The sequence below is a fragment of the Lacerta agilis genome, chromosome 16, assembly GCF_009819535.1.
Source record: "Lacerta agilis isolate rLacAgi1 chromosome 16, rLacAgi1.pri, whole genome shotgun sequence".
Lineage (NCBI taxonomy): Eukaryota > Metazoa > Chordata > Lepidosauria > Squamata > Lacertidae > Lacerta > Lacerta agilis.
Genome location: NC_046327.1, coordinates 32,815,972 through 32,937,867, shown reverse-complemented (window position 1 = coordinate 32,937,867; position 121,896 = coordinate 32,815,972). Strand labels below are relative to the sequence as shown.

The window sequence follows — 121,896 nt, the reverse complement described above, 5'->3', positions numbered from 1 at the left end:
AAAAAATATAAGACGGTGTCTTATTTTAGGAGAAAGACGGTAGTAGGAAGTTGAAAAGTGTCCCTGGATTCATTGAAAAAATCTGGTAACCTTACCCTAGGACCCTGCCAGAGCCCTTTCAACTCCTTCCCAAAGCCCAGTCCCTCTCTTACCCAGTGCCAAGGCCGGGGGGGGGGGCCTCAAAAGTTGCCAAGGGCCACCCAAAATGGCCTTGAGGGCCACACACTGGACCACCCTGTTTTATTTCTTCATCAGCTTCTTGCCAAGTGGAATTCAACAGGTGATGTCTTTTTCTGTTCTGCACCTGTAAGCTTCTCCTGGAGAATTTCTAATTTAACATAGGTGTGGCCAAGATGCCAGACCCTTGCCAGAAAGAAAAGCTGCCAAGCATACTTAAGAAATGGCAGAACCAATTGATGGGGATTTTGGAACTCAATCTCAGATATGTGGCTGTAAATCTTGGATATGTGACTGTAAAATTTTAATCTGAAAAGTCAAATAAATAAATTTTTATATACTTATAAAGGATTTTGGAACTCAATCTGGGAACATCTCTTCCCCACCCCCACCCCAAATATACCTATCAATATACCTGCCGCGGGAATCCATCTGCCTCCCCTTTGTAGTTTTGCCAAGTGAGAAATTTGGGGTCCTGAGCTCCTCGAGGCAGAGACCCACCTCCATCTCTTGCTACTCCGTCCAGCTCCAGGCGCGCCGATGGCTCCAGCCGGGCAAACACGTCCTAGGCATAGCGCCGCCGAAGTCGAGCAAGGGCGGCGCCCACGACGATCGGACACTCGCAGGGCAGGAGGCCGGTAGGGCAGCTCGTGGGAACTCCGGCCCGCGGGTTGGCTGGCTGGCTGCCGCCGTCCAGGCCGTGCCCTCCTAGCTTCGGCCGCCGCCAGGTAAGCGGAGAGGCGGCGCCTCACCTGACTCAGGTGCACGGGGGGAAGTACCTGGGCGGGTCACGTGGCCAGGAGCGGGAGGCGGCGCCGTCGCGGTGTCGCCTTCGCGGGGGAACAAGCGCTCTGGCCGAAGCAGCTCCGGGATCGGGAAGGGCCCGACGGTGGCTGAGCAGGTGAGAGGCGTCGGGGCGGGGAGGAGGCCGGGGGGGGGAAATGGTTGGGGGTACCTGCCCCAGAAGAGCCCCACCGCGCGGCCTGGCAACCCACGGCGAGGGAGGCAAGTTTTTGCCCGGGACACCTGCCGGACGGGTGCGTGTGAGTTAGTTTCTCCTTCGCCGATCTTGCTCCTCTCGGGGTGATTTTCGTGGCACAGGTAGGGTGGGATAGAGTCGAGTGGGAAATGGAGGCTCCTTTCCCACTTTGGGGTCTGGACCTTTCCTGCCCTCCGGGGCCTTTGTGGCTCCCACCGTCCGGCCCGGACTTCCCTACAAATGGGGAGCGTCTGTAGCCCCTCCCCCAAAGCCCCCCAACCTCCACTTTCCCGTTCCTTCCTGAGCAAGAAGGTGTCCGCAATCCGAAGCCTCCTGGGAAGGGGGCGCTTCTGCTCTGCCCCGGATCTGGGGCGGGGGCAGCGGGGGAGAAAGTGATTTCCCTTTTCTTCCTCTTCCCTCCTCCTCCCCCGCATCTACTTCTCCTGCTCAAGAGGAAACCGAGGCATCTTTTCTGCAAAGAGGCGCCGGAGGAGAGCCGGCTGCGGGGCCGAGGGAGGGGGAAGAGGAGAGTTGCTGCTTCTGCTCGCTGTGACTTTGGCTTCCTAAGCGGCCGAGTTAACCATTAAGCAGCGCGCCTGAACTGATCGCGACGCAACCCAAGCTGGGGAGAGGGGGGGGAGCACCTTCTTGACCCCCCCTCCCCCAATCTGGGCCTTGCAGGCTGGGAATAACCCAGAAATTCTTCAACCTTTGGGATTGCAATAGTCCCGAGCCGGCTGGCTTTTTGCTGCTGCGGGTGTGTTCCTCGGTGTTGCTGTGTTTTTAAAAACACACCTCAAATTGCTATGGCCCTTCAGTGTGTGTTCTATTTACCGTGCTGGGCTGTGTATCTGTTAATACCTTTCGGCAGCTAAAAAACATAATTACTCTGCTAAGCAATTCTAGAGTATGTTTGTGTGTGCACTTTCCTAGTTTAACAACATGAGGTGTTGCGCATTACTGGGCCAAACCAAGGTCTGCTTACACCAGCATTTTTATTTTCATCTTTTTTGCAACCGGCGGCATGAAATAGCCTGCAGGAAACTCGCCAGCAATTTACATTCGGCCCACCTGGGTTTCCGGTGGCGATATGCAAAGGAGGGCAGTTCTCCTGTGCCCATAAAATCCACCACAATGGGAGAGGAGGAGGAATTTCAGCCCTGGGTTCCTGCCCATGGTAAGAAAGCTGGTGGTGGTTCTAGGCCACCCAGTAGGGTTGCCAAATGGCCAACTGGGAGAACAAAATAAAGCCGCAACACTCCATCTTGCTTTGCTTAATGGCAGCAGTTTGGAACATGCTTGGAATCACAGCATAGAGACCAAAACAGACATCTGGGGTGGTTGCTGTTCCTCCTCACACCTCCATTGCTTTTCGTTTTCAAATTTGACAAACATGCATTGCTCCAAATTATTTTTTTAATCCATTCTTGGTTGACATTAGCCTTTGATTCCCTGGTTAGAGCTATGCTGACTTCCTGAGATGTGTTTTGCTTATGGGTCAGCCTTCCTGGGGCCTTCATTTCACTTGACCGAGGCCCTTGGAGATGGCACTGAAGCTTCATTTAAGGCTAATACAGTTATGTCAGACTTCTGGCTGGTACAGCCAGGTTTTCAGAGTAAATAAATGCCCAGGTTTCCAACTTTTCGGACCAGACATTCACTAGCAGCATTGCTCTGTTTTTGTGGGCAAATAATTGTGTTTCTTGAGGGTCTGGTGATTCACCTAACAAGCCTGAGAAGAAGGACTGCCAGTCTTCTTTCTCCTGGTCTCTGTGACTCCCTGGCCCTTTGACTGTTGACTGATAGGCAGAAATGAGCATGTGAACTTTGTTTGCATGTTTTATAAAGCTTTAACTGCTGAATTCTTGCTTGACCTGCTGCTATTAAAAACTCCACTAGAAATTACATCCTCCTGAGTTCATAAAGTTTGTTTTTTAAAAAATGCCTTGGGTTGGCATATGCTGAAATATTATACAAATGGTTCTCAAGTGTTTCAGAACTTTGTATCTATTAGTGGAGTTAGATGTGTCCCTATGTACTGAGTTCAAAGGGATTTTGTACCTTCTAGTTACCTGCTCCTGAACTGAGTATAAACAGGTGCTGGTATGCCTCTAGCTATTAAAAGAGAGACACTCAGCAACTATTTGCAGGCAATTAAACTTTATTTACTTTAGGATTATTCCATGGTGTGTTTATTTCAGGCAGGGAAAAGTTCAGTGGTGATGGCTGCTCACCCACCTGGGCTACAGGGAAAGCCCAAGTCATCTGGGCATAAAATCTAAATAGCAGCTACTTTCCACTTACTGACATGGGGCATAGTCTACCAGGGTGTTCCCCACAGTGGTGCTCTTCCATAATGCCCATCGATCTAAATCGGAGCTGGAGAACCTATAGTCCTCCAAGTGTTTGCTGTACTACAACTCTCATCATCCCTGACCGTTGGCTGCGCTGGATAGGCCTGATGGGAGTTGGAGTCTAACTAAACACGGCCACAGGTTCCCCCACCCCTGATCAAAGTGGGAGCGTTTTACCCTCAGAGGGGCAGGTCTGTCTGCGGTCTTCAGTGGTTCCCCAGATCATCCTGCAGTGATGGCAGCCTCTGCTATGCTGCAGAGAAGGGAACGTGAAGCCACTGTTGCAAAATTCGCATCACTCATTGCTATTCAAACCAGAACGTTTGGACACCCCTTTGTGCATGTCTCTGCATTCTCTTGGTAGACCAGGGACCTTGTCAAATACTCTTACGGCTTTGGCACACTGGCACCTCTTGACCTAAATTGCACCAGGTTATATCTGGGCAGAGAAAGAAAAATCTGTCTGCTACTCATTAGGAGATACTCTCTTTGTTGTTGTTGTTGTTGTTGTTGTTGTTGTTGTTGTTCAGTCGTGTCCGACTCTTCATGACCCCATGGACCAGAGCACGCCAGGCACGCCTATCCTTCACTGCCTCTTGTAGTTTGGCCAAACCCATGCCAGTAGCCTCGAGAACACTGTCCAACCATCTCATCCTCTGTTGTCCGCTTCTCCTTGTGCCCTCCATCTTTCCCAACATCAGGGCATTTGGTAGCAGTTATTCCATGGGATCACGAAGAGTCAGACATGACTGAACAACAACAAATTTAAGCTAGGTATCTGTTGTTGGTGTTGGTCTAATTTTGTGCAGGGCTGGCCAGGCCCTACCATTAGGAAGAGAGGGGCAGGCACTTCAGTTGGTAAATGATGGGGGCACAGAGTGGCAGTTGGAGAAGAGAACCCTTTGTGCCATATGGTCTGCACTGTGCCCCCTAAAGTCGCCTGCTGCTCTCGGGCATGGCGGAGGAGCTTTTTCTAGCCCTGGTGTTGAAGTAAGATCCAATTGCCAGTTTGGCCAGCTTCTATAAGTGCAACTGGGGGTGTGGGGTATGTCACTATCTTGCCCTTCATCTTGGGCAGCAAAATGTCTTGGGCTAGCTAGCCGTGAGCCTTGTGGGCAATTTGTGCATGATGTGGCGTATGTGGTTCTGGGTATGTTTGCTTTCTTGCTTTGCACCATTGAGTGTGGTGTTAGCATCTTGAGTCCCGTCAGGGAAGAAGGCAGGGCGTGAACAAATACGTAATATATAATAATGGTAATAATTTGTTCCTGACAAGGATCCAGCCTCACACAGTGATTCAACGTCACACAGTTATTTCGCTCAACGTAAAAGGAGCTTGTCATGCTTCTATAGAATTGGTATCACCTCCCATTTTGAAAGATGACTCACAGAAACCTGCCAAAGGTCATGGGAATGAGTCTTTGTCTTGAAGCTGCCTTTCTGGCCTAGACTTCTCTTTGCCAAGGAATTTGAAACTGCAAGGATGTCTTGCATAGGAGCCCCAGGCAAGGAGCAAAATACAATGTTTGCAAGGAGCAAAATCATCATGTTGGAGAGGATGCTAAATTATAGGTACATACCAACATATGTGGAGGGAATGGCCATAAATAGAACAATTTTAGGAGAAAGTTTTTAAAGAGTTAGATTACAGTCCAGACAATCCCAATAACTCTAGCTTTAGCCTTACTTAATTTATATACTTCAGATATGGACCAATTAAAAAGTAAAGAATTAAGAACATATATATTAACAGCAGCTAGAATGGTAATAGCCAGAACTTGGAAAATTAACTTGCAATTAATGAATGTTGATCACTGGTGTAATATAGTCTGGCAAACAATTTTTACACTGTATGGTATGATTTTGTTAAATATACAAATGAACCAGCATATATCGCACTATGGTGTAGATATGCAGGCAATACTCACTATTATTGTGTATTTTCCAAGTTTTTTTATTGAAGAATAATACACTGTGAAATAATATGTTTAGTATTTTACACACCTCCAGTGATGCTTTTTTTTTTTTTTTTTGGTCAGATGTCGTGTTTTATGATTTATGTGTGTACACTTGTATAATAGAAATGCTAAAAAATAAAATAAACAAAAAGGTCTGATCAAACTAATAGATTTATCATGAGGTGTTGGTTATGATGCTAATAGCATACTCCTACAAATATCTATTCAGTAGTAAGCCCCATTAATTCAGTTGGGCTTCCAGATAAGTAGGTGTAGGACTGCAGGTGCCTCTGAAAATCAGCTGTTAGAGTCAAAGCACGGGAACCTGTATTCATGGTTTGCTTGGAAACTAAACAGTAGATGGGATGGATTGTGGTCCGATCCCATGAGGCTGTTCTTACCTCACTAATGCCACTGCTTTCTTCATCTCTTGAATGTCTCGTTGGATCAAACCCAAAAGCCCACCTCGTCTCGCATCCTGTTCTCATAGTGGCCAACCAGATGCCTATGGGAACATGAATAATTTGAGATTTTGCAACTAACTTTGGGATAAGAGAACTAGCCTTTGAATAAATGGAGAAAGAACAGGCATTGATGGACCACTGTGTGATGAATGCAAATCTAGCCGAAACCATGGCCTAGAGCAGGGGTCAGCAAGGTTTACCTCGCCTGGGCCGGTTCACTCCAGCGGAGATCCCTCCGTGCGCCAGATTGCATGTGTGCCCGCGATTTCCGGCGTCTGCGCAGATGCAATCTCCGGCATCTGCATCTGTGCAGATGTGATTTCTGGCGTCTTTGCATGCGCAGACACGATTTCCAGCGCCACGGAAGCAAGTTCCCGCGCCGCACTGTGCCGATTTAGTGCAGCATGTAGGGACTCGCCGAGCGGGCGGCTCGGTTCGGGGGCGGCTCGTGGGCTGGTTAAACAACCCCCATGGTCCGCTTGTGCCCATGGGCCTTAGGTTGCCAACCCCTGGCCTAGAGTTTTGGAATGGTGCACTTTCCATTTCAAACTACAGTTAGGTAACTGAATATTTCAATCCTTCCGCAATACCAAAAGCCCTGCACACAGAAAATGAGCACATCAGAGAAGAAGACTGCACTTTAGCTTTTTTTTCTGATAGGCTATATTTCTCTGTGTAGGGAGTCCTGCCCCCGCCCTCTGCACCTCAAAGTGATCATTGCAAGATACAGCCCAATGCAGTTCAGCGCTTGTTTTTGTTGACTTTATATATAGTGGGCCTATATGCATGAAAATGGCTGAGAAGCATCAACTTTGTAATAAACTGGTGGGGACCAAACTGGCAGAAACTATGCAGGCAAGGAGTCTTGGGCTCAGAATAGACGGATCGCGGGAAACATCAACTTGCAAGGCTGTGGGGTTGAAAATGGACATCCCAGTGTTAGGAAATATTAAGATGCAGGCCAAAAAATAAGCGCCTATGCAAGATCAGATAAAGCCAATCTTTAAGATCTTCCAAGGAGTCCCTGCTAAGTCTCTCCTTTTTAAAATAATAATTGTTATTGTTTTAATGCACAAATATTACAAAAAAATTTCACGCATAATCATCCATATTTTCCACCTTTTTGGCTTTCATAGCCCTGACTTCCCTCAGACATCCCACATGGTTTTCAAGTTTCTATCTTTTTAATCTATACATCTTTAGTCTATCATTGCTTAAACTATCATATACATAATAGTCACTATAAAATTCATAATTACAATAATATTTCTTTATTTGTCTTCAAAGCTTCTTGAAGTCCTACAAACGTATTCAATTGAGTATCATTATCTTTCAGATAGTTCGTAAATTTAGCCCAGTCTTTGGTGAATTTCTGGTCCCGCTGTTCTCGGATTCTTCCCGTCATTTTGTCCAGTTCTGCATATTCCATTAATTTCACTATCCATTCTTCCTTTGTCGGTGTTTCTTCCTGTTTCCACCTTTGTGCTATCAAAATTCTTGCCGCAGTCAACCCTGCTAGTCTCTTCATGACTATCAGATTGTGATGGCACAGATTGCATTAGTGAGGCACAGGCAGTGGCGACCTTTGTTGTTGTTGTTCAGTCGTTCAGTCGTGTCCGACTCTTCGTGACCCCATGGACCAGAGCACGCCAGGCACGCCTATCCTTCACTGCCTCCCGCAGTTTGGCCAAACTCATGTTAGTAGCTTCAAGAACACTGTCCAACCATCTCATCCTCTGTCGTCCCCTTCTCCTTCTGCCCTCCATCTTTCCCAACATCAGGGTCTTTTCCAGGGAGTCTTCTCTTCTCATGAGGTGGCCTGGAGCCTCAACTTCAGGATCTGTCCTTCTAGTGAACACTCAGGGCCGATTTCCGTGAGAATGGATAGGTTTCATCTTCTTGCAGTCCATGGGACTCTCAAGAGTCTCATCCAGCAGCATAATTCAAAAGCATCAATTCTTCGGCGATCAGCCTTCTTGATGGTCCAGCTCTCACTTCCGTACATTACTACTGGGAAAACCATAGCTTTAACTATACGGACCTTTGTCGGCCAGGTGATGTCTTTGCTTTTTAAGATGCTGTCTAGGTTTGTCATTGCTTTTCTCCCAAGAAGCAGGCGTCTTCTAATTTCGTGACTACTGTCACCATCTGCAGTGATCATGGAACCCAAGAAAGTGAAATCTCTCACTGCCTCCATTTCTTCCCCTTCTATTTGCCAGGAGGTGATGGGACCAGTGGCCATGATCTTAGTTTTTTTTGATGTTGAGCTTCAGACCATATTTTGCGCTTTCCTCTTTCACCCTCATTAAAAGGTTCTTCAATTCCTCCACACTTTCTGCCATCAAGGTTGTATCATCAGCATATCTGAGGTTGTTGATATTTTTTCCGGCAATCTTAATTCCGGTTTGGTATTCATCCAGTCCAGCCTTTCGCATGATGAATTCTGCATATAAGTTAAATAAGCAGAGAGACAATACCTTTATATGCCTCTTAAAAACATGTTTACCCAAGCTTTCCTGGGTACTTTATCCCCCCCCCCAAAAAATCGCTTGTACGATGTTCAGTTTTATTTGTGTTATTTTTTTGTGTCTAATTTTTAGGAAATTTTATTGCACGTTACTTGCATTTTTATTGCCTTTTATAGAAATTTTAACTATATTGGTATAAAATTAATTGATTAACCAAAGGCCCTGCTAGTCTAGTATTGTGGCCAGTTAGATGCCCCCCTGGGAAGCTCTTGAGCAGAGCAAGAGGCGAAATAGCTGACTCCCCAATTATCTCCAAAGTTGTTAGGTGCTATAAGGCCATTAAGGTAATCGGCCTTCCCCAACCTGGGGCCCTCCAGATCTTTGCGAGAGCCGCTTGTAATGTGGTGGCAATGGTTTGTGTAAGTGTGTCTGTCTGCAGTGGTGGTGGTGGTGGGAGGCAAAAATTACCATGGTGGGGGGAGCACATCGAAGCCCAGGAGCATACCAAAAGCAGCCCTTTGGATCCCCTCCAATGTGCAATTAAGCAAAAGAATTCATCGCCACAGGACGTTTGTAAAGCTTTTAGAAAAGGATTAGATTGATTCACTGATGGGTAGCAGGCACAGTAACTACAAGAGGCAACCTTTTGTGTTGCCAGATGTGTCTTGCTGGTGAACTTGTGAGGCACATCTCGTGGTATTGTTGCATGCAGAAAGCTGGCCTTAGGTGGACGATGGATGGATCTGACTCAGTAAATTAAAATTCCTGCCGACATGGCTATTAGGCAATCTGCAGTTTTGTTTCCAGCGCTGGAAATGGAGCAGTGCTTGACGTGTTACTCCCACTGAACCAGTAATCTGGGGAATGTTCAGTTATAAATGTTCTGCTGCAAAACTGGTGGGGTGCCTGTGTGTTTTTGTTTGTGTGTGGAAGATTACCATGTGTGGGGAAATCTTCTGAAAACGGAAGGCACCAATGAAGTACTAGATTTAACAGGGGTCAGCAAACTTTTTCAGCAGGGGGCCGGTCCACTGTCCCTCAGACCTTGTGGGGGGGCCGGACTATTTTTTTTTTTTAAATATGAACAAATTCCTATGCCCCAGAAATAACCCAGAGATGCATTTTAAATAAAAGCACACCTTCTACTCATGTAAAAACACGCTGATTCCTGGACCATCTGTGGGCCGCATTTAGAAGGTGATTGGGCCGGATCTGGCCCCCAGGCCTTAGTTTGCTACCCATGTACTAGTACTTCACAGAGCTCCTTGAGTTCCTGGGACATGAAAGGTCTTTGGAGTGTTGTTTACAGGTGAAACTCGAAAAATTAGAATATTGTGAAAAAGTTAATTTATGTAAGCAATTGTCTTCGTTAGCTACTGGAGTTTAATATATGAGATAGACTCATGACATGCAAAGCGAGATGTGTCAAGCCTTTATTTGTTATAATTGTGAAGATTATGGCGTACAGCTGATGAAAACCCCAAAGTTGAAATTGTTAATTTGGGGTTCTCATCAGGTGTAAGCCATAATAATCACAATTATAACAAATAAGGGCTTGACATACCTCGCTTTGCATGTCATGAGTCTATCTCATATATTAGTTTCACCTTTTAAGTTGAATTACTGAAAGAATGAACCTTTCCACAATATTCTACTTTTTCAAGTTTCAGCTGTATATAGTGGCTTCAAGGTGTGGGGTGCTTTGCTGAGAACAAGACGACAGGTCCTGGTGTGAGGAGCTTGCAGAATAAGACTTGACACAGAGGAAGTGGAAGCAGCAAGAATAAATATGCGACCCCCCCCCCCAAAAAAAAATTATAGACGGTTGCAGACTTAGGTGTAATTGGCTGTGGCAGAAAGTCATGCTTCTCAGCAAACAACAATGTCTAGAATGTACATAAGGCCTGAGGACTGTTAACATGGGGGGGGGGGGAGCTGCTAACATTGGGGAGGTGGCTATGGTATAAGACAGCCTCCCCACCAATATGATGCCCTTCAAATATTTTGGACTACAGTTTCAGTTGGCCTCAGCCTGCATGATGGGAGATGTAGTTCATTGGGGCATGACCCAGCAGAAAGGAATTGTTGTGGGCTTCCCTTTCCTGGGTGTAGAGAGGCTTACAGATGTCTTCCATCTGAATCCGGAGCATAGCTGTCAACTTTCCCCTTTTTATAAGGTAAATTCCCTTACTCCGAATAGGATTCCTCGCAGGGTGGATTTGATTTAAATGAAACTGATTTAAATTTTTAAAAATCCGATTTAAATTTAAAAAATCCTTTTTTTTATTTAAATCCACCCTGAGCCTTACTGACTAGTGATTTAAATCGTGATTTAAATAAGTTTGATTTAAATCAAATCCACCCTGAATTTTCTCGCAATAAAAGGGAAAAGTTGACAGCTATGAGGAGTGCTTTTTCAGCCTGAGAAAGTGGCAACCATTTTGCGTTGGGAAGAAGAAGAAGAAGAAGAAGAGTTTGGATTTGATATCCCGCTTTTCACTACCCGAAGGAGTCTCAAAGCGGCAGACATTCTCCTTTCCCTTCCTCCCCCACAACAAACACTCTGTGAGGTGAGTGGGGCTGAGAGACTTCAAAGAAGTGTGACTAGCCCAAGGTCACCCAGCAGCTGCATGTGGAGGAGTGGAGACACGAACCCGGTTCCCCAGATTACGAGTCTACCGCTCTTAACCACTACACCACACTGGCCCTATGCCGCAGAGAGGGATGTGGTGGGGCGAGGACTTCATGCAGTGGTGGCATACTAAGGGTGAGTACAGATAGACGTTGTTTGAGCAGTTGAGAGCAGCTGTGGGTGGAAATGGGAGTTGTGCAGAGGCTGACAGTGAAAGAGTGCCAACTGATGAGCGTTGTAATGTCAAAATTTGTCCTAACCCTCCCCCTGCTCAGAACAAATTTTCTGCTCCTCTGAAATGGATCTTCATTTCTGAAATGGCAAACAAATGTTTAAATCAGGGTGTTGCTAGACTCCTGACTCACATCGGCCCCAGCCAGCAGCACCAGTGGTCAGGGCTGATTTTGCAGCAACATTTGTTTGGGGGGGGGACATATTCCTCACCCCTGCTTTAAACAAATAAGCATTGCATGTTTGTTACTGCCCCCTCAATCCCTGCTGAGCTGTGTATGGGACTCCAGGGGTCTTGGCCCTCAACCAGGGTCTGTGCTCTGAAGGCAACCCTGTATTGGGAAATTTTTAATGTCTACTGTTTTACATTTTTGTTTGTGCTGTATGTTGCCCAGAGTGGCTGGGGGAACCCAACCAGATGGGCAGGGTATAAATAATAAAATTGCAGTATTGTTGTTGCTTTAAGAAATATGATTTATTCACATATTTGTACCTGAGTTTGGATGGAGGGGGTCCAGATCTTGTGGCATGTCGTCTCAAGCAGGGCTTGTTCCCTCCAGCATTTCAGCGCTGGAGCCCAATGAATCTCTCCCAACCCGTCTGGCATAAGATGGATCTCTTTCTTCCCCTTTCTTCTTCTCAGCACAGCTTGCTAAAGACACTATTTCCCTGTGACCTCATATCCAGTTACCCAGTAACCTTCAAAATCCCCAGTCTCTGTTCACACAGGTGGGAGGGGGGGGGAGGACAGTTCTCTTGCATTGCCAATGACCCCCAATGGCCATGTGTTGTTTCTTAATAGCTCTAGCTTGGCCAGTTCATTTGCACAGGCTAGCTCAGGAATTCCTCAGCAGTTTGTATTTCTCCCTTCGTATCCCAAATAATCAAAATCCTACCATTTATTAAACGCGGGTGGCGCTATGGGTTAAACCACTGAGCTCAGGGCTTGCCGATCAGAAGGTTGGCGGTTTGAATCCCCGCGAAGGGGTGAGCGCCCGTTGTTTGGTCCCAGCTTCTGCCAACCTAGCAGTTCGAAAGCACGTCAAAGTGAAAGTAGATAAATAGGTACCACTCCGGCAGGAAAGGTAAACGGCGTTTCCGTGCGCTGCTCTGGTTCGCCAGAAGCGGCTTAGTCATGCTGGCCACATGACCCGGAAGCTGTACGCCGGCTCCCTCGGCCAGTAAAGCGAAATGAGCGCCGCAACCCCAGAGTCATTCGCGACTGGACCTAACGGTCAGGGGTCCCTTTACCTTTACCTTTACCATTTATTAATTTCTAGGGTTGGGGGGGTCCCCCTAAACGTATAACAATATATACACACAGACAGCCAGAATACTGACAAAGCAGGTGACTGAGATCAGTGTTCAAATCACTGATAACTGATAGCACGTCACAGGTATGTTTGTATGTTTTCTTGTTTCTGAAACTGTATAGCGACCCCTTCAATGTCGCTGGCATTCCCAGAAATAACAACAACCACCACCATAATGGCACAATAATATTGTAATGTAACCAGAAAATCGTACAGCATGAAACTCTAGTCAAAGAGGGGTCTATATGATACCTTGGAAGAGCTTGCGTGTAATACTTCAAAAAAGGTAGGTGGGTGGGAACAGTGGGGTGGCGGGGGAGGCAGCGAGTCCTGCTTAAAGGTTGTCAAACAAGACTCCCCACTTCGCTTTGGGCTGCTTGCCAAAAGTGGGGGAAGTTGAGCGAGGAAGATAAATAAATAAATAAACGAGCAAGCAAGCAAGCAAGCTCTTAGCTTGCCTTCCTTCCTTCCACACTGAGAGCCAGTGTGGTGTAGTGGTTAAGAGCGGTAGACTCGTAATCTGGTGAACCGGGTTCGCGTCTCCGCTCCTCCACATGCAGCTGCTGGGTGACCTTGGGCTAGTCACACTTCTCTGAAGTCTCTCAGCCCCACTCACCTCACAGAGTGTTTGTTGTGGGGGATGAAGGGAAAGGAGATTGTCAGCCGCTTTGAGACTCCTTCAGGTAGTGATAAAGTGGGATATCAAATCCAAACTCTTCTTGTCTTCTTCTTCTTCTTCTTCTTCTTCTTCTTCTTCTTCTTCTTCTTCTTCTTCTCATCCTCCTCCTCCTCCTCAGTTCCTGTGTGATGTTGCAATGCCAAGCTCTGTTCCTCTGCCATGTTTTCTTCCCTCCCTCTGGTTCCCTCCATGTCTGGAAGTGTGATATTGCTGAAAGGGAATTATGTCATCATGTGAAATAACTCTGTCACTCCATGACTCTTGCCTAGCCCCAGCTGGTGAATGCAAGCTGGCTATTTTTAGACCTCTTTCCCCACCCAACCCTGAAGGTTTGAGCATTAAATTACAGTATAACCCTATAATGATGATGATGATGATAGGGCCTGTGTCACTTTATATTTCCCCACAACCTCTCTGAGGTGAGGTTTAGGCTGAGAATGTGTTTTGCCAGAGGCAACCCAGTGAACTCAACTCTTCCAAATCCAGGAAAGTCCATTGTTACCCCTCTAGGCAGCATCATTTAAATGCTAATCTGTTGCCTTTATGTGCATTTATATCGCATTGCCTTGGAGTGTTCCAAGCTTAATCTGGGTCAGTTTTGCAACTCTTTGTTATGTAGGCCTGTGTTATTACCCCTCAGTGCATGGACAGATCAATGAGTGGCTTGCCTAAAGCCCAGCCAAAGAGTTCCTGCCTGAAGTGATCCAAACTGGGGGTTTTCTGGTTCATAGCTCAGCTACTGAACCATCAGGCTATGCTAGTGGAAGTTAAGTCATAGGTTTCAGTGGGACTTATTTTGAAGTAAACGTGAAAAGATTGCAACCCTTTGTCAGCTTGGCTCCACTGCCTGGCATTTCACACATTTCCCAGCAACAACTCTGAGGTTTCTCCCACTTTGCACCCCAACACTGTGTGTCTTCTGAAAAATGAGTTACAGCCAGTCCTGGGTCTCCAACAAGTATACCTAAATGAGGTACACATTTTTGAACACCTGCTCATTGCCCATGGGTTATCTTGATAGTGTAATGTGTGAAGAGGCCCTGGTAATCACATGGATGGTGAAGTCTTGCACAGGGTTGCTTTGGGTAGACTTTGGTGACAACAGAATATCTTCTTCTTCTTCTTCTTCTTCTTCTTCGATCACCCGTAGTCAAGTAAGATTGTCTTCCATGAACACTATCTTAACAGTGAGTCCGTAAGTGGAGGCCAATTCTGGATCCACACATCCTTCCACAGTGGGAACATAGGTTTCTGGGCAGGAGTTGATCACAGTGAGGGTTTGCCAAGCATGCCTTACTCTTAGCACATTTCTCCCTTTCATCCTGAGTTTGAGCATCTTCAAAGCCCATGGCACCTTTGGTAAAGGGTGTTCTCCAGTTGGAGTGCATCTCTTCCAGATGTATCTTGGGGTGGTGGTGGTCTTGGGTTACACCCCTTCTGTGATGTATGTATGATATTTCCGGGAGTGGTCTTGGACTCCAGGGTGGGCAATTTAAAATGTCTATATAAGGGCTTGCACGCATGGCTCTGGGTCCTTCCCCGCTCTCCTCTCCTGATCTTTAATAAAGATCAGGCTTACTAGCTGCTTTGCTTCTCAATATCCTCTGGTTGGCCTTGTTATTTTCTCCTACTGATGGAGAACCTACAGTTGGACTAGAATTCCCATCATCCCTGACTATTATTGGCCTTGCTGGCTGGGGCTGATGGGAGTTTGAGTACAACAGCCTCTGGAAGGGCACAGATTCTCCATCCCTGTAACAAAGCATGACAAAAGACTTTATGCAAGAAATGCTACAGATTGTTATTACCGGTATATAACAGGAGCAAATTTAATACGCACTATTCATTAGTGTAGTGCAGTGTTTTTCAACCTTTTTTGGGCAAAGGCACACTTGTTTCATGAAAAAAATCACGAGGCACACCACCATTAGAAAATGTTAAAAAAATTAACTCTGTGCCTATATTGACTATATATAAAGTAATTCTCTTGAATAGGAATCAAATAAACACAAAGAAAGTATTTTATAATTACTTTATTATGAAATAGTAAGTAAACAGAAATATGAAAAATTATAAAATACTTTATTCAGTGCGCAACCTGGGTCTGTTTGGCTGGTTTTTTAAAATCTTTCAAATTTTTCAATTTTTCCCATGGCACACCAGGCAACATCTCGCGGCACACTAGTGTGCCGCGGAACAGTGGTTGAAAAACACTGGTGTAGTGAGTAAGAAAAACACACAGTCCCTATTTTTAATAGGTATAGCTGCAGGGTGTGGTGTTGATCCCTAGGGGGAGGGGAAGGCAGAACAGGAAAAAGGGCATTATGACCCTGATAATTGGTCTAGCTGGTTCTTGCTGAGCTGCTTGGACTTGCTCTCTTTCACAGATCCACTTGGGGAGTGTTGTTAGGATAGACCTTGCAAGCTCACTTGGGGCCTGTCTTAAACTGACATGCCATCCCTGAGTACATTGGACAGGAAGGAGCAGCTAGCTCTGGCTCCCTGATGAGTGGACACACATTTGCAAATATACATTACATTTTAAAGTAGAGGCAACTCTCTGTTTGCACAGCGGTTGTGTTCCAGGTCACTGCGCACTTGTGTAAACTTGCGTATACTTGGAACACCTATTGAAAAAGCCTGCAAATAGCCCGTGTCACTTCCGCCCCTTTTTGTGATGTTTTTGGGTCACTTCCGGGTTCGGCACGATGCATGTGTGTGTGGTCACGTACATATCGGACGCACCTAAAATGGTGTACTTTCGGTGTACACCTGGAAAATGAAATCTGTAAGTGACTCTAGGGGCCAGAGTAAAGGTAAAGGTAAAGGTAAAGGGACCCCTGACAATTAAGTCCAGTCGCGAACAAGCCTGGGGTTGTGGCGCTCATCTCGCTATAAAGGCGGCGGGAGCTGGAGTTTGTCCACTTCCGCACAGTTTTTCCAGGTCATGTGGCCAGCATGACTACCCCCTTCTGGCGAAACCAGAGCAGCTCAGGGAAACGCTGTTTACCTTCCCGCCGGAGCAGTACCGATTTATCTACTTGCACTTGATGTGTTTTTGAACTGCTAGATTGGCAGGAGCTGAGACCAAGCAATGGGAGCTCACCCCGTCGCAGGGATTCGAACCGCCGACCTTCTGATCGGCAAGCCTTAGGCTCTGTGGTTTAACTCACAGTGCCACCTGTGTCCCCAGCGCCACCACAGTCAGCCGGTGTACAGCTTCCAGGTCATGTGGCCAGCATGACTAAGCCGCTTATGGCGAACCAGAGCAGCACACGGAAACGCCGTTTACCTTTCTCGATGGAGCTCACCCCGTTGCGGGGATTCGAACCACTGACCTTTCGATCGGCAAGCCCAAGCAGCGCAGTGGTTTAACCCACAGCACCACCCACCATGACTCCTCATGGAGCACACTTGCCACATCCGAGAATTCAGCCCCTTCTGAAATGCCATGCCTTGCTTGTTGTTTTTCTGGGGACAGCCAACCAAAGACAACCAACTCCACCTTGTTGTTGTTGTTCAGTCGTTCAGTCGTGTCCGACTCTTCGTGACCCCATGGACCAGAGCACGCCAGGCACGCCTATCCTTCACTGCCTCTCGCAGTTTGGCCAAGCTCATGTTAGTAGCTTCGAGAACACTGTCCAACCATCTCATCCTCTGTCATCCCCTTCTCCTTGTGCCCTCCATCTTTCCCAACATCAGGGTCTTTTCTAGGGAGTCTTCTCTTCTCATGAGGTGGCCAAAGTACTGGAGCCTCAACTTCAGGATCTGTCCTTCTAGTGAGCACTCAGGGCTGATTTCTTTGAGAATGGATAGGTTTGATCTTCTTGCAGTCCATGGGACTCTCAAGAGTCTCCTCCAGCACCATAATTCAAAAGCATCAATTCTTCGGCGATCAGCCTTCTTTATGGTCCAGCTCTCACTTCCGTACATTACTACTGGGAAAACCATAGCTTTAACTATACGGACCTTTGTCGGCAAGGTGATGTCTCTGCTTTTTAAGATGCTGTCTAGGTTTGTCATTGCTTTTCTCCCAAGAAGCAGGCGTCTTCTAATTTCGTGACTGCTGTCACCATCTGCAGTGATCATGGAACCCAAGAAAGTGAAATCTCTCACTGCCTCAGTTTCTTCCCCTTCTATTTGCCAGGAGGTGATGGGACCAGTGGCCATGATCTTAGTTTTTTTGATGTTGAGCTTCAGACCATAACTCCACCTTAGGCCACCCCCAACCTCTCTCACCACCAAGGAAATACAACAAGCGAATACAAGTAAGAGAACCCACACAAGTGACGCTGACACAAAACCCCACACATACACTAAGTAGAAGAATAGGAGCATTGCCACCCCACCCCACCCCACTCAACATTCCCCCCTCTTCCCCCCTCTTTTCTTCCTAACCCAACACTGTATGTAACACTAATGTCTCACAACAAATGAAACTGATCTGTAGAAAACATAACTTGAAAAAAGTGGCAATGTATGTATTTTTGCAAACTAAGAAACCTTTAATAATAATTAACAAATTATTTAAAAACATGGTGGCTGAAAACTTAAGGGAATTGCCACTGGAAGCATCGCCTGTACCCAAGAGTGCATGAGGGCACCCCTGCTCCACCCCACCTCTTTTGCCCACTTGGAGAACATCTGTATGCAATATTGACTCCCATTGGGGAATTACCGTCAGATCATTTCTAACTACAGTGCTACCTTGGTTTGCGAACAGTCTGGTTTGCATACGTTTTGGATTACAAACATGTCAAACCCGGAAGTGCGTGTCCCGGTTTGCGACCTTTTTTTGGATTACAACCCTTTTTAAAAATTATTATTACAATTTTTTTTGGAGGCCCCATTGTTGAACGCGCGCCTTGGGTTAGAACCTGTTTTTGGTTTACGAACAGACCTCCGGAACGGATTATGGTTGTAAACCAAGGTACCACTGTATTAGCAAGCAAATCGCTTAGCAAAAAATGGTCAGCTGTTAATGGTATTTAGATTTATCCAATGAAGAACTGCGCAAGCTTCAAATTGGGATTTATTGAATCCTGTTCTATTGCAACTTGGGGCTGTTCCCTTTTTTCTGCATCAGCATCTCAGCCCATTTGCTTGGCACAATGCAGACTTCTTGTAGCTGAAAGGTTCGCTCTCCATTCTGCCTCACGAAGAGGTTCTGCTCAGTGACAACAGGGATAGCTGGCCCACAAAGATGGCATTTTCTTATCCGTTTCGTACTTCTGGAGCTTGGCAAGCTTTGGCTTTCTTTCGGTTCATTTAATTGCCGAGTGCTTTACAGTCTGTTGTCTTTGTCCATGGAGTTTTCTTGGCAGGGATACTGGAGTGGCTTGCCAGTTCCTTCTCCAGGTGGATCACATTTAGTCTAAACTCTCCGCTATGACCTGTCCATCTTGAGTGGCCCTGCATGGCATAGCTCATAGCTTCCCTGAGTTATTCAAGCCCCTTCGCCACGACAAGGAAGTGATCCAAGAAGGAATAGTAATGTATGGAAGTGAGAGCTGGACCATAAAGAAGACTGATTGATGCTTTTGAATTATGGTGCTGGAGGAGACTCTTGAGAGTCCCATGGACTGCAAAAAAAATCAAACTTATCCATCCTTAAAGAAATCAGCCCTGAGTGCTCACTGGAAGGACAGATCCTGAAGTTGAGGCTCCAGTACTTTGGCCACCTCATGAGAAGAGAAGACTCCCTAGAAAAGACCCTGATGTTGGGAAAGATGGAGGGCACAAGGAGAAGGGGATGACAGAGGATGAGATGGTTGGACAGTGTTTTCGAAGTGACTAGCATGAGTTTGGCCAAACTGCGGGAGGCATTGGAGGATAGGGGTGCCTGGTGTACTCTGGTCCATGGGGTCACGAAGAGTCGGACACGACTGAACGACTGAAAAACAACAAGCTTCACATTCCTGACTTTGCATCTGCGCAGTAAGAACTCTTTAAGGCAATGTTGCCATGTCTTACAAGATCCGTTTCTGAAGCCCTCCTGGTGAGTCTGCCAATGACAGCAAGCACAACAGAGGTCCCTTTTTCAAAGGTATTCTCGTACCTGTAAAGACTCTGCTCAGATTGAGATTTGAGCAACCACCACCTGCCTTCGTTTTCAAGTGGGTATTAAAAACCTATCCATGTACTGCAGCCTTCTCATGGCCATAATTTTAATTGAGAATGCTCTTGCCATGCTTTCTCTCAGCCAGTGTGGTGTAGTGGTTAAGAGTGGTAGACTCATAATCTGGTGAACATGGTTCGCGTCCCCGCTCCTCCACATGCATCTGCTGGGTGACCTTGGGCTAGTCACACTTCTGAAGTCTCTCAGACCCATTCACCTCACAGAGTCTTTGTTGTGGGGGAGGAAGGGAAAGGAGAATGTTAGCCGCTTTGAGATTCCTTTCGGTAGTGATAAAGTGGGATATCAAATCCAAACTTTTCTACTCTTCTTCTTTTATATAGCAATTATATGCTTTTATTGGACTGTGCCATTTTAATTGTGTAGTATTATGAAAGATAGGAGTGCCTGGCATGCTCTGGTCCATGGGGTCACGAAGAGTCGGACACGACTGAACTACTAAATAACAACAAATGACTACATTGGCACTTAGGTTCCAGAGGCGTAGCAAGCCCAAGTGGTACCCGGTGTGGATTTTTTTTGTCCCCCCCCCCACATCCGCCCACACCCCTTCAAGTCACAGTGAGCGTTTTGCATTCCCCCACAATGCTTTGCGGCACCTCATTAGGTGCCGCAAAGCATTGTGGGGGATCGCAAAATGCTCACTGTGACTTGAAGGGGTGTGGGCAGATGGCACCCCAGGTCCAGGTGGACTGAGTAAGGCAAGCACAGCTAATGTGTTTCTAGTGCTGTGGTGAGTCCTAAGCCCAAAGCTACTGGGTTTGCTCTGGCTTATGCTTGAGGCTCTAGGTGGAGGTGCCAGATGTCACCCCTTGAAGATGGCACCTTTGTACCCCCTGAGAGAGCAGTGCCCTGGTGAAATGTGCCAGGCTGCTGGGTGAAGCCCTGGCTGGGCAGAGCTGTGCTTCTGTGGCTCTTCCCAGCAGGAAGGAAAAAGCAAACTGTGTGCCGTGTAAGCCAGCTGCTGCACTGAGCAACTTATGAGTTGTGGGGTGGGCATGCTGAGACTCACCCCCCTCCCCTGGAACCCGGGGCGCCCCCCCCAGCAATGCCCCTGCTTGGTTCTCTAACGCCTTGGTACTCAAACAACTTGGAACCCAAACACTGCAAACCTGGCAGTGTTCCGTTTTGCAAACTTTTTTCGGAACCAAAACCTGCTCCGTTTTGAATGTAACGCTTCTGATTTGAGTGCCACACTTCCATTTTGAGTGTTACGCTGAGGTCTGTCTGTTTTTGCTATATATTTCGCGTTTTCGTTTTTGCGGCTTTTTTGTTTTGTTTTCGTGACTGTGTGGAACCCAGTTCAGCTACTGATTGATTGATTGATTGTGTGGCTGCAGTACATTGTTTATTGCTTTCATTTTATGGATCAGTGGTCTCGTCAGATAGTAAAATTCATGCTTTAAATTGCTGTTTTAGGGGTTGTTTTTAAAAGTCTGGAACGGATTAATCCATTTTGCATTACTTTCTATGGGAAAGCATGCCTTGGTTTTGGAACGCATTTCTGGAACGGATTACGTTTGAGATAAGTAGTTCATATATATTGGTAGTTTTTGAAACTTTGCCTTTTCAGGAAAGTTTTCCTCAAATGTCAGGTATAAATAAAATAAAATAAATAATTTCCAGTTCGTCGGGAATGCTGGGTGGGGGATGCTAGGAGCTGGTGTCCAGCAATGTCTGGGTGTGTGCAGGTATTCCATCCCTGCAAATGCAGGTAGCAGGAGTAACTGTAGATTTTTGAGTATCACAGATTTCCTTTCTCTCTCCCTCTCTTTGAAAATTCCAGGCCTTTAACTCCACCATCGCATATTGCAGGACTTTATACCGGCCGAAGCGTTTTGGAGGCAGCTGTGGGGTAAAGGGAGCATTTTGGCCTGTGGCTTCCCTTCCTTCCTTGGCGGAGGCAGTGGGGAAACCTCTGCCTTCCCCTTGCCCCACTCCTGGCTGGGGAGGAGGGTGATGGCTCGCTTGGAACAGCTTGGATTCCTTCTGGCAGTCTCTCTCCAGTCCTGCTTACAGCCCACTTTGTGTCAAGGTGAGTGATCAGCATGGTGTGTTTGTGTGCGCACTGGCCTATATCTCTGGCCCTTAGAACTCTCCCCAGGCCATGTCCCCTACCCAGCCACAACTTCTTCCCCAAGCTCCAGTTACAGGTAGGTAGCCGTGTTGGTCAGCCATAGTCAAAACAAAATAAAAAATTTAAAAAAATTCCTTCCAGTAGTACCTTAGAGACCAACTAAGTTTGTTCTCGGTATGAGCTTCCGTTTCAGTGTATCTGAAGAAGTGTGCATGCACACGAAAGCTCATACCAAGAACAAACTTAGTTGGTCTCTAAGGTGCTACTGGAAGGAATTTTTTAATTTTTGATTTTGTTTTTCCCCCCTCCAAGCCTCATTTACCTTGCTTCACATCTTCCTTGAGTGTTTTTTGTCCGGCTGCAATCAGTGGTGAAGGAACCCTCTCTGGCACCTGGGGCGGGACAAACCAGCCAGTGGCACACGTGTGACACCCGTAGGGGAACGCATGTGCATCATCCCATACGGTGCGCACGTGCGGCAGCCCACCGCTCACACGGCAACCGTACAGGCTGCCACACGTGCACACTCCGTACGGGCTGTCGCTCACGCGGTGTCCGTACAGGTTGCCGCTAACGCATGCCGTCCACACAGTGCATGTGTGGCATCCCGTACAGAGTGCACATGCGTGGCAGCCTATACAGTCGCTGCGTGAGAGGCGCCCATACTGACTGCGTGCACCCTCGCCCGCTCTACAGCTGGGGGGGAGGCAGGGGCCATCTTGCCACCCCCTCCGAGTGGCACCTGGGGCGCACCGCCCTCTCCGCACCCCGCTTTGTACGCCCCTGGCTGCAACGTGTCCTTGGACTCCAGTAATGACTTTTATTTATCTGGAAGGAGAATGGAGAGGGAAGAGGGTTGTGTCCGTGTAGAAATTAGTTTACTGTACAAAGGGGAAAATGTAAATTCATGTCTCTGTACACTTTTGTGCCTGGACCTGCCCACCACTGGCATGTTGAAAAAATAAACCTATGCTGCCAATACTTGTGGTGAATCGGTATACAATAAGCAGCACAAAAACGGCGCACACAAATCTACTAAACCATTCCACGTTCTGAATTCTATATTGGTAGTCCAACCAAAGAGAGAGCAATAGATGTTCTAGTTAAGATGAGATGTAACATGTAAATTGTAAGTATGGTAACTTTTGTGCGTAACATCTTCAATATTTCATCTGATTGGACTTGCTTTCATCAATTAACATCTGTGCGTATCATCATTGATATTTCATCTGACTGAACCTTTTTTCACCAATATCTACATGAGCCTGGCTAAAGAAATTTAAAGACTGAGATTGTCCTGTTGCACTAACTTGAATGAGTTTTCTGTTTGTGGCTTCTTTGTTAGACTTCTTGTATTGCTCTCTCTTTGGTTGGACTACCAATATAGAATTCAGAACGTGGAATGGTTTGGTAGATTTGCGTGCGCCGTTTTTGTGCTGCTTATTGTATACTGATTCACCACTGGCATGTGGCTTGAAGAGTTGCCCAGAAGAGAAGGTGGCTCTCGGCCTGCAAAAGGGTTTCCCACCGCTGCATTAAGTGCTTAGAGAGCATTCAGTGACCAACAGGCAGAAAGCTTTCTCTAAAGAGGAAGGGGGGTGCGGTGGGGGCGGGTCGCCCCGGGTGTCACCACTGAGGGGGGTGACAAAATGCCGGGCGGCACTCACTGTGGGGCCTGCAGTGCGCCCGAGCCATGCGTATCTCCTGGGAGAGACTCAGTGGCTTGGGCACACGCAGGCTCCGCTCTGCCCAGACAGTCCACCCGCTGCCTCCCCCCCCAGCTGTAGGGTGGCTGAGTGGGAGGAGGCAGGCAGACTCCTCGGAGGCCCCACAGAACGTCCTGTCCCGGCTCGGCTTGCCTGCCCCTGTGCGCAGGGCATGCGCGCCGCCCCAGGCGCCCGATCGACTTGTTGTGTCAGCCTTCAGATACTATTCAATGCAGAACACCATTAGATGCTCTATCTTGCCCAACAGTGTTGCATGTCAGCAATAGAATACTATTGGATAGCAACTTCTAAACGTTGAGATTCTATCAAAATAGCATGGATTGTCAAAAAATGGTACAAATACAGATGTACAGTGTCTGAAGAATATTTAACTTTGGAATTTGCAAAAAAGGGGGGGTGTCACGGTCTGGTCTACGGGTGAACGAAGTCCCAGCAGAGGACGTCAGGACTGGGGGCAAGATGGCGAGGTGGGAGCAGGAATGCGAGTCCAGAAACCTGGGGTCCGAGGGTCGGGAAGCAGAAAGTCACAAAGTCAAAGGCCTGGGGGTCGAGAAGGAGTCACAAAGGCGAGGGTCGAGAAGCAAGGAGTTCAGAAGCCGAGGTCCGGGGATCAGGAAGCAGGAGGCAGGAATTAGGAGGCCAGACTCAGCAAGGCAGGAAGCATGTTGCTGTGGCAAACAGCCAAAGGGAAAATGCTGACCTTATATCCCTTCCCTGCTCTTGCCACCAGGTGCCTTGAGTTACCAAGCAGCCTCACCTGTGCGGCCGCGCCTTGCCTCTCCAGAACAAACTTAGGAAGGCCCCAGTCCTGCGAAGCCCTGCTGGTCACGGGGCTTGGCTGCTGCACGCACTCCTGATTGGGGGGGGGGCGAGCAAATTCCTTGAAGCAAATTCATTATGGGCGTCGAAGTCATGCACCCTTCTTGCTAGGATTCAATTTAAGGGAGTATAGGTCTTTGGATTCTTCTTGCTCCTGAAATAGTTTGAAGGGAAAACGCCAGATCATCCCAGAAAGCAGAACGGAGCTCCCTTTTCTAGGAATGTGTCAGAGGCACTTTGGACTTCCTTGAAGTGTTTTTGTAGGCTTCACCTGTCAATTGCAAAGCACTTTCAGGGCGTGCCTCTGGCTCCCTTGCCTCAAGGAGTGAGCTCTGGCTGACTCACTCGTGCCCTCCCCAGCGCGGTGGGTGTGGATTCCCTGAAACACAAGAGAGAAGGCACAAACTAGGTTGCTCCACCATGCATCCTCTGGTTCCTGGGCAGTGCCCAGTCTGAAATGGAAACTGAATGCCTCAGAGAAAGAACTGTCCCAACAAGAACCACACCTGTCCCAGGAGAGGTTGAAAGCCCATGGGCTTAGTTCTGTAAGTGAAGGCTTCTGGAGGAGGTGGAGGTCTGGTAATTAAGGCCTCGGATGCCCAAGGGAGGTCCTTTCTGAAATGCACCTGTCTCCACATCATGTGTCATTGATGAAGAACCCCCATGAACAGGACAGGGCCTGAGGACTAGTTGGGCTGTCATTAAACAGAAGTACTGTTTTGGCGGGGTGGGGGTGGGGTAGACAGGTTTGGGAGACTCCCTGGTTCTGAATGGAGTAACTGTGCCCCTGAAGGACCAGGTTCTCAGCCTGGGAGTCAGTTTGGAGGTGCAGGTCAATTCTGTGTCCAGGCAGCTGTCTACCAGCTCCATCTGGTACGCCGGCTGAGACCCTACCTGTTTACACAGTGTCTTGCCAAAGTGGTTCATGCTCTGGTTATCTCCCTCTTCGACTACTGAAATGGGCTCTATGTGGGGCTACCTTTGAAGGTGACTCTGAAACTAAAACTAATCCACGATGTGGCTGGCAGACTGGTGACTGGGAGCGGCTGCTGGTACCGTATAACACTGGTCCTAAAATATCTACACTGGCTCCCTGTATCTTTCTGAGCACAATTCAAAGTGTTGGTGCTGTCTTTTAAAGCCCTAAATGGCCTCAGCCCAGTATACCTGAAGGAGTGTTTCCACCCCCATTGTTCAGCCCAGACATTGAGGTCCAGCTCCGAGGGCCTTCTGGCGGTTCCCTCGCTGTGAGAAGTGAGGTTACAGGGAACCAGGCAGAGGGCCTGATTGGTGGTGAATGTTGACATCTTCCAAGTCTAACAGTCTTGGGGGACACAATGCCAGGTCTGAAACCATGTTTGATAGCTAAGGTAGAGAATCGGTTGGGCAGTAACAGTGACTGCCCCCCCCAGCCAGCCCCCAAACACACCCTGGAGGTATACTTGGTACTCAGGGGGCATTGCTGGGGGAGGCCAACCACACACTGCTGCCCCACCTAGGCCTTAGTTATAGATGCCCCATTGGTTTCTTCATCCTTGATTAAATTGTGGGTGAGGGACATCTTATTATGGACCAACCTGGCATTTTCAAGCAGCACCCAGAGACCCAAGGTCTAGCTGGCATGGGTAAAGGTAAAGGGACCCCTGACCATTAGGTCCAGTCGCAGACGACTCTTGGGTTGCGGTGCTCATCTCACTTTACTGGCTGAGGGAGCCAGCGTTTGTCCGCAGACAGCTTCCGGGTCATGTGGCCAGCATGACAAAGCCACTTCTGGTGAACCAGAGCAGCACACGGAAACGCCATTTACCTTCCCGCCGGAGCGGTACCTATTTATCTACTTGAGGTGCTTTTGAACTGCTAGATTGGCAGGAGCTGAGACCAAGCAACGGGAGCTCACCCCGTCGCAGGGATTCGAACTGCCGACCTTCTGATCGGCAAGCCCTAGGCTCTGTGGTTTAACCCACAGTGCCACCTGCATCCACCATAGTTGCCACCAAATCTTGAGATGGAAAAAAGGGTCAGAACAGGCTGTATTTGCCTGTGCCACAGTCCAGACCAGACTCCAAAGGTCTGAACTGAGCTCTCCTCAACTGGTTCACCCTTGATCCAGTGTCAAATCTCCGCTTGTCCATGACCACCGGAAATGGGCTCTCTGATGCTTCCCTCAAGCAGTCCAAGGTTTGCTCTTCCAGGCACATGATAGACTTAATAAATAACTCCTGGATGCCTCAGCCAAAGCAATACCCCAACCCACTAACCAGCAGGTAAGAAATAAATCTCAAACCCTGACACCCCCCATTCCCTAGAGACCATAGCATGTGAGGTGCTATTTGTTTCACCATGTGTGCACATCACTGATACATGCTCTGGCAACAGCTTTCTGCAGTGTTTGTTTGCAGTGCACATGCAGTGAAACAAATGTGCAAATGTGCCTCATGGGTACATGGTGCACGGTTGGGTGCACTGTAAACCTCTGCTGTGCAGAAGCCAAAACTATCATGTGTAGGACACAGACTGGAAACTTTTCAATGCTGTTTTAAATTTGTTATTATGTATGATTTTACAGTTAGAAGTCAGTGTGAAACATTTTATGTAGTAAGTAACAAATCGATGCAAGGAACAATACCCACCTACTTTATCTCTCCTCTCTGCATGTCAGTGGTGGGGGTGGGTGGGCCCTGAGCGGATGACCTCTTCTCTCCTTGAAGGGGGAGCAGCAGCAAATGCAGAGACGGCAAAAGTTTACCTGCTCTGCAGTTGCATCGGCTCCTCGACCTCCCCTCCCACTGCCATAAATAGGGTCGCATGTGTGCCCCTCCCCTTGCCACCACACAGCTGAACTGCATCTTGTGTGAGGGTTCAGTTCCAGCGGTCCACGCGTATTTGGAAAAATGCGTGAAGTTGGGAACCTCTGAAACGGTCCTCCTTCCCTGGCAAGGTGGAGGTTGGCTTACCTGTCTTTGAGAAGGCAGCCCAAGGACTCTCGCAGTGTCCCAGAGTCCTCATGCCTCCGTCCCGAAGCCTAGTGAACACTTTCCCAGCTTGGGGGTAGAGATGGGAGGGCTCTAGGATCCTGCTAGAGCGTAGCTGTCAACCTTTCCCTTTTTTTGCAGGAAATTCCCTTATTACAGCATTGGGAAACAGCAGGGAGGGTTGACAGCTATGTGCTAGAGCCCACGCACGGCCTTCCCCAAAGCCAAGCCCGCAATGATTTGATTTGCGCAGGTGGCGGTGGGGAATGAATAATGGAGAGTGGGTCTTCATCATCATCATCATAATTTATTATTTATACCCTGCCCATCTGTCTGGGTTTCCCCAGCCACTCTGGGCGGCTCCCAACAGAATTAATAATAATAATAATAATAATAATAATAATAATAATAATAAGCGATAAAACATTAGACCAGGCACCCCCAAATTCTGCCCTCCAGCTGTTTTGGGACTACAATTCCCATCATCCCTGACCACTGGGCCTGTTAGCTAGGGATGATGGGAGTTGTAGTCCCAATACATCTGTAGGGCCGAGTTTGGGGGTGCCTGCATTAGACATTAAAAACTTCCCTGAACAGGGCTGCTTTCAGATGTCTTCTAAAAGTCAAATATTTGTTCATTTCCTTGACATCTGATGGGAGGGCATTCCACAGAGTGGGCACCACTACCGAAAAGGCCCTCTGCCTCGTTCCCTGTGACCTTACTTCTCGCAGGGAGGGAACCACCATAAGGCCCTTGGAGCTGGACCTCAGTGTCTGGGCTGAACGATAGGGGTGGAGACGCTCCCTCAGGTATACTGGCCTAAGGCTATTTAGGGCTTTTAAGGTCAGCACCAACACTTTGAATTGTGCCCGGAAACGTACTGGGAGCCAATGTAGGTCTTTCAGGACCAGTGTTATATGGTCTCGGCAGTGGCCGCTCCCAGTCACCAGTCTAGCTGCCGCATTCTGGATTAGTTGCAGTTTCCGGGTCACCTTCAAAGGTAGCCCCACGTAGAGTGCATTGCTGCAGTCCAAGCAGGAGATAACTAGAGCATGCACCATTCTGGCAAGACAGTCCGTACCAGATGGAGCTGGTAGACAGCTGCCCTGGACACAGAATTAACCTGCGCCTCCATGGACAGCTGTGAGTCCAAAATGACTCCCAGGCTGTGCTCCTGGTCCTTCAGGGGCACAGTTACCCCATTCAGGACCAGGGAGTCCTCCATACCTGCCCACCCCCTGTTCCTCCAAAACAGTACTTTGTCTTGTCAGGATTCAACCTCAACCTGTCACACCCTCTCCAATGCTGCCATCAGTATCTAAGTAAGCGTCAAGATGCGAGCTACCATATATACTTGAGTATAAGCCTAGTTTTTCAGCACATTTTTTGTGCTGAAAAAGCTGCCCTCGGCTTATACTTGAGTGAGGCGGGTGGTGGGGGTGGCGAGAAAGAAGCCCTTTCTCTCCGCTCGTGCCGCCACCCGTTCTCCCCAGTCAACCATTCCTTAAGAAGTGTACAAGAACGGCGGTTCTTTACTCTCCCCAGGCAGTTTGTTCCATTCCTGAACCGCTCGCATAAATGCAAACTTGGCAAAGGAAGCAGAGGAAGGAGCAGCCCAAAGGGTTGCTTTCGGGCTGCTCGTTCCTCCTCCTCCTCCACAGCGGCAAAGGTGAACCGGCTTATACTCAAGCCAATAAGCTTTCCCAGGTTTTTGTAGGAAAATTAGGTGCCTCGGTTTATATTCGGGTCGGCTTATACTCGGGTATATACGGTACCTCTTATGTGAGATTCACATGCTCTGTGTTAAAAGGTGTATCTTCAGTGCATTCTCTGTTTTTTGTCGTCTAATCTGAACCAAAAAAAGGAGAGACGTTGCACATTCTTTTGTAATTCATGAAAATCTTTTTTTTTAAATATTTTTTTTTTAAAGAGTGTGTGTGTTCAGACCTAATGAACTGGGCCATTCTGCAATTTGGCTCTCCATGGGGACAGGACCCTATGTGGCATGTTACCTCATGGCTGTGGTCTAATGAAACAGGGAGGAGTGTAAAATAATTCATTGCCTGGCAAAAGATGACCTGAGTCAGGTGGAAACTGGTCCCTTCTTCTCTAACGCCCACTGTTTGTCTCTCTCCAAAACAAGGCACTAACAGCACTCCAGTGGAGTCCACGACCGTATCTCCCTCTTCTTCATATGGCCTTTCGGTATGTATGTATGTATGTCTCTCTTGGGCAAGGGCACCTTGGGTCTTATGAAGCTCTTGCCTGGAATGGCAAATTGGATAGATATTTACATGCTCGAGGCAGCTATTGTCACCACAACCCAGAAATGACTGCAGCCAATTGAGACCACATGGTAACAAATTCAAGGGGGGGGGGGGAATGGAAGAGGTCTGGATTTGGCCTCCCCCCTCTGCTGTGGTCAGTTGATGAGCGTATGTTACGGTAGCAGCAATGTTGATGACAAAGGACTGGGTTTGGGCAGCATCTCTGGGGTTAAAACCTGGCTTTTTTAAAAAAATAAATTTTTATTATTTTCCAAATATACCAAATTACAGCCAATTCAATATCAAATATACAATACATTTAATCAATGCTCTGCCGAGCTATTACTCCCCTCCCCCACGTCAACCGGTTTTCTAGTCCAATCTTGTCGCGCAGTTCATATTACGCCATGTTAAACTATGTCAAAGGTTTATTCCAATCCTACAAGTGTCTTTAAACTTCCTCTGTTCAATCTTAAGTACTCCACAAATTTACTCCAGTCTCTTTGAAACCTCGAGTCATCCTGGTTTCTGACCCTGCCGGTCAGTTTTGCCAATTCAGCGTATTCCACCATCTTCGTCTGCCACTCATCAATCGTTGGTAACTCCTGTAATTTCCACTTTTGGGCAAGCAATATTCTCGCTGCAGTTGTCGCATACATGAACAATCTTTTGTCCTTCTTAGCTATTTCTTCTCCCATCAACCCCAACAAAAAGGCTTCAGGTTTTTTTTGGAAAGTATATTTAAACATCTTCTTGAGTTCATTGTAAATAGACTCCCAAAATCCCTTGACCTTATTACAAGTCCACCACATGTGATAAAAGTTTCCTTCTTCTTGCCTACCTGAAAACCTGGCTTACAGTTAAGGTTTGCTTCTGACACATGACCCTCCTGATGCTGGGCTGGTCATCAGTTTGCTCACAACAGTTGGTCCAAGCCGCACCAGCAAGCTAAGTCGTTGATCAGGGCAGCCATATTTTCAAGAGATGCCCATGAATCGACACTGTGCATATTGATTTGTGCAGTGCAGGTGTGCAAGTCTATGGAGCATGCAGAGCAGGCCAGGCTTCCCCCCTACGGCATGTTAGGTCCATGTTAGGCCAATGTGGTGTAGTGGTTAAGAGCGGTGGACTCGTAATCTGGTGAACCGGGTTCGCGTCCCCGCTCCTCCACATGCAGCTGCTGGGTGACCTTGGGCTAGTCACACTTCTTTGAAGTCTCTCAGCCTCACTCACCTCACAGAGTGTTTGTTGTGGGGGGAGGAAGGGAAAGGAGAAGGTTAGCCGCTTTGAGACTCCTTTGGGTAGTGATAAAGTGGGATATAACAACAACAACAACAACAACTTTTTATTTATACCCCGCCCTTCCCCGCCAAACCGGGCTCAGGGCAGCTAACACCAATAAAATCACAACAAAAACATAAAACAATTCATTAAAATACAGATTAAAATACACTTTAAAATTAAATCTAAACTGCAGCCTCATTTTTAAGTAGCCCACCAATCACACCAAAAGAACAAAACATCAGGGTTAAACTGAAACCAACCCAAAGGCTAGGTGGAACAGCTCTGTCTTGCAGGCCCTGTGGAAAGATGCCAAATCCCGCAGGGCCCTGGTCTCTTGTGCCAGACTGTTCCACCAAGTCGGGGCCAGTACTGAGAAGGCCCTGGCCCTAGTTGAAGCCAACCTAGCATCCTTGTGGCTCAGGACCTCCAACAAACTATTATTTGAGGACCTTAAGGTCCTACCCGGGACATACCAGGAGAGGCGGTCCCTTAGGTATGAGGATCCTAAGCCGCATATCAAATCCAAACTCTTCTTCTTCATCTTCTGCCTTCCTCCGCTGTAACGATGTTCTCCCCCTTTTTCTTTCCCCGTGGCAGAAGTCGGAGCTGGAGGCAGCCATTGCTGTGCCGTGTGTTTTTGGGGGGCTCCTGCTGATCGGCCTCCTGGTTTTTATGGGACTCAAAATCCGGGAGAAGCGGCAGACAGAGGGCACTTATCGGCCCAGCAGTGAGGAGCAGGTGGGTGCCCGCGTTGAAACTAACACCAACCTCAAGCTTCCCCCGGAAGAGCGACTCATCTGAGATGGGGGAGAGGGCTCTGCTTTTGGGTCTCAGCTTGGATGGAGCCACTCAGGACACTGGACTCCAAAGAAACAAAAACTCTAGCATTTAAAAGGGTGCTTCTGTTTCTGCTGCTGCTGCTGCCTGGCTTGAGGTTTCCCAGCAAGCTTCTTAAAGCTTTCCCTGCAGGCTGGATGTGAACTATACACAGGAGACACCCCCAATGTGTTTTAGAAAGGGCTTTGAGGAGCGGCTGGATCTCATACATGCACACTGCCGGGAATGGCTAGAGGCAGACAGTTCAAGGCAAGATTGGACCCTGCCTCTCTGGGCACACAGAAGAGAGAGGGCTGCCCCCCTCGGCCCACACAATGCCAACCGCACAGTGCTAGATCTCCCTTCTCTATGCTGCCCCAAAGAACGAACTCTTCTGACTCTAAGCGGGAGTGTGTGGAATTGCCACTCGAGCTTTACACAGGAGTTGTTGCTTTTGTGCGAACAGGAAAAGAGCAGAGGGTGGTCGGGGAGGCTGCTCTTGGCTTTAAGGATCCTGCCACGTGAAATTTTGGGCAGGCTTGCCTTTTTTATTTTTAAAGATGTATTGCGCCGTGCCTTTCAGTATGCCACTATTTAATAAAAACCAATCTCCCTTCTCTGGGAAGAGAAAAGTTGACACAACCTAGAGTGTTATTATCCCGTTGCCTTACGGTTGGCCAGTTTGAGTCGGCAGGTGACTCTTAAATGTTTCATAGTAGGGAAGTGGAGAGCTGTGCCCCCCCAGGGGCTCTTGGGCTACAGTTTTCCGGGACTGGTGGGAGCTGGAGTCCAGCAGCAGGGCCACAGATTCCCCCTGCCCTGTTTTAAATGAACTAAAGGAGGACCGTACCAAACGGAAACCCAGCAAATAAACAGAGGCAGGCCTCCAAAAGGGTCTCAACAAGATATTGTTGACCCGATTCCAAAACTTTGCTTTAGGCATTTCAAGTGTGCTTTAGCCTGTTCAAAAGCACCTTATGCACATTATTTCAAGTCTTTCCAACTACGCTGTAAGGGGTAGGTCAGCATTATTATCCCCAAATTACAGATTGGGAGGGAACATCCAGGCCAGCCCAAGTCGTCCTCGTGAACGCATGATTTGAACGGAGGCCTTCCTGATTCTCATCCAGTCTCCTAGCTTTTGCTCCACATCAGCTTCCGTCAAAGGCAACTGCCATTGCAGGTCTTCCAATCCTTGTTCCACTTTGGATATCCTATCTAACCTCTGCCTAAGGACTGCAGCAGACACAATGCAGGAGGTTCAAAAACCAAATAAAGTGTGTTTACGTGGGTGGGAAATGTCAGAAGGTCCCATTGGAAACCTTTGCTTCGCATTTGTATTAACCCCGGCATAGGCAAACTCGGTCCTCCAGATGTTTTGGGACTACAACTCCCATCATCCCTGACCACTGGTCCTGCTAGCTAGGGATGATGGGAGTTGTAGTCCCAAAACATCTGGAGGGCTGAGTTTGCCTATGCCTTTATTAACCCTAAGGCCCTCTTAAGGAGGGGGTGGATGTGGAAGGTTTCCAGGTTCATTTTACCCTTATATCCTGCTTTCCTTCTAAGGAGCTCAGATGTGGCAACCCCCATTTTATTGTCACAGCTCCGAGTTAGGCTAGGCTCAGATACTGACTGCACAAATTGATAAACCTTGGCTTAAAAAGCTACACTCTGCATGAACTGCAGTTTGATGCACACAGCCCGGCGCTCCCACTTTGCGCAAGTGGTAAGACTAGGGTGGGGTTTTAGCATTACATCCAGACTTGGGATCCTGGTTTGTTTCTCCCTAACCAGCTAGCTTGACATAGGGTTGCCATAGGTCCAGAATTTCCCCAAAATAGCTGGCAATTGGCCGTCGGAAACAGTGTCTGGGCGGAATTGGGTGAAACGTCTGGGAAAACCTGGACGTATGGCAACTGGCAGTGTCGTTTTTGGCAATTTCCCTCGAAATTAGCTCAACAACTTTGCCATCCCCCCCAAAAAAAGAAAGCTCATTTTCACTTTTTGAAATATGGCAACCCTAGCTTGTCTTAAATCAAGGCTCGTTGTTGGTTTGCTAGGGAGAAACCAACCTTGAGCCTGCGTTCAGATGTAACACAAATGTACTTGCCCCCTTCCTGGCTTATTTATCTGCTGCTATGAAGGGAAGGTTGACGTGCGAGTGACCGGGCCATGTGCGTGTTATGAAGCCGAGGTTCATGTGGCCAGTAATTGCTTGGGAAGATGTGCAAACAGGCTGCCACGCGGTTACTGTTAAAATCCCTTTGTACGGTGTCTCTCTCCACGGGGCAAATTGGATGCCGTGCCTCGCCTTACATACAGTGCAAGATACCCGGTCTGTCTCAAGTTGATGGTGAAGCCAAGGAGTGAACTAGAACAACCCTGTTGCTAATTAATATAAAGCACAACCCACCAGGGTGCTCTCCTGCCCAAGTCACATTCCAGCTAATAGGAGCTGTACTAGAGCATAATTAGGAGCTGCCCAAAGCTCAGTTGTGGAAGGTATTTGAATTGTACAGTCCTGGCAAGTCCTTCCAGGCAGTAATTTTGAGTAGCAACCTTGTGCCTTGAGCTGGGGTGGGGGTGGGGGCATCCTATATATTTTATGTGCCCTTTCCAGAAACCTCCTCAGGCTAACTTTTTTTTTTTAAAAAAAATGGAAATCTACCCTTTTGGGAGACTTAAACCTATTGGGGGGTGGTGGTAAGAAAAGCTCCCCCTTCCCTGCCTTTATAAATAATCCCCTTTCTTGTGGCTTGTTTTTGACCCTTATCATTTGTGCATCTCTCTTTTGACTTTTCTCCCATTTGCCATCAACTGGATAGAGTTCAGATTGTGTTTTTATTATATTCTTAGAAAGGAGTTGTTATTGTTATCGTTATCATTATCATTATCATTATTATTATTATTATTATTATTATAACAAAATAAAAAATAAAATAATTCCTTCCAGTAGCACCTTAGAGACCAACTAAGTTTGTTCTTGGTATGAGCTTTCATATGCATGCACACTTCTTCAGATACACTGAAACAGAAGCTCATACCAAGAACAAACTTAGTTGGTCTCTAAGGTGCTACTGGAAGGAATTTTTTTAATTTATTTTTTACTATGGCAGACCAACACGGCTACCCAGGGGCGTTCCTAGCCCCTTGGCCTCCCGGGGCGGGAAGCCAAGAGGCACCCCTGGGGGCGGGGCATCGTGACGTGTGCGTGCGTCATGATGCACGTTCACAGCGCGACGCCACGCCCCCAGGAAAAAAGGAAGGAACGTAGCAGGCGCTTGAGAGCGCCCGCTTTGCTCCCTCCCTTCCCTTTCGGCTTCTTTCAGCGCCGAAAGGGGAGAAAAAAAGGAAGCGAAGCGGCGCGTTTAAGCGCCGGCTTTGCTTCCCTGGACCCTGCCCGCTTTCTCTTTCGGCGGGGAAGTGGGGGGAGCAAAGCGGGCGCTTAAACGCGCCGCTTTGCTTCCTTTTTTCCTCCCCTTTCGGCGCCGAAAGAAGCCAAAAGGGAAAGGGGGGAGCAAAGCCGGCGCTTAAACGCGCTGCTTTGCTTCCTTTTTTCGCCTCTTTCGGCGCTGGCTGGGCTCCAGAGTCACAGCCTAGCCAGCGCCGAAAGGGGAGGAAAAAAGGAAGCAAAGCGGCGCGTTTAAGCGCCCGCTTTGCTTCCCTCCCCCTTCCCCTTCGGCCGACGTTCGTTCCGTCGCCCCGGGAGCAGCAGCACCGCACACACTGTGCGCTGCTGCTCCCACGGCGACGGAGCGAGCGGCGGTGCGTGGGGGTGACAAGCGGCGGCCCCTCCTGCCACTCCCCACACACCACCGGTCACCCCGGGAGCAGCAGCGCTGCACAGACAGGGTGCTCGCTCGGCCGAGCGAGCACCCCGTCCATGCAGCGCTGCTGCTCCCGGGGTGACTGAGGGAGCGGCGGGGCGTGGGAGTGGCGGGAGGGGCCGCCGCTTGTCACCCCCACGCACCGCTTATCACCCTGTCAATGGGGGCGTACCGCCCCCACCGCCCCTCCCCTACGATGCCCCTGCGGCTACCTATCTGTAACTGGAATTATTAATTATTATTATTAATTATTTATACCACCCTATACCTGCAGGTTTCAGGGTGGTTCACATAAAAAGATCACAGTATATAAAATCAAGATTAAAAACAATAACCCAATAATATCCCCCCCCCAAAAGAGCCACATTTTAAAAAGGTATGGGATGTTGATCAGGTCAGCCAAATAACCTGACAGTACTTGGTTCAGTTGAACAGTGACAATCCAAAGAGTGGCAAAGTCTCATATTCCACTATAGGCACTAGGTGGCACAACTGCATTGCACAACTTCAGCGATTCTATGCCACCAACTCCTGTCTCTTTAAGGGGACTTTTTTTAAGGGCAGCTGGGTTTTTTTGGCACTTCCTTTCTGATCCATGACACTCTTAGTTCCCCCAAGGAAAGGTGACTGTGCCTTGCTCTGTTTCCACCTCCGAGCCTCTTGGGTTTGGAAACGCACCGTGTTTTACCTGGGGAAAGTGGGCTGCAGACTGCAACTTGCCTACAGACACACAGTTTCAAATTGGCAGAGCTGCACAATACATAAAAAATAAATAAAAATCTGCCATTGAATCATAGAACTGTAGAGTTGAAAGGCACCCTGGGGGTCATTTAACCCAACCCCTTGAAATGCCAGAATATCAAGTGTTTCAGCCCTCATTGACCCTGTGTGAATGAGGGCAGTCAAGCAAACCTGTTGTTGTTTTTCCTTTCAGAAGTTCTCCACTGTTTGAAACACTTGGTCCGTGAACTTGCCCTCTAGTTTTGTTTTCCATTTCTTAAAGGGAGGGGCCACTCAATAGACTGTCTCGGTATAAACTAGAGGTAGCCCAAAATACCAATGGGCAATTAAGGCTGGTTACAAAGACTTGTGCCATACATTTAGAGCACACCCAGCCACCCACGAATCCTGAGAACTGTAGCTTACCCCTCACAGAGCTACGGTTCTCAGGATTCTTTTTTTGAAACATGGGGAGGAGGGAATGAACTTTAAATTTCCATGAGGAATTTTTCCTGCATGCGCTTGTGGGGCTTTTGCGCAGCTTCCTTTTGCCTCGGCGGGATGTGTGTAGGAAAACATCTCTGGGGAATGTTGTCCTGTGGGTCAGATTGGCTATCTGCCACTCTAAGGCTGTCCAATAGCCTGCCGCTTGGAAGTGTCAGCCAGTGGCACAGGTCTTTGTAAATTGTGGCTGTAGCCTTGAGGAATTGGGGTTTGGCTCTCGCTGTGCTTCACTCAGATGTTACGTTTCCAACAAAATATCATTAAAAAGACACAGCATTTATGGGACACTGCTTGCTTTTAGTCCTGGGTTTCCTTAAGCTTCTCCCACATCATTATTATTTACACCAGTGTTTTTCAACCACTGTTCCACGGCACACTAGTGTGCCGCGAGATGTTGCCTGGTGTGCCGTGGGAAAATTACTTTATGTATAGTCAATATAGGCACAGAGTTAAATTTTTTAACATTTTCTAATGGTGGTGTGCCTCGTGATTTTTTTCATGAAACAAGTGTGCCTTTGTCCAAAAAAGGTTGAAAAACACTGATTTACACGATATCTTTCCAAACCTGAAACCACTGTCATGGAAAACTGGAATAGTTATTCTGGGTGTTAATATTTAAATTGCTGACCAAATGAAGCAAAAGCCAATTGGGAAATGGGAAACCCAGCCAGATTGACGGGGTATAAATGGTTATTATTAATATTATTATTATTTATTGGCTTTTGTCCTCTGCTTCGTGGTTCAATCCACAGTAATCAATGCAATATACAACAGCATCTCAATTGGCTATTCACTAATAATCAGGATCTCGTTACATGTTTTTAGATGTAAACTTGATTAAGGTACAAATGCATGTCATATCTAGGCATGTGCAACAGGAGGTTGCGTTCGGCTGTGTGATGTGTCCTCAGTAGCATTTTGACATTAGAGCTGTTTGGGACCCAGGTGGCGCTGTGGGTTAAACCACAGAGCCTAGGGCTTGCTGATCAGAAGGTCGGCGGTTCGAATCCCTGCGATGGAGTGAGCTCCCATTGCTCGGTCCCAGCTCCTGCCCACCTAGCAGTTCGAAAGCACATCAAAGTGCAAGTAGATAAATAGATACCGCTCCAGCGGGAAGGTAAACGCCGTTTCCATGCGCTGCTCTGGTTTGCCAGAAGCGGCTTTGTCATGCTGGCCACATGACCTGGAAGCTGTCTGCAGACAAACGCCGGCTCCCTCGGCCTATAGAGCGAGATGAGTGTCGCAACCCCAGAGTCGGACACGACTGGACCTGATGGTCAGGGGTCCCTTTACCTTTACCAAGCTGTTTGCAAAGGCAAGGCAATGTGCACGAGTTATATTATGTCCCTGTTTTTTAGGAGGGGGGGAGAAGGCAACTTAGAAATTTACTCTTCTAAGTCTGAATGCTGAGATGTCTCCTTGTATGTCCTGTGCTTCCACCCCTGATCCAGTTGTTCTTTCACATCCTTGAACAGGTGGGATACTCAGCCAAATCAAATATGACAGTTGCTAAAACATGCAACTCTGATGCCAGAAGTGAAACCACTATTGCTGTATGATTCCCGGGTGGATCTCCCGGTGGATCAGGTCCACCTCCACAAGCCAACAGGCTCCACTGCTTGCAGATCCATCTCCCCATAAGGCAGTAGCGTTGTGCAATGCCTCAGCATGGAAAGCTTCCACCCTAGAGGAGGAATGGTTAGCATCTGTTACAGAGAAGGAAGGGTACCTCTCTCTACCTTCTCATTGTGAAGTCAATCCACTATTCTTTCTTCACTGAAAATCTTCCCCCCTCCTTTTTCCTAAAATAAACTGATTTTTTATATTGTTGCTGGTTTCTGTTGATGCTTTGAGAAGACAAAATGTATGGGAAGCCAGTGCTGTTACCTTGTGCTCTGTGAACATAGCACTGCCCTGTCCATAAGTATTCCCCTACTCCTGCAAGTTCTTATGTACACGTGACTTTATTTCCCTAATGCCTTGTGCCAGCGACAGGTACTCTACTGCATGGATGGGGAATCGGCAGTCCCAAACAGCCACCGTGGCTAAATAGTCAGGGATGATGGAAGTTGCAGTCCAATAAGATCTGGGGGGGGGGCACAGGGTCCCCATTCCAGTCATACTGGGAGCCTCCCTTCCCTTTGCAAATTGTCGCAGAAAATTCAAAGCTTATCCTCATCTGCTTTCATGTGTGTCAGCTGGGCACTGTGAAGTAAAAAAATCCTCCGAAACAAAAAATGCTGGCCCATTGTTCTGCCCGGACACTGAGGTCCAACGGCGAGGGCCTTCTGGCGGTTCCCTTCCTGCGAGATGTGAGGTTACAGGGAACCAGGAAGAGGGCTTTCTCGGTGGTGGCACCTGCCCGGTGGAACGCCCTCCCATCATATGTCAAGGAAATGAACAACTATCTTACTTTTAGAAGACATCTGAAGGCAGCCCTGTTTAGGGAAGTTTTTAATGTTTGATGCTGACCAGAGTGGCTAGGGAAACCCAGCCAGATGAGCGGGATATAAATTTATTATTATTATTATTATTATTATTATTATTATTATTATTATTATTATTATTATTATTATCAGCAGGAGGGGGAGAGACTGTGGACAGATATTCCACCTGATAGTTGCTTGCTCTAGTCTCCCTCTGGCATCCTTTCCTCTAGAAAGGAAGTTCTCCTTCCTTGTAGGTTTTTAAGCAGAGGCTAGATGGCCATCTGCTGTGGATGCTTTAGCCTAGATTCCTGCATTGTGGGGGGTTGGACTAGATGACCCTTGGGTCCCTTCCAACTCTGATTCTATGGTGTGCAAAAGGGTTTTGGAATGACTTTTTCATCCTGAAAGTGTAGATGAGTGCTGCAACCCCATACAGTGGTACCTCTGGTTACGTACTTAATTCGTTCCGGAGGTCCGTTCTTAACCTGAAGCACCACTTTAGCTAATGGGACCTCCTGCTACCGCCATGCCACCAGAGCATGATTTCTGTTCTTAACCTGAAGCGTTATTTCTGGGTTAGCGGAGTATGTAACCTGAAGCGTATGTAACCCGAGGTACCACTGTAGTTGCCTTTGACTGGACTTAACCGTCCTGGGGTCCTTTACATTTAGCTTTTACCTACAACTATTTGATTTTAATAACAGATGCTTCTGGAAAGGCCAGAAGCAGTGAATGGAGGAAACAGCCTCACTTGCATTGCTACCCCTGCCCAGGCAGCTGGTATTCAGAGCCTTTGAACCTGGAGGGTCCATTTGGCTAGCATAAATAACAGCAACCGACAGACCTGTGCTGTTCCACAAATTTATTGAATACTGCTAACCTAAAAACCATTTAAGTCAGTAGCCATCATAGCTGTCAACTTTTGGATTTCAAAATAAGGGATCAGCAGCCTCACCTATGATAGTCACGTGGCAGTGGTGGGCGGAGCCAGAAGCAAAAGTGGGCGGAGCCAACGGGAAAATATGCCGAGGCTCCACTCTGGGCGCAGCAGACCACGGCCACCAGGACCGGAGCGGAGAAGACGCTGAAGATCCTGCCTCGTCCCAAGCCCCACATCCCTCCACTCCGGGCTCGCTTCCCGCCGCAGCCGCATGCGGTTCCGGCTGCCCGAGAGCCGCCGAGGAAGAGGCGGAGCCGGCGACAGTCCCCTCGCCTGCCTCTCTCTCTCCTCCGACGCTCCCCCCGCCCACCCCTCCCGCCCAGCGCAGGAGGCTGAGGCGAAGCTCCTTAGGAGAGCAAGTGAGCGAGAAGCAGCTGAGGAGAACTGCTCCCCAGCACCCCCAGGAGGAGGAGGAGGAAGAAGAAAATACCGGCAGTGGCAGCGCCGCTCCCGCCTCAGCCGAGTCCCATGGAGCGCGTGGAGCCTGCGCGCAAAGAAAGAAGCAGGACGGAGCGAGGCTGCGAGTCCCTCCCCTCGGCGCTTACAAGTCCTCCTCCTCCTTTCCCCTCCTCCTCCCCCCTCCTCTGGCTGCTGCCTGTCTGCAGATAGTCTGACTCTTAGTGACAGCAGGCAAAGAACGGGGGAGACGGGGAAGGAAGGGAATATACGGGAATATACGGGTTTTTGATTAACCCGGTATTGCAGCGGGAAACGCGTTTAAAAACGGGGGAATCCCGGCAAATACGTGATACTTGACAGCTATGGTAGCCATTGCCACATCTGGAGATAACGTTGCTTGGTTTTATTTATGTTTATTCACATGTGCAAAAAAAAACAAAAACCCAATTAATTGATATTGCAGCCACTGAGTGGCAAGCAGTGCATGTGTTCAACCACCCCATGATGATAGCTAGTCCTTTTCTAGTTACGTACTTTCCCTGATACGGTATTGGGAAAAATTACACGAGGAGCAGTCTCATGTGTTTAGGAGAGGAATGGAGCTAAAGCAGTCTTTCTTTCCCCCATGCCAGGAATATGACTGTATACACACACACACACACACAGAGAGAGAGAGAGAGAAGGCAGACAGTGCTTTTTTTCTTTAAAAAATGTTTGGGGGTACTCTCCTTTTCTTGTTTTCCTACTCATATTGAAATTCTGCCCCTCAATGAGGCCAAACTTAGATTCTCAAAATGTTCAGGGGTATGTGTACCCCCCCCCCCAGAAAAAAGCACTGCTGCCTCTAGTAGTGAGCAGGGGGCAGCAGCTTGCAAGTCAGGCAGCAATCCACTGGGACTAGGAGTAGAACCCACTTCTGCTTCTAGCAATCACTACTGATGCCCGGAGCTTTGGGGTGTTCCCCCCCAGTGCCTTTCAAAGCCCAGAGCTGCCTTGCGGCACCAGGGGAGAGGCCTCTAGTGTAGCCTGCAGCCACAGAAGCTACTACTTCACCCCGGAAGTAAAAAAAAAAAACAGACAGGTGTTCCTCTTCCGAGGCTACAGACTCCTCACTTTCAACATTCTAGGCCTCGAATCTTTTCTTCAGTTCTGACACTTTGGCCAAGGGCCGGGAAGTCAAGGAGTATGGTGGTCTAGTGACCACCTCGAGGGCTGGCACGCTGTGCTTGGTCTTGAAGTCGGTGTCCACATTCACTTTTCTTTGGGACAATGACGCGGGTGATTGGATGCCGGAGCAATTGGTTGCTGGTGGCTCCGCCTTTGCGGCGGCAATGGCTGGAGTGAGTTGGAGCATCTGGTCAGTCCTAGTCTCCTGTCCGGACTCCACCTCAGGGCAGCTTTCAGTTCCATTTTCATTTGTGCTGGAGTTCTCGTGGTCTATATTCCGGGTCCATGCCACTTGTGGCAGCTCATAGCCAGCGGTAACAACTGCTGTTTCCCCTTGCGATGGAACGGCTGACCTCTCAGGGCAAGGAATCTCTTCGGGTTCAGGGATGTCACGGTCCCACTTCTCACAGCTATTTTCTGCTGCTCTGGTGGACGCTAACAGAGCACTCTGCACATGCTCCTGATCCGGAGAGGCTGGGAGCAGGGTGCCCTCGGACAATGAGTCATCATCATCATTATCAACATCCTTTTCCTCGGAGAGGGGTTCATGAAGTGTGTTCCTGCTGGGCCTCAGCTACAACAGAAAAAGAGATTGAATTGGGATTTGCTGCTTTCCACGCTTGGCCTCTTTGACAGGTGCACAGAGAGCCAAACTACGAGGGCTTACCTTAGTATAGAAGTTTCTCTCTTCTAGGTTGCAGAAGTCCAGGCTCCGCGTCCCATAGAGTGGCCGCTGGGCTTGGCTCGGCTCCAGCAAGTTTAGAGTCTCAAAGATTTCACCTAAGAGATCAATCCCACCTGTATCCAGGAAACCCGGGTGCAGATTTTCAGTTTCTCCAGGCTCAAAAGAACAATCCAGCGAGCTTGAGCTGGAAGAGTTGGAAACGTCCCTAGAAGAATATATGTTTCACATGTGAAATATGATCAGGAATAAAATGCTATACGGTACATCAGGGGTCGGCAACCTTTTTCAGCCGTGGGCCGGTCCACTGTCCCTCAGACCATGTGGTGGGCCGGACTTTTTTTTTGGGGGGGGACGAATTCTTATGCCCCACAAATAACCCAGAAATGCATTTAAAATAAAACCACACATTCTACTCATGTAAAAACACCAGGCAGGCCCCACAAATAACCCAGAGGTGCATTTTAAATAAAAGAACACATTCAACTCATGTAAAAACATGGTGATTCCCAGACCGTCTGCAGGCCGGATTTAGAAGGTGATTGGGCCACATCCGGCCCCTGGGCCTTAGGTTGCCTACCCCTGCGGTACATGGAAACAATGGCGTTCGGACTTCCGGCGGCGGACGCCATTGCGGGTGGTCGTGGGTTGCTTCGGCTGCGAAGCACCCAGTCCATCCCGGGGGTTAGGAGCCCTGCTACCGCAAAGCGGGGCTCCGGTTGGGGTGCGGGAAGAGCGTCCCGCACTCTGGGCTCCCCGGCTGTGCCCGTTGTGGCTCCGAACCCTTCCCCCGCTCCCCCTGTAAAGGGGGAGTGGGGGTGAAGGGACGACGGAGCCGGGCTACAGGGGAAATGCCCCAACCGGGATGCAAATGCGGCGACAAAGCCTGTGATGAGCGTCTAAGTTCTACCTGTCATTAAGGAGCTGTTAAGAACCCAGAGGCTGTAAGTAATTGATTGACTCTTTGTTTTCCTGGAACGATCTGGGGGAAAGAAGAAAGGCAGCCCGCCTCCCTCCCTTTGGGTGGTGAAAGAAATTAACTCTTTAAGTGACTGCTGCTACAACAATCAATTGAAAGCATTTGGAATTTGAAAACTGAGTCTGCTGAGATCTCCTTTTGGGGGTTAACTGAGGAAAAAATATCTCCATTTGAAGTTTTGGTCTTTATACTCCGGTATTGGAGAAATGGCGGCGACTTGGACTTTCGTGGGAAAAAATTGAAACAAAGGAAGGAAGAGACAGGAACTGAAACTTGATACCCATCCTCCCCCCCAAGATGCTGGATTTTGCGCTCGTGTTGGCATTGAATGATTGGGAGGATGAGGAAAAGCTTACTGTCTTTCAACTGGAACTGCTTGATCGAAAACTAAAAGCCTTGAGTGGAATTATAAATGGAAAGAACTCATTTTCCACAGAAGAGGCTTTTCAAAAGTTTTACACAATGGAAACAGACTTTTGCAAAGAGCTGGGAGAGGTGTTGGAAGGATGGTCTGAGACGGCTGGGCAACTCCGAATGGAAGGGGGGCCGGTTTCTGGGGGTGGCAGCCCTGGAACGGGAAGATTTTCAATATCCAGACCCCGAGGTGGCAGCTCGGGGGCAAGGGACATAGAATTAAGATTTCTACAAGAAGAAGTAGTATGGCACAAAGAAACGGAGAAACCCAGAATGGAGGGGATGAATATCTTGAAGCTCGATGCAAGGTTTGTTGTGAATGCAGCCTGGATCTGTGGACATCCAGAAGAAGATAATTGGAGAACCGGTTCTGGTGAGGGGGAGTGGGTTGAAGCATAAAATGTATAATCTGAATGGCCTGCCACGGTATCCGAAATTGGAGTGTGAAGTCTGTTAATTATAAGTCTATTCTAAATAAGTAAGGAGATATTGAACTTTAAGTTAAAAGCAGCATGATAAACGATAGAAGAAATAAGTTTAGCTATAAGAATATTTGGTTAAGATTTAGGTTATAATGCAAAGATTAAGATAATTGTGTTTTTTCTTTTTAAGTAAAGTTAAATTTTTTATAGAGAAAAGTTGTTAAGGAAATAGTTTACTGTTCTAAAACCGAAGGTGTATAGGCGGGGGAAGTCAAACGTCAAGATTCAGAACTAGAAATTTTTTTTTTGTAAGGTATATAGATAAGAAGAAGAATCCTGACATTATGTGTATTTGTATTTGTTTTGGTATTTGTAGGTGTGGGGTTGGGTTTGTGTTATTTTGTGAAAATGTCAATAAATTCTGTTTAAAAAAAAAAAAAAGGAAACAATGGCGTTCGAAAGGTCCATGTAAAGTGACATGGGAGATGAGCATGTAAACGCAACACAACGGCCAAGGGAACCAGCCTTATTTGCCCCTCCTTGTAATGTTTCTGGCCTCACTCAGCAAGATTTTGATTGCTGTAGTTTATGAAGAAAGCAGGAATGCCAGGAAAGGCAATTCATCCTTGTTTTGAACCTGGCTATATTCAGTTGTCACTCTCCCAGTAAGTTGGTAGGTGGATTTCAGTTGTTTTGATCGTTTACAGACTAGCCCTGGGCAGCGCTTGAGCTAGACACTGCTAATTAACACATTACCTGCACAACAGGTAAGCTGCACCACAGAGCATCTTCCAAATTTATTTTGGGTGTAGGTGACCTGTAAAAGCTGGTTTGGGCCTGCTCTGTTACCCTCTCCTCACATCCATGCTCTCTGCAAAATGTCTGCGGAGTGAGTTTCAAATCTACTTTAACTGCACAACTTGAATTTACTAGTATGTGATTTAATCCTACTGGCAAAAGAGCAACAGTCTGCTAGCAGTGAGCTCTGGACCATAAAAGCTTATGCCACAATTTACTTCTTTAAAAAAACAAAACAAAACAATGAGGTTTATAAATAAATACATAAATTCCTACTCAGAAGTGCAATTCAGAGGGGATATGCTGTTTGGCTGTTTAAATTACTATTTCAGATTTGAAAATAATAAACCTAGAAGACAAATTAACTACACAGTAGAACAGTTTTTCCTCAAGGTGACAGCAGACTCTTTTGTTTTTACCACAAAAAGATGATGGCAGCTGTTTCCGGATTGTGATTGTTTTTAATCATTTAACAAGACACTACAAATCCCTCATCCCTGAGTGCTTTTGGAAGAGCAGATGAGTAACACCACTGGTTTGCTTGTTTTTTAATCATTTTGGAAATTATTTGCTTAAACACCTGTGGAACCCTGGAGCACAATGGCACCCCCAAGAGCAGTGATGGTTTCCCTTAGAGATAATCCTCCCAACCCTATGGGTTTACTCAGAACTCGGAAACTTCCTCTGAGCTCAGTGAGACTTATTCTCAGATTTGAGGGTGCACAGCACTGTAGCCCGAGAGGTTTAACTGAGCATGGTTTCCCCCCAGTCACAGAACCTAATTCATTGCAGCGAGGCTTGTATAGGATCATTTTCCAGCAGATTCTGATCCACCTGCTGGGCCAGCCCTGAAACACTCACAGGATGTGGCAAGCAGAGCTGAGAACAGCAAAGAGAGCTCAGCGGTAAGCAGGCCTTACCTTTGTGCCTCCAATTCTGTACTGCTTCTCTGTCTTTGTGGTCGCCTGGGTCGAGACTGTGAAGAGAAAGAGAGCACAACATTTATGCTATATGGTAATTTATGGATCTAAGAGGTATCTAAAGCCACTTGCACATAACAAAATATGTATTTTATCAAAGTAATTGTTGAACCGAAATACAGTTAAGAAGAAGTATATTAATAGTGCAATACAATTAAGAAGAAGTATATCAATAGTGAGCTCCCGTTGCTCGGTCCCAGCTCCTGCCCACCTAGCAGTTCGAAAGCACGTCAAAGTGCAAGTAGATAAATAGGTCATGTGGCCAGCATGACAAAGCCGCTTCTGGCGAACCAGAGCAGCGCACAGTAACGCCATTTACCTTCCTGCCAGAGCGGTACCTATTTATCTACTTGCACTTTGACGTGCTTTTGAACTGCTAGGTTGGCAGCAGCAGGGACTGAGCAACGGGAGCTCACTCCATCGCAGGGATTCGAACCGCCGACCTTCTGATCAGCAAGCCCTAGGCTCTGTGGTTTAACCCACAGCGCCACCCACATCCTCAAAATATTCTGTACCAACGATCAAATGTATTGAACAACAAGAGACACGAAAGTATTGTAATATAATGTTGTTTATTGTAATATACGAAGTTTAATAATAGAAATAAAAAAGGAGAGCTAAGGATCTCCAACAGAGAATATGTAAGCACTCCCAACAAACTACAATTCCCAGTATTCTTTAGCAGAAGACATGGCAATTGAATAGTACACAATGCCCATATGTGTTGTGCAATTCATTCAGCCAAATTTTCTATCCTGTCTTTCTGCTTTGCATATTGTAACTTTATTTTTCGGTACAAATGTAAACTCAGCTCTCATGATTGCAGTGCTGCTCTCTCCATTTGACACAAAGAAGCAGCTAGACTTTTGAATGCAAGGGAGATATTAGGAGGTAAGAGCCACTGAACCTATAAGGGCTTCCTTCTGAATAAACATATTTAGGAGCTAGCCATACACGGGGGCCTTAAGGTAGCATATATTTTTTTAATCCTCTGCCCCTGTTTCTTTCCTTATTTACTCACAATTTATTTGTTCCTTAACTTTTGCATACAGATGCCTTTTGCACAGAAATTCATGCATGCAAGCAACACATTCACATACAAGACAGACACAGGCAAAACTTGCAGAACATTTCTTTTTCCTTTTCCTTTTTTTATTTGCTGAGAAAATACATTAAACAATGGCATACAAATACACATAGAAACATATATGATACATATAATCCCTACAAATTAAACAAAACATCTTACCCAACCCCCGTGACTTCCCTCCACCACGACTCGACTTCCTTAATTTTTAATTTGATTATTTCATTGCATTTCTAAAAATCTTCCATCTCTTATAACCACCTCTAATTTTATTCTCTCCTTTGCTTTACATACTTAAACTATATATACTAAACATATACTTTTATTCTCACAACTGCTTTACATATTTAATCTATGCATATTAACATATTCTTTTTAGAACAGCATTTCTCCATGTATTCTATAAAACATTTCCATTCTGATTTTAGTTTTTGATTTGTCTGAGATCTTATGACTGCTGTTAGTTTTGCCAACTCTTATGTATTCACTTAGTTTACAAATCCGTTCTTCTATAGAGGGTACTGTCTCGCTTTTCCATTTGCTGGCTCGAACTATTCTGGCGGCTACCGTAGCATATAGGAACTTTTGCATACAGATGCCTTTTGCACAGAAATGCATACAAGCAACACATTCACATACAAGCCAGACACAGGCAAAGCTTGCAGAACATTTCTATAAACAATGGGAGCGGCACTACTCTGCTCATTTCCTTATGTTAGAGGTAAGCAACCCAGGCCCGCCAGATATTGCTCGACCATTGGGCCATACTGACTGGGGCTGGTGGAAGTTAGAATTCAACAACCTCCGGAGGGCCACAGATTCTGCCTGTTGTGTTGCTGATGCAACTGGCTTGTGACTTTCAGAGAAGCTGTCGCACTGATCTCCTGCAGAGGGACATCTGTGACTCCACATTTGCACAGAGTGCATGCAGCTGTTGGGAATGCGCTCTCTTGTGAGACGGTGAACTCCAAGACCCCTAAGCGTCTTCCCGATGGCTCTCTTTGGCTGGCATGTCCCTTCAGTCCAGAGTGCCTAAATCTGTGACCCTTCTCTTATGAGAAGAGCGCACATGTCTTCTAGCATCACACAGCAAGAAGAAGGAAACATCCATAGAACTAAACTACGTTTATTTACAGTCTATTGTTACGGAAATTAGGGGGGGGGTCACCCAAGCAAAGTCTCCTCCCGAGCAAACTCATTGGGGTATGGAGTGATGCCCTTAAGGGAACCCATCTCTCCGCCATGATCCAGTAGGTGAGAGACCACTTGCACAGGGAAATGCCTCAGCAGGTAAATCTCTGGGTGCTGATATCCCTCAGCTGGAATCCCATTGTTCTCGCCCAGATAAGTGCTCAAGGTATCCTTGCCAATACTTAACACCAATTCACATTGGCCCAGGGCTATCTCCCTGATATTGCTCTGTTTCCCCCATATGCTAATCTTGTTTTTCCTATATGTTAATCATGTGTAACCCTTCCCTTTCGTGATGTAGTAATGATGTTTCCAAACTGTATTCTGGGATATGATAGGAGTTTTTAAAAGTTCTTGTAACGCTGCTCTGGGTGTGCAGTTTTGACTGTAACCTATTGCGCAATAAATCCTGTCTTGTCCTTGCTCCAGTGGCTGGACTTCTTTTATTAAACTCCGCAGAAACCAGTGGGCTTATCCCCAAGGGCCAGGTGCCTGGGCAGTTCCACACCTGGGATTTTCCGTTTACACTATGTACAGAGACTCCATAATCACTTCTCTGAGCTCCAGCAGAACAAGCTACAAACTGCGACACTGCAGAAGTGAAACTAAAACTTACAATAACAACACTTAGGTGGAAGAGATAAGACAGTCTTCTGTTCTCACACTCTCTCTCAGACACTCATGTGACACTCAGACACTCATGTGATTTATACTAATCATAATAGCAAGCTGTAGCAGCTTGAGGCTACATTAAAATCCTAACAGCAGCAAGTGACAAGGCTGCCCATTTGTAACCAATGCAAATACAGTGGTACCTCGGGTTACATACGCTTCAGGTTACATACTCCGCTAACCCAGAAATAACGCTTCAGGTTAAGAACTTTGCTTCAGGATAAGAACAGAAATCGTGCCCTGGCGGCGCAGCGGCAGCGGGAGGCCCCATTAGCTCAAGTGGTGCTTCAGGTTAAGAACAGTTTCAGGTTAAGAACGGAACTCCGGAATGAATTAAGTATGTAACCAGAGGTACCACTGTACGCTCTCAGGGGAATCCTCTTCCGGGTGCCCCCTGACCCTGTTCCTTTTCTTTTCCTCACATGTTGTTTTAGGTGAGGGATTGGGAACCTATGACCTTTCAAGATTCCCAATTCTCATCAGCTCCAGTCAACTGCCAGGGATGATGGAAGCTACCATCCAACACTATTTTAGGGTGGCAGCAGCGGCGCAGGTTCCCCACCCATTTTAAATTACTCATTTCTCCCTTACCTTCCCAAAGTGCTGGGTGATGGGCAGCCGGCTTTGCAAGCTCTCAGACTGGCTATTCCTGGTGGGCAGGATGGGGCTGGAGATAAGGTCACAGTTCGAGGAATGCCCTCGCTGTCGATGAGGGCCTTTACTGGAATCCTAGAGGGGACAAGATTATTCTAAGCATAAGCTTAGGGCTTAGGTCCAGTGAGAGCTGGACCATCAAGAAGGCTGATCGCCGAAGAATTGATGCTTTTGAATTATGGTGCTGGAGGAGACTATTGAGAGTCCCATGGACTGCAAGAAGATCAAACCTATCCATTCTCAAGGAAATCGGCCCTGAGTGCTCACTAGAAGGACAGATCCTGAAGTTGAGGCTCCAGTTCTTTGGCCACCTCATGAGAAGAGAAGACTCCCTGGAAAAGACCCTGATGTTGGGAAAGATGGAGGGCACAAGGAGAAGGGGACGACAAAGGATGAGATGGTTGGACAGTATTCTCGAAGCTACTAACATGAGTTTGGCCAAACTGCGGGAGGCAGTGAAGGATAGGCGTGCCTGGCGTGCTCTGGTCCATGGGGTCACGAAGAGTCGGACACGACTGAACGACTGAACAACAACAACAAAGCTTAGGGCCTCATCGAACCGAAATCCAGCCCTGACCCTCTGCCAGAAGGGTTTTATACGCTCACATTTACCATGTGAAATGCTGTTCAAATGAAGTTTTTGAGCTATTTTTAAGGGAAATTGCCCAAAACGACACTGCTGACATGGGTTGCCATACGTCCAGATTTTCCTAGACATTTTGAGCAATTTCTGCCCGGACGCTGCTTCTGACTGCAGTATTCCAGATATGTCTGGGAAATTCCGGACGTACGGCAAGCCTAACTATTGCAGCCTCTCCAGTTAGCTTCTTCTTTGACAAGCTAGCTAGTGTGGGGTCTGGATCAGGGATGGATTTCGGTTTGATGAGGCCCTAAGCTACTGAAGGTAATGGGGCCCTTTATATGTCTAGTTGTCCTTTGTCAACAACAAATTGTCGCTGTTTTTTGTGTTGAATATATGCTATATGGTAATTTATGGACCTAATAGGTATCTAAAGCCATTTGCATGTGCTGCCATGCAACCAGTCCATGCAGAATGTAGGCACCCTATATATAGAAATGAATGATATTGTAGGTAGCAGGCGGGGCCCATTACTTACATCGTTGGAGCCCACACAACAGAAAACACTGTTGCTGGATGTAGGTTTTATTTTATTTGTTTCTTATCTTATATTTTGGAAATGTACATCCAGGGTTTTTTTGTTTGTTTTTTGGGGGGCCCCAAGAGAGTGGGGCCCTAAGCTATAGCTTGTTTAGCTTATACGCAAATCCGGCACTGCTTCTGGCAGAGGGTATTTACAGAAATAAGCTATATTACAGGTCAATATGTGGAATGCACCCCAAGTTTGAGATTGTTAACTCTTTTTAAGGAGGGCAATTGGACCTTGGTTTTCTTTTAGTAGCAGAATGCCTACTAGCTGCACAGAACTGGAAAGGAATTATAAAATTACATGTGGCACAGAGAAAGCGTATAGAGAAAAGTCTCTCCCCCGCCCCCGGCAAAAGAGTGTTGGAAGATTCAGGAAACATAAAGGAAAGTATTTATTCATGCAGCACATAGTTAATCTATGGAACTCCCTCCCACAGGAGGCAGTGATGGTCACCCACCCCAATGGCTTTAAAAGAGTGTTAGACATGGGGTCAGCAAACCTTTTCAGCAGGGGGCCAGTCCACTGTCTCTCAGACCTTGTGGGGGGCAGACTTTATTTTGAAGGGCAGGAGAACAAATTCCTATGCCCCACAAATAACCCAGAGATGCATTTTTAATAAAATGACACATTCTACTCATGTAAAAACACACTGATTCCTGGACCATCTGCGGGCCGGATTTAGAAGGCAATTGGGCCACATCCGGTCCCCAGGCCTTAGTTTCCCTACCCATGGATTAGGCCAATTCCTGTAGGTGAGGGCTATCGATGGCTACCAGCCATGATGACTATGTTATGCCTCTACAGTTGGAGGAAGTAATGTTGCTGAATACCAGTTGCTGGAAACCACAAGAAGGGAGAGTGTTGCTCTGGTGCTTAGATCCTGCTTGCAGGTTTCCCACAAACACCTGGCTGGCCAATGTGAAAACACAATGCTAGATAAAGTGGACCATCGGCCTGATCCAATAGGCTCTTCTTCTGTTCGTAAAACATTCAATCATATTTAAAAACAATTTTCACCCAGGTGTTGGAAAAGGTTATTTATGTACAGTATGCCACTATGGTTTTCCCAGTAGTGATGTATGGAAGTGAGAGCTGGACCATAAAGAAGGCTGATCGCCGAAGAATTGATGCTTTTGAATTATGGTGCTGGAGGAGACTCTTGAGAGTCCCATGGACTGCAAGAAGATCAAACCTATCCATTCTGAAGGAAATCAGCCCTGAGTGCTTACTGGAAGGACAGATACTGAAGCTGAGGCGCCAATACTTTGGCCACCTCATGAGAAGAGAAGACTCCCTGGAAAAGACCCTGATGTTGGGAAAGATGGAAGGCACAAGGAGAAGGGGACGACAGAGGATGAGATGGTTGGGCAGCGTTCTCAAAGTGACTAGCATGAGTTTGGCCAAACTGCGGGAGGCAGTGGAGGATAGGCGTGCCTAGCGTGCTCTGGTCCATGGGGTCACGAAGAGTTGGACACGACTGAACAACAACAACATGCCACTACTGCGGCTCGTGTTTTGTTATCTCAAAAATGGAAAACAAGACAAGTCCCAACTGAATCAGATTGGCAACTTGAATTGATGGAATACGCGCAGCTTGCAGACCTAACATATAGAATAAGAGAACAAGAAGAACATACCGTAGGTTTAAAGAAGATGTTTATTGAATATATGGGGGGAAATTGTGTTCATTTGAAAACGTGGGCAGCATTAAGATCAATTCAGCATTGTAAATAAGTTTTGATGGATGTAATAATGGAATACTGAATAGTTCAGTTTACAGTGGTACCCTGTGTTACTCACACAATCTGTTCCGGATTGCGCTACATAACATGGGCATGCTTAACACAAACACTCCCCCAAAAGAAAAAACCTGGAAGTAGCGCGATTTGAGCGCTTCTGCACATGCACAAAGTGCACTGAAGCGTTCTGCGCATCCAGGGGTCATGTGCAGGTCGCTCACACTCTGGAAACGCTTCCGGGTTGTGGGTGTTTTAACTTGAACGTCCGCAACCCGGGGTGTGCGCAACCCGGGGTATGACCATGTATAAAATACGCAGGGATTTATGTTGTGCAAAATGAACCATGGAAAGAGAGGAAGGGAAGTCACTGATATTTTAAGGTTGTTTAAGTGAATATTCTAACATGTAAAACAGAAATTTAATTAAAAAATTAAACTCTAAAAACAATTTTCAATTGGGTTTTAAACAAATGCAAAAACAAGAACCACTAAACACTCACCCAGCAGTACATCACCTTTAATCATTTTCAGGAAAAAGTCTAGAGTGCCTTACCTTTTCCATGAGACGGCTCCGCATATTCTTCAGCTGCGTTTTGGCATGGCCTTTGGCCTAGAGAGAACACGGAGCGGGTGTGAGGCACTCCAAACAGAGGGATTGGGCCAAAGCTAGTCTTACTCAGAGAAGACAAAACAAAAAATTAAAAATTCCTTCCAGTAGCACCTTAGAGACCAACTAAGTTTGTTCTTGTTATGAGCTTTCGTGTGCATGCACACTTCTTCAGATACACTGAAACAGACGTCACCAGACCCTTATATATATAGTGAGAGAGTGGGTCTGGTGACTTCTGTTTCAGTGTATCTGAAGAAGTGTGCATGCACACGAAAGCTCATACCAAGAACAAACTTAGTTGGTCTCTAAGGTGCTTCTGGAAGGAATTTTTTTTTTTATTTTTCGTTTTGTTTTGACTATGGCAGACCAACACAGCTACCTACCTGTAATCAGAGAAGACCCACTGACAGTACTGGCCTGCCCATGAGAAGGGCTGAGGCAGCCACCATCTTGTGCCAGAATCCCATGGGTCAGTGCCCCCACAGGCCCCCTGCCTACCCCTACCGCTGCCAGGAGAAGTGATGGCAGCAGATTCCAGTGAGATTCGGATGACCCTGGAGAGCAGGACTCCAGCGCAGGGGCAGTGTTAGGAAGGTGCAGCCCCCCCCAACTGTCCCTGCCCATTGACAATAATAGACACAACTAACTCAAGGTTCTACTCTGAGTAGAACTTAGTTCAATACTTCCCAGAATTACAAGGACAAAGAAAAAAATAGATCAGTTGACTGAAACGTGTGGCTTCTCAAGGCTGCAGACACACAGGGTGAGCATTAGGTTTAGGGTGTAAAAAAGAGAGAGTAAATTTAGCCATTTTTTGCAGTCTTCAGCATTGCATCCAAGTAGTTGGAATTTGCAAAACCCTCTTTGCAACTACAGCCGTTCCTTGGTTTTTGAACAGCTTAGTTCTCAAACGTTTTGGCTCTCGAACGCCACAAACCCAGAAGTGACTGTTCCGGTTTGTGAACTATTTTTGGAAGCCGAACGTTCGACGGGGGCTTCCGATTGGCTGCAGGAGTTTCCTGCAGCCAATCAGAAGCTGCACTTTGGTTTCCGAATGTTTTGGAAGTTGAACGGACTTCTGGAATGGATTCTGTTCGACTTCCAAGGTACGACTGTACTTAAAAGCACATTCAAAGCACAATCTTTCCCTGGGAATTCTGGGCAACATAGTTGCCCAGAGAATTCTGGGCAATGTAGTTTGTTAAGGATTGCTGGGAATTGAGGGGATGCCTGTCAAATTTGCAGATGACACCAAACCAAACTGGGTAGCTAATGTTGCAGAAGTCAGAATCAGGATTAAAATAACCTTAACAGACTGGAGAACTGGAACCAAACACACAGAATGAAATTCAATAGGGTTCATAAGGTTCTACACTGAGGAAGAACCAGATGCACAAATATAAGATGGGGAACTGGATTACTAGCAGTGCACGTGACAAATCTGGGGTCTTAGTGGACCACAAGCTTTAACGCGAGTCAACAGTGTGATGCAGTAGCAAAAGAAAGCTAATGATGTTCTGGGCTGCATCAACTGAAGTTTAGCATCCAGATCAAGGGAAGTAATAGTATCACTCTACTCTGCGCCTTGGTCAGACAACACCTGGAGTCTTGTGTCCAGTTCTGGGTGCCACAATTTAAGAAGGATATTGACAACCTGGAACGTGTGCAGAGGAGGGCAACCAAGGTGATCAAGGGTCTGGAAACGAAGCCTTATGAGGAACAGTTGAGGGAGTTGGGGGTGTTTAACCTGGAGAAGAGGGGATATGAGAGCCATCTTCAAATATCTAACGGGCTGTCACATGGAGGATGGAGCAAGCTTGTTTTCTCTTGCCCTGGAGGCTAGGACCCGAACCAATGGCTTCCAGTTACAAGAAAGGAGATTCTGACTGAACACTATCAGGAAAAACTTTCTGACAGTAAGAGCTGTTCAACAGTGGAACGGACTCCCTCGAGAGGTTGTGGACTTTCCTTCCTTGGAGATTTTAAAGCAGAGATTGGATGGCCCTCTGTCATGGATGCTTGAGTTGAGATTCCTGCATTGCAGGGGGTTGGACTACATGACCCTTGGGGTCTTTTCTAACTCTACAAGTATGTGATTCTATGGAAAAGAATGCCTTACATATTGATATGCATTCCTGACAGCTGGATTGGCCTTGTTTTTCACGGTACTTATCAGGGCTCCTCCACCTTTCTAAGGAGAGAGAGAGAGAGAGAGATGAAGCACATCTATTAAGAACAACACACTCAAAAGACACTAGTGGGCAAGGATGCTATGCAAGGGAGCTTGATTTAATTCCCAGCCATTGGGACAACCATTTGATGTACAGGGAGGAAGCAAGTCCCCCACACCCTGTGTGTGTTGGCTTGTGCAAACCACAGTCCATAAAAGCTGATTCATTAAATTGGTTATAGTCTATAAGGTGCCACAATACTTTTTGCTGCCACACACCACAGCAGCTACTTCTTTGGACATCATCTTTATTGAAATCCTTAAAAGCAACAGTCTTGGAGATAACAGAAACCACTGGGTTAAAGCTGACCAAAAGTCCAGAGGTAGCATCATTATCAATTTACCACGGGGTGGAAATTCCGCAGGCTATGAAGGACTTGCTCACAAATTTATTGACAGCTGCACGAGTTATGATAGCTAGGAAGTGGAAGGGGCAAGCAGAATATAAAATGGAGGAAGTGTGGGATATAGCTGTTAATCTACCAGTGATCTACCGCAGACGTCCAGTGATCTACCAGTAGATCACAATCTACCTGTTGGACGTGCCTGATTTATACCAATTGATGTTTTAACTTAGGTTTGTTATGAGAAGTTTGAAGTTATTTTTTATGGATTAGTTGTGAATTTTAGCGTTAAAGGTTTAATTAATATAAACCTTATTTTGCTGAGTTTATAGCTTAAATATTTTATATACAATGTCTGGTCTGTTATGCCTAATAAAGGTTATTGAATTGAATTGAATTGAATTGAATTGAAAAGAGATAACAAGGTAAAAGAAGATGGATGGAGCTTCATTCATTTACCTTTAAGTTCTCCACCCATAGCTGATAGGAATGCATGCTACCTGGGGAGGGAAGAGAGTACAGGTGAGTGTCCCTGAGGGCCTTTGACTTTTCCTTCACAGAGATTTGAACTGTATATTCAGAGTAACTCCTTATATCTGCCCACCAGTGTACAAAGTACCCATGTCCTGTGAAGAACTAGATGCAGAAGGCAGCCCTGAACACATTCCCTACACAAAAGGCTCCTAAATGTAGGGGGAAATGTGTGGGTGGGTGGTGGTGATGAAACGGCATGGGATTCCCACAAACTGATCTACTTCCTTATTTTATTGAACTTCTATACTGCCTGAAGGGAAAAAAATACCTCAAAGCAGTTTCCCAAAAAAAACACACCAAAAAAAACAATATATTGTACTTATTGCTAAAAATGTACAACCGTAATTTAAAATGTACAGAAGATTAAAATAGGGTTGCCATATTTTAAAAAGTTGTTCAGTTTTTGGCGGGAAATTGAGCTTTCCTTAGGTTTTGAGCAATTTTAAAGGGAAATTGCCGAAAGCGACATTGCCAACATGGGTTGCCAATACAGATTTCCATGGACATTTAAGTGACATTTTACCAGCTATGTCCAGGAAATTCTGGAGCTATGGCAATCCTACCTTAAAACCACCATAAAATAAGACTGAAACTAATTAAAACTCCTGTAGACTTTCCAAATACCTGAGTAGGCTTGTCTGGGGCAATGCACCCAGATGGGCAGGGTATAAATAAAAAAATTATTATTACGTAAGAATGTATTCAGCAGACTGAGGGACCAGGTGGCGCTGTGGGTTAAACCACAGAGCCTAGGGCTTGCTGATCAGAAGGTTGGCAGTTCGAATCCCTGCCACGGGGTGAGCTCCCGTTGCTCGGTCCCAGCTCCTGCCCACCTAGCAGTTCGAAAGCATGTCAAAGTGCAAGTAGATAAATAGGGACCGCTCCAGCGGGAAGGTAAACGGCGTTTCCGTGCGCTGCTCTGGTTCGCCAGAAGCGGCTTTGTCATGCTGGCCACATGACCTGGAAGCTGTCTGCGGACAAACGCCGGCTCCCTCGGCCTATAGAGCGAGATGAGCGCCGCAACCCCAGAGTCGGACACGACTGGACCTGATGGTCAGGGGTCCCTTTACCTTTACCTTATTCAGCAGACACTGAAAGGTGCCAGCCTGATATCAATAGGCAGGGAGTTCCAGAGTTTATATATCATTGGAAAGCTGTTGCTAACCACACCTTCCCAGCACCCTAGGGTTGTATCCAATTAAGTTACACTCATGGGAGACCCACAGACATTAATGGACCGAAGTGATTCACATCCATTACTTTCTATGAGTCTACTCTAAGAGTAACATTGGTTTACGATCCTTAATGTGGAAGCATCCGACAATCTCAGGAGTCTCCCAATAAATTCTTGCTGAGACTTCGTTGTTGTCGGAGCTTAACCTTTGAAGTACCCCACAAAGGGAGGGGTGTTGAGGAGGCCATACGACCTAGGGCCGTGGCTCGGGATCCATTTCCATGTTATCAGCCGAAGAGCAAAAACAAGCCAGGTTCTGCCCTACCTGGGGACAGGCTTCTGTTGATCTCCTGCTCAAAGAGGTCAGAGAAGTCCTCCCCTGCATTCAGCTTCTCCAGGCGGTCATCTACGAACTGGTGGAGTTGAGGTTGGGTGCGGCGTTGGGGAGAGAAACAAAGGAAGCCGTTAGAAAATATGCGGGAAGAAGTCATCTTCCATGGGAGAAGGAAGCCCACGCAGCGTCAACAACCGGTACGCACAAGGAAGGGGAGAAGAGCTAAATGCCTTCTGCCTGGCGATTTGACACTGGTGCTCAAATCGTGGAAGAGCATCTTGTTTGGAAGACCCGCTTGGGTTTCTCCATCTGTCCATACCTGCTTGAAGAGCTGCAGGTGCACAGCCCGCTGGAGGAAAGCCTGCATGGCACTGGAACCTTGTTGCAAGAAGGTGTCTTTGCAAAAGGAGATGGGCTCTCCCTGCAGAGAGAGAAGTTGGGAGGTAATAGTCAGTGTGGCCAGAGGGTGGAGGGTGGGAGAGAGAGACCCTTGCAAGCAATATAGGTATGCATAGTAAAGGTAAAGGAACCCCTGACCATTAGGTCCAGTTGCGGACGACTCTGGGGTTGCACGCTCATCTGACTAAGCCGCTTCTGGCGAACCAGAGCAGCGCACGGAAACGCCGTTTACCTTCCCACCAGGCAGTACCTATTTACAGGCCCAAACAGAGGGGGGGGGGTCATATGGGCCACTTGGCCTGGGCCTCCGATTCCAAAGGGGGCCTCGGTCAGCATATTCACAACTGCTCACAATTATTTAAATGTAAATACTTAAAATAATCCTTTTTCCCTATATGTTTTTAAAAAGCACTATTGTATATCTATATTTTCCATTTTGTCTTTATATGCAGATACGGTTCAAGCCTTGAAATATATTTTTTTTTAAGGGCCACATTATCTACCTGGCCTGGGCCTCTGCCTGGCTCTGCAAGGGCCTGCCTATTTATCTACTTTCACTTTGACATGCTTTCAAACTGCTAGGTTGGCAGGAGCAGGGACCAAGCTCACCCCGGCGTGGGGATTCGAACCGCCGACCTTCTGATCGGCAAGCCCTAGGCTCTGTGGTCTAACCCACAGCGCCACCCGCGTCCCTATGCATAGTAAGGGGTGCATAGTAAAGGGTAGTGAGAAGTTGCTTCCAGGCAGCCTGTTTACTGAGCATTCACCATGATTTCTTTGCACAAACTTTGAACCAAGAGGAGCCCAGCTACTCACCGGGTTGCAAACGAGAGCCTCACGGTAGCTGCCAAACAGCAGTGCCTGTGCCCTAAGGAAAGCTCGGGCGACTCCATCCCCAGTGGTCGCCGTCTGTTTCTTCAACTGGAATTTCAACAGAGAGACCTGTGCGGGGAGAAGAGGAGGGTTACAAGCTCTTCCTTGACCAGGGGGGTCCTTCCACAAATCACAAGAAGGTGTCTCAACCACAGTTTGTACCCAGAAGCCCCAACCAAGTGCCAGGGCCCTGTCATATGTCCTTAGTTGGCCTCTAAGGTGCTACTGGAAGGATTTTTAAATTTTGTTTTGTTTTGAATATGTCCTACTGCCATAGGGTTGCCATATTTCAAAAAGTTAGAAGAAGAAGTCCCAGCAAAGGAAGAATGGATACAAAATTTATGGAATATGCAGAAATGGCGAAACTTACCAGAAGAAGAATAAATCAAGATAGCAAACTTTTTTTTAAATAAAAGAATGGAAATGGTTTATGGAATGTTTACAGATAAATTGCAAACAGATAAAAACACTGGCAGGGTTATTGTAATAACCTGCAGTTACATAAGAGTATATATTTAAAGAAGATAAAAAGATGAGTAAATTTAATAAATTTGGATATGCAGAAGATATTAAAAATAAATTTAAGGAACTGCAGGAAGAGGGGGAAGGAAGTCAAGTTTTAAAATGTCGAGATGGTTGTAAAATCAGGGAAATGTGAAAATCACTGCCATAGGAGTTTCCATTGGTAAGGAATGCAGGGCAGGGCCTTTTCTGTGGCAGCACCCTTGTCATAGAATTCTCTTCCTAGGGAAGTTGGTCTGGGGAGGTCAGGTACGCCACAACCTTGATAGCTTTCCTGTAGGCAGTAAAAAAACGCAGTTACACTACTTGGCTCTTCATGGTTTTAAGACTGAAGAATTTAACTCTGGAAAATAGGAAGCTGTATCAGATAATTGGTCCAATTTCCGGAAACCAGAGGAGGGAAGTGTGCTCAGGACCTGTTTGTGGGCAGTGGTGTAGCAAGCCTCTGCGCTGCTGGGGGCGGCGGTAGCGCAGAGGCACCCCCCTGGGGGAGGGGCACGACGCACGTGGGTGCAGAAAGGGGGATTTTCCCCCTTTCCATGGCTTTTTTCGGCAGGGGGTGGTGGCCAGCGAGGAGGGGGTGACAAGCGTGACACCCCCCCTCGCTGGCCCGCCCCCCGCCGAAAAAAGTGGCGGAAAGGGGGAAAAGAGAACCAGAGCATGTGCTTGGATGCGCCTGCTCTGCTTCCTTTCCCCCCCCCAGCGGGTTTTTTCGGCGGGGGGTGGGCCAGCGAGGAGGGGGTGTCACGCTGGCATGACACCCCCTCCTCGCTGGCCCACCCCCCCGCCGGAAAACAGCCGCTGGAAGGAGGAAAACGCAACAAGCCCCCGTTCGGGGCCCGGCCGGCAGGGCGGGGCAGGATGGGAGGGGCCGGCCAAAGTGTTACCCCCCACCCCTGGAACTAGGGGCAGCCCGCCCCCCGCCCCCTTGCAACACCCCTGTTTGTGGGCTTTCTGTGGGTCTCTGGCTGGCCAATGTAAGAACAGTATGCTGGATTAGAGGAGCCACTGGCCTGTCCAGCAGGGTTCCTCTTATGTAACTTTGCCCATCCTTAAATCAGTATTGTCAGCACAGGTTAGCAGCAGGTCTCCAGAATTTCAGATAAGGTTCTGTCCCAGCCCAACCTGGAGATGCTGGGGATTGTACAAAGCATGTGCCCTACTAATCTGCTGTTCTTTGTTTCTAACGGCCTCGGCCCAGTATACCTGAAGGAGATTCTGCACCCCTATCGTTCAGCCCAGACACTGAGGTCCAGCTCCAAGGGCCTTCTGGCGGTTCCCTCACTGTGAGAAGTGAAGCTACAGGGAACTAAGCACAGGGCCTTCTTGGTAGTGGCACCCGCCCTGTGGAACACCCTCCCATCAGATGTCAAAGAAATAAACAACTATCTGACTTTTAGAAGACATCCGAAAGCAGCCCTGTTTAGGGAAGTTTTTAATGTTTGATGTTTTATCCTGTTTTAATATTCTGTTGGGAGCCACCCAGAGTGGTTGGGGGAAACGCAGCCAGATGGGTGGGGTATAAATAAATTATTATTATTATTATTATTATTATTATTATTATTATTATTATTATTATTATTTCATTTTAATTTGGTTGTTTTTTGTGATATAGCCTGAAATCAGTCTTGGGGTCTTTTGTTAGGACCAGAAGGGGGTATAAAAACGTTTTTATAAATACAAAAATAAATATCCTATCCCCCATGCCAATGGTAGGTCTGTGATTTTGGGCAACATAGACAAAATGAAAGTTGTGGCACTGTTGGGATCATGGGACATTGGAAGAGGGACTATTAGTGGAAGAAAAGAATAATGGAAGCAAACCACGGACCTAGGGTGCTCAGAAGGGCATCAAAACTACCTGCACTATATTATTGTTATTTATCATCATCATCATCATCATCATCATCATCATCATCTTAAGAAATCAATACTAACTACATCACTTGGGAGGTTTTCCAGGTCCTGGAAGGGCGATTCAAAGGTGTTGCTGTCGATGTTGAGAATGACGACATCTTCCAGGGCCTTGCTCCTCACTCTCTGGAGGAATCAAAAACAAAAGAGTGAAACTAAAAGAGGGACACTGCTTGCTCCTCTACTCACTGCTTTTGGAAACCGCTGTCATGAATGTCAAATGTGACCCAGCTCCACCTGATCTCTCAACACCCTCGGGGAGGGATCCCTGGCTCACAGCACTGAGTTGTTCCTACAAACTGGGCATGATGTCTGTGCTCTGCCTCCACAGTTCCAATTTCTGGAAACCATGGGAGAGGAAAGTGTTTTGGTGCTTATGTTCTGCTGGACAGTTTCCCACAAGCATGTGGTTGGCCACCGTGAGAACAGGGTGCTGGACTAGATGGACCATTGGCCTGATCCAGCAGGCTATTCTTAGGTGTGTTCTCTCTCTCTCTCTCTCTCTCTCTCTCTCTCTCTCTCTCTCTCTCTCTCTCTCTCTCTATATATATATATATATATATATATATATATATACAAGGTAAAGGGACCCCTGACCATTAGGTCCAGTCGTGTCCGACTCTGGGGTCGTGGCGCTCATTTCACTCTATAGGCCAAGGGAGCCGGTGTACAGCTTCCAGGTCATATGGCTGAATGACTAAGCTGCTTCTGGTGAACCAGAGCTGCGCACGGAAACGCCGTTTACCTTACTGCCGGAGCGGTCCCTATTTATCTACTTGCACTTTGACGTGCTTTCGAACTGCTAGGTGGGCAGGAGCAGGGGCCGAGCATTGGGAGCTCACCCCGGCGCAGGGATTTGAACCGCCGACCTTCTGATCAGCAAGGCCTAGGCTCTGTGGTTTAACCCACAGCGCCACCCATGTCCCATATATAATATATAAGGATATATAATATATAAACATAGAAACAGAAGAGATGGGTGTGGCCAAAGGGCTTATACTCAACACACCAACATTAAAGGCAGGAGCCTGCCTGCCTGCCACACACCAAGCCTCCATCAACCTAAGTCCAGAATCATGTCATCTGGACTGCACAAGCAAGTCCAGATAGCTGTTCGGAGTGATGGCTCTATTGACTGACATCAAAGAAGAAGGCTGGAATCCCAGAGGTTTAGGCCCAGAATCCTTTGCAATGCCACTGGCAATGTCAGGCACGGCTTTTGAGTTGAGACTGAAGTATGGAACAAACAGACTTTGCTCAACAGTACCGTACAGCCCACACTACGAGTGACCACAAAATGGCGGCTGGGTGTCGAGGCTCCGTTGATGTTGACCAGAGCTTCTTCCCACCCAACCACCCGTCCGTCCTCTTGCACCTATTCATGGAACATGTGGGCTCCCCTACTCTTCATTACATGGATGTTCTGTGCCTCTGGGGCCGGGGATTGCAGGACTCAGCTGCAGGCTCATGAGAACTGACCTGTGAGGCCAGGGGCAGAATGGATTGGCAAGCTCACCTCCATGAAGCTGGTGTGGATTCCTATGAGGTAGGGCATGGGGGCACTGTCAAGAAAAGGAAGGGAAGAGTCAGAGCTGGTTCTAGATTTGGGTGGGCTCAGAGCCCCTGGCAGAACTGTTCATATTGCACCCCCAGCCATGGACAAATTAGCTCTTCTTTCCACCTCTCCTCCAACCCCCCCCCCCGATAAAGACCCTCTATTAAAAACCTTATCTTATGAGTCAATAATCAAATTTTTTATTTATAGACGTATTTATGAACATATGCTTTAGCCGATTTTGCACACACACACCCCTCGCCTGTGTCCCTCGCGGGGGCCTTCCTCACCACGCCCTAGCTAGGGCCCTGGGTGGGCTCCATTGAACCCTGCCTGAGTTACTTAGAACCATGGGGGGGGGGAAGATATGCCCTTCAGAACAGGGCTTAAAGCTGATCAGATTGGTAAAGACTTTCCAGGGAAAACAATGTTACTTCTAGCCGTTGTCTTTCATTTCTCTCTCTCTCACACACACACAAATATGAAATATGAAATTGATTCGGCAACCCCCCCCCCCCGCCACACCATTCTTACACCCGAAAAACAGGACATGTTGGAATTTTCCTGACGTAATGAAAGCCTACTTAGGGGAGAACACTTGCTTCAGCTAAGTTTTTTTTTCTATTGCCAGCCTCTATAGGAGGTCTCCGCCACTTTCAATCTTAAAAGTAAAGGTAAAGGACCCCTGGACGGTTCAATCCAGTCGAAGGCAACTATGGGGTTGCGGTGTTCATTTCGCTTTCAGGCCGAGGGAGCCGGCGTTTGTCCACAGACAGCTTTCCGGGTCCTGTGGCCAGCATGACTAAACCGCTTCTGGCACAACGGGACACCGTGACGAAAGCCAGAGCGCACGGAAACGCTGTTTAGCTTCCCACTGCAGCGGTACCTATTTATCTACTTGCACTGGTGTGCTTTCAAACTGCTAGGTTGGCAGGAGCTGGGACAGAGCAACGGGAGCTCACTCCGTCGTGGGGATTCGAACCGCCAAACTTCCAATCGGCCGGCCCAAGAGGCTCAGTGGTTTAGACCACAGCGCCACCCGCATCCAACTTTCAGTCCTATCCCGTGCCCTGCCCAGTGCTTCAAAAAGAAGAAACGCAAAGGCTCACCAGCAGTAGTCAAGGAGGTGCGAAGGCAGCACCGGGATGTAGATGTGCTGCCAGTGCATGGGATACAACATGGAGAGGGAGGCCTGAACACAGGCTGTGAGCTGCAGGGAGAGAGAGGGGGGCATTAGGAGATTTCCCCTAGGAAGGCCTGAAAAAATCAAACGCTACCGGTGATTACAGATTGGCAGATACTTATGTTAGAATATCTACAATTAGCAAAACTGACGGGATCAGCTAGAGGACTATCAAAACAGAAAACATTTAGAGATTGGATTATACTTAATGATTACTTACCGGTAAAACTTTATTGCACAAACAACTCTATATTAGCAGAAATTGAGTGATATTTGTGAAGAAAAGGACTAAAAGAATTGTATATAGATGAGAAAGAAAAGCTATTATTTAGTATACACCTGTGAAAAAAATAATGATATAACAAACAGTATAATGAGAATGATTGGAAGGACTGTGTGTAAGAACACCATTTATGTGCTTTGTTTTTTATGCATACAACTTTGTCTTATTTCGGTTTTCTTTGTTTGTTGGCTTATTTAATTCCCTCCCCCTTTGTATTTCCCCTTTTCTTTTTTCCTTTAAAATTGTCTTTTTTCTTTTTCTTTACTTTATTTGTGACAATACACAGTGTTTGTATAAGTATGTAATTTTAATTCATAAAGAACAATTTATAAAAAAAAGAAAAGAAAAAAGGAAGGCCTGACTCTGCTCGGAAGACCAGAACCACCCTCCAAGTTACAGCCTGTGCCTTACAGGTGGATTTACTGGTAGCCCCTGTAGAAGGCTTAGCCTCGTCCTCTTCCTGAAAATTGCCAGGATTTTGACCTGAAGTTTGGGGTCTCCTCCAGATTCAAGGGGTGGGTAGGTGGGTGTCAGGTTAGCCTATTTTCCACTATGTCTATGTCACCAATGCTAGACCTCACCCTACCAGGCAGCCCACCCCCCAAACTCCCAGACCTCTGCTCCTTGCAATTTGGGGCTTGAGCCACAGGAGACCTGGCAACTCTCTCCCCCCCCCCCGAGACCTGCGACTCAGCTATACAGCTGCAAACACAACGTTTTGAGTGTGTTTTGAATGCATTCTACAAATGCGACACTAGGTGGCAATGGTGAGCTAATGGCAAATTCAATGTATATATTTTTGAACTTTTTCCTTAAAGTATTTTTTATATGTGTCTAGATTCCCCCCTCCGCCCCACAAGCATCCACTTGCCCTCACCGTGCTGAGTTTTCTGGTGGTGAGCAGGATCCGTCGCTCGTGGAGCAGGCTCGCATACAGGCGCAACATGTTGTTTGCATCCACGGCCACAACAAATTCTGTCAGGTTCCTCTGTGGGAAGGAGCCAATGTCTGGTTAGGCTTTCCAGTGCAGATTTGGCACAATGCCCCCCCCCAATTGTTCTGCCCTCTGTACTCTGTGTCACCCATGGCAGTACATTGCATCCAGCTCTCTTTACTTCATGTTCATCTTCTGTTGCCTTTGTTCTAGGACAGGCACATCCAACTCCCAAGAGACTGTGATCTACTCACAATATAAAAAGCAAGGGAACGAGGCTTGTGTGACCTAGATTACTCCACCCTGGTGGATTAAGGCTGATGATGAAGGAGACGTCATTTCCACAATTGTGATTTGTGAAAGCTGGTGTCTCTCTCTCTTTAGGAAGCAAACACTGCTCCTACAAACCACAACCACTTTTTCTCTCAAAGCTCCACGAGACACTGCAAATGTGACTTACACTTTCAGGGATGGTGGGGAGTTTGCCTTGGTCAGGGGCAATGAAATAAACCTGGAAGAGAGAAAGAAAGAGGTTGATGATGATCTGGTCCAGCTAGAAGAAGACTCCGTGAAACAAAACTTGTGGCAGTGGTCCGAGTCACACACACCCCTTATTCTTTATGCCTAGTAGCTGACTGGCCAACCAGCATATTATATCAGATCAAGCAACACGTTACATGTGGAGATTCTTGGCTGATCTCCCAATAGGATAGTCACTTGGACATTCCCAGAAAAAGGACTTTTAAAAAAGGACACAGATTTGTATAAAGGATGCATATATGCAAAACTAAATGCAAATTTAGAAAAATTCCATAATTTAAATAATCAAAGGGTATTTGGGCACCTTAAATACTGTTACAGTAAGAATTTTAAGGTCATATATATATACATATGACTTTAAAATTCTTACTGTAACAGTCTTTAAGGTCTTTATATATTCATAACTACTATATATATAAACCAAATGTCTGAAACCCCACAGATTAGGTCCTGAAACCCCACTGATTAGGTCCTGAACAAATTGACCTCAAATATTTCTCTGCAAGGTCAAAGTGGGAAATCTCCCCATTGTCTCTTTCCTCACAAATCCTGTCTTAAGGGCACATTCAAGATATGAACAGGGTGTGTGCCTGTGTCCTAGATTCAGGAATTAAGTAGTTATAATAACAAAAGAGTGGCCAAAACCCAGATAATGCAAACAGGTAACTTGCCACACAGGAGATAAACAACACACTCAGATATCTGTTGTAGACCGCCTTTTCTGTGATGTAGGTTTGATGTATGAGGGGGTGGTCTTGGGCTACACCCCTTCTGTGATGTATGTATGATGTTTCTGGGGTGGTCAATTTAAAATGTCTATATAAGGGCAGGCACACCTTTGTTCTGGGTCCTCCTCCTCTCTCCTGTGTGTGAGGGGAGCACCCTGTTGCAACAGCTTTAATAAAGATCAGGCTTACTAGCTGCGTCACTTCTCAATATTCTCTGGTTGGCCTCTATTATTTTCTCCTATGGATAGAGAACCTAAAAAGAGGACTCTATATGGGCCCTTGGGTGCCCCATAAGGGAAAAAGAGCAGTTTTTTTATTTCTTATATCAAAGACTAACACATTTATTATGGTTACAGGTAGGTAGCTCTGTTGGTCTGCCATAGTCAAAACAAAATAATTTTTTTAAAAAAATCGTGTGAAAGCTCATATCAGGAACAAACTTAGTTGGTCTCTAAGGTGCTACTGGAAGGAATTTTTTAATTTTTTAAATTTTGTTTTGACATTTATTATGAAAGAACTTTTGTGGGCTTAGATTTGTTAGTCTTTAAGGTGCCACAAGACTCAGTTGTTTTTGCTGCAAGAGACTAGCATGGCTGCTCCTCTAGGGGAAAAAATTAAATAGAAAGTGACCAGGCAAGAAAGTGACCAGGTGATTTGTGTGCCTTCTCAGTCGGCTTTCCAGATGCTAACTGCTGATGGGCAAAATCAAGGTGCCTTCCCTGCTCTCCGTTTTTAGGGTTCTTCATTCCCTGTAAAGGACACATTCCTCCGCCCCAACTCCTGACTCACTGATGCAGTCCCAGAGTCCAGATCCCTGCTCTTGTCTTGTTTGTTCGGATCCTTCTCAGTGGAAATTTTCAATTTGGTCATCTTTAGATCCTTGCAAGACAACAAGAAATGGTTAAAAACCACACACCACAACAAATTAAAGAAGATGGATGAGCCATTGTTTACATTTTTGTCTTGCAACAATAATGCAGCCCCAAAGAAACACAAGCAAACAACAAAGAACCAACCCAAGCGACGCTGATACCAAATCCTACATATATTAAGGAAAATAGAAACATCATCTCCCCACCCCACCCTCCCACCCACCCCACCCACTTCCTTCCCCCCCTCTCTCCCAAATGTCTCGACAACTAAAATTGATCTGTAAAAATGTTTTATGGAAAAATACGAGAGACATTACACACACTTTGTAAACCAATTACAGGTGGGTAACCGTGTTGGTCTGCCATAGTCGAAACAAAATAGAAAATTCTTTCCAGTAGCACCTTAGAGACCAACTGAGTTTGTTCTTGGTATGAGCTTTCGTGTGCATGCACACTTCTTCAGATACATGCACACGAAAGCTCATACCAAGAACAAACTCAGTTGGTCTCTAAGGTGCTACTGGAAAGAATTTTCTATTTTGTTTGTAAACCAAGAAAATCTTTAATAAAAAAACAATTAAAAACAACAACAATAATGCAGCCTTTTTTAAACTCCACATACTTCCACTTCCATATAATCTGGAGGCATCATAAAAAACATTTTATACCAGTTTACTAAATTGAGGAGTTCAGGGACATTGACATAGACATTGGAACAGCTGGTCTGGGCTAAGAAAGGAGAGACTGCAGCTCGAAGGAGTGATAGTTTGCAAAATGCATTTGGATATAGTGTTCTTTTTTGTATTTCTCCTACGCATGTGGGATAGGAGGTGTAAATTTCAATCTACAGATTTAATCCCCAATCCATCGCCTACAAAATGGACCCAGTGAACTCAAAAGGTGTTGAGCTTTTATGGCAAAGCTTCTTCTTCTTCTTCTTTTTTTGCAAAATCTCCCCCCTCAAAAACACACACACACCATGATGGTTTTGAGCTTTTTAAAAAGGAAATACCATCAGCTGCAAGTGTGTGTGCAGGCTAACATTACTGACAGTTATGGATAGACAAATTCTATACACTGCCTAAAATTTCCTTGACATCCATCGGATGTAAAGGACATAAACAACTACCGGTGAAGGCAGCTCTGTATAAGGAAGTGTTTAATGTTTGATTATAAATTATAAATTATGAATCTGTGGTTTTATAATTTGTTGGAAGCTGCCTAGAGTGGCTGGGGCAACCCAGTCAGATGGGCAGGGTATAAATAATACATTATTATTATTATTATTATTATTATTATTATTATTATTATTATTAGTTAAGACTCTCCTCCCATGACATTGTACTGAGGGAAACTCTCCATTTGCACATTGTATTGAGGAAAACTCTCCATTTGCACCTCTTGGAGGTGGGGAATATTCCCTCCTAATGCAAATTCCAAGTACAGAGGCAGAATTTCCCCCTGAAATGAAGTGGAAGAACAAAGATTCCAATAATTATCAGCTTCCTCACTAACTCTTTCCTGTGTATAGATGCAAGGAAGGTGGCACGCCAGGGGGTCCTGCAAATTTCAAAGGTGCCCCCCTGACTCTTGGAGTGCCCCCACCCCTCACAGGAAGCCCACACAGTTGTTTAAAGGCACTACCAGGAAAACAACAAATCATGCCAACAGGAGATTTTTGCGTATCTACAGGAGCAGATTCTTCTGTGTCAGAGAGGTGAGAACTTACAAATTCAAGGCTGATGGGGCTGCTGAGGTCAGGCACAGGATGGAGATAAAGTGCCGACAAGAACACATCCAGCTCTGTGAACTAGTGAGAGAGGAGATAAAGGCAGAGATTGGTGTCTGAATGGAAATTACTAGGAAATTGGTGTGTGTGTGTGTGGGAACAGCGCAGGCCCAGGGCAACTTGCTGGGCTCTGCGAGGAATCCAGAATTTCTGCCCTCACCTGCTGCTTGGCCAAGCTGTCTGCGATGTAGTTCAAGATCTTGTAGAAAATTTCAAACCAGGGTATGTAGCTGCAAAGAGAACCGGCGTCAGGGGCACAAATGACCAAGCAAATGCTAGGCAGCACATGCTTCATGCCAGATGCTTCCATTGTCCAGTCCCTGCCCTCCCCAGTTGGCAGGGCTGGCAAAGACCCCCCAGGCAGCCACGGCTAGTCAGAGGAATCCGTGCCGGGCTTCAAGGCATCAATGGTGCACTGACTCCATATAAGGCAACTTGATGCTGCTCTGAACATGGCTGTCGCTCAGAGGCAGAGCACATCATTTGTACCCAGTTCTGTATTTATATGGGGAAAGGGGCCGGTATGCACCATGCCCCCAACCCCCCCATCCCACCCCCATTTGCCTGCTCTCACACACAAACCCTGACACCATCCTACTACCATGGCCACTTGCCCCCCCCCACCCGATCCCACTTCCCCCTTTTCGGATGTAACATAAGCAGTCAAATACAACATTTCCTGTTTGCCTAGAGTGGACATGCAGGGGAATGTTGGTCCAGACATTTGAACTTCTTGTTACACCTGGTCTGGAGCATCTTTCCTTTGCATGTGACCAGGTACGTGGGCGTGACCCTTCCAGACCCCACAAAAGGTCCAGTCACATAGCCATCTTCCTCTTTTGATGCCTTTTTTTTCTCTTGGACTGCACTGCTGGCTCTCAGTCAGCAGCATGTGGGATGAGTTCCCATATGGGATGAACTCAGACCCTCTTCTGTAACTCTAAGCTAAAGCCTGCCTTCAGGGATCCAACTGTGAACTGAATGTGAGTAAACTTCTTATTACTTTTAAAAGAAGACTGTTGTGTCTTTATTCTTTCAGGAGGGAACCAAAGGGGTTTTCCAGGAATAATAAAACTTAAGAGATTTTAACAAATCTGCGACTAGATTCCTGCTGTGTTAAAGAGGGGGATGAACTCTGCTGTATGAATAAACTCACTAGCGTGAGTTAGGAAGGATAATATTTAATCAATACAGTGGTACCTCTAGATGCGAACGGGATCCGTTCCAGAGCCCCATTGGCATCATGAGCAGTCTGTAACCCTCAGCGCCGCTTCTGCGCACGCTCAGATCGTGATTCGGCGTGTCTGTGCATGCGCGTGACATCATTTGCTGCATCTGCACATGTGCAAACCGCCGAACCCGGAAGTAACCCATTCCGGTACGTCTGGGTTCGGCGCGTTCATAACCCATGCCGTTCGCAACCTGCAGCGAACGCAACACGAGGTATGACTGTATGTCCTCTCCTGCTACCCACAACATTCCCACATCCCTTGCCCATTTGCCTGTTGCTGCTCCCACTGCCACTGTGGCGGCAGGCATGGCCTCCAGGAGACACTTTGCCGTGACCCTTTTATGGTTGCCAAAAAAGCACCTTTGAGGAAGGTGTCTGGCAGCCGTAAAAAGGTCACACCATAGCACCTCTGTGGGATGGTGGCAGGGGGGAATAGGAGGCGCATACTGCCTCAAAAAAAGGAAGAAAGCACTGTTTGTACGTATAAGGTTCCAGAAGGGGCGGGGTGAGGGGGGTAGGTCGCCCCGGATTCCAGGGGAGCGGGGGTGACACTTGGGAAATAATGACGGCAGAACAAGAGACCAGAGGTGTGCAGGCACTTGGGAAACGTCCAGGAGACGAGGAGCCTTATGGGGGTGGAAGGCAAGAACCTTCAGTCCTGGCAACTGTTCTATAGGAGTAAGACCTTCTGGGAAGCATTGCTGAGATGTATGCCATTTCCTTGAATAAAGAGCTAACTTCACTGACAACGGACTCTGCTTCTTGGTGCTGATCTGCATCTGACTCCAGCCCTGACACCCAGTGGGCCAAAATGCTTCCCCCAGTGACATGAAAATTCCCATCAGTGAGAAGAGGCTGAGGAAGAACAAACCATCCTACCTGAGGATACACAGGCAGGTGCGGAAGGCCACGGCCAAGCGGCAGAAACCAAAGCGTTGCTTTCCGTCCATATCGGTGAGTACAAAAGTGAAATGTTGGATCGTGGGGCTCTCCTTAACCCTTAACAAAGAAGTGGGGAGACTGGGTAAGGGAGTGCCGTTTTGGAGAAAGGATCCAATAAGTTGGCTAAAGCGACAAACTGCTAATAGAGTAGCACATATGCTTTGGTAGGCAAAACCCAGTGGGATGAATGCACAAAGCAATTGTTTAAATGTCATATGAATGCAGGAGGAGATAATATTCTCCATATAGTCTGGCCAATAAGCTAAGAAAGAGGTAGCCACAGGTGTATAGCACATTTTTATGCAGAGCAAAAAAGGTGAGTGGGGAGGAAGAAGAAGAGTTTGGATTTGATATCCCGCTTTATCACTACCCGAAGGAGTCTCAAAGCGGCTAACATTCTCCTTTCCCTTCCTCCCCCACAACAAATACTCTGTGAGGTGAGTGGGGCTGAGAGACTTCAAAGAAGTGTGACCAGCCCAAGGTCACCCAGCAGCTGCATGTGGAGGAGCGGAGACGCGAACCCGGTTCACCAGATTACAAGTCAACCACTCTTAACCACTACTCCACACTGGCTCTCAGGGAAGGGGCATGATAGCATCTTATATCATTGTGCAATGTGTAAATGCTATTAATTTGTTTCTTGTTTCCAGACGGAGGCTTCCTATCACCCCCCAAAAACACAAAACGTTTCCATGCAGGTAGTTCATCACATGCAGTTCACAGCCAAAATAACAGGTGCTGTGTTGTTCAATAAAGAGATCAAAGGACATACCTGCATGTGGGAACTTCTGACCCCATAATACAGTCGTACCTCGGCTCCTGAATGCCTTGGGAGTCCAACATTCTGGCTCCTGAACAATCGAAAACCGGAAGTGAGCGTTCTGGTTTTCGAATGTTCTTTTGGAAGCCAAACATCTGACGGGGCTTCCGAGGTTTCCGATTGGCTGCAGGAGCTTCCTGCAGCCAATCAGAAGCTGCACTTTGGTTTCTGAACGTTTTGGAAGTCAAACGGACTTCCAGAACAGATTCTGTTTGACTTCCAAGGTACTACTGTAGTTGGAATGGGAGAGAATGGTTTGTCAATATGAAGCAGAGGACAAAAAGATCCCTCCAACGTGGGTAGACTTCTGCAGGTCCATATCTACAAGGGAAACTTGTTACACAAGGATTGATCCTGATCGCTGGGGTGCTGTTTCCAGCTGGGTGAAGGGAGCTACAAAGAAAGAAGGAGGGGGCTTCATGAGGGTTGCTAATTGACCAGGAGAAAAGTACTATTGTGACCAACAGCAATTTTATCTGTAGAAATAATTCTTCTTGTTGTGTGGTGCGCTGCACATCATATTGCTGCCAAAGGCACCGCTTGCAACAGTTGGTTTCAAGAGCTGGCAAGCCTAAGTTCTTGCATACCACATACCTTTCGACATCAAAGGGGAAGCAAAACTTGGGCAGCATCTGAACTGTTTCCTACAGGAAGAGAGAAGGATCCTCGGTTATTACAGCCTGAACCCAGCAGACAAACTTATAGACACCTTGAGAAAAACCTTCGGTTGGCAAGGAGGAGCCTGGTGCACGTACGGAACAATCTGAATTTACGGCACAACCCTAGGCAAATTTGCTCAGAAGTGAGCAGACCCCAGTTCCGTGGGGCTTAGTCCCAGTAGCACTGCAGCCGTGGCCTCCTTTGCAAGCTGAATGCCAATAATTTGCAAAGCATGTGGTGTTTCCTCACCTGCTTAGAACCAAGAGTGAGGGGGATCTGTTGCCCTCCAGATGTTGATGGACAGCTGCGCCCATCATCCTGGTCCACAGGACGCCCTCCAGATGTTGCTGGACTGTAAATCCCTCCCCCCCCTTGGGCTTATATGGAGTGTGTGCGCACCTATCTACCTGGCAAAGTGCCATGGGCTTTTTCCAGATACTCCACATGCGACGAACCTCCACTTCAGACTCTCCCCTCGTTACTAAGTGAATTTTTAATCAGGTGTTCTGGGTCAAATTACAATGCACCCCACCTGTCCCTCTGAGGTCCGTCTGTTATTTCAATCCCCTTTTATCTAGAATCTGGGGATCCCTTAGTAACAGGAGTTTTCCTGTCCAGCGGCCGTGGCCGGTTATATCCTCTGCTCAGGGCTTCAGGGGTTAACCTCTCCTTTGCCTACAGTTCGGGGTCTCTCCTTATTAGATCCCCTCACTATATCAGTTAGCTAAGCCCTCTTAGCAACTCTGTGGCAATACCAGGGTTTCCGCCCGCTAGCCCCTCCTGAGGGAACTCCAAGACACAAACTATCACCCGTCAGGTTAGTTTTGTCCTTTCCCTGAGTTCACCTCCTCAAGAGCCTATATAACTCGCTGGACCAAATGAACGACAATATTTTCTTAGCTCAACAATAAGAGGTCTTTATTTCTTACAGAACATAACGGTTTCAGTGTTGGTTCATAAGCTTAGTTTCATAACAGTGTAAACTCTTTCTTTCAGCAACATATACACATCTTCAACGATCCTAACCTAACCTAACCTGGCCCCACACCCTCCTTCTTCCAGTCACCACTCTCCTCACACTAAGGACTGCTCCCTCCTTTTAAAGAGCGGAATGTCCCGCCTCCCAAGGGGTATCTGCCACTCAAACTGGGGTGCCCATTAACCCCTAAAACACCATGGGTTTCTTAACATCCCTTAATTTAGATCTGATTCATTCCTCCAAAATCTCTCCTTGCCACACACACACAGTATTTCACATTTAAGTAAAGGTTGCTTATGCAGCTTTGCATTTGAACAACTTGCTTGGCAGCCATAGAAATTCCATTGTGTAAGTGATATTTCATGCAATTGGGCTGGCACAGCAGCCAGCTTGCTTTGTAGCCTGCAAATTGAGAAGTCTTCTGTGTTTCCAAGTTACTAGCCTACAAGGCAGTGTGAATGGTCTCTGTTTAATATCTTCCAATGCCTTTAGCTTCTATAAGCTGTTTAATTGCTCCCATTTTATCTTCATGCCAGGAAAAGCTTCACTTGTTTAATTTCTGTGTGTCGGGTTGTTTCCCCAAATCCAGAAGAAGGAAAAGCTGTGAGCACATGCTAGCAATGATTTTTGGAATGCAAAGTGGAGTTGGGCAGCAATTGTGCAAAGGGGGACTGACCTGGTCATCGAACTCCGGAGGGAACTGTCTAAGCACTTGAGGATCTGCACAGGGAAAGAGAGTGGAAGTCAGCATATGGAACAAAGACATAGCCCATTTCAGATGGATTTATAGGAGAGCCAAGCTTGCTTGGGACAGGCCACAGGAATCATGATTGCCACAGTTGTCCTCCTGAAGGTGACTACTTAAACATTAGGAACACAGGAAGCTGCCTTGTTACAGAGTTAGACCACTGGGCCCATCTAGCTCAGAGCTGTCTGTACCAGAGGCAGCCAACATGGTTCCTTCCAACTGTTGCTGGATTTAAGCTCCCATCATTCACCCTGACCAGGGACCAAGGTGCTGATGGAGGGCACCCTATTGGCTAGCCTTGGGTTGTCAGTGGCTCTTCCAGACTTTCAGGCAGGAGTCTTTCCCAGCTACCTGGAGATACCGGCAGACTCATCCACACTTTTGCTTGCCCCGTATTTTGATAGGATTGGATACCAATTAATTTCCCCAAGTCCGAGAGCTTTCCTCGTCGTTCCATGGCTGTGCCTTGGGGAAATCCAATTTTACCCATTGAATGAGAAGCTCAGTAAGCAAAATACCCCTTCGGCTTGTCTGCACTTCTGATGAGATCTGATTCAGCGGGTGAGATCTGATTTTTGCAAGGCACAGCCACGGAACAGCGAGAAAAGCTCTCAGACCTGGAGGAATTCATCAGTACACAATCAAAATATGGGGCAAGTGAAAGTGGGAATGAGCATTGAATCCGAGATCTGCTACATTCAAAGCAGTTGCTGTGCCTACAGCCCTTCCGCATCCACCATTGATTAGCTGAGGCCCACTTCTATAGGTTTCACTTGCTCCCACTATTGTTATTTAACAGAAACAGGACCCGTTTTCTGTCACCTGTCCCCGTGAAAGCATGGTTCCTGTTCTGTCTCATTTCTTTCAACCTCTAGAGGAGATGTTGAGAATGCATTTTTGAAAAAAAAAAAATGCAGTTATGCACACACACCTACACAAAGTTGTTAAGTTTGCAGCTCCCCACTCCCTCTTCTGGGTGGATGCATCTTGACAATAATACACACAAATGCATACTCATGGACATACAATGCCAGGATATTTATTCCCTCTGATGGTCTGCAGTGGACAGCAATGCAAAAGGTCCCAGATTCAATCCCTAATTATCTCCGGTTAAAAGGATCAGGCAAAGGAGGGCTCTCATTAGAGCAAAATGGGACAGTGCATCACCAGCCAGAGACCCCCAAGCAGACATCTCAAACTCCACCCTCCTCCAGAACCGCCCCCCCCCCCCGTCTCATGCAAATCAGAGGTTGTAAAATTAAATATTACTTTAAGCAGTTTAATGGTCTGTTCACTACCATCTCTTTGCTCCAGAAGCCCAGCGCACAACTGATTTATCAAAGAGTAAAGGAAGACAGTTACAGGTGGGTAGCCGTGTTGGTCTGCCATAGTCGAAACAAAATAGAAAATTCTTTCCAGTAGCACCTTAGAGACCAACTGAGTTTGTTCTTGGTATGAGCTTTCGTGTGCATGCATCTGAAGAAGTGTGCATGCATCTGAAGAAGTGTGCATTCACACGAAAGCTCATACCAAGAACAAATTCAGTTGGTCTCTAAGGTGCTACTGGAAAGAATTTTCTATTTTGTTTCGACTAAAGGAAGACAGTCCTTGTTATAAGAATAGGATGTTACAAAAACATCTATTTTCATTTGTGACGTGCTAGGAATAGTGCAGTTCCCCCTCCGTCTTGAGCGTAATAGAAACCCATTTGACGAAATCTGAGAGCAGAGATGCCCTAAATGAGAAACCCTCTGTACGGTGAACCATGAGGACCAGTACCTTGATTAGCTTTTGCAAGCTACATGTGGTTTAATTTTGGCCAGGACTGCCTAACTCTGAAACCGGTTTTCAGTGCTAGAAAGCACCGACAGCCGACAGAAAATGCCTCCAGGCCGAAGATGTGCGCATTTCCCTCACCACTGAAGAGGCCCAGCCCCATTGCAGCTGAGATTCGAGGCCTGGCTTCCAGGCACGTGTGAGACCCTGCACCTCAGTTGCACATGCACACAGGAAGGAAAGAACCGGAAGGGACATGATGAAAGAGTTTCATGCTGCCTCGGGCTGCCTCTGGGCAGAGACGGGGTTTCTCCCTTGCCGGCTTCCTTGAGCAGAACAGCTTAAGCGGAGACTTCCCTTTCTTATTTTTAACAACCATCCAACAGTCATTTTAAGCCATCTGGAGAAAACCACAGCGGCGAGGGGGAGGGGGCACATAAATTAAGCACTATCTCTGTCAAATAGGGACACCTGGAACTGGAAGAGGCGCAGGTGGATAGGGATACCTGTTTCCTTACGTCAGAGGTTTCCAACCTTTTTTAAAGTCCAAGGCTCCCTTGACCAAGTCCATTCTTTCTGTGGCACCCCTGTGGGGCTCAGGAGCCCAGTTATGTCACCCCTTTCCCTGCAGAGCTGGCAGCCTCTCTTCCTCTTTCAGACACCCTCCCTGGTGGAGGGTTCCCCCAGCCTCCTCCCCTCTCCCCTCTCCTTAGGAGTCCTCTGAGCAGCCACTGCTGCCGCCCCTGGTCTCTGAGCTATACCCCCACTGCCCTAAAGATTGGTGCCTCCTGGTGAGCTTATACTCTTTTATAACTGTCTAAGCCAATTGCTACTGCCATCTTTTTCAGCGCCCACTGAAAACATTATTGTTGAGGTGGCGCTGTGGGTTAAACCACAGAGTGTAGGGATTGCTGATCAGAAGGTTGGCAGTTCGAATCCCTGCGACGGGGTGAGCTCCTGTTGCTCGGTCCCTGCTCCTGCCCACCTAGCAGTTTGAAAGCATGTCAAAGTGCAAGTAGATAAATAGGTACCGCTCCAGCAGGAAGGTAAACGGTGTTTCCGTGCGCTGCTCTGGTTCACCAGAAGCGGCTTTGTCATGCTGGCCACATGACCCGGAAGCTGTCTGCGGACAAACGCTGGCTCCCTCGGCCTATAGAGCGAAATGAGCGCCGCAACCCCAGAGTCAGACACGACTGGACCTGATGGTCAGGGGTCCCTTTACATTTACCTTTTACCCAGATGCTTAGAAATGCTGGTGTGAATTTAATCTGTTTTCTTATTTTAACTTCTTGCATGTTTTAATATATTGTAATCTTCCCCCGATGTAGAAGTCAGGTGATGTAGAAATGTTATGTGAAAATAAAGAGGTGCGACATGAACACGGTTTACGCATTGGAATAACTCTTGTAGAATAATCTTAAAATAATAGCGATAAAATAATATACAAGATCGAGGTGTCACAGACTAGTGTTATATTAGTGGGTGTCAGAGTTTAGGTTGATTTACATAGTTTTCCTATACTGAATTAATGGAGAGTTGGATCAGGGAAGTCAACATCTATATAAAACTAAGTTCTTTTTTATGATTAACGGAATTATGAAATGGAACTGGTAATAACATTTTTTTTGCATTTTTTTCTTATCTTGTCCTGGTTAAGTAATAGAACTTAAGCATATTGGGAAGAAATGTATGGAGATGTTAAGAATTTTGTAATGTTTTCTCTTCTTTCTTATGTTATGTCTCTATTTTCTTTTTGTGTTAATAATGAATAAAATTGAAAATAAATTGAAAAAATAAAATAAAATAAATATATTGCAACCTTGAGGTCCATTTGTTAATTATTTTGCCGTGCCGTGCAAAGAAACACTCTGTTTTCTCCATTCTGCATCTATTACCAATCCACTGGTGCTGAGTTGTGATGAGAGAGGGGAGAAAAATTATATTTGGCCCATTTTCTCCACATTGTGCAGGATTTCATTCCACCGTGAGAGAAGTTTGTAGGAAGCGTCTTGTAAGCAACCCGAAAGTAGACAACCTCAAACCAATTCTAGCTGCTGAGCTAAGCACTTTGACTGTTGTGACTGTTTTGTACTTCCTTTGACCACCACAGATAATGGGTACCGGTAGTTTCAAAAAATGTCACTCAGCTGACAATGGCATGGGGAGGGGAGCAATGTCAAGTGATTCACTTGCAGTCCCCTCCCTGTGTTCTTCCTAAATCTGCTTTGGAGGGTCTCCCATCCCTGCAATGTTGGAGCTGGAGGGACAGGACTGGATACAGCCCCATGAGCACCACTGGATAGCTCAGTTGGCTAAAGCATGGTGCTGATAACACCAAGCTTGCAGGTTCGATCCCTGTATGGGGCAGCTGCATATTCCTGCCCCTATTCCTAGGGTATCCTAAGGTTCCCTTCCAACTCTACAATTCTATGATTTTGTGATTGTGATTTGGATGAGGTATCAGTGAGACAGAAAGGGAAAGGACTCACCTTTGACTTGGGATGGTTCTCAGCCCACTTCCCCCCAGCAAGGGCTACCTGGAGCCTCCTAAAAATCTGGCCCACTGATGCACAAACATCCCACCCCAAAAGCACCGCTTCTCTGCATCGATGAGACTCACCATCATCTGCAAGCGTTGGACAGGCAGCTTCAAAGAACAGATCAAATATTTTCCGAGGGTTTTCCCTGAGGAGAGAGAAGAGGGACCAAGGAAATCAGAGCTGGTAAGGAGAGGCAGGAAGAAGAGCTTTGAGCAGACCCATGGATTTCTTGACCAATGTTTACAAGAATGGAGAAGTCTCTCTCTCTGTATGGGCAAAGCAGCAACGAGTTTTGGCGAGATCTCATGGGGCGTACGCTGTACGAGATCTCACAATATTTTGACGAGTTCTTGTGAGCTCCAGAAGGAAACCATTGCTAATGCCCGTGCTGATTCTCCACCGGTGGCGAAGGTGGCAGGGTGGCTGGGGCACCAATGGGGTCACCGCCTCTTGGGTTTCTTGTGCCTGAGGCAGTGGCCTCACCTCACCTCATGGGCGGGCCAGGCTCCTTCTCAATTCCTCCTCCTCTCCAGCTTTCTTTCCCAGATCACCAGGACCTTAAAGCTCTCTATCACTCTCACACAAAACTTCCTTATTTTACTTATTTTAATGTATTTTAATATTTGTTGGAAGCCGCCCAGAGTGGCTGGGAAGACCCAGCCAGATGGACGGGGTACAAATAAATTATTATTATTATTATTATTATTATTATTATTATTATTATTCCTGCCTCTCATATTTCCCCTCATTCCTCCAAATGCCACTCTTACCCTCCCTTAATTCCATCTGCCCCTGCTTCTCCTTTCTCTCCCCCCACATCACCTAAGAATTAAAACCACTACACACCGAGAGACCCTTCTCCCCCTCCCCAGTCTCCCCTTAACCCCTGCAATCATTTACTACATTCACAAGCACCCCCTTTCCCCCCTTCCTCCCCACTTCTCCTTAACCCACTCCTGCCTTTAGACCCTTTGGAAACAGCCGATGGAAATAGTGTGACGATGAACTGGAGCAAACATAGTATATTCACACACACACACACTTCCTGTGATACTGAACTCAGGTGGTGAGTGCCGATAGAAATAGTGCCACTGAGAGATAAAAAGGGAGATATCTGCATGCACTGGTAAACTCCAAGGTTTGCAGAAGTATTAAAAAAAAACAAAACAGACAAACACTAAGGCACCCCTCCAAAAAGATCCCCTCCCATCCCAATGAGGACTGGCCATCCTCAAAAGCCGCAGAATGTTGCCTGTCATATTGGAAAATAAAAGCAAGATACTGGGTTTTAGGGGAAAGAGGAAGGTGTGGCAGACTGGCAAGGGCGTTGATCAGGCAGGAGGTGAGGAAATACTGGAGTACCGGTATTTTGTCACACGTCCCATGTTTGTGGGTATGCATTTTTAGTGCTGGTTCTGACCTATAAAGCCTTAAACGGCTCAGGACCTCAATACCTCAAGGACTGCCTCTTTCCATATGAACCTACCCGGACCCTGAGATCATCTTCTGAGGCCCTTCTTTGTGTGCCTCCTCCTCGAGAGGTCTGGAGGGTGGCAACACGAGAACGGGGCCTTCTCTGCAGTGGCTCCCCATCTGTGGAATGCTCTCCCCAGGGAAGTTCGCCTGGCACCTTCATTATAAACTTTTAGGCCCCAGGCAAAAACATTCCTTTTTAACCAGGCCATTGGTTGGTCTGATTTACATCCTATGCCCTTTTAAAATATGGGGTTTTCTGGGGGGGGGGGAGGTGTTATTGGGTTTTTATTTTTATTATATATATTGTGGTTTTATATTTTGATTTTGTTCTGTGAATCACCCTGAAACCGCCGGGTATAGAGCAGTGTATAAATTCAATAAATCATCATTATCATCATCTGATTCCCAACATTCTGTGACTTCAGCATGATCAAACTGAACCAAAAATGATAGAGGCAAACTTAATGCTTAATATCTGAAATCTCCAGCCTTACATTTCCATATAATATATTTTAATAATCTGAAAAGTTGGTCCCTCTCTCCATAAAGCTAACACTTCAGAGCCTACCTTCTCTCTTTCATTTCAGTTTGGTTAGTTCGTCCATTTATATCAGTTCAATAACTATTCCCAATTAGATGCAGGTTGCTGAGATTGCCATATTCTAGCATCTAGCCCACTACCTTTGCAACTTGCAAAACAGGATCTTTGTACTAGTAGTTTCTAAGCCTATATCGTCCTTATCCTCAATCACATAAAACAAAAGCAGCGTAAGGAGTTAATCTCAAAGTTTCCCCTATCAGATCTGATACACACCATTTGTCTCCAAAAATAGTGGCTATTTAGCACTTTGACTGCATGCGCAGAAGGTGTGTATTCCCTGATCAGGTATATGCATGCTTACACATGCTCATTTTATTATTTTTGCCTTACAAATAGATTTACCTTTTCCTTGCAAAATGGTGCTTATTCCTAGGTAATTCTTTTTTTTGGGGGGGGGAATCAATGAAGCAAACAATATTTTATTCCTGCGGTCATGAGGGTGCTGTGATATAAGTGAGTTTGAAATGTGAAACTGCACATGCTCAGAGTATTTGCTTTCTTAAATCAGAGTTGCCAAACTTTAGTTTGTTTTGCTCCAACATGTCAGGAATAAAGAGGCAATTGGAAGGCATGAAATGGTAGACTGGGGTGGGGCAGAAATGTTAATTGTGCCCTCGCAACTGAAGCAATAAACAAGTCTGTGTGCACCTAAGTTATTCAATAATATGCAGCCTATTTGAAGTACCTGAGCTGAATTTCATGCCAGGAATGTTGTGCCTTGGAGATACCAGACTGGATAAGATTTCTACTATTCTTCCTGGTTCTCTCTGGTTAAAAAGTGATATCAGGTACCAGAACTGGTAAAGAAAATCTGGAAAGTAGCTGCCATTCAGAACAGACAATATATCACCAGTGGCATCACCAGAAAACAAAATACTGGATGGGGCACAGAAAAAGCAAAGTGCCTTGCAGGAGATGACCTTTGTTACCATGGCCAGTTACTGAAGACAAATAAATGACTATCCTATCTGTTCCTATCCTACAGGTGTTTTCTGTGAAGTATGTCTAGGCTCTTGTAACCCAATGACTGTTGATTCTTCAAGAATCCCACCATACACAATGACCTCCTAAGACTGGAGTGGACCTCCAGATGTTGAACTCCAGTGTCCATCAACTCCTGCCAGCATGGCCACTGGCAATAATGGAATAATGATAATGGAAGCTGTAGTCTAGCAACATCTGGAGGGTCGCAGGTTGTTCACCCTGGACCTAAAAACTGTTTACAAGCCAAGAGTTTTCCATGCACGGCCATCTGGCCTGAATCAGCAATTAATTATCCCAGCAACACACAACTTGAAGAGTTGGCCCATAGCATGTCCTCCAGCATTGCAAGGTTTTTCTAGTGGGATACAACTCTCGGGTCAGTTGGAGGAGGAAAAAGTTTCAGGTAGATCCTGATTTACTTTGCTGCACAGAAGAATTAAAACCGAAGGAAAGTGAAGGCGAGCAGGCTTTGCAGACACGATGCCCCACCCTGCATCCCATGGTCTTACTTGATCCGGGATCCCATCATCCTTGGCTCATTCCATCACATGGTCATCTGCTGAAGCACCACAGTGGTCTATCTTTTCTTGCATCTGAACAAGTGGACCGAAGCCCTGAAAACTGACAAATCTCTCTAGGGCAGAGTCTGGTGCATTAAAAAGAAAAAAAGCACACACACGCAGGGCACTTCCTTTGTGGCTTTTTGTTAGAGGAAGTATGAGGCCTGTGACTGCCTTAGCTCATTGCAAGGGTGGAAGCTTGGGGGGGAGGGGCACTTGTTGCTTGAATCCTGCTCTTTTATTTTTGCTGTTTCCTTTTCCAGCTCACCTGAACCTTCAACAAAGGTTAGCGGCAGATTCCGGGAGCCGAGCAGAATTTTGGATCAATCAATCAATTTATTTATTGCATTAGCCCTGTGGCCATAGCACATAGTAAAAGATCAGGCAGTAGCCTGACACGATTATACAACAGATACAGTTAAAACAATTGGAAGTAAAATCATACTGGATAAAACAAATAAAATAAAAAGCGCTAGCGGGCGTGACGACAGTGTCCATGTTGGGAATATACATAAGACTAAGGCTAAGGGAAGTTGGCCAAAAAGGTGGTCCTGAGTTTCAAGGCCTGTAATATGTAGATGGCCACTCTACGTGAAACCAAGGGGTTGGCATCCACCAGTAGATATTTCATGCGGTCATCGTCCCTGGCGATAGTCGGTGGGATTAGAGGGATTTTGGACCAGCTTACACCTTTGACCAAAGAGAAAGGAGGAAAGGGGTGTTTCTGCTGGCAATATGGCCTTTCTCCACTCCTGCTTTTGTGGTGCTTGGAGGCATTTAGAGAGTTGCAAAAATCATCGCCTGCATCCTCTTTGGATCAGCACCATTACCTCCCCCCAGTGCTTTTGGATTGCGGACTGGGTTAGCCTTTGGTAACTGGTGGCTACTAGCTACTGCACACCCTACTTGTGTGGCTGTGAGAAAGGAGAAACAGTGTGGCTGTCTAAATGTAGCCAGCAAAAAGAAGGAAGTCCACGTTTTTGCAGCTGGCTGACAAGAAACAGCAGGGAGGTGGGGGCTGTATGCTGTTGTACGGTATGCCGATGACAACATAGTGTGTGCACACTCAGAGGATGTCCTCCAAACCATCCTAAATATCTTTGCAGAAGCTTACAAAAAGCCTGGCCTATCACTCAACATCCAAAAAACCGAAGTGCTGAGTCAACAAGCACAAAACAACCTCTCTCCAGTGCCGCAAATCCAACTCAATGGTGTAACACTGGAAAGTGTCAATCACTTCTCCTACCTGGACAGTTATCTTTCCACAAAGGCCGACATTGATGCCAAAATCCAGCATTGCCTGAGCTCTTTCTCCCAACTGAAGTGCTGTTAGAGATTTCAAATTGCCTACGTGCAGAAATTCAGCTGTCTATCTTCAAGCAATTACCAGTTGGCAGAAAGCCCAGATCTGCTCTCTCTCTAGACCCTTAGCAACGACCTGTGATTGGTCAATGAGTTCCTAAAGAGTGAGCTCTGTGTGAGAGCTTGTGTGGTAGTGTTAGGTTGGTGTGGAGAAAGTGGTCAGTGTAGGTTGATGAGAGAGAGACAGAGAGGAAAGATTTTATGTTTTGTTTCTTTTATTTGTATAGTCTGTACATAGTAACTTATGGATACTAGTTGCTTCAATAAATACTGTATATAATTATCGAAGTGAGTTGCTGAGTTCCTGCGTTGTGCTGTCCAGTTAATGCTCTACAGCCAGAAGCTTCAAGAAAACCTGCGTTTAACTCTGCTGTGTCCAGGACTACGTTATTTCCTGACACTAAATCTTAAGAAGTGCAGAGTGTGCAGAGTTTGAGGACTGGGACATTCGCAGGAAAACCAAAATGCTTGTTTACAAAGCTATTGTACTACCGGTACCAACCTTACTGTATGCTTGTGAAACATGGACCACTTATAAATGCCATCTCCAACTCCTCGAAAGATTCCATCAATGGTGTCTCTGAAAATGTTTACATATCACTTGGGAAAACAGGTGAACTAAAGTCAGTGTACTGGAAGAAGCAAAGATCATCAGTGTCAAAGCAGTGATTATTCAACATCAACTTTGTTGGACTGGTCATGTTTGGAGAGAAAGGGAGAAACGTGTTAAGAGGAAGGCATGTTTGGCAAACCCTCACCATGATCAACCCTCACCTATGTCCCCACTGTGGAAGGACGTGTGGATCCAGAACTGGCCTCCACAGTCACCTATGGACACACTGTTAAGACTGTGTTCATGGAAGACAATCTTATTTAGCTACGAGTGATTCCAGAAGAAGAAGAAGAAGAAGAAGAAGAAGAAGAAGAAGAAGAAGAAGAAGAAGAAGACTTGAGGAACTGATGAAGCTTTAATGGTGGCCCTTGTCTGTCCATTCTGTCCTGCCCAGCTTGTCAAACAAAAAGATGTGACAATTCTCCTCTTAAGTAAAATGACCTAGTAACACCTCCTGAAACTTCCTACCACAGGAAGATGTAGAGAATGTGAAATGGCATACTTAGGACCACTTGGTAACCAGCCTTTGCTCAGCTGCTTTGCTTGCTAATAGGGATGATCAGTTCATGCTTCCTCAAGGAGTCTTACTCACTAAATTAGACTTTCTCCGGACTGAGTACCGTCTCCTCCTCCTCCTCCTCCTCCTCCTCCTCCTCCTCCTCCTCCTCCTCCTTTGGCTATCACTCATAGCCGAGTAAGATTGTCTTCCATAAACACGGTTTTAACAATGAGTCTGTAAGTGACTGTGGAGGCCAGTTCTGGATCCACACGTCCTTCCACAGTGGGGACATTGGTTTCCGGGTAGGAGTTGATCACGGTGTGGATTTGCCAAGCGTGCCTTCCTCTTAGCATGTTTCTCCCTTGCGTCCTGAGTTCGAGTGTCTTCAAAGCCCATTATACCTTTGGTAAAGGCTGTTCTCCAGTTGGAGCGCTCGCAGGCAAGTGTTTTCCCAATTGTTGGTGTTTGTACCACGTTAAATTTGCCTTAAGACAGTCTTTAAACCTCTTTTGTTGACCACCAGCATTATGCTTTCCATTTTTAAGTTACTGTGTCAATTACATGTTGCAGAATATGCCCCAATAAAACATCAGTCTGGATGCGGCCGAAGAAACCTTAAGTATATTTTACTGTAGCAGTGCAGCTTGTAAAATGTTGGAAGCTGAAAATAAAATGTTGAGGACCATGTAAATTAATTGTGGGTTGAACTGGAGTGGAATTAGTTCATTTTTGGAGGTGGAACTTAAACTGGCTCCTTTTTTGAGTGAATTGGAATAGGTTCTTTTTCTTTTTTTAAAAAAGAGCTTTCCCTTGTTGTTGTTGTTGTTCAGTCGTTCAGTCGTGTCCGACTCTTCGTGACCCCATGGACCAGAGTACGCCAGGCACGCCTATCCTTCACTGCCTCTCGCAGTTTGGCCAAACTCATGTTAGTAGCTTCAAGAACACTGTCCAACCATCTCATCCTCCGTCGTCCCCTTCTCCTTGTGCCCTCCATCTTTCCCAACATCAGGGTCTTTTCTAGGGATTCTTCTCTTCTCATGAGGTGGCCAAAGTACTGGAGCCTCAACTTCAGGATCTGTCCTTCTAGTGAGCACTCAGGGCCGATTTCTTTGAGAATGGATAGGTTTGATCTTCTTGCAGTCCACGGGACTCTCAAGAGTCTCCTCCAGCACCATAATTCAAAAGCATCAATTCTTCGGCGATCAGCCTTCTTTATGGTCCAGTTCTCACTTCCGTACATTACTACTGGGAAAACCATAGCTTTAACTATACGGACTTTTGTCGGCAAGGTGATGTCTTTGCTTTTTAAGATGCTGTCTAGGTTTGTCATTGCTTTTCTCCCAAGAAGCAGGCGTCTTCTGATTTCGTGACTGCTGTCACCATCTGCAGTGATCATGGAACCCAATCATGGAGCTTTCCCTATGTTCATGGAGCTTTCCCTATGTTATCCTTAATTCTGCTGTTTCTCTTCTCCACTGACTTATTGGCAGGCAGACGAGACGCAGAATACAATGAAATTCATCAGAAAATGTGTAAACATGAGTTGGTTCCGCATCTCTTTGCAGCCTCTGGCTGTATGTATTTCGCACACTTTGCTTCTGCCTGTGATGTTGGAAAAGGGGAGGAACATGTCAGATGCCACAGCTCTCTGGAACGGCGTTAAGCTGCTGCCATCTGTGAGCAAGAGTTAGCGCACATGCTCCAAAGGGAATGTCAGGTCATGGGAACGCTTACTACATGTTGGGGCAAAATCCCAGGCCGGCTGTTGAGCAGCTCACTTCCCAGAAGCCAGGCTTATGAAAATATTTGTACTGAGAAAAAAAATACAAGCAGGGTACAAGACGCATCACAGTGGCCTAGTTCTTAGGGAGGTAGCAAACCTGTGCCAGCCTGCAGATGGGGGCTCATATATAACAGAATCCCTGCCCCCTCTATATGCAGAAAACAAGCATGTCAGGGGGAAAGGATCAGTGCCTAGCTGTCTCCTGGACATGCTAATTTGCTATGCATTGTTTTTGTTCTTTTTAAAATGGAGCTGATTTTCCACTTGCAGTTTACAGCCAGGTTAGTAATATGAGGAGGGAGAACTGGGTCAGAACTTTAGGGGTAAAAATGTTTTTAAAAATCTTTTTGAATTGAAAAACTGTCCCTTTAACTTGTGAAGGTATAAGGAGGAAACTTATAGGCAGTATTCCACACAATCCAATTGCTCACTGGGGGATAAACTTGCTCCCACCTTTTCAGTGTTATCATTTACAGGTAGGTTGCCGTGTTGGTCTGCCATAGCCAAAACAAATAATAATAATAAAAAAATTCCTTCCAGTAGCACCTTAGAGACCAACTAAGTTTGTTCTTGGTAGGAGCTTTCGTGTGTATCTGAAGAAATGTGCATGCACATGAAAGCTCATACCAAGAACAAACTTAAGGTGCTACTGGAAGGAATTTTTTAGTGTTATCATTATTATGGCTAAAGAGTACATAGGTTGGATCCCTGAAAGCAACATGCAGTTATTTAAGCACTTTAATATTTATTTGAACACTGGTGATATTTTGATGTCAAAATTGGGGTTTGGCTTTTGCTGCCCAACTCCCCATAGGACTCGGAGTGTCCTAAGACCGTGCTCAGTCAGAGAAGAATGGATGAAGAGAGGATCCAGTAGAAAGAAAGGCAGGCATTTATTTTTCTGTTGCAACAGAGTTCCCTCCCCTCCTTCCAAGGATGGAGAGACTCTGAACAAAAGTGTGCAGGAACATTTAAAGACTTTTTGACATTGCCCAACCCCCTTAGCCAAAGACCACCCCAGCAGAAATCCTGTCTGCCGGGATACCTGTTAAGGTTGCTGATTGCATTACCTGGGCAGTCTAGCCATTCTTTTGTGATGGTTAATACTTTAGTTCCTGAATCCAGGTCACAGGCTCACACTATTCATACACAAATACGCCCTTAAGACAGGATTTGTAAGCCAAAAGACAATGGGAAGGCTTTCCCCATTTGCCTCCCTTACTGCAGAGGAATATTTGAGGTCATTGGGAGAGTCAAAATGATTTCAGGATTGTTCTCCTGTACTATTGCAGCTGCATGGTTTATATATCATCATCATCATCACTTTTAATTGGTATACGGCCTTTCTATCTTATGATACTCAAGGCGGTTTACAAGCAGAAGAAACAAAGAATGTACGCCTTATAACAATCTAACGCAATACAAAAATGTGATAATAAAACAAAACCTTAAAATAAGCAACCTACATCAAAAAAGTAACATTCAACACGTATTAGAGTAGTATAAAATAATATCAGGATATAAAAGTTAAACAGAAACCCACTCATTAATTACAACAAATAATTTCTAAACTAATCAATAAAACAACGGCAAGCCACAGCACATCTAAAATAATAAAGTGCAAGTGTCTCTGCGTCCAGTCCCTGTGTCCGTGGGATTGCGCTACTGCGCATGTGCCCCACGGACAGCCGTTGGGACTTGGAGCGCAGAGACTTCGGGCAGCCGGGCAAAGCTGTTGAAGCGGCGGGTGTGCGTGGGCACGCGGTGGGTGCGCGCTTGCATGGACGTACTTCTAAGCGTTACAAGTGGCGGCGGGCGAGCAGCCTGTTTTTTAAAAAGTTTCACCACATATGTTCTAGCGCCCGTTAATTTAACGGGTTTAAAGCACTAGTAAAATAATAAAATACAAATTGAGAAGCAAAGACTAGAGGGTGGAGCAAGGCAGGTGGAAAGAGGCCTTGCCTGATGGAGTATCTCATGAATATTCATTCTATATTTGAGACCTTTGAATTCTTATAGCAATTTAAAACAACTGCATAACTTTTAGCTGTATTTGGGTTTTGGCTGCTCTGTGTGGATTTTACATCCTCCCACCTCTGTTACCCTCCTTCGCTACAATATTTCTGGCTACAGGCTTAATTGTCACAATGTCAAAACCTTCCCAAAGCGGTGATCCAGGCATAGAATCATATAGAGTTGGATGAGTCATTCCCAAACAATTAGAAAAGGGCAGGAATAAAAGGCTAATTTCTTGGCTCATACATGTTCTGCAGTTCCAGCTAGTCTGCCATGCTCCGTGTTAGCAATCAGTCAGTCAGTCAGTCAACCTTACTGCTGCCTGGTGCTACATTTCTCTTTTGCCAATGAAACTAACCATCACCTGTTCATAGCCATGCTGGAGAAGTCCTTTGTACGAATGCAATGAGAAAGGGGTGTGAGGTGGACCAGGCCTTTGTGTGAAGAGTTCTCCCAGGTAGAACATTTTATTTCATGTTGCTCTGCTCCTAACCATTGTTTATCTAGATTGTGTGGGATAACCATCCTCATATAATCCATGTGCTTAAGTCTAATGAATGCATGAAGGGGTTAATATCATAGGGTGAACTGTCCTGTGAAGCTTAGCTAGGTCGCTCCCTCTCACCTTGGGAGGAGAATAATCATGCTTATTCTTTCCTTCTCAATCTACTTGAGAAGCACATGGCTCTCGCAAGCCACTCTTGAATTCTATACCAATAATTTAGGCACCGTCACCGATGTAACTAAATCAAGTTTTACACACTGTGCAACTTTTTTGAATGCTGTATGGGAAAGCACATGAATCAGACCTTTTAAGAATCTGTAAGTAAACCAATTTCCAACTTACCAAATGTGTGCTCTTTTCCTATGCTGGGGAAAGAGGGAAATTTGGAACTCACAAGGGCATATTTTAAAGATCTAACAGCCTATATCGCCACACTATGCTTTGCTGCATGTTATCCGATTTTATATCTCTGCTGGGGTTCTCTCACCTACCTGAATCTTGGCATGCAGGGAATTCTCCTTTTATACCTATATTGTCCTTGCACCGACAGATTGGTCAAGGCTTTTTTGAAGTCACTGGGCACATTAAACTCCCTCAATTAAAGTTGTTTTCTTGAGCAGATAAATGCCTTAGAGCTGATGCAATTAAAATGAGCAGAGAGAGATGGGAAACCCCTAAAATCCTGTGCATGTTATTAAAATGTGATCAGTAATGGTGAGTATCACTGTGTCCTGTTACTAACAGGCCACTTGGGGGAGCACCACATGCCAGTATAATGGAAACTGTGAGAAACATAAGCTAAGGCTAGTCTGCAAATAGGAAGTCGTGGAGGGTGGAGATGTTGCAATGGCTGAATTAGTCATGCAAAATATGGGTGAATAACTTTCCCCTCTGAGCACTACTCCTCAGGGCTGGGCACCTCTGCTATGTCCCAAGAAACCCTTCAGTCTTTAGCGATTACATCAGCTTCTGCAACATATTCAATCATCTAAGCAGGACCTCTGCAGGAAATCCTCCCACTGAGTTGTCCCCTAATGCTTATTTTCTTCCTCAGGATTGCCTTTTGGTGTTTTGCCTCTGCCTTCTGCTGCTGAAAACTGAGCTGACATACTAGGCCCATCTAATAGAAACAGAGAACCAAACAGGTGGTAACCGGCCTGCCCTTTCTAAGCCACACAAAGGGGCCCATTGTGGTGCTGGAACACTTCCATGGAGCGGCTGAATCGCAACGCTCTCTTCATTCAGAAAAAGCTGGCATCCTGACACGGGTTAGGGTGCCAATATAACGCAAGTGGAACATTTGGATGAGAGGGCAGCATTCTTGAAGCAGCGCGGAGTAGAGGCTAGAGATCAAGGGAATCCACATTTGTCTAGGAAAGGTAGTTGGACAAGTCTGTTCTGGTGGAAGCCAGCAGCAAACATGTAAGATTGTTTCTTCGACAGTTGCTTGGTAACAGCACCTGTTTGGCAGGTGTAACTTCCCCAGGTTATAACTGCCAAACTTATCCCAACTGAGGCGCCTTTTAAAGACACTCAGCTTTTGGCAGTTCTAAAACATATGGAGACACTTTTGAGCGGCAACAGACCAGGGCCGCCTTTCGCACATGTTCCGCCAGGGTTCAAAGATCCACCCAGCACCCCCAAATTTAGTTTAAAAGGTAAAGGGACCCCTGACCGTTAGGTCCAGTCGTGCCCGACTCTGGGGTTCCGGCGCTCATCTCACGTTACTGGCCGAGGGAGCCGGCGTACAGCTTCTGGGTCATGTGGCCAGCATGACTAAGCCACTTCTGGCGAACCAGAGCAGCACATGGAAACGCCGTTGACCTTCCCACCGGAGCAGTACCTATTTATCTACTTGCACTTTGATGTGCTTTCGAACTGCTAGGTGGGCAGGAGCTGGGACCGAGCAACAGGAGCTCACCCCGTTGCGGGGATTCGAACCGCCGACCTTCTGATCAGCAAGCCCTAGGCCACCCGCTTAGCCACCCCCCAAATTAACTTCTATTGAGCTTATTTGGGGGGGGGAAGCCAAAGTTGTTGGCCTATTTGGGGGGGGCAAACTCAAAGTTGTTGAGTTTTTTTTGGGGGGGGAGAATTGCTCACCTGTAACGACTGCTTGTGTTTCCTGACTCGTCGGGAATATTTGACGCTACCGGGTAACAGAGCGACGGGGGGGGGGGGACACACACACGACTTTTGCTCCATTGCTTTGCACTGCCGCCGATCAAGAGGGACCGGTATACAGTAGGTATACATTTGGCACCCCCCAGAATTTGGCACCCAGTGCCTTGCACCCCTTGGTAAAGACGGCCCTGTAACAGACATAGGTACAATCAAGGCAGGTCCACCCCACACCTACCATATTGACTCACCATAGCACTATTTTTCCATTTAGGAAGAACGAAATGACAGCCATTGAGCTGCAGTATATGGTAGAAAGCAATGGAATGTACACCGTATTTCTCTTGCCTAGACTGTGTTAGATCTTGCCGCAGTCTTGTATGGGAGAAAAGTGAATTGGCTCTAATGAAAAACATGGAGAATGGAGTCTATTTTGTGGGGCAGCCCACTCCATTTCTTAGTCACACTAGAGTAGGGCAGAAGCATAGGGACAAGTTCAATGTACCGGCAGATTAAACTTCCTTTAAAACACAATATTTGAGATATTCAATTTTATACATTTCAATAATTTTATAATCATTTTAAAAACTCAAAACTTTACTTCCTTCCCCCTTTCTGCATATCCGAATTAACTTAATTTTCTCATTTATTCATCTACTTTAAATATATACTCTTATAAAACTGCAGGTTATGACAATAATCCTGCCAGTGTTCTTATTTGTTTGGTTTATTTGTAAATATTCAATAAACCATTTCCATTATTTTATGTAAAAGTTTGTTATTTTGATTTATTATTTTTCGAGCAAGTCTTGCCATTTCTGCATATTCCATAAGTTTTTGCAGGGAGCCATTGCTGGTGTTTGGCACCGGTTTTGAGTGAATTGGATTTTGGGTTTTTGGCAAAACTGTGACCCCGCAAGTTAGGGCACTCATTTTATGGCCTGCCGTGAAATGTGTGGTTTGCACCTCCAAACATTGCAGCGGCCAATTTGCAGGTGTTTGGCACCACTTTTAAGTGAATCAGATGAGATTAGGTTTTTGGCAAAACCATGACCCCCGTGGGTTTGGGTAGTGTCCCCCTTTCCTAAATGGCAGTGACTGCAAACTGTTCATTTTCTCAGGAATGCTGGGAAGTACCGTAACTTTGCACTTTGGCATTTTGAAATTTTCATTTGTTAAAACAACCACCACCACCACCAGGGCAAGAGTGAGATACCTGGGAGCTTATGGCATCGTAGGAGAAACTGTACAGGTTTCCTCCACTCTTTCATCTCTTGTTAGGATGAATCAGTTTTGCAGTTTCAGACTGAACGGGATTAAGAATAAACACACATGCTCAGGCTACTGTTTCCCTCCTTGCACATCCACCGTGGGCACATTAAAGCATGGGTAGGCAAACTAAGGCCCGTGGGCCGGATCTGGCCCAATCGCCTTCTCAATCCGGCCTGCGGACGGTCCGGGAATCAGCGTGTTTTTACATGAGTAGAATGTGTCCTTTTATTTAAAATGTATCTCTGGGTTTTGTGTGGGGCATAGAAATTCGTTCATTTTTTGACATAGTCCGGCCCATAGCTGTCAACTTCCCTTTTTTAGCGGGAAATTCCCTTATTCCAGCGCCATTTCCCATTGCAGAAAAAGGGAAAGTTGACAGCAATGGCAGTTTCCCAATGCAAAAAAAAAAGGAAGGTTGACAGCTCTGGTCCGGCCCCTGACAAGGTCTGGGGGACAGTGGACCGGCCCCCTGCTGAAAAAGTTTGCTGACCCCTAAGGGACCAGCCTTAGCACACCATTCTATTGCCTTACAGGGACACAGTTGTCCCCACCCAGGAACACAATCTGACGGGGTAGCAATTAACATTCTGTGTTCCTACAAATAACAGTGTGTGCCAAGGGCTTAGAATTTCTCTTGCTTAACTCCTATTAAAGGGAAGCAACAGTTTGGGCTCCTACCTACTATTCCCCAGTTGTCTCACTGAGCAACTCTTCTGCCTCCCAAAGATTCCCATAGGTAGTGCTTACCTCACACGTTCAAATACACCTTTGGAATAATAACTTGCACTGCCACAGAAATGCAACAGGATACAAACTGCTCTGGAGATCTTGATCAGTTATTAGCTGCATCCTTCCAACGAGCAACCCAACCAAGTAGCAGAAGGAGGATCTTATTGTCTGTGTAATCATCAACTAGGAGCGCCCAACAAATTACTCATATTGGACAGGTAGTGAAAACAAGGAAGGAGAGCCTGTTCTACTAACTGAACCTGTAGCCCCTGAACCTGTTTGCCCCGCACCCTGAATTTCCTCACCTTTCTTTTGCTGAAGGCTATTCCAACCCCCATATCCACATGTGTGTGAAATGGAACAACCCCAAAACCACGTCATACTCCTATTGGTTCCTAGCAGTGGTGGCACGAAGTGGAGCTCATCAGTTCCATGGATTTCCATCAAAGGGGTTTGAGGGGAAATTATTGCTTCGTTCTTTATTAAGTTTATATACCGCCTTTCATTTGAAGGTCTCGGGGGAGGTTCACAAGAAAAAAATACAAGGACAAAAGGTAAAGGAAAAGGGACCCCTGACCGTTAGGTCCAGTCGCAGATGACTCTGGGGTTGCAGTGCTCATCTCATCTCTATAGGCCAAGGGAGCTGGCATTTGTCCACAGACAGCTTCTGGGTCATGTGGCCAGCATGACTAAGCTGCTTCTGGTGAACCAGAGCAGCGCATGGAAATGCTGTTTACCTTCCCCCCCGGAGCGGTACCTATTTATCTATTTGCACTTTGCCGTGCTTTCAAACTGCTAGGTGGGCAGGAGCTGGGACCGAGCAACGGGAGCTCACCCCGTCGCGGGGATTCGAACTGCCGACCTTCTGATCGGCAAGCCCTAGGCTCAGTGGTTTAGACCACAGCGCCACCCGCGTCCCTATAAAAGCCCAAAACAAATAAGTTAAAACAAAGCCCAAAACAAAACAATGCCCTCCACTCCCACAAACACATTTAAAAGAACAGGCATAGGCAAACTCGGCCCTTCATATGTTTTGGGACTACAACTCCCATCATCCCTGACCACTGGTCCTGTTAGCTAGGGATGATGGGAGTTGTAGTCCCAAAACATCTGGAGGGCCGAGTTTGCCTATGCCTGCAGTAGAATATAAATTAGCCTGGTGGAAGAGGAACATTTTTGCCTGGCTCCTAAAGGTATACAATGAAGACAGCAGACAAACCTCCCTGGGGAGAGCATTCCACAAACAGGGAGCCACTGCAGAAAAGGCCCAACATCATGTTGCTACTCTCCAAACCTCTCGTGGAGGAGGCACATGAAGAAGGGTCTCAGATGATGAATGGAGAGTCCAAGTCAAGTTTATATGGGGAAGAGGCGGTCCTGAGCTGGGAGAGGTGCTTGTGTGTGGCGGGGTGGCGGCGAGAGACACTTAATGCCCGACTAGGTGATCCTTAGGGTCCCTTCCAACTTCATAGTTCTATGAGCTTCTGAGATTTCTGCATCCAAAAGTGTTGCAGGTTTTTGCAAGCACACAAATGAAGGCCGCTTCCAAACCACAAGGTTGAAACCAATCGGGCATAATAGTTGGGACTGCACCAACCTCGCCCATTTCTCTTTTCTTGCACATGACTCTGTATTGCTGGTGGCTGACTGGATGGTCCGAGGAGTGGGGAAGCCCCCCCCCCAACAGTGCCTGTTCAATAATTCACATTAGCCTGTCATCGTTGTTCAGTAGTTTATTATGGAGACCTAACTGCTTTGACAGCAAACACTCAAAAGGGGGGCTACAGTTCACCCTAAAGGATAGAGCCCCACCCCCCCTCAAACCAACCCCGATGAGTTCCATTCATCTTTTCTTTAAGCCCAGCATGGATGGAAAAAAAAAACCTACAATGCGAGTTATGAGTTAGTGCATGCTCATCTCCGGAAACAAAAAAACTCACATGACCACAGAACACTAAGGACAGACATTGCAGCAGGAAAGGTGCTTTGGAGGGTGGGCAGAGAGGAAAGAAGGGGTGTGGGGGTCAGCTGAGAAAATATAGTGCTTTATAGCTAGACATATTACCCACTTGCTGCCATTCCCGAACACGACTCTGAAGCCTCCACCCCGTCACCAACTCCTTTTAAACATTTGCAATGGGTAAGCGGGAAGGACTTAAATTCACAACTCTTTTAATTGCTTTGGGTTGGGCTGGAGCAGGGATAGGGAAACTGCGGCCCGCCAGACATTGCTGGACTCGCAACTCCCGTCAACCCTAGCCGGCATGGCCAATGGTCAGGGAAGATGGGAGGTGAAGTCCAACAGCAGCTGGAAGGCCGCTGGCTCCCCAACCCTGGCCTAGAACGCTCAAGTCTATGCCTGTGCAAGCAGTATGGTCCATTGGTTCAGAAGACTGGTGGGAAGAAGGAGGAGTCACGGGGGAAGGAGAGGGAGGAGATCTTCATGCTACTTCTTCCTCTGCCTCTTCTTCAAACTCCCCTTCTTCAGCAGTAGCATCTTGGTACTGCTGGTACTCGGAGACCAGGTCGTTCATGTTGCTCTCGGCCTCTGTGAACTCCATCTCATCCATGCCCTCGCCTGTGTACCAGTGGAGGAAAGCCTTGCGGCGGAACATGGCTGTGAACTGCTCGGAGATGCGCTTGAAGAGCTCCTGGATGGCCGTGCTGTTGCCAATGAAGGTGGCGGCCATCTTGAGGCCTCGGGGCGGGATGTCACAGACGGCCGTCTTGACGTTGTTGGGGATCCACTCCACAAAATAGCTGCTGTTCTTATTCTGGACGTTCAGCATCTGCTCGTCCACCTCCTTCATGGACATCCTGCCGCGGAAGACGGCCGCGACGGTTAGGTAGCGCCCGTGGCGGGGGTCGCAAGCTGCCATCATGTTCTTTGCGTCAAACATCTGCTGCGTGAGCTCGGGCACAGTCAAGGCCCGGTACTGCTGGCTGCCGCGGCTGGTCAGGGGGGCGAAGCCGGGCATGAAGAAGTGGAGGCGAGGGAAGGGAACCATGTTGACGGCCAACTTGCGGAGGTCAGCGTTGAGCTGGCCGGGGAAACGGAGGCAGGTGGTCACGCCACTCATGGTGGCGGACACCAAGTGGTTGAGGTCCCCGTAAGTCGGAGTCGTGAGCTTTAGGGTACGGAAGCAGATGTCATAAAGAGCCTCATTGTCAATGCAGTAGGTCTCGTCTGTGTTCTCTACCAACTGGTGCACTGAGAGAGTGGCGTTGTAAGGCTCCACCACTGTGTCCGAAACCTTGGGTGATGGCACCACGCTGAAGGTGTTCATGATACGGTCGGGGTATTCCTCGCGGATCTTGCTGATCAGTAGGGTCCCCATCCCTGATCCAGTGCCCCCGCCTAGCGAGTGGGTGAGCTGAAACCCCTGGAGACAGTCACAGCTCTCGGCTTCCTTCCTCACCACATCTAGGACAGAGTCCACCAGCTCAGCTCCTTCCGTGTAGTGGCCTTTGGCCCAGTTATTCCCGGCACCACTTTGACCTGAGCAGCAAGGAGAAAGTCAGGAGTGGGGGGTTAAAGGTCATCACTTCATTACTGGCCTCTTCTGAACAATATGGTCTCTTTTAAGAAGGCAAACCATTCAACTCTTATTACTAAACTGAAAACTAAGGAGAGACCTGGTCTGAATAGAGATATTGGATTCACGTTACTAAACTGAAAACTATGGAGAGACCTGGTCTGAATAGAGATATTGGATTCATGTCTCATTACACATGCTAAACCTAATTTTTGGCATACTATCCGTTGCTTTTTCCTGTAGGACTAATTGCAGTCGTTATCAGTCGTCAACAGGTTTACCATACCCATTGAGCCAATCACCCATCTCCTACTGCCCTTCTTAGAAATATCCCACCCCACACTCCCGCTATATATAAGGGTCTGGTGACTTCTGTTTCAGCGTATCTGAAGAAGTGTGCATGCACACGAAAGCTTATACCCAGAACAAACTTAGTTGGTCTCTGAGGTGCCACTGGACATTCATTCATTCATTCATTCATTCAGACTGCGTCAGACCAACACAGCTACCTACCTGTATCCATTCGACTCTTGTTTTATATTGCCCCCTGAACAGTGACCCAAAGAGGTGTCTCTTTTCATGGGGAACAAAAACACTTCAGAACTAACCTCTCACTCACATTATTTCAGCTCGGCCCAAAGCTTACAGACGACTCCTGTCACCTTTGGGTGACATACCTGAAGCCTCAATGTAAGGTAGTATTCAGGTAACTTAACAGTTGCAATCCTTACCATGTCTACTAAGATATAGTCCTACTGAATTCCATGCAGCTTACTCCCAGGTAAGTGGAGTTAGGATTGCAGTCTGAAGTGTCAAAACCATCCTTTCCAAGCTCTCAGGGACCACTAATAACTATTCTGCTAAGTACATTACATAACAGTTTGTGCATACAGACCCAGTTTTGATGAGAAATCTCCACCACAATTTAAGTAGCTAGCCCTTTTGTTTTGGAGAACTGCAGGCAGCTTACGTAAAACATTCCTGTACTTAGGGTGCGGTGTTTTCGTGCCCTGCATGACTAAGTGCTCCTTCATGGCTTCCTATCATTTGCTTTTGCTAAGAATAATTATCTCTTGCAAAAAGTAAGAACCTAAAAAAAACAAAACAAAAACCCTGCTGCTTTAGAATTACATTTACGGAACTAGGACCTAAGCCAAATAAGAGTTTGTGCACAAAACAACGATCTCCTTATTCTCCACAATCATTTTTTTAACTGCAAAGAACCTTTCCCTCGAATAATCCTCATGCCCAAATGCTGCTATTTCAACCCCCCTTACCCCACTGATTCACATTATATCTGACCAATTGTACATCGCAGGAGCTGGTAGGTGTAAGAAAAGCTTGAGATTCTGCATTATTGCTATTCCCCAGTTCCCCAACCCTTCCCCAAGCTGCTGATGAGCTGCAAGCTCTCCATTCTGGAACGTTCCTCCTCCTCCTCCCCACAATGTAAACCAGGTCAAACTTCCAAGTTTTGCATGTGTCAAGTAAGGAGAGAGCACATTCCGTCAGCCCACTCAGAACATACATGCCTGTGCTTGTGGAACAAAAAGTAGTACAGAGATAGCCAAAAGCGGTTGCTAGCTCATTCTGGCTCTTTCCTCCAGGCCTCTCTCTCTCTCTCACACACACAATGAGGGCAATGTAATTAAGAATTGCTTTTACATAATGCATGCTACATCAAGTAACTGCCGTTTTTAACTTGGGACACAGCAAATAAGGTTATTCCTGCTAGCAGAAGGCACCCTGGGCATGAGCAGTTCCCCCGGAGGTTGAATTGGTGCCACTTTGGGCTTTTTCATTTGGTGCCAGGTATTGTGACATGAAACTAATTCATGTATTACCCTGGGTGTGTGTGTAACCCCACCCCACCCTCCTAGGTCACACTATGGATCTCAAGACGGTCCCCTTGGGTGACTCTTGAAATGTCACGGCTGAACAGAGATTTGAACTTGGATCGCCCAAGCCCAACACTATTTTCTGCTTCATCACCCAGCTACAGACAATTGTTTCTCCACTCCCACCATGTCCATTGGAAGACAGGAAGCTGCCACAACACTGGACCTTCTAGGTCTGAATTGCCTTCAGGATTTCAGGCAGAAGTCTCTAAGTCTACCTGGAAATGCCAGGGATTTTCTAAATGTCAAGCAGACACTCTGCCATGGAGCTACAGCCCCGTTTGCCTACGTGAGCAGTAGATCACTGTTCAAGTGCGTCAGGTTTGAGCTCCTGTGATCAATTACAGCTCTCCCCCCCCCCCCGACATCCTTTAGCTTGACTGGGCAACATTTGCAACTGCAGCTCAGCAATAGCTCCTTACCAAAGACAAAGTTATCAGGCCTGAATATCTGCCCAAAAGGGCCGGACCTGACCGAATCCATGGTGCCAGGTTCCAGGTCGACCAAGACAGCTCTGGGTACATACTTGCCACCTGAATGGAAAGAAGGGAAAAAAAACCTTTTAGAAGTGTTTAAGAATCCACCCTCCCAACAGATATACTAGCGTTTAATCTGACCAGCTCATGTTGAGCCAATCACCCAGTTCAAAAGATGGGGAGCATACTAGTGGGCTGGCTGGGACTGGTGGGGGTCAAAGTCCAGCAATACCTGGAGGGCCACAGGCTCCCCATGTCTACTCCAAGAGCTCAGAGCGACAGCTCCTTGGGCAGCTTACAGGGCCTACAGGTAGCTTCACTTCAGTAGCAGACCTGCCTCTAGGTCTTAACCACCCTCTGGGTTCCCCCACAAAGAGAAGAAGAAGTACTTTGAGGAGACACTTCTGCAGGGAAGGTTGCCACCACCATCATCCCGCAAAAACCGCTAGGTCCCTTCCACAGATATTTTGCAGCAATTCCAGAAACAGTTGGCGACAGCTGCCACAGTGTGTTATTCCCACACTCATTCCTCATCACAGTCCCATGCCAGGGACTGATCCCATGGAGAAAGCCAGCAGCCTGTTCTGTGAGCCGGCTGATCCCATTTGCTGATGACGCCAGTCTTACTGATTTAGTTTGGTCGAGGCACCTTCCACCTCACTCCCCACCCTCACGTCTATTATAATCTACACTTGGGATACATAGGGATGGAGAGATCAGGCGCCACTAGGTCAACGGAAAAGGATTTAGCTGGAGGTCAACTTATAGAATATAGCAGGGGTGGCCAACTCCCAAGAGACTGCAATCTACTCACAGAGTTAAAAACTGGCAGTGATCTACCCCCTTTTGGGGGGTTCAAGTCAAGGTTGTTTAGCTTTTTTTTTAGGAAGGAAAGCCCTGTTTTTTGGGGGTTCAAGTCAAAGTTGTTGAGCTTTTTAGGGAGGAGGAAAGCCACATTTTGGGGGTGCAGGGCATGCCTGGAATATAGCAAAGTGCTTTCGTATGGGGGTTGGGGTAGAGAAAACAGCAGACCCAGGTCTAATTAGAAGAGAGAGAGATCCAAGAGGGAGCTGCATCAACTGAATTTTAGCAAAGGCAAAAAGGTAAAAGAGCCCTGGATGGGGTTATGGCGCTCATCTCGCTTTTCAGGTCGATGGAGCTGGCGTTTGTCCACAGACAGCTTTCCGGGTCATGTGGCCAGCATGACTAAACAGCTTCTGGCGCAACGGGACACCATGATGAAAGCCAGAGCACAAGGAAATGCCATTTACCTTCCCGCCGCAGTGGTACCTATTTATCTACTTGCACTGGTGCGCTTTTGAACTGCTAGGTTGGCAGAAGCTGGGACAGTGGAACGGGAGCTCACTCTGTCGTACGGATTCGAACTATCGACTACAGCCTAGTCACAAACTGAACACAACCATATATAGGACCCATCAAAGTAGGGTAGGGCACCAGAGAGATGCCACTCTGAACACTGCACCTCTGCTCTTAAAATAGCAAATGTCAGACAGGAATTGGGAAAGTCAGGGCTGTCACTTTCTATGACAGGATGGGGAAACCTGTGACGACCCCCCCCCCCCGGTGGTTGTTTGATTACAACTCCCACTCTGTTCTGTGCTGTCTGGGGCCGGTAACATCTGGAATGGAGCAACATCTGGAAGGTCACAATTTCCCCATCCCTGATCTGTGAAAGGCAAGAGAGAGGGCAGAAAGAGGGTAGAGAAAGTAGCCGATCATACACAGGAGCTTGGGCAGCACGGAGGAGCGTGGAAAGAGGCAAGGAAAGAATCCTGAACTCTGAAATGAACAGCAGTGCTGCAGGAACAAACCTGAGGCCTCATTGTAGTAGACGTTGATCCTCTCCAACTGCAAGTCGCTGTCTCCGTGGTAGGTGCCAGTGGGATCTATGCCGTGCTCATCGCTGATGACTTCCCAGAACTGTAGCAGGCGAAGAAAGAAAAGAAAAGGGGGATATAACATTAAGAGGAGTCATCTGAACAAACCCTTCTGAAAACCAGGTCTAGCCGGGCCTCTTGTGAGGCAGAGTAGCAAGTGGCAGATTTCAGGTGGCCTTTAAGACACTTCTGTCCCTTTCAGCAGTTCTCATTCATTTCAGTGGGAACTGAGTGGGTTTCTTCCCAGTGCATTGGGCCCCTGTGCTAACATGGGGAGGAACATTTGGGTTTTACCACCTTGTGCATTGGAGCAGAGAAGGGGGGCCTGTGGCCCGACAGAGGTTACTGGACTTCATCTCCCATCAGCCCCAGCCAACAGGGCCAAAGAGTGGGGGCCGAGGGAAGCTGAGATACAACAGCATTTTGAAGGCGCAGATTTCCCATCCCTGCAGTAGTTAAGAAATCCTTAAAGAAATCAGCCCTGGGCGCTCACTGGAAGGGCAGATCCTGAAGTTGAGGCTCCAGTACTTTGGCCACCTCATGAGAAGAGAAGACTCCCTAGAAAAGACCCTGATGTTGGGAAAGATGGAGGGCACAAGGAGAAGGGGACGACAGAGGATGAGATGGTTGGACAGTGTTCTCGAAGCGACTGGCATGAGTTTGGCCAAACTGCGGGAGGCAGTGGAGGATAGGGGTGCCTGGCGTGCTCTGGTCCATGGGGTCACGAAGAGTCGGACATGACTGAACGACTGAACAACAACAACAACAAAAGTCACACAAATGCCTCCCCTCATTAGTCTCATGGGCAGGCTATCATTGCAAAGGGGTGAATTTCGTCCCAGCTGCAGTTAGCTGCCAGTAGTATCCATTGCAAGAGAGCAATGAACTCAGATACCTCCGAGGAGGGTAGGCCATGTATCAGCATCACCCCCTACTACAGATCATTTCACCAGTCGATGTGTATTGGATTTGCTACCCATCATCTCAAGCAGCAGCCAATCGAGGGTATTGGTTGCTCTTCATTCAACAAGCTCTGTTGCCCCGACCTCCAAAGGAACTTACTTGGGCGAGAGAAGACATTCAGCTCTAGGGAGAAGCCAACTGGCAAAGCCATTCAGCACACGGTAGTTTCCAAATGTTCTACTCTCAAGGAATGCTTTCCACATAAGCTTGTCTTGTTGGAGACCCCTTTGCAAAGAACAAGAGGGTTCGGGGAGAGGTTCTAGAAGGCGCACCCTTGGGGATCACTCTGCTTACCCTGTGGTTCAAACGTCCGCTCAAGACACGAGACTCACTGGGTGACCTTGGGCAGTCACCATTTCTCAGCCTACCCTGAGGGATTTTGCAAGGGGAACATGGTGGCTGGAGATGGCAGTGAGGAACTATGTATGTTCAATTCTGGGTGGTGGTTGGGCCTAGCGGGGCATACTTGTGCCGTCACATGGGACCCCAAGAACACACCCTAACACTTCCCCAAAGCCTGAACACTGCAGACTCCAGTTACAGAGAGGAAAAGCTTCTGCTTTTCTTAAAGGAAGCACGTCTTGAAGAGGACAGCAGCAAGGAACAGGCCAGATTTCACAGGCTTCCATCCAATAATTATCTTTGCTGCGTGCCACCACTTCCAAACCAGCTTTCCTAGTCACTCCCATGTCACCTGGTCGTGCAGGGAGGTGTATGCTATAGCCCTCATGAGACTGTAGCACCACTAGAATGGGAAGGCGTTCCTTTAAAGGGCCCCCAACAAAGTATCCTTGCACGTAGAAGTCTAGTACACCAAGAAGGATGCTTCAATAATAATAATAATAATAATAATAATAATAATAATAATAATTATTATTTATTTATACCCCGCCCATCTGGCTGGGTTTCCCCAGCCACTCTGGGCGGCTTCCAACAGAACATTAAAATGCAACCATGTAGCGATGTTAGCGTGCCTTGTTGCGATGTAACAGCGTTACGTTAGCCACAAGCGCAGAGAGGGGTACAGGATTTTGCACACAAAATCCCAAAAAGCTCGGTAAAGCTGCCACCACCCTTTTTGCAATTCACTGCCAGTCCTAAGCACAAGGGAAGAAGGGATAAGTCTTTGGCTTTTCCAGCCTGCGCAGTCCCATCTACTATACCGTAGTCACGGGCAGAAATCCAACCAGTAGGATCAAGCAGTAAAGCACCAGTTTAGCTTTGCAGCCAGAAGCACAAAACACAGGCAAACACGATCCTTCAAAGATTTATTAATGAAAGGACTTTAACTACATAATGGTTACACAGTTCTCAAGAAAAAAAGGTTACCAGAATACAAAATAAAAACATGGTTTAGCATAAGTAGCTAACTTCACATACTCACGAAACCAAAACTCAAAAAATTGTCTGTCTCCTTCACAAGTTAGGCTTCCACCTGCAAGAGACTCTTGATAGGGAAACACTTCCAAACAACCACCCATACTGTATGGATTTTGAAAGTGATACAGTCTGACTACAGAGGGACCAAAGCGCAGCATGCAGAAGGTGCCGGGTTCAATTCCTGGCATCTGCCAGCATATAGCTGGGTAAGACCCCTGTCCAAAACACTGGAGAACTACAGTCCATCAGTGCTGCTGATGGCCTGACAAAGTATGAGGCAGCTTCCTGTTTCCCTGCATACCACATTCTTCCCTGAGTGTTTGGACCGAATGTTGGGAGCATCAGAGCTGCCTACAACTGCATCTGCTTGAGAGAGAGACCTGAGGCTGTATGAATATTATTAGCACAACAATGGAGAGAAGGTGGTGTCCCAGCTAAAGAAGATTGGCAAGTTAAATTAATGGAATATGCTGAAACGGCAAAATTGACAATGAAACCAAGAGGAGGAGACGATAACGAATTTAAGGAAGGTTGGAAGGAGTTTATTGCATATATTCAAAAGCAATGTACTCAGGTTAATACATTGGCAGGGTTTTAATACTGCCTGTAATATAATTTTGAATGGATAATAAGTAATACAATGGTTTATAACTTTACAACGGACATGCAGTACGTTGATAAACAATGGAACCAAGGAAGGGACTAGGGGGAAGTTAATTTGTTTTGTTTTGTTTTGACACTGTTACTGTTTTATTTTTGGGAAATTAATAAAATGTTATAAAAGAGAGAGACCTGAACATGGGAGAGCGGCCACCAATAATGTGTGTGTGTTTTGTTTCTTTACATAAGGCAGACACATTGTATTGCTAAGTAACACGTACAATGAACTATAGCAACAGAGTAACGTAACACACAACACACACACACACAGTCTCATGTTATATTTTAGATACATGATTTGACTGTGGAAACCACACCCGTGATTCAACACTGCAGCTAAGGAAGCAACCCCATTGTGGAAACTCAACAAGTTGTCATTTGAACTGAGTGATCAGGTCACCACCATCTGGTGCCGACGCAGCCGCTTCACAAAGCCCATTCATGGTGCCATGAGAATCCACCCAGGTTTGCAAGTCAGCTGTGAGCCCCCAAGGAGCCAATTAGAAAAGGGGCTGTACAAGCTGGCTCCATGCACTTCCTGCCCAGCGTGAGCTTCAGCTTACAAGGTTTTTGAGGCTGGGAATAGGTGCGACCTGTTAGCACTCTTAACACATTTTAAGCTGGTTGCATGGCAGGGATGTGGAAGCAACGGCCCTCACAAGATGTTTTGGATCACAATTCCCATCAGTCAACTGCTGGGGACAACATGTGGCAAGCTTCAGGTCCCCATTCCACAGTCTTAGGAGAAAGTGAGAAACCATACTGATGCGCTGAACTCTTTTAAGAAATGACATCACAGCCAGGGCCGGATTTAGGTTTGATGAGGCCATAAGCTGCTGAAGGTAACGGGCCCTTTATATGTTCAGCTGTCCTTTGTCAACAACAAATTGTAAATGATGAATAATACCTTCGCTGGAACTAACGTGCAGCACCGACATCACCATCTGCCAAAGCGCCAAAAAAACCCCCCAGCACAATAAGGGTTAAAAAACGAATGCTGTTACGCCCAATCAGAAACAGCCACTGACGCAGCAAATTGAAAAACAGACCAATTTCCAAACACAATCTCTGGCTAACAGCAAAAATAAAAAAGAAAAGAAAAGAAGAAAGAAAGAAAGAAAGGTTCCGGGTTTTAACAGTGGACGCAAGCTGTAGTGTGTGTGTGTGGGGGGGAGTGGGAGAACAAATGGGGAAAAACCAACAACAGCACGGATGGGCCGATGGCATGCATGCCAGCAGTGAGGGCTCTGCGTGTCAAGTCTGCCACGTGTGCCATAGGTTCGCCACCGCTGGCATAGACAATGGTCAGAGACAATGAGCTGGTAGTCCAACAACAGCGGGAAGGCCACACAGCCTTACCATCCCCATCTTTGAGCAACAGCTGCTTGTTGCATGTCTAGGCAACTTAAAAAGCAGTGCTGCCCAATTATGTGCTCAAAGAGGGACTAAGATATGCCTTGGGAGGAAAGGGGGGAATTAAGCCTTCATGTTGGATGTATCTGTTACTCTATATGCCTTGCAGCAAGTCGATATACTTATGGGACAGTGGCAGCTAGACCATATTGCGGCACACCCTAGTCTTACTGCAAATACAGGACAATTACTTCATCTGTCACTTGTCTTAGGATGGTTTGAATTACTGGGAACAACATTCAGGAGCCCACGGCATACACCTGATATGAGGTAGCAGACAAGGGGGCAAATGCAGGGGAAGAACAGGTAAAAGGTCAGGCAAGAATGTATAGCTAAGGCCACCTATTTGTGGCACGTTTCCAAGCAATGGGTTCTTTGATGGACTCTAGCTGCCATAGCAGCTAGATATAAGTCAATTGCGATCTACCGATCGATCAAAGCTCAACAGCTTTTGGTCTTCTTCCCCCCAAAAAGCTCCACAACTTTGCTGAAGGCTCCCCCCAAAAAAGCTCCACAACTCTGATCAATGCTCCCCAAAACTAGATCACTGCCAGTTTTATTTTTATTTTTAGTGGGAATAGATCGCAGTCTCTTGGAAGTTGGACATGCCTGCTCTATACCACTCTTCAAGCCTGCTACTCAGAAGAAGAGTCTGGATTTGATATCATGCTTTTCACTACCTGAAGGAGTCTCAAAGTGGCTAACATTCTCCTTTCCCTTCCTCCCCCACAACAAACACTCTGTGGGGTGAGTGGGGCTGAGAGACTTCAGAGAAGTGTGACTAGCCCAAGTTCACCCAGCAGCTGCATGTGGAGGAGCGGAGACGCGAACCCGGTTCCCCAGATTACGAGTCTACCACTCTTAACCACTACACCACACTGGCTCTCTGGAGACGCTTGAAAATCAAGGTTCCACTGTATACCGGAATATATGCACATCTATACATGTACACAAGGGGTGCAGGTGGCGCTGTGGTCTAAACCACAAAGCCTAGGGCTTGTCGATCAGAAGGTTGGCGGTACCACTCTTAACCACTACACCACACTGGCTCTCCAAATGTCCATCCAAATATTTCGGCACCAAAGTTTGAAAACTAATGATGAGACACAAGCTCTAATGAAATGAATGGGAGCTGTGCTCAAAAGAGCTCCTGCAGGAGACATTCCCCAATGATGTGGGGCTTTTCGTTGGTGTCATCTTACTAAGCCACTAATCATGTAGAGAAATCAACTGATGTACCAGCCCTAGGAAACCAACTGTTAAAGTTGAAATCTCAGTTCTGCTTTGGAAACAGACTCTAAACTTTGGGATCTCTATCCACTATTTCCCTCCCCCCTTCTATCCCCACAGATTTCTGGCTTGCCTTATTTGTGGTTGCCATCAGCACCTCCCTTCCTTGAGCCCTGTGGCACACAGAGACCTTGGGAAACGAAGAGGTGTTCAGCGACAGGATTTTACAGAAGGTGAAAGCAGAGCCTTGCAGAGAGACAAGCTACCCTCCTTTCTTTCCCGCAAATTCTCTTGGGCCTCCCGTGAAAGGGCAAAGGGTGGCAGCTGTCAGCAAGCGATTTCTAGAAACCAGGTTACCAAAGAGGCAGAAGGGAACTGGCCAATGCTGGCATGCTACACTTTTAGCAGCAGTGATGGGATGGTGGAGACAACGGGACCAACATGGACCTGGGGTACCCAAGGTAGAGAAGGGAACCTGTGGCCCTCCAGATGCCGTTGGAGCCTCAATCCCCATCAGCCCCAGTTAGCATGGCCGGTAGACGGGGATGATGGGAGGCCAGCAATATCTGGAGGGCCACATGTTCCCCCCATCCAGACTTAAGGGACAAGCAGAGTGTAAAGGGAAGGCTCAAAATTTTGCGGGCACCAGGTTCACAAAAGGTGTTTAGATATATGGTAGCTGCAGAGAGCAGGGGGCTCTCAAAACAGCCTTTCTGACTCCCACCCAACACAGGGAGCATTACAGCGGTGTAAGACTGAATTGTGAACTACTAGGAAATCTCTTTGCCGTGACTTCACCAAGTGGCTTAAACAAGTCTACACTTACTCGGTGCGCCAAACCCCCTACCATACACAGTTGCTGCAACAATTACAACGACGTGCTCTTTACACCCTGATATACTATCTTAATATTATGAAGACCACCTCCTTCTTCTCAAGAGCTTGGGACAGAACCCCCTGGGCTCACGCTTGCTCCCCAAAATCTCTTCCACTGCATGTTTGCCCTTCCCTTAGGCAGCAAAACCTGCTCTGGGAATAAGCCATCATCACTTAAGTCTGAGAGGCTTAAAACAGTAGATCCCCCCGGCACAGCAGCATACAAATAGGAAGCCCACTGCCTGAAATCATATCATACCCCCCTCGCCAAGAGAGCAACCTGCACAGCTCTAAAATGGAGTCGCTCTATCAGTCTCTGCTTCCCTCACACTGCTGCAGGAACCGCAGCAGTATGAGAGGCAGATTCTATTTATACCCAATGCCTGTAAAAGCCCGAGGGTGGGGGAGAGCTTGAAGGAGAGCCCACAAGGGTGGACACCGACGTTGGTGCACTCTTTAACGCTCCCCCCTCTCTCTGTGCACGCACACACACACCCAAGAAAGCAGCCAGACCAGCAGGGAGAGGCAAGCACTGCAGTCATAAATCCGGTGAGGAGAGCGAAGAGGCTTCTAGCCCAAGAGGCTGGTGCGCTGGAGAGGCTGACAGCAAAGATGGCTGACAGGCTCTCTCCAGTGACGTGTTCAGAGAGAGCACACCCATTCTCCAGCACCCTGCTTGCACTCGCAACAGCCCTTGAAACTTTGCTTCCATAAATGAGGGCAATGCCTTTCCCAGATTAGCACTGGTTTTCCATTCTGCACGTGGTCCCCCAAAAACAAACAGCCCGTTCTAGCTGTCAGCTTCTTCTCCGTGTGGCTGTGCCTTAAAATGAAGCCCGTTAAAAAAAAAAAAAAGTCACCACCCAATGGGAAGAGGTGAGAGCACACAAGACATCTCCCAAGGAGCCTCCTGCTGCAGCAGCATGCCCCTGCACATTGAAAACCCAGCCTGGGAGCCCAGCTGCCGCCTTTGTTCTGCAGGAGGTACGTATGTGGGGAGAGAGCAAGCCAGATCTCATTATCATAAAGGGTGAGGCTACTGTTTAAGCCAGTTTGGCTCTGTGCAGAATCGCTCCTGAGTGCCCTATGAGCAGTGTGTGTGTGTGTAGAGGGGTAGGGGGAGACACCAATGCCTCCCCTTCTGCTGCTACAGCCACATTGAGCCCAAAGTTCTAGATGAATCTGCTGCCCAAGAATGCATCACTTCTACATGGGCACATGTTTCCGTTCATCCCAGCATGCTGAGCAGATAGGTCTTTGAGCTCTGGGTTTATTGATGCCTTCAGATCCCCGCCAGGTTCAGCCATGAAAAGCAGACAGATGTTTAAGGCAGGGAGGGAGAGAAGCTGATTTTTGTGTGTGTGTCAGGAGAGCTACAGCATAATTTTCAAAGGGCATTGCAGTAAAACAGCTGCCAGCCTAGTTCAGCCGTCACCAGGACTTGGGATAGCCATCTTGATGGGAGGCACGGGCACATGGCCCGAGAAGCAATCGCCCAGACACCATCTTCCCCTGGAGCGTTAACAAGTGAACAAACTCTGGATGAGTCAGAGATTGATCTATCCCTTGCCCATCTCTCAAATGGATGAAAAGTGAGCTTTGCAATGGTGACTCAGGTCTGACTCTCATTTAAGTGATAAACTGGTGTCTGGGGCCTGGGCCATACCATTTCTGATTGCAGGTGGGGGTGTGCCTGGTGGAAAGCTTCTCCTTGTAGGAGACAAGACCAGAGAGAGCCCTTCTCCTCAATTTTTAGCTTGCTGTGTGAAGAAATGCTTTGCATGAAAAAGCTTTCAGTTACTTAAGCTTCTGCCTCCCATCCTCATAGCTTAACCACCTGTGTTTTCTTTTAAAAATATATATTTTATGAAAGATTTCTTAATCGTGCATTGTCTCTTTTTTCAAGTTGCGTTTTCTACAGATCAGTTTCATTTGTTGTGAGACATTAGTGTTAGGTTACGAAGAAAAGGGGGAAAGAGGGGGAGGGGCAAACCTTCTATTCTTCTACTTAGTGTTATGTGTGGGGTTTTGTGTCAGCGTCACTTGTGTGGGTTCTCTTACTATTCGCTTGTGGTATTTATTTGGCAGTGAGAGAGGTTGGGGGTGACCTAGGGTGTGTTTGGTTGTGTTTGGTTGGCTGTAGTGAGATTTGTTTTGGTGTGTGAGTGGGGTATGCGCGTGTGTGTTTTAGTGAGACCTCAGCGTATCTTAATTAAGTCTACAAGGAAAGCTGGTTTAGCAGCAAACACTCTCCCTCCTATGCATTTTCCTCATAAAGCAAATGAAAGCTTTGTAGAAAGGGAACTATCAGCAGCTCTCCCACGCGAGAATCTGAAGGATCACCTACTTATCCACAAATAAGTAACTCTTGCTTTTGATGGCAACCTTTGTGTCACCACTAACAAGGGTGGAGCACTTCTGAGGGTCATGGTGGAAAGGTGTGTTTCATTTCTAACCCACTTCCTCTCTCCATTTAAGAAAGGTGGGGAGGAATCCCTTTCTTAGCCTGCAGTTTGGGGGTGCCGGTTGGCAGAAGAGAAACAGTATCAATTCAGAGGGGTTTGAGGCAATTTGCAGTTGCGACAGAGATCTTCTAATGCTAAATGATGGGACTAGTTGGCCCACTGCGTTCCTTTCAACCAAGTTCACGCCAAGACACGAGGGATGGTTAATTCCAATATACTTCTGGCCATAATGGAGGCTGTCATGACACGGATCAAAAAGTATCTCCTCATGGGAACTGACCTAAGTAAACAACCAAACAGAACAGGCAATTTTAGGTGTGCTAATTTAGCCCAATAAGCATACCCAAAGGGTGCCCATCCTACACTGCATGGAAACCTGGTGCTATCCAGATGTTGTTTGACTACAACCACCATCGCCTCTGACCATTGGCCTGGCTGGCCGTGACTGATGGAGGTGAAGAGTCCAGCAACATCCAGAGGACCATAAGTTTCCCCCATCCCTGGAGACACAGTTGGGGTAGGGTACAATGCCTTCTGTTTGATTCTGCTTTGCACCAGGGAGAGTTCTGACAGTTATCATTCCCCTGTTGCTGTACAGCGTCCACACTGCAGTGTGCCAGGCACATGTTGATTTTGCTGCATTCTCATGCAGCATTATACAGCACGTTGGGATTCAGACTGTATCCATGTTTGGGCGAGAGAATCTTGTGCCACGCGTTCCTTTGGGAAACTCCCAGTGCTGTCCCACTATGGACGAAGCCAAAAGGTCGCCTTGACTATCATTTGGAGGAAAGGAGGGAGGATCGATGAAGCGATCAAATCAAAAACACACATCTCTTCAACGGCTGGGTGGCAGGGCAGCTCGGCCAAGCCTCGCCTTCCCTCGAGACCTAACCAGACTGCGCCACAATCTCACGGAGGAGGGAAGGGGGTGTCTAGCCTTCCACCAGCGACGTAGAGCCCCATCTGAGAATCCGTCTGCGGCGCAGGAGAGGAAGGGGGCGAAGATCCCGGAGGAGATCATCGCCCTCCTCCAGATGCCTTCGTAAGCGGCTAAGGGCGGAGGAAGCCATGTTGGCGGCCGCAATGCAGAGATCCGCAGCCCCGCCACACACGCGAGCGCGCGCACCCGCTGGAAAAGAAGGCGCGCAAGGCAGCACCAGACGCGCGAATCGGTTCGGCGCAACCGAGGCAGCCGCTCTCCGTGGCGCACGGAGCGAAGCGCTTCGCCATCGTTCCCGGGTCCCCACCCTGCGCTCCAGGCAGCAAGGAGCCGCCACCGGGAAGCCGCCGCGCTACAATTCCCCACGGTTCGGGGTTGGGGGTGGGAAAAACTGGAGGACCCCCCTCCAGATGTAAGTCTTTCTTACCCCCCCCCCCCACCGCATGGCGCGCGCCAGGCCGCCCAGGAAAAAGGCGGCGAGATCGTGGAAGAGGCGACCAGCCGATGCGCCTCCGCCGAGCCGGGAAAGGGGCGAAGCTGTCCGAGGGCCCTTTTCTAGGACATCCGCCCGCCCAGAGAGCTAGGAGGCCCCATGGCCGGGGGGGGGCAATCGGAACCTAGCCCAAGTTCCCCCCACCCCCGGGGCGCCAAGCCCCTGCCCCGTGCCCTAACCTTGGCTCCGATCTGGTTGCCGCACTGGCCGGCCTGCAGGTGCACGATCTCCCTCATGGTCTTCTGGCGGTGGCTGGACGCTGCGCAGGGATTCCGATCCTCGTCTCGCCGCTGCTTCGCGCTTTTCTGCCTCTGGCCGCTGCGCTCGTGCGCCTTAAATGGGGCCCGGCGGGGAAGGGAAGGGCAGGCGCCCGACACTGCGCATGGGCCGAAGCTGCCCGCCGACGCAGCCGCCACCGTCGATCCTCCTCCCGCCCCCTCGCCTGTCAGCCCGCCCGAGTGCGGCCGCGTTACCGAGAGGCCAAGCTGGGTGGGCGCGGGGCGCGGAGACGTCCGAGCGGCTGGCCTCGTCTGTATCCTGGCCTGGTGTGTCTTGGAATTCAGTGTTGATCCAAAGCAAAACTCCAACGTATAGTTAGCAGAGCAAAAACTTGGAACACGTTGCGGGATTCCCCCAAAATAGACCAGACAGAGGCAATTCGTATTTAATCCAGCAGAGCTTTACTGCTACTGAAGGCGAATGAGCATAATGGTCACAAATCCAATACATTCAGGACTGGCACTGTCCATAAGAAATCCAGTTGCTGCAGACTTGACTTGCAGTAAACTTACAACAAGTTATAATAAGACTAAACCTTAACACTAAGTATACTATATACAGAACATCACACAGAAGGAAAGAGAGACAGAAAGAAAGTGAATCCCAGGCTCCTTCTGGCTTTTATTCTTATAGTCAGCATGACCTTGACAGAAGAGATAACAGAGCCAGTTTAAACCAGCTGTACTCAGCTTCTCTGAAGGAATAACCCAAACATCATGAACCTTCTGCTTGTTTCTTCCACACACAGAAGCTTCCAGAACCCTCTTGAATTAATTTACCTTCCCGCCAGAGCGGTATCTATTTATCTACTTGCACTTTGACGTTCTTTCAAACTGCTAGGTGGGCAGGACCTGGGACTGAACAACGGGAGCTTACCCCGCCGCGGGGATTCAAACCACTGACCTTCTGATCAGCAAGCCGTAGGCTCTGTGGTTTAGACCACAGCGCCACCCGCGTCAAGTCTTACATTTGCGCAATATGCAGCATTCCAGCCATGCAGTGGTCAGAGATTTCTACACACAACTTAAGGAACTGAGATGCGTTGTCACTCCAGATTAGTGGCATGGGGGTTGTGGGTCCCCCGCACCCTCTGGATATCTGCGGAGCTTCCTATTAATTGTTGCCATGTCTGCCCAAGCTGGATGAATAGATTGGTATTGTGTGACTACATGGGAATCCATTCTGAGGGTATTAATTACCAGGACGCCAGAGTATCTATTATCCCTTATTATCCTATTATATGCTGGCATCCATTGAAAGCTTGGAAGCTGCACAAGGGGAGGGGAGACCCAGAGAGGGCAGATTCCATTCAAAGCACAGAGCAGGTGGGTTTTCTATCAACTATGCTTGTGAATGCTTGCAAGAGCTTGTGAATCAGGCCCTTTTGCCTGGCCCATGTTACTATCAGCCTTTAAACAGAGAGCAATTTTAAGGCTACTACCCTGTGCACATTTCTCAAGGAGCAAGCCACACTGAACATAGTGAAACTCGACTAAAGCGTCCCTGACAGATGGCCATTGAACCTCTGCTTAAAAACCTCAAATGAAGAGGAGTTCACTGCCACCCGAGGGAGTTTGTTCCACCGACAAACAGAAATTCCTTCACAATGTTTAGCCAGAATCTCCTTTCTTGTAACTTGAAGCCATTGGTTCAGGTCCTACCACCTGGGGCAGGGGGAAACAAGCTTGCTCCATCTTCCATGTGACAACCCTTGAGATATTTGAAGATGGCTATCATATCTCCTCTCGTAAAAGTTTAATGCGCCTAAAATGCTATGTGGAGGTTTGCATTTTCAGAATGTCTGTAGCGAGTGCAGAAGGTGCTTGTGTGTAGCTAAAGCCACACCAAGGGGGTGGAGTCTTTGTTCCTTCCTTCCTGCCAAGGAATATCTCTCAAAGGAGACCTGCACATGGCCAATACTTTGGGAGCACGTCTGATTGTGCAGAGTCCGTTCACATGGAGCACTGGCCACAAGACTGTCGGGGCATTCCACTGCTCTGTCTGAACTAATACGCTCTAGATTAGAGATGGGCACAATATCTGGGTCTCTCTCAGAAGCCACTGGCATATCGAACAACCAACTTGCTAAACTGAATCTCTCTCTCTCTGGGACCACCAACAAGTAAGAACCTAAAGAAAACTGGACTGCATTGCTCATTGTTTAAGAGCAATGGGTCGATTTGCATTGTGTGTGTGTGTGTGTGTGTGTGTGTGTGTGTATATAATCAGCCCTGAGTGCTCACTAGAAGGACAGATCCTGAAGTTGAGGCTCCAGTACTTTGGCCACCTCATGAGAAGAGAAGACTCCCTAGAAAAGACCCTGATGTTGGGAAAGATGGAGGGCACAAGGAGAAGGGGACGACAGAGGATGAGATGGTTGGACAGTGTTCTCGAAGCGACTGGCATGAGTTTGGCCAAACTGCGGGAGGCAGTGGAGGATAGGGGTGCCTGGTGTGCTCTGGTCCATGGGGTCACGAAGAGTCGGACACGACTGAACGACTGAACAACAACAATATATTCCTTTAAATACCTGGGAATCCATCTTAGTGAAGACCTAACTTGGAAGCAGGGCCGTCTCGTCATAGGGGCTGGGTGGCGCAGCGCGCCAGGGCGCCGGGCCCCCCAGGGGCGCCCCCGCGAGTCCGCCGGCATACGGGGCGCCCCCTCCCCAACCTGCCCCCGCCCTCACGGGCGGGCGGGCTGCAAGCCGGCCGCCCTCCGGAGCCCCAGCTGGAGCACTGGGAAGGGCACGCAAAGCCCCGCGCCGCTCCAGCGCCATGCCCCTCATCCCCCGCTCGCCCACCCCCCTCCCGAGGGGCAGCCAGTGCGGGAGGGAGGCGGGCGGAGAGGCGGCACGCCGGGGGCGCCGAGGGATCGCCGCGCCACGGCGGCCGATCCCTCTAAGACGGCCCTGCTTGGAAGGTCATTACACCCCAGGTGGTTAGGAAGGCCCAACAGAGACTTCATTTCCTAAGGATCTTGCAAAAGAACAAAGCTGAACAGCAACTGATGATTTCCTTCTAGCAGTCCACAATAGAAAGCGTTCTCTCATACTGCGTAACGGTGTGGTATGCTGGCTTGACAGCCATGGACAGAGAGTCCCTACAGGGGTGGCGAAGACAGCACAGGAAATCGTGGGCTGTCCCCTGAGTCCGCTAGATGTTACCTCAGAAGAGCAAGAAACATTCTCAGGGATGACTCACACCCTGGCCAGCACCTTTTTAATCTCCTGCCCTCTGGCAGGAGATATAGAAACATGATAAGCAGCACCAACAGGTTAAAGAACAGTTTTTACCCATGGGCCATGAGGCTGCTGAATGAAAGACAGCAACATTGCAGCTGATGTTTGGGGTTTGTGGTAGTAGGACAGCACACAGAGTGTGACAAGCACTGAGAGATTGTGGGGAGGAGGGGGGGCTCCTTTAATCTCACTGTAAACATGTGATACAGTGACAATAAAGTATTTCTATTCTATTTCTATTCTATTATATATATTTGTAACCATTTTAAAGACAGTTTGGGGGGGAAAACTTTGGAACTCCTTTCTTGGTGTGGAGAGCTTATTGATTCACTCTCTGCACAAGGCCCAGATCAGAGAACAATCATGTAACTGCAACACAGGGGAGGTGTTAGACACGCTGCACATTCACTTTTAAACTATAGATAAGCTTTTAACTATGGTTTAATGCAGGGGTCAGCAAACTTTTTCAGCAGGGGGCCGGTCCACTGTCCCTCAGACCTTGTGGGGGGCCGGACTATATTTTGGAGAAAAAATATGAACGAATTCCTATACCCCACAAAAAACCCAGAGATGCATTTTAAATAAAAGGACACATTCTACTCATGTAAAAACACGCTGATACCAGGACTGTCTTTGGGCCAGATTTAGAAGGCGATTGGGCCAGATCCGGCCCCCGGGCCTTAGTTTGCCTACCCATGGTTTAATGTGTGAATCAGGCGAAAATCTTCCTAATTCCTAATTATACTATGTGTTTCTCTTGTCAGGGTGGTGGAAGTTGTTTGTAGGAGATAATGAAGATGAAGTAACCCAGAAATGTTTATATGGTAGTGGTCTGGTAGCAGTGTGCCCCTCTATCTGCCCCAAAATGATTTCTTTGAAAAAGAAAAAAGAAAAAGAAAAACTGCCGTATTAATTTTCCCCTATTGCAACCTGGAAAAGGAAATGGAGGCTGAGAAGCCATGTTATTGCTGTTATTATTTAATTAATTTGACCAATTGATTACTTACCACAGAAAAATCTTTAAGTGCCTTATTATGATTAAGAACCAAACATGATCATCTGCATATGCCCGTGTTGCAAGTAGGACATAGTCCACAGTTATCATCTGTTATCACAAAGTAAAGTATTAAAGATGTGTCTATATAGCCCAACCACAATGAGGAGTGAGACATGGGAGGAGTAATCACATGACTTTCCCTAGTTATATAATTAAAAAATCCTTCCAGTAGCACCTTAGAGACCAACTGAGTTTGTTATTTGTTTGAGCTTTCGTGTGCATGCACACTTCTTCAGATACACTGAAACAGAAGTAACCAGACCTTTATATATAGTGAGAGTGTGGGGAGGGGTATTACTCATGTGTATCTGAAGAAGTGTGCATGCACACGAAAGCTCATACCAAGAACAAACTTAGTTGGTCTCTAAGGTGCTACTCGAAGGAATTTTTTTTTTTTTATTTTGTTTTGACTATAATAGTACTCTTAGTTCCTGTAAAAGTCAAAAGCAGCTATTTGCCTTTCTGTCCTGCAGACTCTCTGTGTTGAAAACCATCTACGTATTGCAATGGATAAATATTACAAGTGGAAAACTTGCACCATTTTAAACTGGAAGTGGTAATAAAAAACTGTGCTCTTTGTTCTGTGCTCTTCTGTTTCAGTGTATCTGAAGAAGTGTGCATGCACACGAAAGCTCATACCAAGAACAAACTCAGTTGGTCTCTAAGGTGCTACTGGAAAGAATTTTCTATTTTGTTTCGACTATGGCAGACCAACACGGCTACCCACCTGTAACTGTGCTCTTTGTGTGACTCTGGCTTGGGTCATATGCTATGATAAACCACAGTTAACCTAAAATATGGTTTGCTGCTTGTTTGTATATTGTATTTATTTACACCTCCCCTTTTTCTGTGCGCCAGACAGTCTGCTATTTCTGCACCACACTGAGCCTTTTGCAGTGGAGTCCTCCCTTCTCAGACATCTCTGGGATTCGCCCTGTTTCTACTCGCAACCTTTTGCGTAGCTGGTCACTTGAGGCAGGCAGCCTCAGGAGACCTGATTCTTTGCAGAAGGAGGACTTTGTGGCTGACACAATGGGCCAGGATGAAGACCACGTGCCTGGGAAAGCAGCCCAGGGAAAGGGCAAACAGGAGCAAAAGTACTGGGCCTGAGTCCAAGTTATGCATTATACAAGAAGCTCCCTCCCTCCTTTCATGCGAAGTCTCATTTTACTGCTCCAGCCCTCAATTATGAGTGCTCTCGATACCACCTTTTGCTTTTTTACCCTTCCTCCCAACTCTCAATTCAGGTTTTGGATGCTCTAGCTAGGGATAAGATAAGATGGAAAAGGCTTAGGTTTTGGCCAGCCAGGTGCTTGATAAGCTCACTGCTTTTGCAGTCCCAGGCATACGGCAAAAATCTGGAGGCTTGTGGAGCCCCGGTTGGTCTTCCGTGCATGGCTAGTGGGCTGCATTTTGCCTAGCTGTGCCACACAACAGCTCACTCATGGCTCCAAGTTCAAACAAGCGCAACTTCTCTCGAAACTGGCACAAGCAAGCTGCCCCTTGCCACCTGTTGGACATTGGGTCATATGAGGCCAATTGCTCTTAGGCACAAACAAGCTTTGTAATGGCTTAGTCATGCTGGCCACATGACCCGGAAGCTGTCTGCGGACAAATGCCAGCTCCCTTGGCCTTTAGAGTGAGATGAGCGGCGCAATCCCAGTGTCGTTCGCGACTGGACCTAACAGTCAGGGGCACCTTTACCTTTAAATACCAATGGTACATCATTTTCATAGAATTTTCTTTCAACATGTAACATGCTGTGAATTTTAAATCCCAATTCCATAACTTAGCAGGGGGTCTTAGCAGAATCATGGCGAAGGTCTCATCTATGTCCAAAGAATATGTCAGCTGTAATCACTACGGGGCACCTGAAAAATGTGCTGAATTGAATGTGTCAGTTCTCACAGCCAGCGTATCCTGGTGTATATATGAGAACCGACATGAGCCTAGGCTGAATTCATGTGACTGTGCCACCACAAACACAACTCATGTTTATCTCATTGTCACAAAGCTAACAACAACCAACTGCCAGAAACTTTGGCTGCAATGTTTGCACACGTTGGCCCTAATCTAGCTGTTCACATGTCTCCCTGGTGAGATCATCAGTAATACCGTATTTCACCGCATAATAGTCGCCACTGCATAACAGTCGCACCCTTTTTGAGGGGCCCTAAAATGGGTCCCAAAGCATTCACCGCAAAATAGTCTCAGGGGCGTTCTCAATGCGCATTCTCAGTACCAGCCGAAGGCAGGAGGGGAACAGGTGGGTGGGCAGAACTTCCATGAGTGAGACACGAGAAACATGGATTGCACACAAAAACAGTAACAAATAATAAGTATAAACAAAATTTTAAAAAAATTCCTTCCAGTAGCAACTTAGAGACCAACTCAGTTTGTTCTTGGTATGAGCTCCCCGGGAGAGCATTCCACAAATGAGGAGCCACTGCAGAAAAGGCCCACTCTTGTGTTGCCACTCTCCAGACCACTTGGGGGAGGAGACGCATGAAGAAGGGCCTCAGATGATGAACACAGTCTGGGTCAATTTATATGGGAAGAGGCAGTCCTGGAGGTATTGTGGTCCATTTAACGCTTTATGGATCAAAACCAGCACTTTTAATTTGGCCTGGAGACTAACTGGCAGTCAGTGCAGTTGGGCCAGGATTGGAGTAATATTCTCAGTCTGTCTTGTCCCCGGTGAGCAACCTGGCCATTGAAGTTCATTTGCGCCAGCTGAAGTTTCTGAACCATCTTCAGAGTCAACCCATTGTATAACATGTTGCAGTAATCTAAACTAGAGGTTACCAGAGCACAGACAACAGAAGTTCGGCTATCCCTGTCTAAATAGGGGCGTACCTCGGCCACCAGCCAAAGCTGATGGAAGGCACTCCGAGCCACTGAGGCCACCTGAGCCTCAAGTCACAGCAATGGATTGAGAAGTACCCACAAACTGTGTGTGTACCTGCTCCTTCAGAGGCAGTGTAACCCCATCACCACTTCCCAGACATCTGATCTAGGGAACAACCGATTAACAGTGCCTCAGTCTTATCTGGATTGAGCTTCAGTTTGTTGGCTCTCATCCAGTCCATTGTTGAGGCAAGACAATGGTCCAGCCCATCCACTGCCGCACCTGTGGATGTAAAGGAGAAGTAGGGCTTTGTGTCATCAGCATATAGGGGTGCTGTATTCCAAAACATCTGTAAAGCACCAGCTTTGAGAAGACTGCTCCACATACTTAGGATGGGAACAATCCAATCTCCCGTTCTAGGACAAAATATATAGCTTCTGAATTAAGCCTCAGAATCTAATTGTTTAAAAATAATTGTATGCAATAATGATAAGAGATTAGAACTGTGTGGTTTGAATTAATTGTTAAGGACTGACCAATAATAACAATAAGTATACCGATTAGGTAGTCCTATTAAGGTAAAGGTAAAGGGACCCCCTGACCATCAGGTCCAGTCGTGTCCGACTCTGGGGTTGCGGCACTCATCTCGCTCTATAGGCCGAGGGAGCCAGCGTTTGTCCGCAGACAGCTTCCGGGTCATGTGGCCAGCATGACAAAGCCACTTCTGGCGAACCAGAGCAGCGCACGGAAACGCCGTTTACCTTCCCGCCGGAGCGGTCTCTATTTATCTACTTGCACTATGACGTGCTTTCGAACTGCTAGGTGGGCAGGAGCTGGGACCGAGCAACGGGAGCTCACCCCGTGGCAGGGATTCAAACCGCCGACCTTCTGATCAGCAAGCCCTAGACTCTGTGGTTTAACCCACAGCGCCACCTGGGTCCCTTAGGTAGTCCTATTACCTTTTAGGAAAAAAGGAAAGAGAGAACATGTAATGTGTATAATAACCAGAAGATGGTGCCCAAGGCCTCAAATGCCAGCTTGGGCCCAAAGACGTATACCAGACATTCCCCCATATGGCAGCTGCAAGAAACCAATTAAACAGTCAAAAGCTCTTGCATAGCTCTGGTGTGGCTCTTTCCACACAGCCTTGTCCGAGGGCAGATGATTCTACTGAATTTCTACATAATTCTGAACATTGGGAGTGACTGGATCGGATGATCCAAACATGTTCAATGCCAAGAAGTGCCAGGGTCACCTGCCCTCAGAAGAGGTCACCTGTCGTGCCTCTGCATGGCTTACTGCTCCGGGCAGCATATCACCTACCGGTCAATAGGCATTCCCAGAGCAGAAACTCTCTCCCACAACTGGTGGAAGCTAATTCTGCTGCATTCTATAGGGCAGGCTTCCTCAAACTCAGCCCTCCAGATGTTTTGGGACTACAATTCCCATCATCCCTGACCACTGGTCCTGCTAGCTAGGGATCATGGGAGTTGTAGGCCAAAAGCATCTGGAGGACTGAGTTTGAGGAAGCTTGCTATAGGGTGTAAAGTAAAAGTGAATCTCACAGGAGGGCATTTTAAAGTGAGGTGCAAAGCAGGGCTGCATAATAAAAGAGATGTGGCTTCAAAATTATGTTTAGGAAGGTAAAAAGTGAGCAGTAGCAGTTGCCTGAGGTGGGAAGGGGAAACTGCAGGGGGCAGGAGTGCCAGGTTGGCCCTTCGACTGAGAGCCAGTGTGGTGTAGTGGTTAAGAGCGGTAGACTCGTAATCTGGGGAACCGGGTTCGCGTCTCCGCTCCTCCACATGCAGCTGCTGGGTGACCTTGGGCTAGTCACACTTCTTTGAAGTCTCTCAGCCCCACTCACCTCACAGAGTGTTTGTTGTGGGGGAGGAAGGGAAAGGAAAATGTTAGCCACTTTGAGACTCCTTCGGGTAGTGATAAAGCGGGATATCAAATCCAAACTCTTCTTCTTCTTCTTCGACTGTGGGTGCCATGCAGCGTGCATGGCCCTGGCATTGAAATTTGTGGGTGCCCTTCATGGGGAATTTTGTGGGTGATCGGGCACCCAGGGCCCCAGGAAGTTGGCACCTATGGCGGGGGATCCATATGGGGGTGGGGTGGAATTGGTGAGCAGAGCGTGCAGGTGGTTTGATACACACACACTCCCACTTTGTTATTTAAAAAAAAAACGAATTGAAGATGATCTGACAGAGTCTGTGCACATTGTAGCATGTACCCTCAACCCACTGCTCATCTCTGGCCAAACAGTACGGCAGGTTTTTGAAGCACTACCACCATAGAATCATAGAATCCTAGAGTTGGAAGAGACCCCAAGGGCCATCCAGTCCAACCCCCTGCCAAGCAGGAAACACAATCAAAGCATTCCTGACAGATGGCTGTCAATCCTCCGCTTAAAGACCTCCCAAGAAGGAGACTCCACCACACTCCTTGGCAGCAAATTCCACTGTCCAACAGCTCTTACTCTCAGGAAGTTCTTCCTAATGTTTAGGTGGAATCTTCTTTCTTGCAGTTTGAATTCATTGCCCTGTGTCTGCTTCTCTGGAGCAGCAGAAAACAACCTTTCTCCCTCCTCTATATGACATCCTTTTATATATTTGAACATGGCTATCATATAACCCCTTAACCTTCTCTTCTCCAGGCTAAACACACCCAGCTCCCTAAGCCGTTCCTCATAAGGCATCGTTTCCAGGCCTTTGACCATTTTGGTTGCCCTCCTCTGGACACGTTCCAGCTTGTCAGTATCCTTCTTGGATACAGTATCCTTCACCAGCTCTCTAGAAAAGCTGTACAAGCTGTATGTACCTGAAAGCTTGCCTGCATATCTTGCTTCAATCACCTGGGATTCATATTTGAACTTCCTGTGAATTCTGGCATCAGAGAGCCACAGTTTAGTCATATCCCACCTCCCCCCAAACTTGCTGCGACTGTTGGCGCTCGCACGGCATCTGTTGGCAATGAGTTCCACTGGCTTGCCCTGTGTGAAAAAGAAACGAGAAGAAATAAGGGGTGCAGGCTCAGTCCAAGTCCAGTTAGAAAGATCAACCCCCTCTCCCCC

At 47.1% G+C, this 121,896-nt stretch overlaps 3 protein-coding genes across 5 annotated transcripts; 1 reads left to right on the top strand and 2 right to left on the bottom strand.

Moving 5' to 3' along the window:
• The first annotated feature begins 910 nt into the window (after window positions 1-910).
• Window positions 911-38,238, top strand: CRB3 (crumbs cell polarity complex component 3). Of its 3 annotated transcripts, XM_033173667.1 has the most exons (5): window positions 911-1,078; window positions 21,178-21,426; window positions 29,131-29,192; window positions 31,136-31,276; window positions 37,884-38,238. In XM_033173667.1, the coding sequence occupies exons 2-5, from the start codon at window positions 21,351-21,353 to the stop codon at window positions 37,965-37,967; spliced, it is 363 nt and encodes a 120-aa protein (XP_033029558.1). In that variant the 5' UTR covers window positions 911-1,078; window positions 21,178-21,350; the 3' UTR covers window positions 37,968-38,238. The 3 variants fall into 3 exon arrangements, with proteins under 3 accessions (XP_033029558.1, XP_033029560.1, XP_033029559.1); XM_033173669.1 differs by lacking the exon at window positions 37,884-38,238 and having other exon boundaries at window positions 31,136-32,103; XM_033173668.1 differs by lacking the exon at window positions 911-1,078 and having other exon boundaries at window positions 21,175-21,426.
• A 2,813-nt stretch (window positions 38,239-41,051) lies between these two features.
• DENND1C (DENN domain containing 1C) lies at window positions 41,052-82,295 on the bottom strand. Its single transcript, XM_033173749.1, has 23 exons — window positions 82,214-82,295; window positions 78,724-78,788; window positions 74,256-74,299; window positions 72,535-72,584; window positions 71,058-71,177; window positions 69,108-69,177; window positions 68,888-68,968; window positions 67,076-67,165; window positions 65,479-65,529; window positions 64,962-65,072; window positions 63,728-63,828; window positions 62,580-62,625; window positions 61,088-61,189; window positions 58,571-58,696; window positions 57,675-57,776; window positions 57,347-57,434; window positions 55,773-55,813; window positions 54,859-54,930; window positions 52,683-52,739; window positions 49,160-49,297; window positions 45,559-45,614; window positions 42,011-42,233; window positions 41,052-41,917 (listed from the first exon to the last, which is right to left on the bottom strand). The coding sequence occupies exons 1-23, from the start codon at window positions 82,231-82,233 to the stop codon at window positions 41,300-41,302; spliced, it is 2,472 nt and encodes an 823-aa protein (XP_033029640.1). The 5' UTR covers window positions 82,234-82,295; the 3' UTR covers window positions 41,052-41,299.
• A 12,587-nt stretch (window positions 82,296-94,882) lies between these two features.
• TUBB4A (tubulin beta 4A class IVa) lies at window positions 94,883-111,724 on the bottom strand. Its single transcript, XM_033172865.1, has 4 exons — window positions 111,575-111,724; window positions 100,907-101,015; window positions 99,021-99,131; window positions 94,883-96,663 (listed from the first exon to the last, which is right to left on the bottom strand). Exons 1-4 carry the CDS (start codon window positions 111,629-111,631, stop codon window positions 95,606-95,608), a joined length of 1,335 nt encoding a protein of 444 aa, XP_033028756.1. The 5' UTR covers window positions 111,632-111,724; the 3' UTR covers window positions 94,883-95,605.
• Window positions 111,725-121,896: the final 10,172 nt, after the last annotated feature.

What these genes read in the sequence shown, in the direction of transcription:
- CRB3 (XM_033173667.1), top strand. Translation starts at nt 21,351, where the DNA reads ATGGCTCGCTTGGAACAGCTTGGATTCCTTCTGGCAGTCTCTCTCCAG. An exon ending in CTTCTTCATATGGCCTTTCG is followed by an intron (nt 29,193 to 31,135) that starts GTATGTATGTAT and finishes TCCCCGTGGCAG; the next exon opens with AAGTCGGAGCTGGAGGCAGC. An exon ending in GGCCCAGCAGTGAGGAGCAG is followed by an intron (nt 31,277 to 37,883) that starts GTGGGTGCCCGC and finishes ATCCTTGAACAG; the next exon opens with GTGGGATACTCAGCCAAATC.
- DENND1C (XM_033173749.1), bottom strand. Translation starts at nt 82,233, where the DNA reads ATGATGGGATCCCGGATCAA. An exon ending in AAAACCTCCCAAGTGATGTA is followed by an intron (nt 58,697 to 61,087) that starts GTTAGTATTGAT and finishes CTCCCCGCACAG; the next exon opens with GTCTCTCTGTTGAAATTCCA. An exon ending in GGAGCCGTCTCATGGAAAAG is followed by an intron (nt 49,298 to 52,682) that starts GTAAGGCACTCT and finishes TGTCCCCTCTAG; the next exon opens with GATTCCAGTAAAGGCCCTCA.
- TUBB4A (XM_033172865.1), bottom strand. Translation starts at nt 111,631, where the DNA reads ATGAGGGAGATCGTGCACCTGCAGGCCGGCCAGTGCGGCAACCAGATC. An exon ending in GCAACCAGATCGGAGCCAAG is followed by an intron (nt 101,016 to 111,574) that starts GTTAGGGCACGG and finishes CGCCTGCTACAG; the next exon opens with TTCTGGGAAGTCATCAGCGA. An exon ending in GCCTGATAACTTTGTCTTTG is followed by an intron (nt 96,664 to 99,020) that starts GTAAGGAGCTAT and finishes CTTGCTGCTCAG; the next exon opens with GTCAAAGTGGTGCCGGGAAT.